A 143677-nucleotide genomic window follows, 5' to 3' on the forward strand; every position below is an offset into this window, starting at 1 on the left:
TTTCTTTACAGATTAAAAAAAATTTTTTTGTCCGGGCTGGCTGGTGTGAGCCTGTAATCCCAGCACCCAGCACTTTGGGAGGCTGAGGTGGGTGGATCACTTGAGGCTGGGAGTTACAGACCAGCCTGGGCAACATGGCAAAACCCATCTCAACTAAAAATGCAAAAATTAGCTGGCTTGGTGGTGGGTGCCTGTAATCCCAGCTGCTTGGAAGACTGAGGCAGGAGAATGGCTTGAACCTTGGAGGTGGAGGTTACAGTGAGCTAAGATTGTGCCACTGCACTCCAGCCTGGGCAATAGAGCAAGACTCCGTCTCAAAGAAATATATATATTTTTTGACAGGAAGTTTCACTCTTGTTACCCAGGCTGGAGCACAGTGGTGCCATCTTGGCTCACTGTAACCTCTGCCTCCCAGGTTCAAATGATTCTCCTGTCTCAGCCGCCCGAACAGCTGGGATTATAGGTGCCCACCACCATGCCGGGCTAATTGTTGTATTTTTAGTAGAGATGGAGTTTTCACCATGTTGACCAGGCTGGTCTTGAACTCCTGATCTCAGGTGATACACCCGCCTCAGCCTCCCAAAGTGCTGGGTGCTGGGATTACAGGCTCACACCACTGAACCTGGACAAAAAAATTTTTTTTCTAATCTCTAAAGAAAAGAAATTTGGCCAGACACGGTGGCTCACGTCTGTAATCCCAGCGCTTTGGGAGGCCGAGGGGGGTGGATCACCTGAGGTCAGGTGTTTGAGACCAGCCTGGCCAACATGGTGAAACCCTGTCTCTACTAAAAATACAAAAATTAGCTGGACGTGGTGGTGGGCACCTGTAATCCCAGCTACTCAGGAGGCTGAGGCAGGAGAATCACTTGAATCCGGAAGGCAGAGGTTGCAGTGAGCCGAGATTGCGCCATTGCACTCCAGCCTGGGTGACAAGAGTAAAACTCTGTCTCCAAAAAAAAAAAAAAAAAAAGAAAGAAAAAAAAAAAAGAAATAAAAGCAATGTATTTCTTTCCTGAGTGTGGTGGCTTATGCCTGTAATCCCCACATTTTGGGAGGCCACTGTAGGAGGATCCTTTGAGCCCAGGAGTTGGAGACCAGCCTGGGCAACATAGGGAGACCCTGTCTCTACAAAAAATAAAAAAATTAGCCGAATATGGTAGCACATGCCTGTCCCAGCTACTGGGAGGCTGAGGTGCAGGGATGGCTTGAGCCAAGGAGGTTGAAGCTGCAGTGAGCAATGATCGTGCCACTGCACTCCAGCCTGGGCAACAGAGCAAGAAAAAAAGAAAAGATGAAATTTCTTACAATTATGGAGGTTGGGAAGTCCAGGGTCAAGGGGCCACAATTAGTAAGAGCCTTTTTGCTGGTGGAAACTCTGCAGAGTGCCGAGGTGGCTCAGGGAATCCCGTGGTGAGGGGGCTGAGCATACTTGCTTAGGTTTCTTTTCCTCTTCTTGTGAAGCCACTAGTTCCAAGCCCATATTAAGCCATTAATCTATTAATCCTATTAATGGATTAATCCATTTATGAGGACAGGGCCTTCAAGATCCAGTCACTTCTTGAAAACCCCACTTCTCAATACTTCCACATTTGGGCATTAAGTTTCAACATGAATTTTGTTTTATTCATGTATTTATTTATTTATTTGAGGCAGGGTCTCGCTCTGTCACCCAGGTTGGAGTGTTGGCCAGGCTGGTCTTGAACAGCTGACTTCAAGTGATCTGCCCTTCTCAGCCTCCCAAAGTGCTGGGATTACAGGTGTGAGCCACTGTGCCTGACCTGTGCCTACGAGTTTTACTCTGGTTCAGCAACTGCCTAAGCTGTCCTGTTGTTCTGAAAACAGTCACTCTGAGCAGAGGTGTTGGACAGTGGATGATACCTAGAGGAAGCTGGGAAAATGAGTTGCATAGACAGTAATTGTTGTAGGAATTCAGAGGGGAAATAAATTTAACCAGATCAGGAAAGTCAGAGAAGGCTATTCTTGAGGAAGGTGGTGGTGACTGTGCCCCTTTTCTATCGACCTTGTGTGTTTGATCCTTATGCTTATTCCTGGATGGAGAAAGAACAGGTTGATGGTCAGTGAATACCCTGGGGTGGTTTCCTGCCAGAGTTAGTTAAATTATGCTCTGGACTTCTTTTAACTGTGGAACCTGTGCTAAAGAAGGTGGGAGGCCTCACCACTCAGAATTGGCTCTGCGTGGGCAGAGAGCAACCCCTAGTGGCCTTGTGGAAAGCATACTCTGAAGGCCGCTTTTCTTTTTTTTTTCTTTGTGAGACAGGGTCACCATCTGTCACCCAGGCTGGAGTCCAGCGCTGTGATCATAGCTCACTGCAGCCTCAATCTCCCAGGCTCAAGTAATCCTCCCACCTCAGCCTCCCAAAATGCTGGGATTACAGGCATGAGCCACCAAACCTGGCTCACTTTTCTTTATTGTGACCAAAATGAGGTGTTCTGTTTATTTTGTATTTGCCTATCATATGGGCCTAATGTAGACCTTAGCTAGTAAGACAATAGGATGGGGGATGTATTTATTTCCCCAAATCCTCAAGGTGAGAAATAAATTGATTCTCAATATTTTTTTCTGTAACCAAATATATATGATGATGATTGGCTCTGTTGCCCAGGCTGGAGTGCAGTGGGGTGATCTCGGCTCACTGCAACCTCTGCTTCCCGTGTTCAAGTGATTCTTTGCCTCAGCCTCCTGAGTAGCTGAGATTACAGGCACGCACCACCACGCCCGGCTAATTTTTTGTATTTTTAGTAGAGACGGCGTTTCACTGTGTTAGCTAGGATTGTCTCGATCTCCTGACCTCATGATCCACTCGCCTCAGCCTCCCAAAGTGCTGGGATTACAGGCGTGAGACACTGTGCCCGGTCTCAAATATATATGATTATTTAATGCCCTTTCCTCTGTGCTCTGACACTTAAAGAAGGCACTACTGTAAGAATTAGGTCAGCCGGGCGCGGTGGCTCAAACCTGTAATCCCAGCAGTTTGGGAGGCCGAGGCGGGTGGATCACAAGGTCAAGGGATCGAGACCATCTTGGTCAACACAGTGAAACCCTGTCTCTACTAAAAATACAAAAAATTAGCTGGGCATGGTGGTGCATGCCTGTAATCCCAGCTACTCAGGAGGCTGAGGCAGGAGAATTGCTTGAACCCAGGAGGCAGAGGTTGCGGTGAGCCGAGATCGCACCATTGCACTCCAGCCTGAGTAACAGGAGTGAAACTCCGTCTCAAAAAAAAAAAAAAAAAAAAAAAAAAAATTAGGTCTGAAATTAGGGCAGTAGTTAAGAACCTTCAGAAAGTGTAGTACTTACTTTGGGATCTAAATTGAGGGCAAGGCATTGATGGGGTATTAATATGAGGGTATAAATATAGGAACTCATAGTAAACACGCTTCTTGGAGATCATCTTTGCCATATCATTTACTCTGAAATACTGATTCATGAAGAAATGGATGAGTATGGTGGTGTTATGACCTGTAGTTTTACTCAGGGAAGGTTGAAAGGGATGAGACCTGGGCCGGGCGCAGTGGCTCAAGCCTGTAATCCCAGCACTTTGGGAGGCCGAGGCGGGTGGATCACGAGGTTGAGAAATCGAGACCATCCTGGTCAACATGGTGAAACCCCGTCTCTACTAAAAATACAAAAAATTAGCTGGGCATGGTGGCACGTGCCTGTAATCCCAGCTACTCAGGAGGCTGAGGCAGGAGAATTGCCTGAACCCAGGAGGCGGAGGTTGCGGTGAGCCGAGATCGCGCCATCGCACTCCAGCCTGGGTAACAAGAGCAAAACTCCGTCTCAAAAAAAAAAAAAAAAAAAAACGGCCGGGCGCGGTGGCTCAAGCCTGTAATCCCAGCACTTTGGGAGGCCGAGGCGGGTGGATCACAAGGTCAAGAGATCGAGACCATCTTGGTCAACATGGTGAAACCCCGTCTCTACTAAAAATACAAAAAAAATAGCTGGGCATGGTGGTGCGTGTCTGTAATCCCAGCTACTCAGGAGGCTGAGGCAGGAGAATTGCCTGAACCCAGGAGGCGGAGGTTGCGGTGAGCCGAGATCGCGCCATTGCACTCCAGCCTGGGTAACAAGAGCGAAACTCCGTCTCAAAAAAAAAAAAAGAAAGGGATGAGACCCTTGGTTTGTCTAGCATTGTAACCACATTACAGAATTTTTGCCTTCTCCAGTAGTAGTAGAATAGTAGAATAATTATTAAGAAGACATAGTAGCTTCTAATACTTAATGAGTACTGTCCATGTCAGAGGGACTAATAAATACTTCGCATGACTTTTTTCATTTAACCTCAGGTTAAAAATTTTCTCTGGCCGACAGGTGGCTCATGCCTATAATCCCAGCACTCTGGGAGTCAGAGGCAGGTGGATCACTTGAGGCCAGGAGTTCAACACCAGCCTGGTCAACATGGTGAAACCCTGTCTCTACTAAAAATGCAAAAATTAGCTGGGCATGGTGGTGCATGCCTGTAGTTCCAGCTACTCGGAAAGCTGAGACAAAAATTTGTTCGAACCCAGGAGGCAGAGGCTGCAGTGAGCTGAGGTGCACCACTGCCCTCCAGCCTGGGTGACAGAGTGAGACTCTGCCTAAAAACACCACCACCAAGAACCAAACTTTCTCAAGTTCACAAAGACTAGAGAGAGAACTGGGTTTTGACTCCAGCCATTCTGACTTCAGAGCTTGGACTATCAACCATTTCTCTACCTGAGTGTGACTTGTCTGCCTTTCTCTGCAGTATTGTGATATTTCTTTTTTTTAGGAATGGAGGTTCAACTCCTGGGTCTATAGCCAGAGACCCAAAGTGAGAACCATGTTTCTTGATTCAACCTTGGAAACCTTCTATGATAATTAAAAAAAAAAATACTAAACATTTATTGAGTACCTACAATATTTTAGTACCTTCGATACCGTGATTCCAGACCTTATGATAACAGTGTAACACAAATACCTATGTGTATAAATGTTTTCTAATCTTTTTGGGCTCACATTGTGAGACACTAGTGACAGCTTTGGATCTTCTTTCTAGAAAAATTCACTTATGCACATATACACGGTATTGTACACAACTTCAGAAGAGGCTTCTAGGACCTACTGAAGCCCATCCTCTAGTAGTTCACAGACTCCAGGGTAAGAACTTGACTTATGGCTCGGCGCGGTGGCTCACGCCTGTAATCCCAGCACTTTGGGAGGCCAAGGCGGTTGGATCACGAAGTCAAGAGATCGAGACCATCCTGGTCAACATGATGAAACCCCGTCTCTACTAAAAATACAAAAAATTAGCTGGGCATGGTGGTGTGTGCCTGTAATCCCACTTACTCAGGAGGCTGAGGCAGGAGAATTGCCTGAACACAGGAGGCGGAGGTTGCAGTGAGCCGAGATCGCGCCATTGCAGTCCAGCCTGGGTAACAAGAGCGAAACTCCATCTCAAAAAAAAAAAAAAAAGAACTCGACTTATACAGCCTTTTGCAGCTGATTTTTTAATGGCATTAGGGGTACAGAGAGTGTGGGGGGGATCTTCTCCTCCTCACCTTCTCCTCATAGAGAAATGTTTAGAAAGCATTAGCTCCCTACATTAACCAAGTATCTCTGAATATTCTTTCTTTCTTGTACATAGGACTGCAAGGGAAGAATGCAGACAATCAAATGTGTGGTTGTAGGAGATGGGGCTATAGGTAAAACCTGCCTCCTCATCAGTTATACAACAAATGCCTTTCCTGAGGAGTATATCCTCGCTGTCTATGACAACTATAGCACCCAGACATCTGTGGATGGCCAAATCGTCAGCTTGAACGTGTGGGACACTGCTGGCCAAGATGCGTATGACTGACCGCGAATGCTCTCCTGCTCCTAGACCAGTATCTTTGTTATTTGTTTTTCCATTGGCAAACCATCCTCTTTTGCCAGTGTGAGGCATAAATGGCACCCAGAGGTTTCCCATCATTGCCCCAATGTACCTGATCTGCTGGTAGGCACCAAGAGGGACCTGCCAAGTGACCTTGAGACAGTGACGAAGCAGAGCCTAGTGCCCACGACTCTTCAGCAAGGCACTTCCCTGGCTAAGCAGGTGGGGGCTGTGAAGTATCTGGAATGTTTGGCCCTGATGCAGGATGGGGTGCAAGAGGTATTTTTGAAGCTGGCCGGGCTGTGCTTTACTCTGCCACAAAGAACAACACCAAGAAGTGCATCCTCTTACTCTGCCACAAAGAAGAACACCAAGAAGTGCATCCTCTTACAGATTCTGGGTGCTACTTGGGGACTGCACCTAAGAAGTATAAGGGCAATATTCCTTTGTCAGCAGTTAAGAGTGCCAGCATAAGCCATTTGTCTCTTTTAGAAACCCTAGACTGCAGGATATTCAGCTTTTGGAGCAACGAGGACAGACTTGTTTGTACATGGCTGCTTTGAAATGTGGTCTGAACTTTTGGAGGAAGTGTGTGTGTGTGTGTGTGTGTGTGTCCCGTCAAAATGGTAAAAGGAGGTGCCACCCAGTGCTGCTCTTTTCTCTTCTGGCCAGGACATGACTAAGCAGAGCAGCTTAGGACTGTTCATTGTAGACTTTTGCTTGTTTGCTTTTAAATCTAATTGCAGCTTTCCTTGATGTATTTACCACTAAGCAAGTGCCTCCCAAAAGGACAAGGTTATCTAGTTTTTATTTATTATTATTGTTGTTATTATCATTTTTTTGAGATGGAGTTTCTTTCTTGTCGCCCAGGCTGCAGTCCAATGGCATGATCTTGACTCACTGCATACTCCGCCTCCCGGGTTCAAGCGATTCTCCTGCCTCAGCCTCCCGAGTAGCTGGGATTACGGGCACACAGTTGATGGGATTATTTTTAGCAGAGACGAGGTTTCACCATGTTGGCCAGGCTGGTCTTAAACTCCTGACCTTGGGTGATCTACCCACCTCAGCCTCCCAAAGTGCTGGGATTACAGGTGTGAGGCACCGCTCCTGGCCCATTTTTATTTTTTTGAGACAGAATCTCACTCTATCACCCAAGATCGCACTTGTGCGATCTTGGCTCACTGTAGCCTCTACCTCCTAAATTTCAAGCGATTCTCCTTGCCTCAGCTGGGACTACAGGTATGCACCACCATACCTGGCTAATTTTTGTATTTTTAGTAGAGACGGGGTCTTACCATGTTGTCTAAGCTGGTCTCAAACTTCTGACTTCAGGTGATCCACCTGCCTCAGCCTCCCAAAGTGCTGGAATTTACAGTTGTGAGCCGCTGCACCTGGCCGGTTATCCAGTTTTTAAATCATTGCCTTAAACTTTCTCGTATATGATTTTTTTTTTTTTTTTTTTTTTTTTTTTTTTTGGTTATTGGGACAGGATCTCGTTTTGTCATCCATGGAGGCTGGGCTGTAGTGGCATAAACATAGCTCACTGCTGTCTTGACTTCCCAGCCTCAAGGGATCCTCTTGCCTCAGCTCCCCCAAGTAGCTGGGGCCACGAGTGCGTGTCACCATGTCTGGTTAATTTTTGTATTTTTGTAGAGATGTTTCACCATGTTGCCTAGGCTGGTCTTGAAATCCTGAGCTCAAGTGATCCTCCCATCTTGGCCTCCCAAAGTGCTGGGATTACAGGTGTAAGCTACAATGCCCAGCTGACTAATTTTTGAAAACCATATTATGTGTGATTCCTGGGTGTTATCAATGTTGACATGTTTCTTCCATTCTTGAGATGAGACATTTTCACAAAAATGGTTTAGAAGCATTTACTAAAGTTCTGTGAGATGGTAATAGATGTTCCTTAAAAGAATTCTGGCCGGGCGCGGTGGCTCAAGCCTGTAATCCCAGCACTTTGGGAGGCCGAGGCGGGTGGATCACGAGGTCGAGAGATCGAGACCATCCTGGTCAACATGGTGAAACCCCGTCTCTACTAAAAATACAAAAAACTAGCTGGGCATGGTGGCTCGTGCCTGTAATCCCAGCTACTCAGGAGGCTGAGGCAGGAGAATTGCCTGAGCCCAGGAGGCGGAGGTTGTGGTGAGCGGAGATCGCACCATTGCACTCCAGCCTGGGTAACAAAAGCGAAACTCTGTCTCAAAAAAAAAAAAAAAAAAAAAAAGAATTCTGTCAGAAAAACAGAACTCTGGAAGGATATCAGATATTGAAGATTAAGGAAAAAAAAAAAAAAAGAACAGAATGTTCTTTCTACCGGGGTTTTTAAAAAAAAAAAAAAAAAAAAGGAAAAAACAGTTCTGTCAGCAAATAAACTCAAGAACCAGCAATTTAAAATAGTGCCGGGTACAGTGGCTTATGCCTATAATCCCAGCACTTCAGGATGCCAAAGTGGGTGGATGGCTTAAGCTCAGGAGTTTGAGACCAGCCTGGGCAACATGGTGAAACTGTTTCTACAAAATATGTGAATATTAGCGGGGTGTGGTGGTGTGTGCCTGTAGTCCCAGCTACCTGGGGGGCTGAGGTGGGAGGATCACTTGAGCCCAGGAGGTCGAGGCTGCTGTGAGCTGGGTTTGTATCACTGTACTCCAGTCTGGGTGACAAAGTGAGACTCTGTCTCAAAAATAAACAAATAAGCTAAAAAATAAATAAATAAAACTGAACAGGTTCTTTAATGGCAAGATTTTATAACTTAATATGACATATGAAACATTTCTCAAACTTATTTCACCATGCAGTGGCACGATCTCAGCTCACTGAATTTATTTTGGTCACATGCAGCACCTATTAATATGTCTGGTGACACCATTTGAAAGAAGCTGGGTTAATGGGACCGAGGAATTCCCCAAGAGGAGGCTGTAAAACTAAAAAGCACAATGTAGTTTTGCTCTTTTTGATGTTTTCCTCTTCATGCCTTTGAGACAAATGTTTATCAGCATGGGCTTGTTATTTGTTTCTCTGCTTCAGGAGATGGGTCTGGCATGTAGTCATGATAGTGCTTTGGAGGTGGGATCTGACAGTGAGATCTGTTATCACATTCTGATACCACTATGGGTCTTGTGATGTGGAATTACCAATCCCTCTGAAAAAAAAACTTGGTCTGAGTCTTGTGTTGCTTCTCTGTCGCTTTCAGCTTTAAGGACAGATCACTCAAGGTTAACCCTCAACTGGGTGCAGTGGCTCACTTCTGTAATCCCAGCTACTCACGAGGCTGAGGCAGGAGGATTGCTTGAGGCCAGGAGTTCCAGACCAGCCTGGGCAACATAGGGAGACCTCCATCTCTATTAAACATTAAAAGAAAAAGAAGAAAAAAAGAAAAAGGTTAACCCCTTAAATAAAACAAACAAACAAACAAAAAACTGTCCTGCCAGTAATTGTCAGAGTTCTGAGCCTTTTCTTAGACTTTTCTTCTGCCCTTATGTCTGGGCTTAGCTGTTCTGAGTCTACACAGGCTGCCTTGCTTGCTTCCCATCCTTCCCTGATTGGAACATCTCCCTGTGTGTTTATTTAGCTGTGTGTGCCTTTTGAGGTCTTTTAGTTGCTCCAAGACGGTTTTAGCATGTTGGATCCATATCTTTTTTTTTTTGAGACGGAGTGTCACTTTGTCACCCAGGCTGGGAGTGCAGTGGCACTATCTCAGCTCATTGCATCTTCCACCTCCTGGGCTCAAGCGATTCTCCTGCCTCAGCCTCCTGAGTAGCTGGGATTACAGGTGCCTGCCACCACTCCCAGCTAATTTTTGTAGTTTTGGTAGAGACCTCGTTTCACCAAGTTGCCCAAGTTGGTCTTGAACTCCTGACCTCTGGTGATCCGCTCACCTTGGCCTCCCAAAATGCTGAGATTACAGATTTGAACCACCACTGCAGGCCCGGATCCTATCTCTAGCCACTGAGGCCATTCCTCTTGTGGTTATAAAGGAGTTCAGGTTTTGCTGCAGTTGCTCAGCTCGCCCCGGGGCAATCAGAGTCAGACTCCCTGTCTTAGTGGGCCTGCTCTTCCCTGCTTGTATTTTTGACCCTTTTCATTTGATCTGGAAGGAAAACTTACTTCTTTACTTGGTGCACAGTGGTTGATAACTCCACTGTGCACACATGCTTCCTGCCAAATAGCATTGGGGTTTTGAGAGTCTGGGAGATGAAGCTAAAGGATTACGTGGTCCCTACCCCCTGCACTGGGTAAAGTATCTGTGCTTTGTTCTGTGGTAGCCTCCCTGTTGCTCTTTGACAGGTTTGGTCAGAATAGCCTCCTGGATAGAGTTGACAGATAAAATACACAATGCCCCGTTAAACTTGAATTTCAAATAAACATAATTTTTTAGAATTTTTTTATCCCCAGACTCTGTATTATTTTTCAACAGAAAAAAAAGTTTTTTAGTATATATACCATGCAATTATTTGGAACATACAATAAAACATTATTGTTTATCTGAAATTCAAATTTAATGGGCCATTTTGTGTTTTTATTTGATAGATCTGTCAAGCTTACTCTTGGAGAATCTGGAACCTGAAAGCCAAGCAGATATCAAGTATTGATAGAAGATAAAAGGTTACATAAGCTTCCTGTTCTCCTTCCTTTTCTTCTGCTTTCTCTTTTCCCTTATCATGGGCTAAAGTGTTTTTTTGGCTTTTCTTTCAGTCACTGTATCCTTCATTTCAGAGAGCTCTTCACTGTTGACACCACTGGTTGTCTAATGGCTGTGGAGAGTCCAGGTTGGACATGCGGACCCTGAAAATTTGAGACAGGTCTCAGTTAATTTAGAAAGTTTATTTTGCCAAGGTTGAGGACGTGAGCCTGTGACACACCCTTGGGAGGTCCTGATGACATGTGCCCAAGGTGGTCAGAGGACAGTTTGTTTTTATACGTTTTAGGGAGACATGAGACATCAATTAACATATGTTAGATGAACATTGGTTCCTTCGGAAAGACAGGACAACTTGAAGCTGGGAGGGTGCTTCCATGTTGTGGGTAAATAACAGACAAATGGTTGCATTCTTTTGAGCTTCTGATTAGCCTGTCCAAAGAAGGTAATCAGATACACATTTATCTCAGTGAGCAGAGGGATGACTTTGAATAGAATGGGAGGCAGGTTTGCTCTAAGCAGTTCCCAGTTTGACTTTTCCCTTTAGCTTAGTGATTTTGGGGGCCCAAGATATTTTCCTTCACATTTCCCTCCTTCTATTTTTAAAAATCTTTTGGAGAGAGGACTTTAGAAGAAAATGAGTCTCTGATTCCAAGTGTTGTCTGATCTGTCATGCCTCAGCCTCCCAAGTAGCAAGGATTACAGTTATGTGCCACCACACCCAGCTAATTTTTGTGTTTTTAGTAGAGACAGGGTCTTACCATGTTGTCCATGGTGGTCTTGAACTCGCAACTCCAGGTGATCCACCTGCCTCGACCTCCCAAAGTGCTGGGATTACAGGCATGAGCCACCGCGCCAGGCCAACACACTTTCATTAGCAATGATACCAGCCATTTAGTCCATCCTGAAAGAACTGAGGGTCCTGAGAATTTAACAAATACAGTTTTGTTACATAATGAACTGAGGAAAGGCCAGGTGTGATGGCTCATGCCTGTAATCCCAGCATTTTGGAAGGCCAAGGTGGGCTGAAGCGCAAGAGTTAAGAGACCAGCCTGGGCAATATGGTGAAACCGACTGTACAAAATATACAAAAATTAGCTGGTCGTCTAATTTCTATCACCCCAAAGAGATGCCTCATTCAGTTAATCCCTGTTCTCACCTCTAGCCCTAGATAAACTAGTCTACTTTCTTTTATATATGTCTTTTCTGGATATTTCATATAAATGAAATAACACATGATCTTTTGTAACTTACTTCATTCATTTAGGACGTTTTCAATGCACATTCATTTTGTAGCATGCATTGGTACTTTTTTTTTTTTTTAGAGATGGGGTCTTGCTATGTTGCCCAGGCTGCAGTCCAGTGGCTATGCACAGGTACAGTAATAGCACGCTAAATCTTGAACTCCTGAGATCAAGTGATCCTCCTACCTCAGCTTCCCAAGTAGCTGGAACTACGAGTGCCTGTCACTATATCTGGTTGTATTTCTTTTTATTGCTGAATAATATTTTATTGTATGGATATCCCATACTTTGCTTAATCTATTTATCAGTTTATGGACATTTGGGTTGTTTCTACTTTTTGGTTATTATTAACACTGCTGTGAACATTCATGTACAAGGTTTTGTCTGGACATACGTTTTAATTCTCTTGGGTAGAAAACTATGAGTGAAATTGTTGGGTTACATGGTAAATTTATGTAAGACCATTTTTTAAAAATTTTATTTTTTTGAGACCGAGTCTCACTCTGTCACCCAGGCTGGAGTGTAGTGGCGTGATTTTCGCTTACTGCAACCTCTGCCTCCTGGGTTCAAGCTATTCTCCTGCCTCAGCCTCCTGAGCAGCAGGGATTACAGGCATATGCCACCACAGCCAGCTAAATTTTTTATATTTTTAGTAGAGATGGGGTTTCACCATGTTGGCCAGGCTGGTCTTGAACTCCTGACCTCAAGTGATCCACCTGCCTTGGTCTCCCAAAGTACTGGGATTACAGGCGTGAACAACCATGCTTGGCCTATTTTTATTTATTTATTTAATTATTAATTTTTTTATTGAGACGGAGTTTCGCTCGTTACCCATGCTGGGGTGCAATGGCACAATCTCTGCTCACCGCAACCTCCGACTCCTGGGTTCAGGCAATTCTCCTGCCTCAGCCTCCTGAGTAGCTGGGATTACAGGCACGCGCCACCATGCCCAGCTACATTTTTTATATTTTTAGTAGAGACGGGGTTTCACCATGTTGACCAGGATGGTCTCGATCTCTTGACCTCGTGATCCACCTGCCTCGGCCTCCCAAAGTGCTGGGATTACAGGCTTGAGCCACCGTGCCCGGCCTGCCTATTTTTATTTTTAAAAACTTTTTTTTGAGACAGAATTTTGCTTGTTGCCAAGGCTGGAGTGCAATGGTGCGATGTCAGCTCACTGCAACCTCCTTCTCCCGGTTTCAAGCAATTCTTTTGCCTCAGTCTCCCAAGTAGCTGGGATTACAGGCATGCACCACCACGCCCGGCTAATTTTGTATTTTAGTAGAGATCGGGTTTCTTCATGTTGGTCAGGGTGGTCTTGAACTCCTGATCTCAGGTGACCTCAGCCTCCCAAGTGCTGAGATTACAGGTGTGAGCCACTGTACCCAGCCCCTTTTTTTTTTTTATTTTTTGAAAGGGAGTCTTGGGCCGGGCGCGGTGGCTCAAGCCTGTAATCCCAGCACTTTGGGAGGCCGAGGCGGGTGGATCATGAGGTCAAGAGATCGAGACCATCCTGGTCAACATGGTGAAACCCCGTCTCTACTAAAAATACAAAAAAGTAGCTGGGCATGGTGGCGTGTGCCTGTAATCCCAGCTACTCAGGAGGCTGAGGCAGGAGAATTGCCTGAACCCAGGAGGCGGAGGTTGCGGTGAGCCGAGATTGTGCCATTGCACTCCAGCCTGGGCAACAAGGGCGAAACTCCGTCTAAAAAAAAAAAAAAAAAAAAAAAAAAAAAGAAAGGGAGTCTTGTTCTGTTGCCCAAGCTGGAGTGCAGTGGTGCCATTTCAGTTCACTGTAATCTTCGTTTCCTTGGTTGAAGCAATTATCTTCCTTAGCCTCCTGAGTAGCTGGGATTACAGGCACCTACCACCATATCCAGCTAATTTTTTTTTTTTTTTTTTTGAGACAGAGTCTCACTCTGTCACCCAGGTTAAAGTGCACTGGCTTGATGTCAGCTCACTGCAATGTCTGCCTCCTGGGTTCAAGTGATTCTTTTGCCTCTTAGCCTCTCAAGTAGCTGGGACTACAGGCACACGCCACCACGCCCAGCTAATTTTTGTATTTTTAGTAGAGACAGGGTTTCACCATATTGGCCAGGCTGGTCTTGAACTCCTGACCTCATAATCAGCCCACCTCAGCCTCCCAAAGTGCTGGTATTATAGGCGTGAGCCACCGTGCCCAGCCTATTTTTATTTTTTTAAAACAATTTTGTTTTACTTTTTGGACAGAACAATGTGAATATATAAAACCATGTTTTGTATCAAGAATGGTATCTTAGGTCAGATGTGGTGGCTCATGCCTCTAATTCCAACACTTTGGGTGGCCAAGGCGGGAGGACTGCTTGAGCTCAGGAGTTCAAGACCACCTTAGGCTACATAGTGAGACCCTGTCTCTACAAAACAGCAGCAGCAGCAGCAACAACAAAAGAATGGTACATCTTTTATATTTATAGGACATGAAGTCCCATTCCACATCCTACAAGCCTCTGTCCACCTCTCATTGAATCTGCTTTTCCTCAAGCACAAGCATCCAAGAGACAATATAGTGTACTGAATAAATTTTTTTTTTTTTTTTTGAGACGGAGTCTTGCTCTGTCTCCAGGCTGGAGTGCAGTGGTGCAATCTCGGCTCACTGCAACCTCCGCCTCCTGGGTTCAAGCGATACTTCCACCTAGCCTCCCCAGTAGCTGGGACCACAGGCGAGTGCCACCACACCTGGCTGATTTTTGTATTTTTAGTAGAGACGGCGTTTCACCATGTTGGCCAGGATGGTCTCAATCTCTTGAGCCTGTGATCTGCCCGCCTCAGCCTCCCAAAGTGCTGGGATTACAGGCATGAGCCACTGCGCCCGGCCTTGAATAACTTTTTTTTTTGAGACGGAGTCTCACTCTATTGCCCAGGCTGGAGTGCAGTGGCACAATCTCAGCTCACTGCAACCTCCACCTCCCAGGGTCAAGCGATTCTCCAGCTTCGGCATCCCAAGTAGGTAGGACTATAGGTACGCACCACGCAATCTGGCTAACGTTTTTTTGTATTTTTTTTTTTGTTTTTTGTTTTTTTTTTGAGACGGAGTTTCGCTCTTGTTACCCAGGCTGGAGTGCAATGGCGCGATCTCGGCTCACCGCAACCTCCGCCTCCTGGGTTCAGGCAATTCTCCTGCCTCAGCCTCCGGAGTAGCTGGGATTACAGGCACGCGCCACCATGCTCAGCTAATTTTTTGCACCATTAGTAGAGACGGGGTTTCACCATGTTGACCAGGATGGTCTCGATCTCTTGACCTCGTGATCCACCCGCCTCGGCCTCCCAAAGTGCTGGGATTACAGGCTTGAGCCACCGCGCCCGGCGTTTTTTTGTATTTTTAGTAGACACGGGTTTTCGCCATGTTGGCCAGGCTGATCACTAAACAACTATTATAAAGTACATTAAAAAGCATGTCAGACCAGGCGTGGTGGCTCAGGCCTGTAATCCCAGCACTTTGGGAGGCCGAGGTGGGTGGATCACCTGAGGTCAGGAGTTCCAGACCAGCCTGGCCAACACGGCGAAATCCCTTGTCTGTTGAAAATACAAAAATTAGGCCGGGCGCGGTGGCTCAAGCCTGTAATCCCAGCACTTTGGGAGGCCGAGGCGGGTGGATCACGAGGTCGAGAGATCGAGACCAACCTGGTCAACATGGTGAAACCCCGTCTCTACTAAAAATACAAAAAATTAGCTGGGCATGGTGGTGCGTGCCTATAATCCCAGCTACTCAGGAGGCTGAGGCAGGAGAATTGCCTGAACCCAGGAGGCGGAGGTTGCGGTGAGCCGAGATCGCGCCATTGCACTCCAGCCTGGGTAACAAGAGCGAAACTCCGTCTCAAAAAAAAAAAAAAAGAAAATACAAAAATTAGTCGGGTATGGTGGTATGCTCCTGTAGTCTGAGCTACTCAGGAGGCTGAGACAAGAGAATCACTTGAACCCGGGAGGAGGAGGTCACGCTCGAGTCCAGCCTGGGCAATGGAGTGAGACTTTCTCAAAAAAAAAAAAAATAAATAAATAAAATAAATAACAATCCTTTGACACTCTCCCAATGTAACTGATCTCGGCAAGCGACATAAACGGATGCTAAAACCATACTGGATGCAAGGTCAATGGGGAACAGAATATTCACACACAGTTTATTCTGTAGAAGGATGGGCTCAGTACGAAAAGACTGGGGAAAAAAAAAAGAATACTCATATAATCTCTAAGTATCTATGGATTACTTAGTAATTACACAGGATAAAATGTACCTCTGTGATGGAGCAGTCCGGTGGTGACTACTTATCAAGGTGATGAAATTTAGCATCACCAATACTAGGACATCATTGTACTTCAGTGTACTTTCTGATGGCTGATAAAATATTTAATCTGAATCAGTCTAAGGAAACAAGAGAACATTCAGATCATGGAATATTTTCAAGACAACTTGCCTGGATTCTTTCGAATATTTAGTCATGAAAAACAAAAAGGCAGGTGGATTCCGGACTAAAGGAAGATGACCAAACACAATGCATGAAACTTGAATGGATCCTAGACTGGAAAAAAAGAATGAGGAAGAATGCTATGATATGGCACAGAATGATTTCAGTCTATGTTATTATAAGTGAAAAAAGCAAGGTGAAGGCTGGGCGTGGTGGCTTATGCCTGGAATCCCAGCATTTCGGGAGGATGAAGCAGGCAGATTCCTTGAGCCCAGGAGTTTTGAGTCCAGCTTGTGGAACATGACGAAACCCCGTAAAATGCCCTGGCTAGGACAACTGGGGAAATTTAAGTACAGACTCTATGTTAAATAATACTGACTTACTCTGAAAAAAAAAAATACTTCCTAAAGATGTGATAAAGGTACTTTTGTTGCGTAGTTTTCTATTTTTAGAGGTGCCCGTAACCCACTTTCAAATGGTTTAGAAAAACAAAAACCCTAGCAAAATGTTAACAATTGTTAGTCCAGGTGAAGAGTCAGCTGTTCATTTTACTAAGCTTTCACATTTTCCGAAATAAAACGTTTGGGAGAAAAAATAATTTTTTTTTTTTTTTTTTTTTTTTGAGACGGAGTTTCGCTCTTGTTACCCAGGCTGGAGTGCAATGGCGCGATCTCGGCTCACCTCAACCTCCGCCTCCTGGGTTCAGGCAATTCTCCTGCCTCAGCCTCCTGAGTAGCTGGGATTACAGGCATGCGCCACTATGCCCAGCTAATTTTCTGTATTTTTAGTAGAGACGGGGTTTCACCACGTTGACCAGGATGGTCTCGATCTCTCGACCTCGTGATCCACCCGCCTCGGCCTCCCAAAGTGCTGGGATTACAGGCTTGAGCCACCGCGCCCGGCCAAAATAATATTTTTGAGGCGGGCTGGAGCGCAGTGGCCCTATCATGGGTCACTGCAGACTCCAACTCCATGCTCTCACCTTAGGGCCCCCAGCAGCTCGGACTACAGGCACTTTCCACCATGTCCGGCTAATTTTTTTTATTTTGTGTAGAGATGGAGTCTTGCTTTCTTGCCCAGGCAGGTCTCGGACTCGTGGGCTCAAGGGATCCTCCCACCTCGGCCTCTCAAAGTGCTGGAATTACAGGCGTGAGCCACCACGCCCGGTCAAAAAATAAATATTTAGGGAAAAATGCTTATTCAAAACAAGTAACCTGCAAAGGTACATTCGGCACACTTGGGGATTGCCTGCACAATTTACGGCTTTAATCTTCCCTTCGGACCGAGTGGCACAAAGACGGGTTCCTGTTCTTACTTCCGGGTATTGTGGCACAGTGACCCGAGGTTGCCAGCGCGTAAGCCACGTGACCCCAGCAGCTCCTTCTGATTGGAGGAAGAGCCGCTGCTGTAATTCGGTGCGTGAGAAAGCTCGCGCACAGAGCGATGGGAGCGGGCGGGACTGAATATTTCCTCTGACCAACCGCTTAACACACATCTGGCCTCCTGATCCCGTAGCGGCGAATCAAAAGCCGCTAGTAAAGTAGTGTGCCATTACTTCTTTCTCTTAGGATAGTCGGTCTTTCCGGGTGTTTTTGTTTTTTTTTTTTTTGGTTTTGTTTTGTGTGTGTGTGCGGTTTTTTTCACTTCATTCTGCTTCCGGTGGAAGCTGGTAGAGTAAGGGAGCTCAGTGAGTCATTTCTGGGCGACTGTAGTTTTATTTCCGGTCTATGGGACCCGGTTGCGATTTGCTGCTGCGGGCAGCAGCTGCCATCTCTGCTACCGCCATCATGTCAGACACGGATAGCGACGAAGATTCCGCTGGAGGCGGCCCATTTTCTTTAGCCGGTTTCCTTTTCGGCAACATCAATGGAGCCGGGCAGCTGGAGGGGGAAAGCGTCTTGGATGATGTGAGGGGGTGGGCGTGGGGATAGGGCTGGGGGTGGTGCGGCTAAGCAGAGTAAGGAGGTGCAGGGAGAAAAGGAGAGGGTTTTCAGGCAGCGAGAACAGAGAGCGCAGCTAACGCTGGGCAGGAGGATCCTGTCCTAGTGGGTGCGGGGCCAGCGTGGCGTGGGGGTGATCAGTTTTGGGCGAGGAGGGGCAGAAGAGGACGTAAGGCGAGCCCAGGACCAGGGGCGCAGGGGATGGCTTTGGAGCTAGCGCTCTGCGGACCAGCCAGTAGGACACATGCTCGTTTTGCTTACTGAGATGGCTTCCCACCCGTAACCTTGATTGGAGATTCGTGACACTGCCTGCCCTTCTGACATCGCTGACCTGAGATGGCTCTATAAGACCGGAGGACTGGACAGGAGCTCCCCGCTCGTTTGGTTCCAGCCCCAGGCTTAAGACAGGGGGTGTTCCCAGCACCTTGGCGGGCCTCCTGGTCCCAGTGCACGTTTTAGGTGATTCTCCCAGCGCCTTCACTGACTTCCGTGAAACAGTGTCCTGCGCCCAAGTGAAACTCCCCGCCTTCACTTAGACCTGTTTTCTTGAGTGGTAAAGCTGTCAGCCGCTGTGGCCCCTCCTGTGCCGCAGGCTCCCGCGAAACGTGGCCTGGACGAGTCCCTCCTAGTGCCACGGACTTCCCTGCCTCGGCGCTTATTCCGAGAACGACTGTTCCATTCGTTCAGTCCTGGTAGTGGTTCTTTGATTCGTCTTCTCTTGGAGTAGTATACTTTAAAGCGTGGGGGATGCAGTTGGCCTTGGTGCTGTAATAACGATCTGATTGACGCCTAGTTCGTATGCATATTACAGTTGAATGTGTTGCTCCTTTTGGCACACTGTAGAGTCCTTTTTCACGTGGATTTATGACTTTGTCGTGGTCCAGGGAAATAAGCCCTGCGGTGTGGGAATGGTAGGTTTAGTTGTTACCTTCAACTCTGGTGCTGTCCCTTTTTCAGGAGTGTAAGAAGCACTTGGCAGGCTTGGGGGCTTTGGGGCTGGGGAGCCTGATCACTGAACTCACGGCAAATGAAGAATTGGCTGGGACTGACGGTGCCTTGGTAAATGATGAAGGTGAAGTCTGGGTCGTGGGGAGTAGGCGGGGGAGGCGGCTGGCCACTTACTATACATGTACTTTTTTTTTTTTTTTTTTTTGTGAGACGGAGTCTTTGTCCCCCAGGCTGGAGTGCAGTGTGCGATCTGGGTTGACTGCAGCCTCTGCCTCCCGGGTTCAAGCAATTCTGTCTCAGCCTCCTGAGTAGCTAGGATTATAGGCGCGCGCCACCACGGCCGGCTAATTTTTGTATTTTTAGTAGAGATGGGGTTTCATCATATTGATCAGGCTGATCTCGAACTCCTGACCTTAGGTGATCCACCCGCCTGGGCCTCCCAGAGTGCTGAGATAACAGGTGTGAGCCACCGCGGCCAGCCTGTACATATACTTTTAAATAGGATTTATCTGAGGGAGTGAGGGTCACTGCTGTCGCTGAGTTTCTCCCTGCTTTTTCATAGGGTGGATTAGGAGTACAGAAGATGCTGTGGACTATTCGGACATTAACGAGGTGGCAGAAGATGAGAGTCGAAGATACCAGCAGACGATGGGGAGCTTGCAGCCCCTTTGCCACTCAGGTGATTCTTTGGTGTCATGGTTTGAACATTCCAGTTTTGCTGTACAGTCCAGTATGGGCTCTCGTTTCCATGCCTGCTGTTTGCCCTTGTTACTGTTCTCTATGCCTTTGCTTTGTTTCTCTCCCTTTGTCAGCTCAGTTCCAAGTAGCTACTGTATTTTTTTTGTGTGTTCTGGCCAGTCTTAACCATACTTAACGAGGTTACTCCTCTTAACTGTTCAGTCCTCAATTCTTTGTTAATTCAGGTAGCTTCCTTGTCACCTGGTAATTGAGTATCTACAGGGTTTGTTGGAAACTATGAAACAAATTCAGTCTTTGCCCTCAAGGAATTAATAATTCAAGAAGGATACGATACCATATATAAACAATGAACTAAGGCGGGGCACACGGTGGCTCAGGCCTGTAACCCAGCGTGGGCGGATCACATCTGAGATCTGGAGCTTGAGACCAGCCTGACTATCGTGGAGAAATCCTGTCTCTACTAAAAAATACAAAATTAGCCGGGTGTGGTGGCACATGCCTGTAATCTCATCCGCTTGGGAGGCTGAGGCAGGAGAATTGCTTGAACCCAGGAGGCGGAGGTTGTGGTGAGCAGAGATGGTACCATTGCACTCCAGCCTGGGCGACAAGAGTGAAACTCCATCTCAAAAACAAACAATGAGCTTTTTTTTTTTTTTTTTGAGGCAGAGTGTAGTGGCACGATCTTGGCTCACTGCAACCTCTGCCTCCAGGTTTGAAGTGATTCTCCTACTTCAGCCTCCTGAGTAGCTGGGATTACTAGGTGCTTGCCACCACGCCCAGCTACTTTTTTTGTATTTTTAGTAGATAAGGGGTTTCGCCATGTTGGCCAGGCTGGTTTCGAACTGCTGACCTCAAGTGATCTGCTTCCCTAAGCCTCCCTAAGTGTTAGGATTACAGGTGTGAGCCACCACACCAGGCCCAAAACAATGAACTTAATACAGTGAACTTAATACTTGCTTCAAATAGGTTTTTTTTCCTTGTTGTGATAAGGTGCTACATTGTAGAATCAGAACGTCAGACTTAGAAGATAGAGTCAGTAAGTGGAAGGAGTCTTAGCAATTATTTATTCGTAATCCCTAATAGGAAAGGAAAACTTGAACTTTAGAGAACTTTACAATAAAATGTGGAATTTTATCAAAAGTAATACAATTAGCTAGTGGTAGACTCTAACTTAGTTCATTAGACGTTGTTTGAGCACTTGTTGTGAACTCTCAACTATGATAGGCTGTATGTTTCAAAGATAATGAGGTCCACTGGGTGTGGTGGTTTAGGCGTGTAATCTCAGCACTTCCGGAGGCTGAGGCAGGCAGATCACTTGAGGCCAGGAGTTTGAGACCAGCCTGGCCAACATGGAGAAACCCCATCTCTACTAAAAATACAAAAATTAGCAGGGCATGTTGGTGCACACCTGTAGTTCTAGCTACTGGGGAAGCTGAGGTATGAGAATTGCTTGAACCCAGGAGGCGGAGGTTGCAGTGAGCTGAGGTCGCGCTGCTGCATTCCACCCTGAGCGACAAGAGTCGGACCCTGTCTCAAAAAAATGTAATGAATTGCATTTTCTGATCTTGAGAACTAGTGGTCTGGAATCTAGGGCTATTAGTCTAAAGTATATTCTTTGCACTGCTCTGTTCTCTCACTGCTTTAAACTTTTTTTCTTCTCCTGAGACGGAATCTCGCTGTGGCACCCAGGCTGGAGTGCAGTGGCGCAATCTTGGCTCACTGCAACCTCTGCCTACCTGGTTCAAGTGATACTCCCGCCTCAGCCTCCCCAGTAGCTGGACTACAGGCATACACCACCACACACAGCTAATTTTTTTTGTATTTTTAGTAGAGAGATGAGGTTTCGCCATGTTGGCCAGGCAGGTCTCGAACACCTGACCTCAGGTGATCCTCCCATCTCAGCCCCCCAAAGTGCTGGGATTACAGGCGTGAGCCACTGCACCCAGCCTGCCTGTAATTTTTATATGAAGTTGCTTGTTATTTATTCATTATCCACCTCTTTGAACTAGATTTCAGTCTGCTGATAAATGAGGATAAAATTTTGGTAAATACTTGAACTTAGTTTTTTTGGGACCAATTAGTGGATTTGAGTGCTGTTTATATGAAAAGAATTAACTGTACTGCATATATAAGAAGTAACCTATGAAAAATGGAAGATATAAGCCCTACCTTTAAGAATATTGTTACCTTGTGGAAAAGATGATGTAAACAAATGCAAAACAATTATTCGTAGTGAGATGAACCAACTGTGAGCTCATGTTTCTGTATATAGAGTGTTACATTTAGTTTTGATGAGCTACCAGAATAGGTAAGTCAATAGCTGTCATTTTTGAGCACCCTTACTGAGGGGAGATGGTGGCAGTTATTATTTTCAGTAGAAGTTTTAATATCTAGGTTTGTGTTTGCTGTCTTGACTAGGAATGGTAAGGAAATGGCTGGGAGTTTCCCTAGGTCAGTTTTATGAGCTAACTTTCTGGAAAAGGAGGATGCTGCATTTGATAGAATCTCAGTACTCTGGGATGCTGATTTCCAAGTTCTCTTGTCCTCTGGAGTGTCTTCACCTATACGCTTATCTTTTTCCTTCCTTGGTATTGGCTTCTTTGCATGGCTTGATTTACAGGGGTGTTTCTTTGGAATAATTGGAAATGGGTGTAGATTGTTAATAAAGTTTTCATGGAGGTGAATTTTGAGTAAAATTTTGAAGGCGAGGCAAGGTTTGGTGGAGAAGGAGCAGCAGGGTATTTTGGTTTGGAAACATGGCTTGTTTAAAAGTTTGGAGATATTTAGAAATAAGCAAGTAGTGTGTGTTGAGGGGATTTTTGGCCAGTAAGCTTTCTTGAAAGTAGAAAACATGCTGCCAAATAGCAAGAACCAAGGCTAGAGCAGTTTCACAGTACCTTTTTGTATGCATTACTTGGGATTTGATGCCGTAGGAATTGTAAACCAGCATAGACTGTTGAGTGAGAGGTAGGATGGTATAATGAAAAGAAAAGGACTTCAGAGTCAAAGTGTCCTAGGCTTAGAATGTCATAGGTTCAAATTCCAACTCCATATTTAGTATGACCCTGAGCAGGTTGCTCAATCTTTGAGGTTTGGATTTCTCATTTGTAATAATCTCTCAGTTTTCTTTCTTTTTTTTTTGAGACGGAGTTTCGCTCTTATTACCCAGGCTGGAGTGCAATGGTGCGATCTCGGCTCACCGCAACCTCCGCCTCCCGGGTTCAGGCAATTCTCCTGCCTCAGCCTCCTGAGTAGCTGGGACTACAGGCATGTGCCATAATGCCCAGCTAATTTTTTGTATTTTTAGTAGAGACGAAGTTTCACCATGTTGACCAGGATGGTCTCAATCTCTTGACCTCGTAATCCACCCGCCTCGGCCTCCCAAAGTGCTGGGATTACAGGCTTGAGCCACCGCGCCCGGCCAGTTTTTTTTTTATCTGTAGTAAAGGTGATTATAGTTACATTAATAATACTTTTGTGAGATTTAAGTTTATTATCACATGATGTGAAAGGACGTAGTATAATATTATGGTAAATGCTCTGTAAATGTTAGTTGGCTTTCGTTTTTTCTCCTTTGCTAGTTTACAGTTTTAGAGGCTTCCCTTTCTGATGCTTTCGAAGAGTGATACTTGTCACTCTGGGGTTTTGATTAGTAAAAGAGTGAATGTCACATCAACTTGGAGGCTGTTCTTGCAGGCTAGAGATGTAAAGATATTAAGGTCTGAAGTAGGGTGACAGTTGTAGAAAATGATAGCTAGGGTCAAATTTAGAAGTTACTGATAAAGCATCATAGGACTTGGTTGCCTGTAGTCCCAGCTACTCAGGAGGCTGTGGTGAGAAGGTAACTTGAGCCCAGGAGTTGGAGCTTGCAGTGAGCTATGATTGAGCCTCTGTGTTCCAACCAGGGCAATAGAGCAAGACCCCTGTCTCAAAAAAAAAAAAAAAAAAAAAAAAAAAAAAAAGACTTGGTCAGTGAGGAATTGTGATAGAGTGTAGGCTTTGTTGTTAAACCAGGCTTGCATTCTGATTTTGTCACTTAAAGCTCTGGGTGATTCCAGTCCCTTCTGTATCTCAGGATAATTAGTAGGAAGTTGCTATACTTTTTTTTTTTTTTTTTTTTTGAGTCTTGCTGTGTTGCCCAGACTGGAGTGCAGTAGTGCAATCCCAGCTCCCTGTAACCTTTGCTTCCCATGTTCAAGTAATTCTCCTGCCTCAGCCTCCTGAGTACCTGGGACTACAGGCTTGTGCCACCTTGCCTGGCTGATGTTTTGTATTTTAGTAGAGACTGGGTTTCACTGTGTTGCCTAAGCTGGTCTTGAACTCCTGAGCTCAGGCAATCGGCCCACTCAGCCTCCTAAAGTGCTGGGACTACAAATGATCAATTGGACAAACGTATATTGGGGCTTAAGAGATTGATTAGACAGTGGACTAAAGTCATAAGCTGGGAAAATGAGGATGGATGTGATATTGATAGTAACAAAAGAGAATTTAAAAGAGATAAAGGATGTTTCAGTGTTTAGAAGGTACACTTGTTAAATATCTGAGTAGAAAGATTCTTTTTTTTTTTTTTTTGAGACGGAGTTTCGCCCTTGTTACCCAGGCTGGAGTGCAATGGCGCGATCTCGGCTCACCGCAACCTCCGCCTCCTGGGCTCAGGCAATTCTCCTGCCTCAGCCTCCTGAGTAGCTGGGATTACAGGCACGTGCCACCATGCCCAGCTAATTTTTTGCACTTTTAGTAGAGACGGGGTTTCACCATGTTGACCAGGATGGTCTCGATCTCTCGACCTCGTGATCCACCCGCCTCGGCCTCCCAAAGTGCTGGGATTACAGGCTTGAGCCACCGCGCCCGGCTTGAAAGATTCTTTAGTAAGCAGAAGAGTGGTGGAATTGTAGAGGAGGTAAATTAGGGCCGCATATGTAGATTTGGGTTTACTCTAGGTGAAGGTGATTCTTTTTTTCCTTTTCGAGACAGAGTCCCACTCTGCTGCCCAGGCTGGAGTGCAATGGTACGATCTTTGCTCACTGCAACCTTTGACTCCCGGGTTCAAGCGATTCTCTTGCCTCAGCTTCCCGAGTAGCTGGGATTACAGGCGACTGCCATAATGCCCGGCTAATTTTTTTGAATTTTTAGTAGAGATGGCATTTCTCCGTGTTGTCTAGGCTGGTTTTGAACTCCTGACCTCAGGTGATCCGCCTGCCTCGGCCTCTCAAAGTGCTGAGAGTACAGGTGTGAGCCACCGTGTCCAGCCCGGTGATTCTTGAGAAAGGGAATAGGGAACGTGTAGGGGAATAAAAGCATTCGAGTCTTCAGGACCAAGTTTTGAGTGATGCCAATGGTTAAAGGGCTGTGAAAAGAGTAATAAACTGCAGATAGTAGACAGAAAAAGTGTGTAATCTCTCATTTGAGAGATGAGAAGAAAGACCAATCTTGTGGGAAACTGAAAAAGTGAGAAGATTCAATTCAATTATGAGATTGAACAGTATGATTTTTTTTTTTTTTTTGAGATGGAGTCTTGCTCTGTCACCCAGGCTGGAGTACAGTGGCACGATCTCAGTTCACTGCAACCTCTGCCTCCTGGGTTCAAGCTATTCTGTCTCAGCTTCCCCTAGTAGCTGGGATAACAGGTGCCCGCAACTATGCCTGGCTAATTTTAGTATTTTTAGTAGAGACAGGGTTTCGCCATGTTTTCAGACTGGTCTCAAACTCCTGACCCCAGATGATCCACCGCCTTGGCCCCCAAAGTGCTGGGATTATAGGTATGAGCCACCGTGCCTAGCCCAGTATGAAAATTCTAAAAAATATATGGTCAGGTGGTTGGGCGTGGTGGCTCACACTTGTTATCCAAGCACTTTGGAGGCCAAGGTGGGCAGATCACCTAAGGTTGGGAGTTTTAAGACCAGCCTGACCAGCATGGTGAAACCCCGTCTTAAAAAGAAAAGAAAAAATTTTAAGTTAAAAAGATTAAAAATATATATATATATATGTGTGTGTGTGTGTGTGTGGTCAGGAAAGGAGCAAAGGTTTCAAACGGCTCTTGGAAGCTCTTTCATATGTTGTATGTTTTTTTTTTGACACGAAGTCTCACTCTGTAGCCAGGCTGAAGTGCAGTGGCGCGATCTCCTCTCACTGCAGTCTTTGCCTCCTGGGTTCAAGCAGTTCTCTTGCCTCAGCCTCCTGAGTAGTTGGGACTACAGGCATGTGCCAACACTCCCAGCTAATTTTTTGTATTTTTAGTAGAGACGGGCTTTCACCATGTCGACCAGGATGGTCTTGATCTCTTGACCTCGTGATCTGCCTGCCTCGGCCTCCCAAAGTGCTGGGATTATAGGTGTGAACCACGGCACCGGCCTTTTTTTATTTTTTTTTTGAGACACAGTTTTACTCTGTTGCCCAGGTTGGAGAGTGCAGTGGTGCAGTCTTAACCTCACTGTAGCCTCCGCCTCCCGGTTCAAGTGATTCTCGTGCCTCATCTTCCCAAGTGGCTGAGATTACAGGCACATGCCACCACTCCTGGCTAATTTTTTTTTTTCATACGCCCAGGCGTGAGCGCAGTGGTACCATCTCTGCTCATTGCAACCTCCATCTCCTGGGTTCAAGCGATTCCCCAGCCTTAGCCTCTGAGTAGTTGGGATTATAGGCGCCCACCACCACATCCAGCTAATTTTTGTATTTTTAGTAGAGATGGGGTTTTACCATGTTGGCCGGGCTGGTCTCGAGCTCCTGACCTCAGGTGATCTGCCCATCTCGGCCTCCAGAGTGCTGGGATTACAGGTGTGAGCCACTGTGCCCAGCCAATTTTTGTATTTTTGGTAGAGACGGGGTTTCGTCATGTTTGCCAGGCTGGTCTCAGAACTCCTGACCTCAGGTGATCTGCCCACCTCAGCTTTCCCAAAGTGCTGGTGTGAGCCACCATCCCCAGCCATCCCATCTTGTATGAAATATATATTTTTTAGTTAATTAATTTATTTTTCTGAGATGGAGTTTCACTCTTGTTGCCCAGGCTGGAGTGCAGTGGCAAGATCTCGGCTCACTGCAACCTCCACCTACTGGGTTCAAGTGATTGTCCTGCTTCAGCCTTCTGAGTAGCTGGGATTATAAACGCCTGCCACGATGCCCAGCTAATTTTTTGTATTTTTAGGAGAGACAGGGTTTTATCATGTTGGCCAGGCTGGTCTCAAACTCCTGACCTCAGGTGATCCACCAGCCTTGGCCTCCCTAAGTGCTAGGATTACAGATGTGAGCCACCGTGCCTGGCCTTGTGTGAGATATTATACATAACTGTTACAGCAATTGACTTGCACCTTGACGTCATCTCTTTCTGAAGGTTAAAGCTGCATTTTGTGTGGGTGTGGGTGGGTATGTATGTGTAAACTATTTTGAGGCAGGGTCTTGCTCTGTCACACGATTACTGCTCATCAAAGCCTTGACCTCCTGTGCTCAAACTGTCCTCCCACCTCAGCCTCCTGAGTAGCTGGTACTACAGGCATGTGCCACCACACCTGGCTAATTTTTGTATTTTTTGTAGAGTTGGGGTTTCTCCATGTTGTCTAGGCTGATCTTGAGCTTCTGGGCTCAAGCGGTCTGCCCATCTTGGCCTCCCAAAGTGCTGGGATTACACGTGTGAGTGACCGTGCCTGGCCCTCACCTTGCTTTTTTCACTGTGTATTATTATTATTATTATTTTTTTGAGATGGAGTTTCGCTCTTGTTACCCAGGCTGGAGTGCAATGGTGCGATCTTGGCTCACCGCAGCCTCTGCCTCCTGGGTTCAGGCAATTCTCCTGCCTCAGCCTCCTGAGTAGCTGGCATTACAGGCATGGGTCACCATGCCCAGCTAATTTTTTTGTATTTTTAGTAGAGACGGGGTTTCACCATGTTGACCAGGATGGTCTCGATCTCTTGACCTCGTGATCCACCCGCCTCGGCCTCCCCAGAGTGCTGGGATTACAGGCTTGAGCCACGGCACCCGGCCTTCACTATGTATTCTTAAGGGATATGTATGGTGCTTCATGTGGTGCTTTAAGTTCTTGAGTGGCAAAGAAGCTTAAGGCAGTTGTATAATGTTTTGGATATGCGGAGATCACGTTCTTGGGTTTTTTAGATTATGATGAAGATGACTATGATGCTGATTGTGAAGACATTGACTGCAAGTTGATGCCTCCTCCACCTCCACCCCTGGGACCTGTGAAGAAGGATAAGGACCAGGATGCTATTACCGGTGGTAAGTAGTAGAAATTGTCTACTTTTGTCTTGGGAGGAAGTTTCCATTCATAAGTCCAGGCTTGTGGCAAACACATAAGGGGCAAACTTAAGCTTATACGAAAGGACAAAACTTTTAGAAATAATTCATACAATTTCAAATTTTAGCATAAAGAGAAGTTTACTTTTAAAACACTTGGCAACAGTATTTTCTTTTTTTTTCTTTTTTAGTCGGAGTTTCGCTCTTGTTACCCAGGCTGGAGTGCAATGGTGCGATCTCGGCTCACCGCAGCCTCCGCCTCCTGGGTTCAGGCAATTCTCCTGCCTCAGCCTCCTGAGTAGCTGGGATTACAGGCATGTGCCACCATGTCCAGCTAATTTTTTGTATTTTTAGTAGAGACGGGGTTTCACCATGTTGACCAGGACGGTCTCGATCTTTTGACCTCGTGATCCAGCCGCCTCGGCCTCCCAAAGTGCTGGGATTACAGGCTTGAGCCACCGCGCCCGGCCTGGCAACAGTATTTTCACATACGCTCAAGAAGTAGTTGTTTAGTCAGTGCTTCTTACATCTGGCTACCCATCAGAATCACTTAAGAGTATTTTTTTTTTTTTTTGAAACAGAGTCTCATTCTGTCGTCCAGGCTGTAGTGCAGTGGCCCGATCTTGGCTCACTGCAACCTCTGCCTCCTGGGTTCAAGCAATTCTCCTGCCTGAGCCTCCCGAGTAGCTGGGATTACAGGTGCCCACCCCCGTGGCCAGCTAAATTTTGCATTTTTAATAGAGACGGGGCTTCACTGCATTGGCCAGGCTGGTCTTAAACTCCTGACCTCAGGTGATCTGTCCGCCTTGGCCTCCTAAAAAGTGCTGTGATTACAGGAGTGAGCCACTGTACCCAGCCCACTTAAGAGTCTTTAAAACAGCTGGGTGTGGTGTTTTAGCTGATAAAACACCTTAACACTCCTGGCTGCCAAACAATCTTAATGTTGTCCTGTGGGTTTAAAAAAATTGTCCATTTCATGGGTCTGTGAACTAGGACTACCTGACTGGTATCAAGTATTAAATAATTTTGCTATTGGTCACATTGGTTACAGTATGGGTCCCTTAACAGAAAGTAGGGCCAGGCATGGTGGCTCACACCTGTAATCTCAGCACTTTGGGAGGCTGAGATGGGCAGATCATTTGAGGTCAGGAGGTTGAGACCAGCCTGGCCAAGATGGTGAGACCCCCTTGGCTCTACTAAAAATACAAAAATTAGCAGGCGAGGTGGCACATGCCTGTAATCCCAGCTAGTCGGGAGGCTGAGGCAGTAGAATCACTTGAACCTGGGAGACAGAGGTTTCAGTGAGCTGAGATCTCACCAGTGCACTCCAGCCTGTGCGACAGAGCAGAACTCTGTCTCAAAAAAACAACAAAAAAACAAAACGGAAAGTAGTAAACGTAGTAATAGTGTTTGTTTCCTCATCACAACCCTAGGGTACCAGGTACATGGTGAGTTGGGGGATGATGGGAGATAAGAAGTTGGAATGAGTTTTCTGGGTTGCATACTAGTATTATGATTCGGGTGCTAGGTACTATATCTCCTGGCATGGAGCTATGTCTATAGCCTAAAGTGGGTGTTTGTGGAATTTGAGGACATATGTTCACAGTTACATGCCAAAGGGGTTTCTCTTCCTTGTTGCAGTGTCTGAAAATGGAGAAGGCATCATCTTGCCTTCCATCATTGCCCCTTCCTCTTTGGCCTCAGAGAAAGTGGACTTCAGTAGTTCCTCTGACTCAGAATCTGAGATGGGATCTCAGGAAGCAACACAGGCAGAATCTGAGGATGGAAAGCTGACCCTTCCTTTGGCTGGGATTATGCAGCATGATGCCACCAAGCTGTTGCCAAGTGTCACAGAACTTTTTCCAGAATTTCGACCTGGAAAGGTATGTTCTATGGAGAATACCCACATTGCAAACCATTGACCTCTTCCAAATAATGAGTTTTGTTGTTCAGATGTTCAGTATGGAGCTGTTAAGTCGTCGTCGTTTTTTTTTTGTTGTTTGATTGTTTTTTTGGGAGACCGAGTCTGGCTCTGTTGCCCAGGCTGGAGTACAGTGGCACGATCTCGGCTCATTGCATCCTCCACCTCCTGCATTCAGGAGATTCTCCTTCCTTAGCCTCCGGAGTAGCTGGGATTACAGGCACCCACCACCACACCCGGATAATTTTTGTATTTTAGTAGAGATGGAGTTTCATTGTGGGTCTTGAACTCCTGACCTGGTGATCTACCCATCTTAGCCTCCCAAAGTGCTGAGATTATAGGCGTGAGCCACCACGCCCAGCCCAGGTCTTTTTTTAAAAGTTGTATATATTGTTAGTAAATAGGTTTTGCCTGGCACGGTGGCTCAAGCCTGTAATCCCAGCACTTTGGGAGGCCAAGGCGGATGGATCACGAGGTCGAGAGATCGAGACCATCCAGGTCAACATGGTGAAACCCCGTATCTACTAAAAATACAAAAAATGAGCTGGGCATGGTGGCGTGTGCCTGTAATCCCAGCTACTCAGGAGGCTGAGGCAGGAGAATTGCCTGAACCCAGGAGGCGGAGGTTGCGGTGAGCCAAGATTGCGCCATTGCACTCCAGCCTGGGTAACAAGAGCTAAACTCCATCTCAAAAAAAAAAAAAAAAAAAAAAAAGTAGTCTAGGCCAGGTGTGGTGGCTTACGCCTGTGGTCTCAGCACTTTGGGAGGCCGAGGTGGGTGGATCACCTGAGGTCAGGAGTTTGAGACCAGCCTGGCCAACGTGGTGAAACCCCCGTCTCTCCTAAAAAATACAAAAATTAGCTGGGCGTGGTGGCATGCGCCTGTAATCCCAGCTACTCAGGAGCCTGAGACAGGAGAATTGCTGGAACCCGGGAGGTGGAGGTTGCAGTGAGCTGAGATCGTACCATTGCACTCCAGCCTGGGTGACAGCAAGACTCCATTTCAAAAACACAAAAACAAAAAAAAGAAGTCCAAATTATTAAGGAAACTCCTTTACTTTCTTGTTAGATGTTACAAGTCTGAATGCGGCACTCCTTTATTTCTCCCCCACAATTGAGTAGGTCTCAAGGGAGTTTACAGGTTCAGATGATGCTGTTTTCCTATCTGACTTTGAGTCTCTGTCATAGTAATGTGTTCTGTGTTCTAGGTATTACGCTTCCTACGTCTTTTTGGACCAGGGAAGAATGTCCCGTCTGTTTGGCGGAGTGCTCGGAGAAAGAGGAAAAAGAAGCACCGTGAGCTGATACAGGAAGAACAGATCCAGGAGGTGGAATGCTCAGTAGAATCAGAAGTCAGCCAGAAGTCTTTGTGGAACTACGACTATGCTCCACCACCACCTCCAGAGCAGTGTCTCTCTGATGATGAAGTAGGCAAAGTAGAGACCTGGGATTAAGGCCTATGAGAGGAACAGATGAATTCAATGAATTCTCCCTAGCTTGTTTCTAAATTGTAAATAGCATCATAGCAGGTAGAATTCTGTGCTAATTTTCAATGAGTAATCATGGGTTCAGTCTCAGTGGCTGCCCCTTCCCTGTTTGGGAAGAAAAATGTTTGGTGGGGTTGGGGGATGAGAGGGGTGTTTGGTGATATGCTGCTGTAAAGGTTTGATTGATAGGTGGAATGTGCTATGATACACTTCCATTGTTTACATTCTAACTCCAGGTAAATCATCCTCACAGTTTCTCTAAGTTTCCCTCCTGAATGTTAACCCTCTATAGCCTTAGGATATCTGGGCAGAAAATTCTGCCTGCTCTACCTCTTTCTTCTGTTACAGATCACGATGATGGCTCCTGTGGAGTCCAAATTTTCCCAGTCAACTGGAGATATAGATAAAGTGACAGATACTAAACCAAGAGTGGCTGAGTGGCGTTATGGGCCTGCCCGACTGTGGTATGATATGCTGGGTGTCCCTGAAGATGGCAGTGGGTTTGACTATGGCTTCAAACTGAAAAAGACAGAACATGAACCTGTGATAAAATCTAGAATGGTAGAGGTGAGTAACACTGGTATGTAAAAAAAGAATCAATGTACTCAGGGTCCTGTCACTTTTACTGACTTTATATTTTAATTGGGGAGATATTGGGTAGGGTTTCTTTGGTGGGAAATTTAGGTATCTTAGCCTTTTATTTGGTATGGTATGCCACCCTGGTAACTAGGCCCTATTCTAAGGGTTCTGTTTGTGAAATGAGTGCTGTGCCAGAGTAGGAGTGGGAAGAGGCAAATATTCCTCCATTATCAGGTGGTTGTTTCAAGTAAAGGACCACATATAACAAAAAGTAATAAGAAAAAAAACCACTTATGATGTGTCTAATATATCTCTAATGTGGATACTTTGACCAGTGACCAATCAGGAATGTGTTTTTCTTTCCCTACTTCTACAGGAATTTAGGAAACTTGAGGAAAGCAATGGCACTGATCTTCTGGCTGATGAAAACTTCCTGATGGTGACACAGCTGCATTGGGAGGATGATATAATCTGGGATGGGGAGGATGTCAAACACAAAGGGACAAAACCTCAGCGTGCAAGCCTGGCAGGCTGGCTTCCTTCTAGCATGACTAGGAATGCTATGGCTTACAATGTTCAGCAAGGTGTGCTTCTGTGCGAACTGTGTCTAGCATATACTGCCCTTAATCTTAGTCACCATAAGTGGGCTTAGCTGTGATTTTTTTTTTTTTTTTGCGACGGGGTTTCCCTCTTATTGCCCCAGCTGGAGTGCAGTGACACGATCTTGGCTCACCACAGCCTCTGCCTCTTGAGTAGCTGGGATTGCAGGCATTCACCACCATGCCAGGCTAATTTTTGTATTTTTAGTAGGAACGGGATTTCTCCATGTTGGTCAGGCTGGTCTCGAACTCCTAACCTCAGGTGATCACCTGCTTCAGCCTCCTAAAGTGCTGGGGTTACAGGCGTGAGCCACCACACCCGGCCTGAAGTTAAATATCTTTCTGAACTGTAACAGTATTTTATAGTATAATTTTGTTTCCCAAGTCCCTTTGTATTTAGAATTCGAGTTTCTTTTTTTTCTCCTTAAGTAGGTGTTTTTTTTTTTTTTAAGGTATGCCATCCTTAATTAAAAAATTTTGAAAATAGTATAGCATAAAAAAAAAAAATCACTTAATCTATCTGGAGATTATCAACTGTTAATTTTTGGTATTTTTCAATGTTCTGTGTATGTAGTTGAGCTCATTTCTGTATGTACAGTTTTGTATACTGTGCTTTTTTTTTTTTTTTTTTTGAGACGGAGTTTCGCTCTTGTTACCCAGGCTGGAGTGCAATGGCGCGATCTCGGCTCACCGCAACCTCTGCCTCCTGGGTTCAGGCAATTCTCCTGCCTCATCTTCCTGAGTAGCTGGGATTACAGGCACGTGCCACCATGCCCAGCTAGTTTTTTGTATTTTTAGTAGAGACGGGGTTTCACCATGTTGACCAGGATGGTCTCGATCTCTTGACCTTGTGATCCACCTGCCTCGGCCTCCCAAAGTGCTGGGATTACAGGCTTGAGCCACCGTGCCCGGCCTGTGCTTTTCATTTAATACTTTTTTCTCTTTTATTATTTATTTCTTATTGAGACAAGGTCTCACTTGATTGCCCAGACTGGTTTCAAACTCCTGGATTCAAGTGATCCTTCTGCCTTGGCCTCCCGAAGTGCTGGGATTACAAGGATTACAAGCAAGAGCCACCCCACCCAGCCACATAAATAAAAATTTTTCTGTCATTTAGAGTTTTTTTTTTCTTTTTTTAAACTGAGGACAGTCAGCTTCCTCAGGTTGAACATTTAGAGTTCTTTATATAAATATTTTATGACATAGGAAACTCATTTAAATTAAATTATTGTTTTTTGTAGAGGTAGAGTCTTGCTGTGTTGCTCAGGCTGGACTCAACTCCTGGGCTCAAGTTATCCTCCTGCCTCAGCCTCCCAAGTAGCTGAGACATGAGGTGCATGCTACCACACCTGGCTTGAGAAACTCATTTTAAATGGAAAGAAATGAGATACGAAACAACATACAAGATACCCTATTGCTGTAAATGAAAAAAAGAGGACTGTATAAACAGAAAGCTAGATTACTTTTGTAATTTGGTGGAAAAACAAAAATGTCTAGGTTTTTGGTTTTTTTTTTTTGAGACAAGAGTTTGCCCAGGCTGGAATGCATTGGCGTGATCTTGGCTCACTGCAATGTCTACTTCCCAGGTTGAAGTAATTGTTGTGCCTCAGACTCACAAGTAGCTGGGATTACAGGCGTGTACCACTGCCCAGTTAATTTTTGTATTTTTAGCAGAGATGGGGGTTTTACCAGGCTGGCCAGGCTGGTCTGGAACTCCTGACCTCAAGTGATTGGCCTGCCTTGGCTTCCCAAAGTGTTGGGGTTACAGGCATGAGCCACTGCGTGGGGATACAAAAATGTCTAATTTTTAAAACCTAAGACATAGGGTTTTTCCCTTTCATTCTGCCAACTTTATGGGTTGTGTGTTATTATGAACGTTTCATAATTTATTTACTGATACATGTCGTATTTGTTAATACAGTTGACTACCATTTATTGTTAACATACTTTACCATATCGTTTATTATCATAATTTAACCAGTTCCTTCTTAAACATTTAGGCTATTTAAATTTCAACTATTATAAACATTGCAATGAGCATTTTTGACTACAACATTTTATTGATTGATTGATTGAGATGGAGTTTCACTCTTGTTGGCTCAGACTAGAGTGGAATGGCATGATCTCAGCTCATTGCATCCTTTGCCTCCCGAGTTCAAGTGATTCTCCAGCCTCAGCTTCCTGAGTGGCTGGGATTACAGACATGCATTACCACGCCCAGCTAATTTTTGTATTTTTTTGTAGAGACAGGATTTCACCATGTTGGTCAGGCTGGTCTCGAACTCCTGACCTGAGGTGATCGACCCACCTCGGCCTCCTAAAATGTTGGGATTACAGGTGTGAGCCATGTGTCCGGCCTGCAACATTGAGAAATAGGCAGTGTAGGTTTCTTTTTAGTGGGCACATGAATAACTCTAATAACATTGACTTTTTTTTTTTTTTTATCTTTGCCAGAATCTTGATTGAAAGGGGCATAGATGTTTTCTGTTACTATTTTCTCCTTGTGTTTTAACTAGGTTTTGCAGCCACTCTGGATGATGACAAACCTTGGTACTCCATTTTTCCCATTGACAATGAGGATCTGGTATATGGACGCTGGGAAGACAATATCATTTGGGATGCTCAGGCCATGCCCCGGCTGTTGGAACCTCCTGTTTTGACACTTGATCCCAATGATGAGAACCTCATTTTGGGTATATTACTGGCAGAGGCCAGTGTTCTTTCTCCTTTGGCAACTTGCTGTTAATGTCAAGGTACAGGAGGAAATCAAAAGGGTTGGAGAAGATTAGGACTAGAAACTTTGGGTAGCAGCTTGAGAGAGCGAAGTTTTGGCTGTTCTTATTACTTGTGTGTATGCTTAGGGAACACTCATGTAGGAATGTTGGAAAGTTGTAACTTTGAGATGTCAAGAATATAGTGTATTCAATTAGTGAATAATGGACTAGAAACTTCTAGGTAGCAGTTTGAGAGAGCAAAGTTGTGACTGTTTATATTTTTTGTGTATTGCTTAGGAAAAACTCATGTAGGAATGTTGGAAAGTAGTACTTTTGAGATGTCAAGTGTGTAGTTCAGTTAGTGAATCATGGACTAGAAGTGATTTGGGTTGGGATGAAAGATATAGCTGTAGTTCAGTTAGTAAATCATGGACTAGAAGTGATCTGGGGTGAGATGAAAGACCTAGTTAAGAACTTCATTGGGACATCCACCCCCTTAAAAAAAAACTGGAAACTTGTCTGTAGGAAACGTGAATATTCAGGGATAGCAACTCAAGTGATTTTTGTTTTATCCTCAGAAATTCCTGATGAGAAGGAAGAAGCCACCTCTAACTCCCCCTCCAAGGAGAGTAAGAAGGAGTCGTCTCTGAAGAAGAGTCGAATTCTCTTAGGGAAAACAGGAGTCATCAAGGAGGAACCACAGCAGGTGTGTGAAGAAAAAAGGGACTTGGTGTTTAGAAGAACAAAGAAAGGTAATAGGAAAGGGTAGTCTGACTAAGATTTGTTTGATGATCTGTCATTAGAACATGTCTCAGCCAGAAGTGAAAGATCCGTGGAATCTCTCCAATGATGAGTATTATTACCCCAAGCAACAGGGTCTTCGAGGCACCTTTGGAGGGAATATTATCCAGGTACAAATAGTGTCTGTTCTGTGATAGAGGAGAACCCCATGGCTTTGTTCTGACGGAGGATATGGGAAAATCTTATTTAGGCTGGAATTAGCTAATTTTAACCCTTCTGTTTCCTGTTTTAGCACTCAATTCCTGCTGTGGAATTACGGCAGCCCTTCTTTCCCACCCACATGGGGCCCATCAAACTCCGGCAGTTCCATCGCCCACCTCTGAAAAAGTACTCGTTTGGGGCACTGTCTCAGCCAGGTCCCCACTCAGTCCAACCTTTGCTAAAGCACATCAAAAAAAAGGCCAAGGTATAGTTGAATTCTGGTTAGAAAACAGCCATAAAGGATATTGGGATATAAATTAGGAAAATGTACCGGATATTAGACGGTACTAGGGAATTGGTTATTAGATATGATAGAATGTTATTTTGGTTATTGAGGAGAGAATGTCTTTATTGTTAAGTGATGCATGTGAAAATATTTAAAGGTAAGGCGTCACAATGACTGCATCTTTCAAAAATCATCCAGCAAAGTCTATAGAAAGATACAGGTTTTAAAAAATGGCAAAATATAAACAGTTATGCGGGATAATAAGTGTTCATAGTACAGTCGTCCTTAGGTATCCATGGGAGATTGGTTCTAGGACCTCCTCCAGATACCAAAATGTTTAGATGTTCCTGTCTCTGATATAATAGCATAGTATTTGCACATAACCTATGCACATCCTCTCTTATACTTTAAATCATCTCTAGGTTACTTATAATATCTACTCCAATGTAAATGCTATGTGAATAGTTGTTATACTGTTGAGGGAATAATGACAAGAAAAGTCTGTATCTGTTCTGCACAGATGCAGTTTTATTTTCTGAATATTTTCCATCTGTGGTTGGTTGAATTCATGGATGCAGAACCCATACGTGGATATGGAGGGCTGACTGTACTATTCTTTGAACTTTACAGTATATTTGAAAGTTTTCATTGTGAAATTGAAAAATAGCATGGTAAAATCTTTTTGGTATGTTTTTCTCAGACTGAACAACTTCATTGTGTGTAGTAGTTGTTCTGTGAGGAGCTAGATGGTATTTTCTTTGTTTTGGACAGATGAGAGAACAAGAGAGGCAAGCTTCAGGTGGCGGAGAGATGTTTTTTATGCGCACACCTCAGGACCTCACAGGCAAAGATGGAGATCTTATTCTTGCAGAATATAGTGAGGAAAATGGACCCTTAATGATGCAGGTTGGCATGGCAACCAAGATAAAGAACTATTACAAACGGGTGAGTCTGCTCAGAAAATTTTTTTTATACGTATTTTGCTTACATACAAACTTTTTGTTATTAACATAGCTGTAGTTAGAGAACTACTGATAATCTGTGAACACATTTATACCATAAATTTCTTTGGAGAAAGGAGTGGTACCTTTTTTGTAATAACATTGAGCATCTCGAATCTCAGAATTCAAAGTAAAAATCCAAAAGTTTTTGATCACTAACGTAATAGTCAAAGGAAATGCTCATTGGAGCATTTTGGATTTCCAGATTTAAAATGGCCACCTGGTAAGTATAATGCAACTATTCCAAAATTCACAACAAAATGCTTCTTGTCCCAAGCATTTTGGTTAAATCGGGATACTCAACCTGTATTAGTAAAGTGCTATGCTCATATTGTGTAGGATTATTGATTATATTCTGTAATTAATAACTGGATCTTATGTGTTCCTTATAGAAACCTGGAAAAGATCCTGGAGCACCAGATTGTAAATATGGGGAAACTGTTTACTGCCATACATCTCCTTTTCTGGGCTCTCTCCATCCTGGCCAATTACTGCAGGTGAGGAATTCTTTCCTATTTTTACTGTTAACTAAGGAAATTGATAAATGAGGAGCCAGTCAGCCCAGAAAGATTATAATTCTAGTTGATTGAGATGGTTTATATATCAAGTACAAAGAAGATCCATATAATCCAAAAATGTTTTAAAGAAATCTTTTTCTTAAAACTGACTGTGGCTGGGTGCAGTGTGCATGCCTGTAGTCCCAGCTACTTGGGAGGCTGAGGTGGGAAGATCACTTGAGCCCAGGAGTTCTGGGCTGTAGTGCGCTATACTGATCGGGTGTCCACACTAAGTTTGGCATCAATGTGGTAACCTCCTGGGAGCAGAGGACCACCAGGATGCCTAAGGAGTGGTGAACCAGCCCAGGTCAGAAATGGAGCAGGTCAAAACTCCTGTGCTGATCAGTAGTAGGATTGCGCCTGCGAATAGCCACTGCACTCCAGCCTGGGCAACATAGCGAGACCCCCTAATAATAACACAATTCACAGTTGTTTTCTTAAAAAAAAAAAAAAAAAAACAACCGTGAATTGTGTTATTATTAGGCTAAATATAAAATAGGTTTTTAAAAATATACACTGGTAAGCTCAATAACATCTGGGAAGCATAAAACAGTCAACGTATGATGAATTTACTATAATCTGTGAATGTTTAATTTTTGTATATAAAATTAATAACATTTTGATCATATTAGCTGAGTTTTTTTGTGAATATTGAACCACAGCTAACTGCCATCTACAGTCCCCAGCCATTGTGAAATGCTTTTTTTTCTCATTTGTTCTAATGCATGTAAAGAGGCCCTCTGGGAACAGCTTTTATATATTCAAGGGGGAAGTATGGTGGTCCACAAATGATGTGGAAAGTCTCTAGCACGCTCCTGTCTTGTTTTTTCCTCCATTTCATTTCTCTTGGCAATTGTAACCATTTGTCCTATTTTTTTTAAAGACGGGGTTTCACTGTGTTGGTCAGGCTGGTCTTGAACTCCCGACCTCAGGTGATCCGCCTGCTTTGGCCTCCAAAGTGCTTAGATTACCCATTTGTCCTATTCTTATACCTAGTTTATTCTACTGTTGTTATTGTTTATTCTTCCAAAGCATCAGCAAAGCTCAGTTGTTTCTTTATCCTTTATATCCATAGTCTATTGCCTACCAGACTTCGAGTATCATCTTTATATTGTTGTTCTCTCCCTGGAACTTTCTGTTGAGGTTTTCTACCAATCCAGCCTCTTCTTTTGTGGCTACTTTTGTAGTCTCTTAAAGATCTTTAACTGTATTCTTCTGTAATTCTTTTTTCTGCCTATATTTCACATTTAGAATTTTCTTTCCACACTCACAGTGATGATCATCCCTCCTTCTGTCTACTCCTCCGATTTCCGGGAAGGCTTTCCTAAGACTCGGGCTTCTTGTGAGAGTTGATCCCTATCTGGCCTCTACTTAAACTAGCTCACATGTTTCTGTTCAGCTGTCCTCTGTCCTACTGTCTTGTTTTCCTTTTTTTTCCAGCCTGTTCTGTCTAGCACTCTTTCTACCTCATTGGTTGTTTTATGATTTATTTGTTTGGAGATAGGGTCTGGCTCTGTCACCCAGGCTGGAGTGCAGTGGTATGATCTTGGCTCACTGCAATTTCTGCCTCCTGAGCTCAAGCCATCCTCCCACCTCAGGCTCCCAAGTAGATGGGACAACAGGTGCATGCCGCCACATCCAGCTAATTATTGTATTTTCTGTAGAGATGGGGTTTTGTCGTTACCCAGGCTGGTCTTGAACTCCTGAGGTCAAGTGATCTACTCGCCTCGGCCTCCCAAAGTGCTGGGATTACAGGCATGAGCCACTGTGCCCAGTGTTGTTTTATTGAATTAATTCCCTAATTTATTCAACAAATGTTATTCTCATCTGTTGTATGTCGGGCTACACTGGGATCTAGAGTAGTAGTACAGTACTTAGTACATTGTGAAGTAATTTTCATATGTAATCTTCATAGCAGTCTTATGAGGTATAGGCATTTTTTTTCCCCTACCGCTACCCCCAAGGTATAGGCATTTTTAAGTTATCTCTGTTTTGTAGATGAGGGAAACTAAGCTCAGACATGTTAAATAGCTTGTCTGACATCATATAGGTAATGGCAGAGCTAGCATCATCTGAATTTATATGATGTATTTCTCCCCTACCAACTCTGAAGGATAGACAGTGGATGAAAAATTGTTTAATTGTATTTGATAATCCATATTATAATTTATTTGTATTACTGGATAGACCTTAGATGGCATGATGAAGATGGAGAGCAATAAGCTTGATTTTTCTTTCTCAGTAGTTGACTGAATTTCCTAGGACTACTCTGTGTATAATTTTTGTGGTTTTACTTTTGTTAGGCATTTGAGAACAACCTTTTTCGTGCTCCAATTTATCTTCATAAGATGCCAGAAACTGATTTCCTGATCATTCGGACAAGACAGGGTTACTATATTCGGGAATTAGTGGATATTTTTGTGGTTGGCCAGCAGTGTCCCTTATTTGAAGTTCCTGGGCCTAACTCCAAAAGGGCCAATACGCATATTCGAGATTTTCTACAGGTAAGAATGGGAGGATAGGGAAGGGGTTGGGTTGTATATAGAAAGGGTACGTTGGGGCCGGGTGTCCTGGCTCATGCCTGTAATCCCAGCCCTTTGGGAGGCTGAGGTGAGTGGATCACTTGAGGTCAGGAGTTTGAGACTAGCCTGGCTAACATGTCAAAACCCTGTCTCTACTAAAAATACAAAAATTAACTGGGTGTGGTGGCGTGCGCCTATGGTCCCATCTACTCTGGAGGTGGAGGCAAGAAAATTGCTGGAGCTTGGTAGGCATACGTTGCAGTGAACTGAGATCATGGCACTGCACTCCAGTCTGGGTAGAGACAGAGTGAGACTGTCTCAGAAAATGGGGGGGGAGGGGGGTGTGGGTTTGGGAGCACATTAGGAAAGATGAAAATACATTAGAGCTTAGCAAGGGAAGAGGCCCTAGTGAGGACTTTTATCCTTTCCTTTGCCAAAAAAAAATACACTTGGTTTGTTGGACAGGTTTTTATTTACCGTCTTTTCTGGAAGAGTAAAGATCGGCCACGGAGGATACGAATGGAAGATATAAAAAAAGCCTTTCCTTCCCATTCAGAAAGCAGCATCCGGAAGAGGCTGAAGCTCTGCGCTGACTTCAAACGCACAGGTCATACGTTGTAACTAGTTATTTGGCTGCCTTTTTCCAAGAAAAGAATTTTGATGGCTTTGAGTTAAAGAATAAACATACAGTTAATAAAATAGAAATTGATGGCCATCGAAAGGAGGTAGCAAATCTTCTAAGGCTCTGGTTGCTTTTTTGATTTTGGCTGCCAGGAAATTTAATGTGATTGTTAGATATCTTTTATGAATTGTAGGAAACTTAGTAGTAGGGATTTTCTTGGCCAGTCATGCCAACTGTGGCTAGGCCTGTTACAGTTTTGGTTTGCTGTCCCTGTTGCTGTCAATAAATATCAGGGCTTTTGGAATTCAGAATGGTCTCATTCTCTATGTATGTGTCTTTTCCAGGGATGGACTCAAACTGGTGGGTGCTTAAGTCTGATTTTCGTTTACCAACGGAAGAAGAGATCAGAGCTATGGTGTCACCAGAGCAGTGCTGTGCTTATTATAGCATGATAGCTGCAGAGCAACGACTGAAGGTAAACACCTTCCTCTTAAACACCACTTACGCCTGTGGTTATCTCCCCCACGCCGCCCAGATAGATGAGAGAGAAGACACTCTCTCACTGGTTTAGGGATGGTGGTTACTAGATTATTACCAATTACTAAAAAGTTCAAGTTGTATAAAGTACTTCCTATGTCCATCAGTTCTGGAGAAAACTGCAGTGTAGCTAAGTATCAGTGGGAAGGCTTAATGAGGAACTTTGGGCATATTGTTTTGCTTTGAAAATGGTGACTGGGTGACTTTAATCTCTTCTTTGCATGATAAGCATGTAAGCAGGGAAAGTACTTGTCAGCCTTTTAGGTGGGCAGAGATGATGATGGTGCTGAATGTATGGTTTACAGAATTCTTACAAGGCCAAAATAGAAAAGGTCCAGCTGGGGTGGGACAGCACAGCTCTGTCCCACTGAGTTAATGAGTCTCAGTTAATAAGCATCTCTGTTCAGCTTGTTTATGGGCTGTAACTATCTGTATATCCACTAGTAAGCTCCTTGGCCTGTGGTAATGTATCTTCTCATGGCTTAAGGATGTGCCATGGTGTTAGATACAGTGAAGACTTTGTGGAATCCATTTATGCATATTCTGTACTTGCTATTCAGTAAAAAAAACTTGTGCTTTGTGTTTTTTAACTGACTGATTTATGCGTGGATCTGTCCTTTCCAGGATGCTGGCTATGGTGAGAAATCTTTTTTTGCTCCAGAAGAAGAAAATGAGGAAGATTTCCAGATGAAGATTGATGATGAAGTAAGGCTTTTTATACTAGTTTGTATTAGTCTTTAATACATCTCATTTATCGTTTTTTTTTTTTTTGTTTTTTTTTTTGAGACGGAGTTTCGCTCTTGTTACCCAGGCTGGAGTGCAATGGCGCGATCTCGGCTCACCGCAGCCTCTGCCTCCTGGGCTCAGGCAATTCTCCTGCCTCAGCCTCCTGAGTAGCTGGGATTACAGGCACGCACCACCACGCCCAGCTATTTTTTTGTATTTTTAGTAGAGACGGGGTTTCACCATGTTGACCAGGATGGTCTTGATCTCTTGACCTCGTGATCCAGCCGCCTCGGCCTCCCAAAGTGCTGGGATTACAGGCTTGAGCCACCGCGCCCGGCCGCTCATTTATCCTTTTAAAAGAGACAGCTTTGTTGGGATAAAATTAATAAACAATAAACTATACACATTTAAAGTATGCCATTTGATGCTTCCTACTTTATCCATGCCAGCAGAAAATAAAAGAGAGCTTTATTGAGATAAAATTGACATACAGTAAATGGCACACATTTAAAATATACTATTTGATGCCTTCCTACTTTACTCATGTCAGAAAAGATGATATTTGATATGTCAGATATTTGATATGATAGATTTTTTTGTTTTTTTGAGATGGAGTTTTATTGTGTCACCAAGCTAGAGTGCAGCAGTGTGATCTTGGCTCACTGCAACCTCCACCTCCCGGGTTCAAGTGATCCTCCTGCCTCAGCCTCCTGAGTAGCTGGGACTACAGGTGTGTGCCACCATGCCCAGCTAATTTTTTGTATTTTTAGTAGAGATGGGGTTTCACCATGTTGGCCAGGCTTGAGCCACCGTGCCCGGCAAAAATTTTTTAATTAAAAAGAAAAAAAAAGAATTCTGTTGAGTGGGTTTCAAGATTGAATTTTAGAGAATTGGGCCATTTTCTTGCTAATCACATGTACTCTTGTCCAAGCTGGAGTGCAGTTGCACAATCTTGGCTCACTGCAATCTCCACCTCCTGGATTCAAGTGATTCTCCTGTCTCAGTCTCCCGAGTAACTGGGATTACCTGACTAATTTTGTAATTTTCGTAGAGACGAGGTTTCTCCATGTTGGTCAGGCTGGTCTCGAACTCCTGACCTCAGGTGATCTGCTCGCCTTGGCCTCCCCAAAGTAGGGGAGGCAGATGTGAGCCACCGTGTCTGGTCTACTCTTTTTTTTTTTTTTTTTTTTTTTGAGACAGTCTCACTCTGTCACCCAGGGTGGAGTGCAGTGGTGCAGTCTCAGCTCACTGCAACCTCTGCCTCCTGGGATCAAGCCATTCTCATGCCTCAGGCCCCTGAGTAGCTGGGACTATAGGTGTGTGCCACCACACCTGACTGATTTTTGTATTTTTAGTAGAGACAGAGTTTTGCCATGTTGGCCAGGCTGGTCTTGAACTCCTGGTCTCAAGATATCTGCCTGCCTCAGCCTCCCGGAGTGTTGGGATTACAGGCATGAGCCACCACACCTGGCCTCATGTGTACTCCTGACTAGTCTGTGTGGACAGGTACAGTCACCCCTTGGCTTAATTTTGTAAGAATTTCAGGGGTTTAGTAAACACTATTCAGGGTCCCAGGAGAGGACAGACCTTTTTGACCAAACCAGTGGCAGAAATAGAATGGGCTTTGGTTTAGTGTCACTGGCATAGGGGGCCCATACTTTTAAAGCAAGCAGATCAACTATTTTGAGAAAATAGATTTCATTCCCTAATAGCTATTTGAGCAATTGGACAATAAAATGTAGTCATTAGTCTAACTTTGAGCATCATGACTGTGAGGGAAACACTGTCCTTAAGAATGCTTATTGAAGACCAAAGGATGTGGGGCTGAAGTGATACCACTGTTCCTTATTTTTCTCCTTATCTTGGCTGAGCTCTTGATCTCTTGTTTAACTGTTGATTTTTGTGGACAGTTTAAGAAAGCATGAACCCACAAAAATTAAGAAGTAGAAAAAAAGCATGAAATTGTTTTTGTTTTTGTGTTTTTTTTAATTGCATTTTAGGTTTTGGGGTACATGTGAAGAACATGCAAGATTGTTGCATAGGTACACACATGGCAGTGTGGTTTGCTGCCTTTATTCCCCTCACCTGTATCTGTCATTTCTCCCCATGCTGTCTCTTTCCACCTCCCCACCCCCCGTCCCTCCCCCATTTCCCCCCGACTGACCCCAGTGTGTAGTGCTCCCCTCCCTGTGTCCATGTGTTCTCATTGTTCAACACCCGCCTATGAGTGAGAACATGCGGTGTTTGTAATTATTCTACTCTTGTAGGTATTGGCTAGACAGAACAAATGTTTCCCATTGCCCTGAAAACCTTTTTTTTTTTTTTAAATCTCAGGTTCGCACTGCTCCTTGGAACACCACAAGGGCCTTCATTGCTGCCATGAAGGGCAAGTGTCTCCTAGAGGTGACTGGGGTGGCCGATCCCACAGGGTGTGGTGAAGGATTCTCCTATGTGAAGATTCCAAACAAACCAACACAGCAGAAGGTGAGATTGTGTTTATTTCTAGAATGAGAAAGTCAAGGGAGAAAGAAATGGGTGAGTGGAGGACTTGGAATGTAGTTAACATAGAAGAATGACTTAGATGCCTACTTATAAGGAGCTCAGGTTTTTAGGATTCTCACTTTTTTTTTTTGTTTGAGGTAGGATGATAAAGAGCCGCAGCCAGTGAAGAAGACAGTGACAGGAACAGATGCAGACCTTCGTCGCCTTTCTCTGAAAAATGCCAAGCAACTTCTACGTAAATTTGGTGTGCCTGAGGAAGAGGTGAGTGTGGAAGTAAAAACGTAGAGGATACTAGGGGCTTCCTATAGAGAGGGAATTGCTAGGAGGCAGATGTAAAGAACTATCTGGGGAACTTTGCATTGTAGGATATAGTAGGCCAACTCTTAGATATTGTTTCAGGAGTTATCTTTCTTTGGAATCTGCTTTGGGATGATTTTTTTTTTTTTTTTTTGGTCTAACTAATTGTGTACATTGGCTAGTCCTTTGAAATCCCTGAATGATGTGTGTGTGTGTGTGTGTGTGTGTGTGTGTGTGTGTATGTGTGTATGTGTGTGTGTATATATATATATATATATATATATATTTGCGTGTTGCTATTTGTCTTATAGATTAAAAAATTGTCCCGCTGGGAAGTGATTGATGTGGTGCGCACAATGTCAACAGAACAGGCTCGTTCTGGAGAGGGGCCCATGAGTAAATTTGCACGTGGATCAAGGTTTTCTGTGGCTGAGCATCAAGAGCGTTACAAAGAGGAATGTCAGCGCATCTTTGACCTACAGAACAAGTGGGTCGTTTTAGTGCTGCAGAAAATCCAAGCTGGAAAGGGGAGAAGTTCCAGGCACTATTTCATAATAAAGAGGAGGTCACTTAAAAGTTTCACTACCTAGGTAGTCAGATATCCAACATGTCAGGGTAGTATCTGTTTGTAATACCACCACCAGAGTACCTACTCCTTCAAACCAACTTGGCAAAATTTTTGAATGGAAAGAGATGCTGGTCTTGAGCTCTAGGTTTCATGACAACTCTTGTGGCCTACTTGGGCCTAACAGACAGCACAATGGTAGCAGGTGACAGGTGGGTGGGGTTTTTTCTAACGGTTTAGGTGTGAGAGGAGAGTAATACACTATTTTTTTTTTTTTTTTTAAGACGGGGTTTTCACCATGTTGGTCAGGCTGGTCTTGAACTCCTGACCTCAGGTGATCCACCCGCCTTGGCCTCCAAAGTGCTTGGTTTACAGGCATGAGCCACCATGCCCGGCCTAGTAATACACTATTAAAAATGACCAGTGTGCTGATTTATTTCTCAAGTTCTCTCCAGGAATTCTGAAAGAGTTACTATAATTTTTCAAACTTGTCTTGTTTACCAAATGTCTAGGAAAACTTTGTAAAGCTTTTCTGTTAAGGGCCCCATGTCTTAGTGGATTTTGAGTATGCCTTTTTTAAGGTTGATCTCCCAGTTTTTTACTTTTGCCTGCAACGATATTTCTTTAGCTCTTTCTGCACATTGATTTTTCTCTTTTTAGGGTTCTGTCGTCAACTGAAGTCTTATCAACTGACACAGACAGTAGCTCAGCTGAAGATAGTGACTTTGAAGAAATGGGAAAGAACATTGAGAACATGTTGCAGAACAAGAAAACCAGCTCTCAGCTATCACGTGAACGGGAGGAGCAGGAGCGGAAGGAACTACAGCGAATGCTACTGGGTGAGGATGGTGGCTTCACAGACAGATACAAAAGAGAAAGATTGAAAAAGGAGCATAAATAACTGCAGAGTGTAATTGAGGTGGATCTGGAGGCAGAAGATATAGGGGATGCATGTGAAAGTCTGTAGATGAAGTAGAAAGCTTTTTACAAACAGGACTCTAGGCTTGTCTGTGGAGGACAAATTGAAAAGATGCTGTCAATCCACTGCTGCCTCTGTATCAGGTGCTTGGCCAAGCCTGGGCTATCAGTGCTGTACTTCAAATGAGCTTTTTGTGCATTTATTTACCTTAAGAGTTTTTTTTTTTTTTTTTAAGATGGAGTTTCACTCTTGTTGCCCAGGCTGGAGTGCAGTGGTGCGATCTCGGCTCACTGCAATCTCCACCTCCTGGGTCCAAGTGATTCTCCTGCTTCAGCCTCCTGAGTAGCTGGGATTATAGGCATGCGCCACCATGCCCGGCTAATTTTGTATTTTTAGTAGAGACAGTGTTTCTCTGTGTTGGTCAGGCTAGTCTTGAACTCTGGACCTCAGGTGATCCACCTGCCTCGGCCTCCCAGAGTGCTGGCAATATAGGTGTGAGCCAGTAAACCCGGTCAAGAGTTACTAATACAGAATCTGTAAGTGAATTTAGGGAGTTGTCTTTGAAACTTCTGAAATTACGTGTAAAAATATGCAAATGTACATTTTCTTTCTTTTTTTTGGAGACGGGGTTTCATTCTGTCACCCAGGCTGGTGTGCAGTGGTACAATCTTGGCTTCCTGCAGCCCCTGCCTCCCAGGCTCAAGCAGTTCTCCTGCCTCTGCCTCCCGAGTAGCTGGGACTACAAGTGCACACCACCATGCCTGGCTAATTTTTGTATTTTTTTTTGTAGACATGAGATTTCACCATGTTGCCCAGGATGTCTTGAACTCCTGAGCTCAAAGTGGTCCACTTGCCTCTGCCTCCCAAAGTGTTGGGATTACAGGCATGAGCTACTGCACCTGGCCTTATATGTGCATTTTCTGAGAACATTGATGGCTTTCAGAAGATCCTCAGAAGGAGTCTTAGATCTTAAAAAAAGAGTTTTAAAATTGTGGAAGTTGAGGGTGGGAATAATAATGACCTGAATTGAGTTGGGATATGGAGGGGATTGAGGATGAAAATCAAGGCAACCAGCCAGGCACGGTGGCTCACGCCTGTAATTCTAGCACTTTGGGAGGCTGAGGTGGGTGGATCACCTGAGGTCAGGAGTTAAAAACCAGCCTGGCCATCATGGTGAAACCCCATCTTTAAAAAAAAAAAAAAAAAAAAAATCAAGGCAACCTTAAGATTTTATTCTGGGATTACTAGAAAGATGTTGGTACCATTCATTACAAAAGTAGTAAATTTCAAGATCTGGCATGGTCACTCACGCCTGTAATCCCAGTACTTTGGGAGGCAGAGGTGGGCAGATAATCTGTGGTCAGGAGTTCAAGACCAGCCTGGCCAACATGGTAAAACCCCATCTCTACAAAAATTAGCCAGGTATGGTGGTGGGTGCCTGTAATCCCAGCTACTTGGGAGGCTGAGACAGGAGAATCACTTGATCTTGGGAGGCAGAGGTTGCGGTAGCCAGAGTAAACTCTGTCTCAAAAAAATAAAAATAAAAAAAACGGCATTTGAACAAGATCCCCATGTGATTCCTATTCATATTAATGTTTGAGAAGCATATGCTAGCTGGGCTTTAAGACTCAGGACTTGTTTTTGTAGTGCCATTTATTTTTCTCCAAATTGCATGCTTGAGTACCTTTTTTTTTTTTTTTTAAATGGTCTCATTCTGTTGCCCAGGCTGGAGTGCAGTGATGTAACCATGGCTCGTTCACTGCAGCCTCAACCTCCTGGGCTCAAGGGATCCTCCCACCTCAGCCTCTTGAGTAGCTGCTGGGACTACAGGTGTATACCACCACACCTGGCTAGTAGAATAAAAAATTATAGAGATGGTGTCTTCCGCTGTTGCCCAGGCTGGTCTCAAACTCCTGGGCTCAAGCAATCTTCTTACCTTAGCTTCCCCAAATGCTGAGATTACAGGCATAAGCCACTTCACTTGGCCTTGCATGCTTTTATTTGTAATGTGATCATCACCCACTTCCTACTTGGTCTTTTCTCTTGCCATTTTGCTCAGAGGAGTCTGTTTCTCGATCTTCTGTAGCAAACATGTAGTTCTTTGAAGTTCTTTCCGAACTTTTTGTACTTAGAAAAGTTGGGAAATTGGCTAGGCATGGTGGCTCACGCCTGTAATCCCAGCCTGTTGGAAGGCCAAGACTGGCCTATTGCTTGAACCCAGGAGTTAAGAGACCAGCCTGGGTAACATGACAAGACCCCATTTCTATGAAAATTTACCTGGGTGTCGTGGCACACGCCTGTAGTCCCAGCTACTCAGGAGGCTGAGTTGGGAGGATGGATTGGGCCTGGGAGGTGCAGGTTGCAGTGAGCTGAGATTGCACCCCTGTACTCTAGCCTGGGCGATAGAGCGAGAGAGATCCTGTCTCAAAAAAAAATAAAAAAAGTGGGGAAATTGACAGTGCTTAAAATGAAGTCAGGAAAGGACAAATCAGTATATTCTTGGAACTGATGATTACTTTGATGCTTTTTGTAGAATTGAGCTTTGATATCTCCACTGAACCCCAAGAAAATGATCATTTGGGAGGTAAGGGGAACGTTTGAAAATCTTTTGTACCTTGCAGCAGCAGGCTCAGCAACATCAGGAAACAATCACAGAGATGATGACACAGCTTCTGTGACTAGTCTTAACTCTTCCGCCACTGGACGCTGTCTCAAGATTTATCGCACATTTCGAGATGAAGAGGGTAAAGAGTATGTTCGCTGTGAGACAGTCCGAAAACCAGCTGTCATTGATGCCTATGTGCGTATACGGACTACAAAAGATGAAGAATTCATGTGAGTTTGATTCACCACTTTTATTTTTTTCTTTGAGGACAGAGTCTTGCTCTGTGGCCCAGGCCGGAGTGCAGTGGCATGATCTCGGCTCACTGCAACCTCCACCTCCTGGGTTCAAGCAATTCTCGTGCTTCAGCCTCTGGGTTTATAGATGTGCACCACCATGCCCAGCTAATTTTTGCATTTTTAGTAGAGATAGGGTTTTGCCATGTTGGCCAGGCTGGTCTTGAACTCGGCTGAAGCAATCTGCCTGCCTCAGCCTCCCAAAGTGCTGGGATTACAGGCATGAGCCACAGCACCTGTCCTAATTTACCACTTTTGAGTGTGATAGGGAGAATAATAATGATGGGGAATGGTGATTGGGGGAGGGGGCTTAAGTTTTAGTGACAAGATTCTTCACAGTTGTTTCTAGAACTCTGCTGTAATTGAGAACGGTCTTGCCTTTAGATTTTGGGTTTGAATAGAGCCAAATTACAGGGAAAATTTTGTCCTTTATTTGCCACAAGATAAAGGCATGTCTTGTTCCATTTTGGTCCTTTGCATTTTGATTGATTGGTTTGCAAAAGATTACTCAGGACTTATTCTAAGAGAGTTACTTCTGCAAATGGAGTGCTGATTAGGGAGGGAGATGGGAATGGCATGTGGCACGTAGCCCTTTTTTTTTTTTTTTTTTTGAGATGGAGTTTCGCTCTTGTTACCCAGGCTGGAGTGCAATGGTGTAATCTCAGCTCACCGCAACCTCCGCTTCCTGGGTTCAGGCAATTCTCCTGCCTCAGCCTCCTGAATAGCTGGGGTTACAGGTACGCACCACCATGCCCAGCTAATTTTTTGTATTTTTAGTAGAGACGGGGTTTCACCGTGTTGACCAGGATGGTCTCGATCTCTTGACCTCGTGATCCACTCGCCTCGGCCTCCTAAAGTGCTGGGATTACAGGCCTGAGCCACCGCGCCTGGCCTACGTAGCCCTTTTTATCTTAGCCTGGATGGATTACTTTAGTCCTGAGTTGTTAAGCTATCAGGATAGTCTTCTTGGTTAAGGTTTGCTTATGGTCCCGTGATTTTTTTTCTTCCTCTGCCTCCCACATTGTTCAGTCGAAAATTTGCCCTTTTTGATGAACAACATCGAGAAGAGATGCGAAAAGAACGGCGGAGGATTCAAGAGCAACTGAGGCGTCTTAAGCGGAACCAGGAAAAGGAGAAGCTCAAGGGTCCTCCTGAGAAGAAGCCCAAGAAAATGAAGGAGCGTCCTGACCTAAAAGTAAGTATAATGTTGTGTGATTACAGGTAATGGAACAAAGGAAGAAAGTATACCTTTTCCTTTAGCTTTTGACATTCTCCTTTACTGGGAATGAGGAAAGTATATTGTGGAAAGCTGGTTTGAATTGATGTGACTTCTTGAGCATTCTCAGTACTAATGTGAGTGGTATTAACAATTCCACATCCAATCTGGTGCCACTGTTTGTGTTCGTTCTCTCTCTCTCTCTTTCTCTCTTTCTTTCTCTCTTTTAGACAGGGTCTGGCTCTGTTGCCCAGGCTGGAGCACACTGGCATGATCTTGGCTCACTGCGGCCTCTGCCTCCCGGGCTCAAGCCATCCTCCTACGTCTGCCTCCTGAGTAGCTGGGGCTACAGGCATGTGCCACCACACCTGGATAATTTTTGTATTTTTTGTAGAGATGGGGTCTTGCCATGTTGCTAGTCTCGAACTCCTGAGCTAGTGATCCTTCTACCTTGGTTTCCCAAAGTGCTGGGATTGCAGGCATGAGCCACTGTGCCCACCTGCTGCTGTTTTCATTGGCTGTCATTTGTTTTGTTTATGTTTGTTTTTTTGAGATGGAGTTTTGCTCTTGTCCAGGCTGGAGTGCAGTGGTGTGATCTTGGCTCACTGCAACCTCCGCCTCCTGCCTTCAAGTGACTTTCCTGCCACAGCCTCCTGAATAGCTGGGCTTACAGGTGTCTGCTACCATGCCTGGCTAATTTTATGTTTTTAGTGAAATGGGGTTTCATAATGTTAGCTAGGCTGGTCTTGAACGCCTGACCTGGTGATCCATCTGCTTCAGCCTCCCAAAGTGCTGGGATTACAGGTGTTGAGCCACCATACCTGGCCTGTCATTTATTGTGGGTTTTTTTTTTTTTTTTTTTTTTTTTTTTGAGACAGTGTCTCACTGTGTTGCCCAGTCTGGGGTGCAATGGTGCAATCTCAGCTCATTGCAACCTCCATCTCCTGGGTTCAAGTGATTCTCGTGCCTCAGCCTCCCAAGTGGCTGTGCTACTAGGAATGTGCTACCACACCCATCTAGTTTTTGTATTTTTAGTAGAGATGGGGTTTCACCATGTTAGCCAGGCTAGTCTCGAACTCTTGATCTCAGGTGATCTGCCCACCTCAGCCTCCCAAAGTGCTGGGATTACAGGCATGAACCACCTTCCTGGCCTTATTCTTTATCTGAAATATTTTTTAGGAGTTGAGATAAGTTTGGTAGGTTTTTTGTTTGTTTGTTTTAGAGGCAGTCTTGCTTTGTCGCTCAGGCTGGAGTGTGGTGGTGTGATCTTGGCTCACTGCAGCCTCTGCCTCCCGGGTTCAAGGGATTCTCATGCCTCACCCTCCCAAGTAGCTGGGATTACAGGTGTGCACCACTATGCACAGCTAATTTTTTGTATTTTTACGCTTATTTTTTTTTTTTTTTTGGTCTTTTTGTTTTTTTTCCTTTTTGTGGAGAACGGGGTCTCGCTATGTTGCCCAGGCAGGTCTCGAACTCCTGGGCTCAAGCTATCCTCCCGCCTCTGCCTCCCTAAGAGCTGGGATTACAGGCGTGAGCCACAGCGCCCGGCAATTTTTTGTATTTTTAGTAAAGAGAGGGTGGGTTTTACTATGTTGGCCAGGCTGGTCTTGAACTCCTGGCTTCAAGTTATCCTCCCACTTTGGCCTCCCAAAGTGTTGGGATTACACGCATGAGCCACCACTCTTGGCCCAGGTTTGGCAGGTTTTTTAACATGTACTTTCATGTCTCTTGCCTGTGTGTATACATTGTATATATTTTTAAATATGTATCTTTAAAATATTGCACATATTAAAAGAAGCAACAAAAATAAAACATAATTTTTCCATAACTTAGTAGGATTACAGATACTACTGTGATTGTACTAGCATCATAAGATGAGGTAGTTGCGGTATAGTGGAAAGAGCCGTGAACTTAGAAATGGAAGATCTGAATTTATTTAATAGGTCTGTGACCTTCTCTGAGCTTGTTTTCTCTAATATAAAATATATCCACAGTGGTGGTGTATTAAATGATATAATTCAAGGGAAGCACTTTGTAAACTATAAAATATTCAACAAATGCAGAGTTCTTAATGCGTACTGAGGTCATTAAGTATTTTAATGTTCCTTTCTTGTATGTGGCATTAGATAAGTGTGATACAGTATTGGTTCCGTTTTACAGATGAAACTAAGGTCTAGGATACCAGAGCTACTCATTTGCAAAACTGAGATGGAGACTTGGTGTTATCAAACCTTTTTCTTGTTTTGAATAGAGAATGGGAATATACCTTGCAGGCTGATTACGCTTCTGAATGTAGACATTGGGGCTTCCATCAGCTTTTCTCCTGCATATTTAATATTTTCATAGTTTACAACTTAAATTGGGAGTGGGAATCTTTTTTTTTTTTTTTTCTCACCTTACCTGATATTTAAAGCAATGTTTAGTCTCTGGATTTCATTTTTTTTTCCATGTGTTGTTTCTGTACATGCGGTGTTTTTCTAGTGGCTTCTGATTGATCAGTGCATAACAATTCTATTGGAGCAAAAGTTCTGAAGCTGACTTTGTTTTTTCCCTATGTTGTATATACAGTTGATCTTTGAACAACATGGATTAGAACTGCATGGGTCCACTTATGTGTGGATCGTGGTATGTGAAGCCTGTGTATATGGAGGGCTGGTTTTTTGTATATATGGGTTTCACTATGTGTGGATTTTGTTATACTTGGGGGTCCTGGAACTAGTCCCCTGCATATACTGAGGGACGACTGTATTTCTTATCTGCTTATCTCTGATACGTGTTTTAGCCTGCTTACCTCTGACATGTTTGGTACTTTTCCTTTTGCAGCTGAAATGTGGGGCATGTGGTGCCATTGGACACATGAGGACTAACAAATTCTGCCCCCTTTATTATCAAACAAATGCGCCACCTTCCAACCCTGTTGCCATGACAGAAGAGCAGGAGGAAGAGTTGGAAAAGACAGTCATTCATAATGATAATGAAGAACTTATCAAAGTTGAAGGAACCAAAATTGTCTTGGGGAAACAGCTAATTGAGAGGTAAGAGATAGCAGGCAGGAGGTGCTGTGGGACAGATTTATTTGAGGTTGGTTGTATTGGTGGCTGGCAGGGGTGGATGTGATACGTTCTCTGATATGGAACTGAAGGAACTGGAATTTTGATGGCTTTTCCTCAGTAATTGTTGCCAGTAATGAAATTATAGCACTCGTTAGGTTGTACCACTTGTTTTGGGGCATGCTGCCTAACTTCTGAGTCTGTTTCCTTAGTTACAAAATAAAACCACCCTTACCAGGGTAGTTAAGAGAAAATGAGACAGACTACAAAGCATATAGTACAGTGCCTGACATATAGTAGATACTCAGTAGATGTTAATTTCCTCTTCTACTTCTAGATGCTTATAATATTTGCAAGGTCCCTAATCTCGTAGTGTTTTTTTAAGACAAAGTCTTGTTCTGCCACCCAGGCTAGAGTGCACTGCCACCTCTGCCTCCTGGGTTCAAGCGATTCTTGTGCCTCAGCCTCCCAAATGGTTGGGATTATAGACGCCTGCCACCATTCCCAGCTAATTTTTGTATTTTTGTAGAGACGAGGTTTCACCTGTTGGCCAGGCTGGACTAGAACTCCTTACCTCAAGTGATCCGCCTGCCTTGGCCTCCCAGAGTGCTGGGATTAGAGACGTGAGCCACCGCGCCCAGCCTTGTAGTGTTCTAATAAGGGACCAAAAGATGGAAGAGACATATAAACTGTGCTTATACTTAAGTCTTATTCTCAGAGAGTTTAATAGATATTAAAATGGAGAAGTTGTAAAGTTCTTTCCCCTAACTTTTATAGTTTGAAAATGGCAAACATACAGAAAAGTTGAAAGACTATAGTATATAATTCTTCAATATTCACAAATTGTTAACATTTTGCTACATTTGCTTCATTTTTATATATCTAAAACTTTTTTTTCCCCCTGAATCATTTGGAAGTAAGTTGGAGCCATCATATTTCATTCCCAAGAAAGTTAACGTTAATAATATATAATATTCAGATCTCATTCAGTCTTCCCTAGTTGTCTCAGTGTCCTTTATTGCTTTTTTCTCCAGTTCTGGATTCAATCCCAGTGCAAATGTTAAATATATTTTGATTCACTCTTAATCTAGAATGTTCCCCCTATGTTTTATGTTTTTCTTTTCTTTTCTTTTTTAAGATAGGATCTGGTTCTGTTACCCAGGCTGGAGTACAGGGGCATGATCTCAGCTCACTGCAACCTCCGCCTCCCAAGCTTAAGTCATTCTCTTACCTCAGCATCTGGAGTAGTTGGGACTACATGCATGCACTACCACACCTGCCTAATTTTTGTATTTTTTGTAGAGACAGGATTTTGCCATATTGCCCAGGCTGGTCTCAAACTCCTGGGCTCAAGCAATCTTCCTGCCTCAGCTTCCCGAAGTGCTGGAACTACAGGTATTAGCCACTGCACCCAGCCCCATTATGTTTTTCATGACATTGAATTTTTTTGAAGATTCCAGGCCAATTGTCTCAAAATATTCCACATTCTGGATTTGTCTGATTGTTCTCTCATTGATTAGATTCCAATTAAATATTGTTGGCAAGACATTTAATGTCGTATTTAGGTGATATACTTATTATACCATATCAGCAAGCACATAATGTCACTGTTTTGATCATCTTGTTAAAGTGGTAAATTCTCAGATCCTGTAAAAAAGTATGCTTTTTCTTTGTAATTAACATGTTGGTGAATATCCTGTTGCCTTGACCATTTTTGTTAGCATCAGTTGATGACCATTGCCTCAATTCAGTTATTTCAATGGGGGTTCCAAAATGGTAATTTTTCTAATTCTAGCATTTCTTCTACAGTGGTTAACATTTTTCTATAAAAAAGAGCTTTCTACTCCCTTTTTAAGTATTACTATGGAGTCTGAAATTGTTAACCTTTGTAAATTCAATGTTGTATAATTCTTCGCATAATGAATTTTGATGCTCATAGAGTGTCCCAGATTTGACTCCCTCAAGCCAGATCCTGTGTGTGTTTTTTTTTAATGACCTTGGAAATATTTGAGAACTTTCTGCTTTCTGGCACAAGATATTTTTCCCCCTTCTCTTGAGATGGAGTGTTGCTCTGTTCCCCAGAGTGGAGTTCAGTGGCGCAATCTCGGTTCACCACAACCTCCACCTCCCGGGTTCAAGCGATTCTCCTGCCTCAGCCTCCCGAGTAGCTGGGATTTCAGACATGTACCACCACACCTAACTAATTTTTGTATTTTTAGTTGAGATGGGGTTTTACCATATTGACTAGGCTGGTCTCGAACTCCTGACCTCAGGTGATCTGCCTGCCTCGGCCTCCCAAAGTGCTGGGATTATAGGCATGAGGCACCGCGCCCAGCCTTCTGGCACAAGACATTAAAGGCTCTCTTTGATCTTTTCTTGTCCTATACCTAGAGTCAGCCATTTCTCCAAGAGCCCAGGTTCCTTTTTCTTTTTGAGATGGAGTCTAATTCTGTCTCCCAGGCTAGAATATGGCACAATCTCAGCTCACTGTAACCCTCGCGTCCCAGGTTCAAGCAATTCTGCCTCAGCCTCCCAAGTAACCAGCTTGCCCAGCTAATGTTTTTATTTTTAATAGAGATAAGGTTTCACCATGGTGGCCAGGCTGATCTTGAACTCCTGACCTCAAGTGATCTGCCTGCCTCAGCCTCCTAAAGTGCTGGGATTACAGATGTGAGCCACTGTGCCCTCCAGATTCCTTTTATTGGGGAATGCTATTTAGAAACCAAGATCTAGGTGTTAGATATGTTCATTACCATTGAGATGTCTTTGCTTCAGGACTCTTTTTTGGACAGAACTGGGAAACACACACACACACACACACACACACACACACACACACACACCCACACACCCCACACTCCACACTCCACACACACCCCCCCCCACAGTTTTTTTTTTTTGAGACGGAGTTTTACTCTTGTTGCCCAGGCTGGAGTGCAATGGCATGATTGTGGCTCACCGCAACCTCCGCCTCCCGATTTCAAGTGATTCTCCTGCCTCAGCCTCCAGAGTAGCTTGGATTACAGGCATGCGCCACTATGCCTGGCTAATTTTGTATTTTTAGTAGAGATGGGGGTTTCTCCATGTTGGTCAGGGTGGGCTCAAACTCCCAACCTTAGGTGATCCCCCGCTTTGGCCTCCCAGAGTGCTGGGATTATAGGTATGAGTCACCTCCCCTGGCCCGTATACATATATTTTAAATGACAACTTTATACTGTTATCTCCAATTTAGGTTATGTCTATAGATTTTTTTTCTCATCTTCCCTCATTTCATATTTGTATCCATTCTCAAGAAATAACTTAGTTTCTCTATATAATTACTTAGAAATCAATATATTGAGAAATTTGCTTTATCCTATTACATGTACAAAATAGTTTCAGAATTACTATAATAATACCATTACCAACAACAAACCTATAAAGTAGGTTCAAGATGTTTTTTGTAGTTTGTTTTTCTTAGACTATATATCACTGTGGTATAGTTAGGATATTATATCTCAAACATACTGAATCAATTTTTTTTGTGTGTGTAATTTAAGAAATCAATTTGATACAGTTAGAGTCATTTATTTCTATTTGTATTCACTTTTGGGTTCTTTTTCCCATCCTTGTTAATTTATTTTTTGAGACAGAATCTTGCTCTGTTGCCCAGGATGGAGTGCAGTGGTGCAATCTCAGCTGACTGCAAACCTCTGCCTCCTGGATTCAAGTGATTCTCTTGTCTCAGCCTTTCGAGTAGCTGGGGCTACAGGCGTGTGCTACCACACCTGGCTAATTTTTGTATTTTTAGTAGAGATGGGGTTTTGCCATGTTGGTCAGGCTAGTCTCAAACTCCTGAGCTCAGGCAATCCGTCCACCTTGGCCTCCCAAAGTGAAATTATAGACATGAGCCACCACAGCCAGCCCCCATCCTTGTTGATTTCATTATTAATATCTGAAATAGTCATTGTTTTTTGAAGCACATTAAAAGAGGGAGATAGGCTGGGAATGGTGGCTCATGCTTATAATCCCAGGACTTTGGGAGGCTGAGGTGGGAGGATCACTTGAGCTCGAGTTTGAGACTAGCCTAGGCAGTATAGTGAGACCCTGTTTGTATTACTAAAAAAACAGTTTTAAAATTTTAAAAATGAAGAAGAGGAACATGTGATACCTTGATCCCTTATAGTGTAAGAGAAAGTGAATAAGCTTTAATGATTGAGGGAAGCCCAAACTAGTTTGTTTTGTTTTTTTTCAAACCAGTTTTTAATTTCTTGTTTCCATTCTGAATGAGTTAGGTATACTAGCCTTTTAACCTTTAAGATAGAATGTTGGGGCTGGGCATGGTGGCTCACACCTGTAATCCCAGCACTTGGGAGGCCAAGGCGGGTGGATCATCTGAGCTCAGGATTTTGAGACCAGCCTGATCAACATGGTGAAACCCGTCTCTACTAAGAATACAAAAATTAACCAGGTGTCGTGGCAGGCACCTGTAATCTCAGCTTCTTGGGAGGCTGAGGCAGGAGAATCACTTGAACCTGGGAGGTGGAGGTTTCAGTGAGCTGAGCTTGCGCCATTGCACTCCAGCCTGGGTAACGAGTGAAACTACATTTCAAAAAAAAAAAAAAAAAAAAAAGAATGTTGGAACTCGGTTCTTAAAATTCTTTAGCCTGGTTTCCTTATCTTCCTAATAGGAAACTGAGGTAAAGTTGTGATTTAGTTAGTTAGTTATTTGGAGAGCCTATGAAGGCTTGCCTGATCTGAGCCTTAGAAGGTGGATGTCTGGCCTTTGGTTTGGCATTTTCCTCCCTAGGCTTGTTCTTAGGTACCTTGGACTTTTTGTATTATAGTTGCTTTTTTTTCCTGGGGACTAGAAATCGGGGCTGCATCTTATGAAAGTGTTTTGATTGCAGTGCGGATGAGGTTCGAAGAAAATCTCTGGTTCTTAAGTTTCCTAAACAGCAGCTTCCTCCAAAGAAAAAACGGCGAGTTGGAACCACTGTTCATTGTGACTATTTGAATGTGAGTCTGGGGGTTGCTTCTTTCTGATTAAGTGGGTTCTCATTGATTCCTCTGGCCGTATATGCCTTGGCTCTGACAGCCTTAGATTCTCCATTTGCCTTGCCCTGAGAATTATTGGGTACTGTTCATTGTAAGATTTCTTTTTTTTTTCCTGAATTTTTTTTCTTTTTATGCTTCACGAATTTGTGTGTCATCCTTGCACAGGGGCCATGCTAATCTTCTCTGTATCGGTCCAATTTTAGTATATGTGCTGCTGAAGTGAGCACTTACTGTAAGATTTCTAAAACATGTTTGTCTAGTTAGAGAATGTGGATTTTTTTTTTTTTTGAGGTGGAATCTCACTCCACCCAGGTTGGAGTGCAGTGGCGTGATCTTGGCTCACTGCAGCCTCCATCTCCCAAGTTCAAGCAATTCTTCTGCAGCTGGGATTACAGGCGCGCACTACCACGCCCAGCTAATTTTTGTATTTTTTTTTTTTTTTTTTTTTTTTTTGAAGACGGGGTTTCACCATGTTGGCCAAGATGTTTTCAAACTCCTGACCTCAAGTCATCCACCCACCTCTGCCTCCCGAAGTGCTAGGTTTACAGGCATGAGCCACTGCACCTTGCTAATTTTTATATATATATATATATATATATATATTTTTTTTTTTTTTTTGAGACAGAGTTTCACTCTTGTTACCCAGGCTGGAGTGCAATGGCACGATCTCGGCTCACCGCAACCTCCGCCTCCTGGGTTCAGGCAATTCTCCTGCCTCAGCCTCCTGAGTAGCTGGGATTACAGGCACGCGCCACCATGCCCAGCTAATTTTTTTGTATTTTTAGCAGAGACGGGGTTTCACCATGTTGACCAGGATGGTCTCGATCTCTCGACCTCGTGATCCACCCGCCTCGGCCTCCCAAAGTGCTGGGATTTTTATATTTTTATTAGAGATGAGGATTTGCCATGTTGACCATGCTGGTCTTGAACTCCTGACCTCAGGTAGTCCACTTGCCTTGGCCTCCCAAAGTGCTGGGATTACAGGTGTGAGCCACTGTGCTTGGCTGATTTTGTGGGGTTTTTTTTGGTTTTGGTTTTGTTTTGAGACAGTGTCTTGCTCTGTCACCCAGGCTGGAGTGCAATGGTGTGATCTTAGCTCACTGCAGTCTCTGCCTCCCAGGTTCAAGTGATCCTCCTACCTCTGCCTCCTGAGTAGCTTGGATTACAGGCACATGCCACCACACCTGGCTAATTTTTGTATTTTTAGTGGAGATAGGGCTTCTCTATGTTGCCCAGGATGGTCTTGAACTCCTGGCCTCAAGTGGTCTGCCTGCCTTGGCCTCCCAAAGTGCTGGGATTACAGGCGTGAGCTACTGTGCCCAGACAGAATGTGGATTTTTTTTTGGTCTGAGGAGGCATTCTGATTTCTCGTTTCTCCTTAGAGACCTCATAAGTCCATCCATCGGCGCCGCACAGACCCTATGGTGACGCTATCATCCATCTTGGAGTCCATCATCAATGACATGAGAGATCTTCCAAATGTGAGTTCATTGCATTGATTATCTGTAGTATGGATGTTTAAGATCCTTTGTTCTGTCTGTGATTTCCAGTAGAGGGCAGTAATCTATAGGTCTAGGCACCTCAAATTTTGGGGAATGTAGTTTTTTATTTTTTTTTAAGCAGTTTAATAGAGGAAACCGATCTACTCCATCTAGAAAGATTCCTTTCAGAGTTGATAGACAGGTTAAGATGTGTGAGTCTTCAGGAATTGGCTCTGGCAAGTGTTCTTTGCTGATGTATGGTTCTGGCTCTTGTTTGCAGACATATCCTTTCCACACTCCAGTTAATGCAAAGGTTGTAAAGGACTACTACAAAATCATCACTCGGCCAATGGACCTGCAAACACTTCGTGAAAATGTGCGTAAACGCCTCTACCCATCTCGGGAAGAGTTCAGAGAGCATCTGGAGCTAATTGTGAAAAATAGTGCAACCTACAATGGTAAGAATCACATGTCTCATGACTGCAAAGGTCACTCACTGTTCAGATCCTTATTTATTCCTTACTGGCCCTAAATTCAGACTGGATCGGACTGAGAGGACTACAGTGCATTTGTGCATTCATTTGTGGGTATGAAAATCAGATAATACACATTTTCAGTCATTTAATAAATATCACTTCTTTTTATTCCCACTGTTTTTAGTTCTTATATCTTCTGGAGAATTTGGAGTCTGTCCATTGCAATGAAACAGTTGCATGGAAAGTAGTGGAAGAGGTGGGTGAGCCTAGGTTAGAAGAGAGAGACATTCAGTGTGGATGGAACCTGTGTAGAGTATGCACTTGTGACTGTATTCGCAGTGTCTGAATCTTTGATCTACAAATGTTAGAGGCACTCAAAAGCTGAGAAGACAAAAGAGGAAGAAATCTGTTTGTGTATCTTTTTTTTTTCCTTGTGAGACAAGGTTTCACTCCTATTGCCCAGTAGCCTCCCGAGTAGCTGGGACTACAGGCTGTTGCCACGATGCCCTGCTAATTTTTATATTTTTTTGTTAGAGATGGGGTTTCGCCATGTTGCCCAGGCTGGTCGTGAACTCTAGGCCTCAAGTGGTCTGCCTGCCTTGGCCTCCCAAAGTGTTGGTTTCACCATGTTGCCCAGGCTCGTCTCAAACTCCTGAACTCAAGTGATCTGTCTACCTTGGCCTCCCAAAGTGCTGGGATTACAGACATGAGCCACTTGGTCCAGCCACATTTTTTAAATTTCACCATAAGAAATCTTTAAAATGAGTACTCTTATAATCCTCATTTTCCAGATGAACATACAGGTCTGTAGTGTTTAAATAGCTTAAAAAAATTTTTTTTTTAATGAGAAAGATGAGCTGATGGGTTGATGTGTACAGTAAACCACCATGGCACACATTTACCTATTTAACAAATCTGCACGTCCTGCACATACATGAAAAAAAAGGAAGTTGACTTTACCTTTGGGGCACTTCTAACCTACATCTGTGATCTTTTTTTTTTTTGGAGATGTAGTCTGTCTGTGTTGCCCAGGCTGAAGTGCAGTGGTACAATCTTGGCTCACTGCAATCTCTGCCTCCTGGGTTCAAGCGATTCTCCTGCCTCTGCCTTCTGAGTAGCTGCGATTATAGGTGCCTGCTACCATGCCCAGCTAATTTTTGTATTTTTAGTAGAAATGAGGTTTTGCTATATTGGCCAGGCTGGTCTGGAACTCGACCTCAGGTGATCTGCCCACCTTGGTCTCCCAAAGTGTTGGGATTGAGCCACCATGCCCGGCCGATTTTCTTTTTTGAGACAGAGTCTCACTCTGTTGCCCAGGCTGGAGGAGTGCAGTGGTGCGATCTTGGCCCACTACAACTTTCGCCCCCTGGGTTCAAGCAATTCTCCTGTACTCTTTTTTTAAAAATTTTATTAATTCTGTTTAGTTTTTTCCTGTGGTTCTCTAAGAAGGAGCCTCTACTCTTAACTAGCATGCTCAATATACCCTTCTCCACTTTTTCACTTACCATTTATGCCTCACACCCCTGTACTTGTCTTTGGCTGAAGTACTAGCTACATTCTAATTGCTGGATCCACTGGCCACATTTCAGAAACAACCTTTTATTTAAACAGCTTTATTGAAATATACACAATGGCTTATGCCTATAATCCCAACACTTTGGGAGGCCAAGGCAGGAAGATCGCTTGAGCCCAGGTGTTTGAGACCAGCCTGGGCAATATAGTGAGACTCTGTCTCTACAAAATAAAAAATAAAAATAAGCCAGGCATGGTGGCATGCGCCTGTGGTCCCAGCTACTTGAGACACTAAGGTAGGAGGGAGGAATCCTTGAGCCCGGGAGGGTGAGGCTGCAGTGAGCCGTGACTGCACCACTGCACTCCATCCTGGACAACATAGGGAGACCCTGTCTCAAAGGAAAACAGGAGTGAAGTACTAATACTAAGAAAAAAACAGGAATGAAGTACTAATACAAAGAAAAAAGGAATGAAGTACTAATTTTTAATTTTAATAGAGCTAGGGTTTCACCATGTTGGCCAGGCTGGTCTCAAACTCCTGGCCCCAAGTAATCCGCCTGCCTCAGCCTCCCAAAGTACTGGGATTCAAGCGTGAGCCACCACTCCCGGCCATAGTAATTTATTTTCAAGTCATTTCTTTGAGTAGACCAGCAGCTATGTTTTATTTTTTTTTGTTAAATTTTTTGAAATGGGGGTCTCACTCTATCACCCAGGCTGGAGTGTAGTGGTGCAATCTTGGCTCATTGCAGTCTTGACTTCTTGGGCTCAAGCAGTCCTTCTGTCTCAGCCTACCGAGTAGCTGGGACTACAGGTGCATGCCATCATGGCTCAGTCTCAGAAAGTGTTGGGATTACAGGCATGAGCCACTGTGTCTGGCCGAAACCAGTAAGTCTCATAGGCAGGAAGTCTGTCTTATTTTTCCTTATATTCCCATAATTGAACACATTGTACACAATCATTAAACATCTGTTAAATGAACAAACAAGTGAATGCTGAATTAAGTATACTTATTAGTAACTGAGAATAGAACTGAGGTTTAGGCTCTGGGGAGCACTAACACAAAAGGATAGACAGGAATATAATCTAGCAAATGATATGTAAAAGAAGTAATTGGAATTACTAGCTACATGAAAATACTTTAGCTTCTTTATGATGAGCTTAAATTAGGGTATTTATAAGCAGAGAGTATAGGCGATAGATCAGATAGTTCAAGGATTTTCTGAAGCTTCTGATATGGATCAGTATTGAAGATTCTTTAAAAACACAGGCTTTAGATTAACCTGATGTTATGAGAACACCACAAACTAAATTCTACACAGTAAAATTTAAATCACAAATTGTATATGCTAAGTGCGGGAAAATTTCAAGTCTTCCATTGGTGTCTTCAGTCATTCTTAGGGAAATTATTGTTGCCCTTCCATAGTATCATTTTGAAGGTATTAAAGGCAGCAGTAGTACCACTGTGTGTATATACACACAAATTAAGGAAAGAGTTATAATTATTCATTCGTATTGTGTACCTGCTATGTTTTAGGCACGGAAAAATGGACCTAAGTCCGGTATATCTGTCTAACCCATCAATTAGCCTGCTGCCTGACACATACTAGGTTCTTTTTTTTTTTTTTTTTTTTTTTGAGACGGAGTTTCGCTCTTGTTACCCAGGCTGGAGTGCAATGGCGTGATCTCGGCTCACCGCAACCTCCACCTCCTGGGTTCAGGCAATTCTCCTGCCTCAGCCTCCTGAGTAGCTGGGATTACAGGCACGCGCCACCATGCCCAGCTAATTTTTTGTATTTTTAGTAGAGACGGGGTTTCACCATGTTGACCAGGATGGTCTCGATCTCTCGACCTCGTGATCCACCCGCCTCGGCCTCCCAAAGTGCTGGGATTACAAGCTTGAGCCACCGCGCCCGGCCAACATACTAGGTTCTTAAGTAAGTACATTAAAAGGATAAAGAAGTGTTGGCAGCTCTTGCCTCCCTGCCCCCCACCCTTTTTTTTTTTTTTGAGACCCAGTCTTGCTCTATTGCTCAGGCTGGAATGTGGAGTGCCGGGGCATGATCTTGGCTCACTGAAGCCACCTCCTCCCGGGTTCAAGTGATTCTCCTGAGTAGCTGGGATCACAGGTGCCCACCACCACTCCTGGCTAATTTTTTTGTATTTTTAGTAGAGACGGGGTTTCACCATGTTGGCCAGGCTGGTCTTGAACTCCTGACCTCAGGTGATCCACCCGCCTCTGCCTCCCAAAGTGCTAGGATTATAGGTATGAGCCACTGCATTTGGCCTTGCCTCCCATTTTTAATGGTCTTATCTCTTACTGTTCCTCTACAGGGCCAAAACACTCATTGACTCAGATCTCTCAATCCATGCTGGATCTCTGTGATGAAAAACTCAAAGAGGTAAGACATTTAGAATGAGAGAAAGGCAGTGGAATTTAAAGGTGGGGGATATCAGGGTTTGGGAAGTAGTAGGGAATTTAACAGAAGGAAAAGTATATGTGGGAATAGCAGATCTTTAGTATATGTGAAAGTTGGAAGGGACTTTAGAATTCATAGGCCAGTCTCTTTTGTAGATGAAAAAACTGGGCCCATAGAAGAAAATTATTTGTTCTGGACATCTTGACTATTAATTAAGTTAGAATTAAGATCCAACACCTACATAACTCATTAGAAAGGACAAAGGAAAGTGACTTTCCAGGATGTTAGCTGTAGCTAAGAGACTAGTCAGTGTTTTAGGAAGGAAGAAGTAGACATTTAACAAAAGAGGATAACTAGCCAGTAAACATGAAAAGATTCTCAACTTAATTGATTATTGAGGAGATGCAAATTTAAACCATGATATCACTACATACCCACTGGAAAGGCTAAAATTAAAAAGACTGACAATACCAAGTGTTGATGAGGATTTGGAGCAATAGGAATACAAACTTTCCTCCTAGAGTCTAAAATAAATTTATTGGGTTAAGTCGCCATTATACAAAAGTCACTAATCAGTAATAATGTTTAGTTTAGTTTTCAGCAATAGTTTTATAACAAAAACAACATGATCTTAAAGCCTAAATTGCTAAAGATTGTGCGTATGTGTGTGTGTGTGTGTGTGTGTGCGCGCGTGCGCGCACGTGTGCGCACGCTATGATATTGACACTCCGGTATGTATAAATTTTGGAGAACTAGAATAGAATGTAGAGTACCTAAAGAAGTTGTTGACACATCTTTTTTGACCCTTTTACTTGAATATCTTTTTGTTGTTGTTGTTTTTCTTGAGACAGGGTCTTGCTCTGTCACCCGGGCTGGAGTGCAGTGGTGCAATCTTGGCTCACTGTAACCTCTGCCTCCGGGGTTCAAGTGATTTTTGTGCCTCAGCCTCCCAAGTAGCTGGGACCACAGGCGTGTGCAACCACGCCCAGCTAATTTGTTTGTATTTTTTATTTCTTTTTTTTTATTTGAGATGGAGTTTCGCTCTTGTTACCCAGGCTGGAGTGCAATGGCACGATCTCGGCTCACCGCAACCTCCGCCTCCTGGGTTCAGGCATTTCTCCTGCCTCAGCCTCCTGCGTAGCTGGGATTACAGGCACGCGCCACCATGCCCAGCTAATTTTTTGTATTTTTAGTAGAGACGGGGTTTCACCATGTTGACCAGGACGGCCTCGATCTCTTGACCTCATGATCCAGCCGCCTCGGCCTCCCAAAGTGCTGGGATTACAGGCTTGAGCCACCGCGCCCGGCTATTTCTTACTTTTTAAATTTTTAGTAGAGGTGGGGTTTTGCCATGTTGGCCAGGCTGGTCTTGAGCTCCTGGCCTCATGTGATCTACCTGCCTTGGCCTCCCAAAGTGCTGGGATTACAGTTGTGAGCCACTGTGCCCAGCCTGGAGTATCATTTATCTTGACTTGTTGTCATTCAGTAGATAATTCAAAGTTAACACTTTTTGGGGCAAGGGTAATACATAGCTAGCTGAACCTTAAATTACTCTTAATTTTTCTATGGTGATCACACCTTAGGGAAATCTCTGTCTTGGCTTTGCTTTAATTTCAGAAAGAAGACAAATTAGCTCGTTTAGAGAAAGCTATCAACCCCTTGCTGGATGATGATGACCAGGTGGCATTTTCTTTCATTCTGGACAACATTGTCACCCAGAAAATGATGGCAGTTCCAGATGTAAGCTGTCTCTGTGCTAAATATTGTGAGGATCGTGCGGGGGAAGGAAAGATGTATAGGGTTTACATATGTATGTATTTTGGAGTCTGGGTGGTTTATGTCAGTTGTGACTGGTGTGTGATTTTACATATTGACCTTTTTGCTGTATTTGTACATAATCTTTTTTTAAAAAGAGTACATTATTGAAATCAAAGAGGCCAGGAATCTTTGGATGTAGGGAGGTTTCTGCTTCCTATTGTTGACATTAAGTATAAGAATGCTCCTGAAAAGCCCTGTAGAGAGAGGATACTTGCTAATACAAGGCTTTTGATTTGGAGGTGCTTCTAGGCAAATGATACTTTGATAATTAGCGACTGTTGGTTGTCTTTTATTTGGATTTTTTATTGTTATAGTGATCCTCCCCAGGAATTCTCAAATGAGTTTCCTGTTGTGACTGTGTTTTTCTGGGAAAAGAGGCCATAGCTTTTTTTCAGGAATATTTGTGACCCAACAAAGGTAGAGAAATTCTTAAGAGTGGTTTCCATTTAATTTCCCATGCTTTCTGTTTACTAGTCTTGGCCATTTCATCACCCAGTTAATAAGAAGTTTGTTCCAGATTATTACAAAGTGATTGTCAGTCCAATGGATTTAGAGACCATACGTAAGGTGAGTTAGTGATTTGATCTAAATGCCTTTTTACAATCAAGTGACTTTGTGTGTGTATCTGAGTGCCTGATTATTTTCATCACAGAATATCTCCAAACACAAGTATCAGAGTCGGGAGAGCTTTCTAGATGATGTAAACCTTATTCTGGCCAACAGTGTTAAGTATAATGGTGAGTATTTCTTTTTCTTTTTTTTTTTTTTCTTTCTATCCGTTCATCTTCTCTCCACCTAACATTAGGTAGCATTATTAAAAAAAATTTTTTTTGAGACAGGATTTTGCTCTGTTGCCAAGACTGGAGTGTGATCGTAGTTCACTGAACAGGCACCTGCCACTGCGCCAAGTTCTTTTTTTGTGTCTGTGGTAGAGACAGGGTTTTGCTATTTTGCCCACTCTGGGCTCAAGCAGTCCTTCCACCTAGGCTTCCCAAAATGCTGAGATTACAGGTGTGGGCCAGCGCTCCTGGCCAGCATTATTAAAATTTATGTGCATAAAGAAGCCTTGAGTAGTGACAGCAGGATCAGTTGAGTGACTTAGTCTTTTTAAGTTGGAGTTTCATTCTTGTCGCCCTGGCTGGAGTGTAATGGCACAATTTTGGCTCACTGCAAGCGCTGCCTCCTGGGTTCAAGCGATTCTCCTGCCCCAGCCTCCTGAGTAGCTGGGATTACAGGTGCCCGCCACCACCCCCAGCTAACTTATATTTTTAGTAGAGATGGGATTTCACTATATTGGCCAGGCTAGTTTCAAACTCCTGACCTCAGGTGATCCACCTGCCTTGGCCTCCCAAAGTACTGGGATTACAGGCATGAGCCACCACACCAGGCCAGTCTTTTTGTTTTGTTCTGTTTTAAAGAAAGCATATATTTTAGTGTGTATGTTGTATAAAGATTGCCATTAGCCTTTAATGATGAAAAAGTAATATATGCTTACTTTTGAAATCTTGGTAGGCACAGAAAAACGAGATGAGAATAAAAATCAAATGGATATTATTTTGGTCTCTGAGGCATCACTGCTTTTTCCTGGGATATGAAAACTCAACTATGCCCCAGGCCCTTAGATGGACTTTATGGAAATTGGTAGCTATAGACTATGGTGAGCTTCCTTGATACATGCAGTTTTCCTCAGTACATGAGTTGATTTAATAACATATGCCAGACTCTGTGCTAGCTGCTTAATCTACTGATACGAAAGACAGTCACTGTCCTCAAGTAATTCATAATCCAGTTGGTGGAAAGAGACAATTAATATGCGGCTTGGAACCAGGCACGGTGGCTCATGCTGATAATCTCAACACTTTGGTAGGCTGATGTGGAGGATTGCTTGAGGCTAGGAGTTTGTGACCAGCCCGAGCACACATAGCAAGACCTCGTCTATATAAAAAACTTAAAAAACTAGCTAGGGAGGTGGTGGTGAGTGCCTGAAGTCTTAGCTACTTGGGAGGCTAAAGCAGGAGGATTGCTTGAACTCAGGAGTTCAAGACTGCAGTGAGCTATGGTCATGCCCCTGCATTATATCCTGGGTGACAGCAAGACCCTGTCTCTATAAATAAATAAGTAAAATGCAGCTTAACAAGGGTTGTAATAGAAGTATATACAAAGTGCATCAGATGAGAGCAAGGAATATCTTAACCTGAGGGTTAGGAAAGGCTTCTTAAATGAGCTAATAGTTCAGTTTTTTTTTTTTTTTTTTTTTAAGTTCATTCTTTCTGCCTATGTTTCAGAGGATAATAATTCAGTTTCAAATGACTCAATTGTTAAGCAAACCTTGAGTAATCATATGTGCTGGCACTGATAGATGTTACAAATACAAAATTAGATATGGTATTTGCACCAGGTTAGTTTAGTTTAGTTGGGGAAACAGAAAAGGAAAATTATAGTACTTACATTTTATTGCTGTAAGCATGCACAGAGTGCCACAGGACAGTATATCCAAATTAGAGTGGGGCTGGCCGTGGTGGATCATGCCTGTACTCCTAGCACTTTGGGGGACTGAGGTGGGTAGATCACTTGAGCTTAAGAGTTCAAGACCAGCTTGGGCAACATAGCACAAGGCCCCATCTCAAAAAGGAAAAAAAAAAGTGGCATTAGAGGAAGCTTTCTGGAAGAGGGTTTTCTTTTTCATTTTTACAAACAGAGATGGGGGTCTCGCTATGTTGCCCAGGCTGGTCTGGAACTCCAGGGCTCAAGCCATCCTCTCATCTTGACCTCCCAAAGTGTTAGGATTACAGGCATGAGCCACCACACCCATCCAGAAGAGAGTTTTCTTAAGCTGAGTTCTGAAAGATCAATTGTGTTTACTTGGCAAAGAATGTGGAGGAGAAAATGTTCTAGGTGGAGAGAACAGCAATATGTAAAGGCACAGAGGCCTGAAATTGCACGATAGGTTTAAGAAACAAGGTGTTGGGGTTGCAGTTCCATTGTACATATTGGTGAATGACTGGAGGCAGGCAAGAGTCAAATCAGAGGGTTTGGTGTGCTATACTTTAGTTTGTACTTGGTCCTAAATGGGAGAACAATGAAGGAATGGAGCAGGGAAATGATTTCTTACAATTCCTTAAACAAATAGAAGACGGAGCTAAGGGCATTTGAGAGTATTGCCTAGCATACTGTGGTCTCAACTAAGAATCCATATGATTATAAGACTTTTATCCTGTAATTTTAGCAATTAGTAGTATGGCTGTTAAGTTTGTCTGAAGAGGAAGAGAATTGGAGAGAAAAAGTGAAGGGCTGGGCAATCAGAAAGATTGAAGAAGAAGTCATTCAGAGCAGAGAATACAATGCTTAATATCATGGAAGAATGAAAGAACAGGGCAAGTTCAGGGAACTATATGTAACCAGAACATGCATATATCTTTAAGGAGATGAGACTTCTATTTTTGTTCATTCTGGTTTGGGTTGAAAGAATCTACTTTGCTCTGCTTATTATACATTGGAAATTAGAGAGTGGAAATGCCCCTTGTTGGGTCAATTATCCATTATTGTATCATGAAAACACCTAAAGTTAATCATCCAGAATTCTGGCAGTGGAAGTGTTAGTAAGCTCACAGATGTCTAAAAAAGACTGTGTATAGCAAGTGATAAGCAAGAGTGTTAACAGGCACTTGACCCGCTGATGGCTGACTTAGGACATAGGGCAGACTTACAAGGAGCTTATGTAAAACAATAAGCCAAACAGAGAAGATACTAATAGGAAAGTAAGCAGAGGGCAGATGGACAAATCACAGAAGACAAAAATTAAATAACAAACATGAATAAGTATTCTGTTACACTAGCAATCAAATAAATGCAATTGGGCCCGGCGTGGTGGCTCACCCCTGTAATCCCAGCACTTTGGGAGGCTGAGGCAGGCAGATCACCTGAGGTCAGGAGTTTGAGACCAGCCTGGCCAACATGGTGAAATTCCACCTCTACTAAAAATACAAAAATTAGCTGAGTGTGGTGGTGGGCACCTGTAAACCCAGCTACTTGGGAGGCTGAGGCATGAGAATTGCTTGAACCAGGAGGTGGAGGTTGCAGCGAGCCGAGATAGTGCCACTGCATCCCAGCCTGGGCAATAGAGTGAGACTTGGTCTCAAAAAAAAAAAAAAAAGGAAAAGGAAATGCAATGGAAAGAGATTTTTTTTTTTTTTTTTTTTTTTTTTTTGAGACAGAGTCTTGATCTGTCATCCAGGCTGGAGTACAGTGTTGCCATCTTGGCTCACCTTGCAGGTTCAGGTGATTCTCCTGCCTCAGACTCCTGAGTAGCTGGGATTACAGGCATGCATCACTACGCCTGGCTAATTTTTTTGTATTTTTAGTAGAGGTGGGGTTTCACCATGTTGGCCAGGCTGTTCTCGAACTCCTGACCTCATGATATACCTGCATTACTCCCCCAAAGTGCTGGAATTACAGGTATGAGACACCGTGCCTGGCCAGCTAAAATTTTTAGTAGACATAATGGTAGTGAGGCAGGTGCACTCACATAGTGCTGTTGGCAGTATAAAATTGTGAGGCATTTCTGGAAAGCTGTTTGGCAACATTGAGAGACTAAAAAATTGTTGAGTGAATAGACTTTATTGTCAGGTAGACTTGGATTTGAATATTGACCCCACCACTTAATAGCAATGTGATTTTGAGCAAATCCCTTAGTCTCTGCTTTTCCATCCGTGAAGTAAGAATAATAGTATTCCCCTCAGAGGGTTGTCGTGAGGATTAAATAAAATAGTGCATGTAAGTACTTAGTGTGTCGTAAGATGATAATCTTAATCAGAGCTGTAGTCAAAGGTATTAATGATATTTATATTAGCAAGGATTTATGTAACCTGAATAGTTGACGTAAAGGGGATGATATTAAAGTGCTATCTTTATAATCAATTATTAAGTACAGATTTAAAGCTCTTTTTTGGAAAACTTAATAACCAAAACATTCTCACAATGTTAAGTGAGAAAAGCAGAGCACAGAGATGTTTATTTCATCTCAGTCATGCTTTAAAAAAAAAAAAAAAAAAAGCATATACGTACAAAAAAGGCTAGAAGGAAACACACCAGAGTGATAATAGTGTTTCTGTGACATAGGGTTAGGATTGTCTTTGTTTTCATCTTTTATGTTTTCCGTGTTTTTTTTTTCTGGTATAGGAAGCAGGGAATTCTTCCTAAGAGGAAATGACTTTTGAACTGAATTTTGAAGAATGTTGATTATAATAGCTACTTACTGTGCCAAAGAAATAGTCAAGTAGAAAACAGTAGGGGAGAAGTTCCTGGCAGATAGCACAAATGCAAAAGTAGATGAAGGTACCTTGGATAGGGAAGTGCAGGTAGTTAAATATGACTAGGATGCATAGTGGAACTACATTTGGTAGTGAGATACAAGATTTTAAAGGTAGAGGGGCTAAGTTATGAAAGGCCTAGTATGTCACACCAAACCGTTAGAAGGAGAAAGGGACATAACAGGTATTAGTAAGATCATTCTGAAACCTATCAGAAGAATGGATTGGAGGAGGGGAATAAGATAGAGACCAGTAAAGAAACTATTCAAAAATGGGTGAAGGATAGGAACAGACACTTTACAAAAGAAGACATACAGGAGGCCAAAAAACATATGAAAAAATGCTCATCATCACTGGTCATTAGAGAAATGCAAATCAAAACCACATTGAGATACCATCTCACACCAGTTAGAATGGCGATCATTAAAAAATCTGGAGACAACAGATGCTGGAGAGGATGTGGACAAATAGGAACACTTTTACACTGTTGGGAGTGTAAATTAATTCAACCATTGTGGTAGACAGTGTGGCGATTCCTCAATGACCTAAAAATAGAAATCTCATTTGACCCAGCAATCCCATTACTGGGTATATATCCAAAGGATTGTAAATCATTCTACTATAAGGACACATGCACACGACTGTTTGCAGCACTGTTTACAATAGCAAAGACCTGGAACCAACCCAAATGCCCATCGATGATAGACTGGATAGGGAAAATGTGGTACATATACACCATGGAATATTACACAGCCATCAAAAACAATGAGTTCGTGTCCTTTGTAGGGACATGGATGAACCTGGAAACCATCATTCTCAGCAAACTGACACAAGAGCAGAAAATCAAACACCGCATGTTCTCACTCATAGGTGGGTGTTGAACAGCGAGAACACATGGACACAGGGAGGGGAGCACTACACACTGGGGTCCGTTGGGGGGAAATGGGGGAGGAATGGGGGGTGGGGAGGTGGGAAGAGGTAGCATGGAGAGAAATGACAGATACAGGTGAGGGGAAGGAAGGCAGCAAACCACACTGCTATGTGTGTACCTATGCAACAATCTTGCATGTTCTTCACATGTACCCCAAAACCTAAAATGCAATTAAAAAAAAAAAAAAACACCATTATTTCAAACATAAAAAAAAAAAAGAAACTATTGACAGCATTCCCAGTTAAAAATACTGACAGTCTAAACTAAGGTCAGTATCAACAGGAGTAAAAAGGTGAAGACAGGGTATAGAGATGCTGAGGAGGTAGAATTGATGTTTCATAAATGATTAGAAGTTGGGGGTATGGGTAAAGGAGGAAGATTTAAGATAGTATCAAGCACTTATGCTCTTGGTGGAAACATAAATTAGTACAAACGTTTTAGAGGACTGTAGATGTTCATTTCCTTTGGCTAAGCAACTTCACTTCTAGGGACTACTCCGCACAAGTTTATAAAGGTACATGTATAAATGTTCTTTGCAGCATTGCTTATAATTGCAAAAACGGAGCATTCTAAATATCCAACAATAGGAAATTGTTTAAAAAATGGCACATCTATATGATGGAATATTGCTTAGCTATCAAAATGGTAGACTTAGGTAATAAATTCGTGTATTTCTATAAATGAGTGAAATGGGCTATGTTGTGGGGGCCAATGAACTGGTACCCCATTTAGGAGTCAGTCACTGTTTAGCTCAGTTGTTGCCATGGAATTGAATTTACTAAAGGGAGAAATTGAGGATAGTTTTTACTTGTTTGTACTTAGGTATTTGAATTTCTTAGTGAGCACATAATACTTTTGCAGCTATAAGAAATTTCCATTTTTAGAAGGATTAATAAATCAAATGACATCCAAAATTCTAACTTGGGCAGCAGGTTGTGCCACTGACTAATATGGGAAATAGAGGAGGAGCAGTTTGGAGAAAAGATAGCAGAGTTCAACTTGGTATGTTGTATTGGGATAGGACATCTAAGTGAAGTCTTATAGTAGGTAGTTAGCTGTATACAGGTCCAAAGCTGAGAAAACAATTTTTTTCTTTCTTTTTGAGACAAGAGTCCAGGCTGGAGTGCAGTGGCGTGATCTCGGCTCATGGCAGCCTTTGTCTCCCAGGTTCGAGTGATTCGCCTGCCTCAGCCTCCGAAGTAGCTGGGATTACAGGCATACATCACCACGCCCAGCTGATTTTTGCATTTTTAGTAGAGATGGGGTTTCACCATGTTGGCCAGGCTGGTCTCAAACTCCTGACCTCAAATGATCCACCTGCCTTGGCCTTCCAAAGTGGTGGGATTATAGGCATGAGCTGTCGTACCTGGCCTCAGAAAAGAATTTATGCTATAAATACAATTATTTTTCAGGTGAACAGCATGTAAAAATATGGGTAGATGAGCTCAAATAGGGAGAATATGGGAATTCTTTGAACCCTCTGATGTTGTATGTAAAATATTGTTGTATATTTTACTGGGTAGAAAGACGATTTTGTCAGATTATCAAAGTTGTGTGTGACCCCAAAAAAGTTAAGAATCACTGTTTACTTTAAGAGAGGATGTAGGATAAGAATAGACCTGGCAAACTGAATATTTAAGATAACAGATGAATATGAAGGAGTGGCCAGAATGAAAGAAGAAAAATCAGGAGAGGATAATATATAATGCAAACCAAGAGAATAGGATTTCAAAGAGGGAAAGTTACCAGCAGGTCAGGTGCTACAGAGAAGACCAAAGAGGATGGTTATTAGAAGAACTATTTTGGCGAAGTGGTAGAATAAAAAGGCAGACTGCAGGGGTTATGAATGAATGGGAAGCAAGAAAGTAGAGATTGAGAGTTGCCTCTGAAGGGGAGAAGGAAGTAGACGATATGTTGAGGGGATGAAGGCAGTTGGACAGAGGAGACCTTTGTATAGGTCAAAGAGAAGAAAATTAAGGATATGAAATGCCTATGGAGGTTGGAAAGTAGATGTTTAGAAAGTTTCTGCCTAAGCAGCATCTTATTTCTCTGTAAAAACAGGGTCTTTTGCTAAGATTAAAAGTGGGAGAAGGAATTTGAAGAAAAATATCAGTAAGTGAATTATTTTTGTGGGAAATTGAAAAAGGAGCTGATTAGGGACATTTCACAATGCTGTTGAGCAGCTTTTGAGGGTCCAACTGAAGATGGAGACTTTTTTGGCATTATCAGTTGGCACAGTCCTGTGATTTTTGTCAGTGCTTATCAAATAAAGTTAGGAAACTGAGAAGGCAGATGATAAAATTGATTCCGGATTGAGATTTTGTTTTGTGGATGTGCTGGAAAGATTGGGAATTGAGGGTATTACCAAAAAAAAAAAAAAGGTTGAAGTTAGGCATCTCAAACCTTGTCACTAAAGGACACTTTGTTGCAGAGGATTGTGACTGTATAGTTTCCAGTTTGGGGGACTATCTTTCGAAGCAGCTCCAAAAAAGCTTGAAACTTCCTTGGCAATTTGTGTTTTATCTTAAAAATTTATGCAGACTTTTCATTAGGCTTATCTGTACTTTAACATGCTTCAAATTTCTTACCAAATTACATTCCCTCTCCTTCAAGTAAAATTTGCTGATTCAGGAAGCTATGCAACAATGATCCCATAGCTAGCTTGGGTATATTGTTGTACATTACCTTAGTTTTTAAAACATGGGTCTGATTATGCATGAAACTAATGCCAGGAGAGGCTTAATATGATGAGAGATAGAAATTAATGGGCCTGACAGTTTTCTTGAGGTAAGAGAGAATGAAAAAACTGGAAAGATAAAAGGCTGTGATAAGAAAGTAGAATATTTGGAGTTGAAAGTTTCAGAGGTGAAGCAGTTTTTCAGTAGACAACATTCTGGGTATAGCCATGGATGCCTTTGGCTGGAACAAAGGTGCAGACTATTGGCACAAAGATTTTCAGGGATTTGGATAGCTCGTACATGTGAACAAGAAAGTAACTCACTCTGATGGGAGGGATTTGGAGCGGAGAGAATGATTGTGCCAGGTGCATAAGTCTTTGTGAATGAGAATCAGCTAATAATGGTGACTAAAGGTGAAGAACACAGATTTCAAACTCAGGTGTCCTGCAGGGGTCAAACAAGTAATGTAAATGACTAAGGTGGGCCAGGTGAGATTGTGGTAAACTGGAAGAGTACAAATGCCATCTAAAGCAGCATGTCCTTTTTACTTCATCTGATTGTTGTCCTAAAAAAATGAGTATTCAGTGTCGCTAGATATTTTTCAAGAAAAGCTGAAAATCTGGACTTTTTATGTGACATTTCTCAATTTTTTGCAAACTTGCAAATAATTTAAATATTTTTTAACTCCATTGCCAAATGAAAATGTCTATCTCCAGGCCAAATCTGGCTCCTAGTCTTCAAACTCTGGCATTTAAAAAAAAAAAAAAAAGGCAGCCCTTAGAGTAGGAGAGAATTTTTTTTTTTTCCCCCCGCAAAAAGTAGTAAATAATGTCTTGGTAGTAACAGTGGACAACCTAGAAGGCTGACTTTTCCCCATTCTTAACCAGTGGATGAGAGAATAGGACACTTCTGAATAGGTCTCTAAGGTTAGTAGTGCCGTGTGATATGAAATGGTGACATCTAGAAAGACATTGAGGAATTAAAGGCACATATAAAATATTTCTTACTATCAAGTAATAATACATGAAATAATATCTCTGTTTAAAACTTTGTTGTTTCAGCCAAATATCCCACCTCTGTTTTTAATTTATAGTAACAAAGTCTGAGCTGGGTGCAGTGACTCTCCTGTAATCCTAATGCTTTGGGGGAAAATTAAGGCTATGAAAATTAAGGCATTCGGCCAATATGGGCCTGAAAAAAAAAAAAAGAAGAAAATTAAGGGAGGAGGATCTCTTGAGGCCAGAAGTTCAAGACCAGCCCTGGCTAGAGATCCTGTCTCTACAAAAAAATTTAAAAATTAGCTGGGCATGGTGGTGTGCACCTGTAATCCTAGCTACTTGGGAGGCTGAGGCACGAGGATCGCTGAGCCCAGGAGTTCGAGGCTGCAGTGAGCCATGAGTGTGCCACTGCACACCAGCTTGGTTGTCAGAGAGAGACCCTGTCTCAATAAACAAAAAATAAAAATAGTAACAAAGTCCATGTGAACTTTATTCTCTACTTAAAAAATTTTATTTTGTAAAATTTTACAAAGTTAGTATTAAAGTTAGTCTAAATTAGTAGAATGGTATATCTGGTTAACATTCTATTCAGATCCTTCACACATAATATCATACTGCATACGAGCATGTTTCTATAACATTTTACACTGACTTCATTGGCTTACCCTTTATTAGTCACATATTTAGCCCATGAACTATATTGTATATAGCCAGAATACTTAGCACTAAGATTAGGGTCATTAGGCAAAAACCAGAATATAAGTAACACTCCATACAAAACGCCTCTGGACATAGGCAGTATGTATCAGAGGAATCAGTCTTGTCCTTAGTGATGACAATGGACTGCACCAATTATAGAGTTAGGCCCTTGTGCCTTCTGGCTACCACGTAAGTACTAGATCAATCTGCGAACCTCTGTTCATGTTTAAATGGCATTTGAAAAGAACATTAATAATCAGGGAAGCCCACAACTTTAAGTAGTTGGAGTTATTTAGCAGTCCCAAAAGGACCACAAGATTCTATGTCAGTTAAAGGAGAGAGTCATACAGATAAATCCCTTCTGAAAAATATAACCCAAACTTTTTGCTAGACTTAACAAAGTTGGCAGAGGCCTTAGTACTTAATATTTAGTTAAATTTGAAATGAGCTGCATAGTCTGTGACTGTACCACCCTAAATGTGCCTGATCTCATTTGAAATGAACTGCATAGTCTGAACCAGTAGGTGACACTGAGTTAGTCGTGATGAGATTCCCTTTACCAAAGATTTCATAGCGAGTTTCTCCTCTAGTGCTCTTAAAACCAAAATCAACTCCAGTAAGAAGCCATCTTTGGGATGGACATAGGTAGAACATGTGTCATGAAACCTGAGAGCCCGAAGTTTTAGAAGACTCAGTTGGACCCCACAATCTAGATATAAATTTACAAAAAAAAAACTGAGAAATCTTCCCCCTACTCCCAACTTTTGTGGGCTCTGATAGTTGTTCAGGTTATAGGACCTTTGCCTGGCATCCTGGAGTCTCATCCTACGTCTGTGCAACTTTGTAGTTATTCAGCCAGAGACTAAAGGGAACCCTTGCAGATCTTGATATTTTTCTGTGGAGCACCCTCTTCTCCAGTTATGCTTTGCAATTTCCAGCTGTCTTAACCTCCTCAGACTCCGGCGTGCCTCCACAGCTCAGAAAGACTGCTGTCTTTGGCTTGCCTTCAGCAGAAAGCCAGGGACAATTGTACCTTCTCACAGAGATCACACCATCTTATACTTCTTGTTGCTCAGTGTCTGAAAACAGTTGTTTCATTTTTTTTTTTTCTAGTTTTCTGGTTATAGTAGGAGGACTAATCAAATAGCATTTTACTCCATCATGCCCAGAAAGTCCTTTAATTTTTGATTTTATGGTATTTCTGACATACAGAAACTTCATATTTATTAGTCATTTCTATATGATTCTTGTCTTTGGTATTATAACTGTTTAAAAGATCTTCCCTACCCCCAAGATGGCAAACGATATTTTCTTCTAATACATATAGTATTTTAAGTATTTAAATGTTTATCTACTTTTTAGAATAGAACCTTAAGTATAAGATAAATACACAACTTACTTTCTTTCCCAAATACTAGCCAAAGCGTCCAAGTCCTATTTATCGAACAGTCTAACCTTTTCTACTAATTGAAATGCTGCCTCTTTTTTTTAAAAAAAAAAAAAAAAAAAAAAAAAAAGGTCTTGCTCTGTTGCCCAGGCTGGAGTCCAGTGGTGTGAGCATGGTTCACTCCAGCGTCTACCTCCCTAGGCTCAAGCTATCCTCCCACCTCAGCCTCCCAAGTAGCTGGGACTACAGGCACACATCACCAAGCCCGGCTAATTTTTGTATTTTTAGTAGAGATGGGGTTTCACCATGGCCCAGGCTGGTCTCCGACTCCTGGGCTCAAATGGTCCACCCACCTCAGCCTCCCAAAGTGCTAGGATTACAGGCATAAGCCATTGCACCTGGCCAAAATGCTACCTTTGTAATATACCAAATTCTTACATATTCTTGTACCTATTTGAGAGCTTTCTGTTCTGCTTCAATCTATTTGTCGAGTCTAGTGCTATTATCACTGGATAATATAATTGTTTCTATCACTGAGGCTTTACAATTTTAAATTCCTTGACAGTGCTTGCCTAATTTTCCTAAATAAACTCTAAGGTCATTTTTGTTAGATTCTAATTCTCAACATGATTGAGATTTAATTTATGGATTACTTTAATTTATGTTATTTAATCCATAAATTTTATTTAATTTTGTAATTTTACATAATTTTAAATAACATATTTACAACTTTATACAACTTAAATTTATAAAATTTTATTTAATTCATGGGTTAATTTGGAGAAACTGTGTATCTTTATGATTCTGCATTTTTCCACTTGGAAGCTTAGGTTTCTTTCTTTATTCACATTTTCTTTTACGTCTCTCAATAATGGCTTCTAGTTTTCTTCATGTAGTTTCAAGGCGTCTTTTTAAAATTTATTCCTATACATTTTATAGTTTTTTTTGCTTTTGAATTTCTCATTGTTGAGTTTATCCCTAGGTAACTTAAAAGTTTTACTGCCGTTGTGCATGTGCTCTTTTTTTTCCTACCTGGTTAAGTCTAAAAGTTTCTATCAGTTTGAAGAATATGAATAGATGATTCAGTATTGTTCATAAGTTAAATATAATGCTTAAGGTATTTCCATAATTCTAGTTTCTAAGTCTGTGCTATGAGGGTACTACTATAAGTTTGACCACTAATGAATAATAAGGATCTTTTTTTTCCATCAGTGATTGGGACCAATATATAAGTATTGCCTGTCAGGCTTAGTGGCTCACAACAGTAACCCAGCATTTTGAGAGGCCAAGGTGGGTGGATCACTTGAGGCCAGGAGTTTGAGACCAGCCTGGCCACCAACATGGTGAAACCCCATCTCTACTAAAAATACAAAAATTAGCTGTGACTGGTGGCACATGCCTGGAGCTGAGATCGTGCCACTACACTCCAACCTGGGCGACAGAGTGAGACTCTGTCCCCCCCCAAAAAAGAAGAAATATTTCCATATGAAGGTTAAGTCACTTCATGTCATTGAAGAGAAGAAAAACCTTCCCCCAATCCTGCTTCAGTCTCTTGCTGCTATCTTTTCTCTTTCTCTTTCCAGACAGACTTCTTTTATTATGGTAGAATATGTATAATATAAAAATGGTCCTTCTATGTTCTTTTTCTTTTTCTTTTTCTTGAGATGGAGTCTCATTCTTTTGCCCAGGCTGGAGTGCAGTGGCACACTCTTGGCTCGCTGCAACCTCCGCTTCCTGGGTTCAAGCAGTTCTCCTGCCTCAGTCCCCAGATTAACTGGGATTACAGGCATGTACCACCACGCCTGGCTAATTTTTGTATTTTTAGTACAGATGGGGATTTACTATGTTGGCCAGGCTGGCCTCAAACTCCTGACCTCAGGTGATCCACCCACCTTGACTTCCCAAAGTGCTGGGATTACAGGTGTGAGCCACTGCACCTGGCTGTCATTTTAACTCTTTTTTTTTTTTTTTTTTTTTTTTTTTTGAGGCGGAGTTTCGCTCTTGTTACCCAGGCTGGAGTGCAATGGCACGATCTCGGCTCACCGCAACCTCCGCCTCCTGGGTTCAGACAATTCTCCTGCGTCAGCCTCCTGAGTAGCTGGGATTACAGGCACGCGCCACCATGCCCAGCTAACTTTTTTTTGTATTTTTAGTAGAGACGAGGTTTCACCTTGCTGACCAGGATGGTCTTGATCTCTTGACCTCGTGATCCACCCGCCTCGGCCTCCCAAAGTGCTGGGATTACAGGCTTGAGCCACCGTGCCCGGCCCATTTTAACTCTTTTTAAGTGTACAAATCAGTGGCATTAAGTATATTCACGATGTAGTGCAACTATTACCACTATGTATTTCCAGAACTTATTTATAATTCCAAACAGAAACTCTGTACCTCTTACATGATAACTCCCTTCTTCCCAGCTGCTGGTAACCTCTATTCTAGTTTCTGTCTCTATGAAATTGCCTATTCCAGGTACGTCATATAAGTAAATCATACAATATATGCAATATTCTTTTATGTCTGGTTTGTTTTACTTAGCATATTTTAAAGGCTCATCCATGTTGTAGCATGTTTCAGACTTTCATTCTTTTTTATGACAGCCAGACTTCTTTTATGAATATGTAACATCTCTCACTATTTTCTTTGCTTGCCAATAATGCCTCACTTAGCTTTAAGCTGGTTTCCACCCTGCCCAATCTATCAAGTAAACAGGATCACATAATTGTAAGATAGAGTGGGCACTTTTCTGTCCTTATCTTGACTTCACCCTAGTATTTGACATCATTGACCATTCTTTCCTTGCAACTGTATTGTGATTGGCTTCCATGACAATATTCAGCTTTGGCCGGGTGTGGTGGCTCACACTTGTAATCCCAGCACTTTGGGAGGCCAAGGTGGGTGGATCACCTGAGGTCAGGAGTTCGAGACCAGCCTGGCCAACATGGTGAAACCCCATCTCTACTAAAATTAAAAAAAAAAATTAGCCAGGCGTGGTAGTGCATGCCTATAATCCCAGCTACTCAGGAGGCTGAGGCAGGAGAATCCCTTAAACCTGGGAGGTGGAGGTTGCAGTGAGCCAAGATGGTGACACTGTACTTCACCCTGGGTGACAGAAGGAGACTCCAAAAAGAAAAAAGTCAGCCCTTATTTTCCTCCCACCTCTTAAAATACTCCTTTTTAATCTCCTTTGCTGAATGTTCTGCCTACTCCTGTAACTTCAGTTATCACCTCTTTCCTGATGACTCTGTTGTAGACAAAGATCTGTATCCCCAGCCACTTACCAAATATTTCCACTTAGATGCTTCAGTGGAACTTAAAACATACCTCAAACTAATGTATTATTGTTTCCTCATATCCTTCTTTATTCCAACTTTCTGCTCTCTCTCCTTTACTTGAATCACTCATTTAAAATTTCCAATCTGGGTTTAATGGGGCATTAACATTGTCCAGTACCTATGTCTAGGAACCTCTTGTTCTTGATTCTTTACTTTGAATAAGTTCCAACATCCAGTATGTCACTAAAGTTTGCGTTATGTTTTGCCTAGTCACCTAGTGAATGTCCCAGCCTTTAGATCAGGCGTCCCCAAACTTTTTACACAGGGGGCCAGTTCACTGTCTCTCAGACCGTTGGAGGGCCGCCACATACTGTGCTCCTCTCACTGACCACCAATGAAAGAGGTGCCCCTTCCTGAAGTGCGGCAGGGGGCCGCAGTTTGGGGACGCCTGCTTTAGATAGATATCCTTCTAACCTGTCATGTACATTCCTGTCAGGTAGACCTTTAAAAAAAACAAGGCCAGGCGTGGTGACTCATGCCTGTAATCCCAGCACTTTGGGAGGCTGAGGCGGGTGGATCGTCTGAGGTCAGGAGTTCGAGGGCCAATATGGTGAAACCCCATCTCAATTAAAAATACAAAAATTAGCTGGGCATAGTGGCGCGTGCCTGTTGTCCCAGCTACTCAGGAGGCTGAGGCAGGAGAATCGCTTGAACCTGGGAGGTGGAGGTTGTGGCGAGTCGAGGTTATGCCACTGCACTCCAGCCTGGGCAACAGAGTAAGACTCCGTCTCAAAAAAAAAAAAAAAAAAAAAACAGCTGGGCATGGTGGCTCATGCCTGTAATCTCAGCACTTTGGGAGGCCGAGCAGGTGGATCACCTGAGGTCGGGAGTTCAAGACCAGCCTGGATAACATGGTGAAACGCTGTCTTAAGAAAAATAAAAAAATAAAAATAAAATTTAAAAACCCTCTTACAAAAAGGTCAAACAATTTAGAAATATATAAAATTAAAAGGTACAGCCTCTGCCTGCCCTCCCACTCCTGTCTCTCATATTTTCATTTCCCCAGAGATTGCAACTTGGTATATATTCTTATGTACTTTTTTCTATGCTTACACAGAACATGTTTACTAATTACATATGCTGCACTCAGCACACTGCCTGTAGGGTAGCCCTGGTCCGCTTACACAGAACGTGTTTACTAATTACATATGCTGCTCTCAGCACACTGCCTGTAGGGTAGCCCTGGTCCACAGGAGCAATTAAGAAAATTAAACGTATGTTTTTCACGTTTTTGTTTTATTCTGTAAATTTGCTCCTTTTTGTTCATGAATATATTCTGATCCTTTTTATTTTGAGATAATTATAGAATCAGGAAGTTGCAAGAAATAATACAGAGTCCTGTGGGTTTTTCACTTAGCTCCTTCAATGGCAATATCTTACATAGCTGTACTTCAATATCAAAACTAGGAAATTTATATTGGTACATTACTGTTAAGTAAATTACAAAACTTAGTTTTCACCTTTAAAAAAATCTTTTCATTTGTGCATATGTATGTGTAATTTTATTCCATACATGTATTCCTATAACCACCACCACAATCAAGATTTAGGACTATTACTGTAAAGGAACTCCCTGTTCTTTGTATCTGCACCCCCACCCACCACCACACCCACCACTGTTCTGTTCCACTTGTCTGTTCTCCATCTCTATAGTTTTGACATTTGAGCATGTTACATAAATGGAATAATGTAATATGTAACAATTTGAGGTTGACTTTTTTCACAAAGGATAATTCCCTTGAGATCCATCTAAATTGTTGTTGCAGTAGTTTATTTTTTAAATTGTTGAGTGTTCCGTTGTGTGGTTGTTCAAACATTTACTCATTGAAGGACGTTCATTTTCACTGTTTTGTCACTATGAGTAAAGCTGCTGTGAACATTCATGGACAGGGTTTTAGGTGAGTTAAATTTTTCATTTCTCTGGGATAAATGCCCAAGAATAGAATGTAAATGTTTCGTTTTATAAGAACCTGCACTATAATCATTTTATTTTCCACGTCAGATGGGTAATGTACTGACATTGTAATAAGGTTTGAAGGAGGCACACATCTCTTTTTTTTCTTTCTTTTCTTTTTTTTTGAGACGGAGTTTCGCTCCTGTTACCCAGGCTGGAGTGCAATGGCGCGATCTCGGCTCACCGCAACTTCCACCTCGTGGGTTCAGGCAGTTCTCCCGCCTCAGCCTCCTGAGTAGCTGGGATTACAGGCATGTGCCACCATGCCCAGCTAATTTTTTGTATTTTTAGTAGAGACGTTTCACCTTGTTGACCAGGATGGTCTCGATCTCTTGACCTCGTGATCCACCTGCCTCGGCCTCACAAAGTGCTGGGATTACAGGCTTGAGCCACCGTGCCCGGCCTGAGGGAGGCACATCTCACACATGAGTGTGGAAACCCAGTGTCATCACACTTGGGTCATCATAAGCTTATGAACTACAAAAGGATTGTGCCACACTTTCAGAGTGTCTGTACCATTTTACATTCTCACCAGCAATGTATGTGATTCAGTTTCTCTGCAGCATTCATTATTATCACTTTTTAGATTTTTAGCTGTTCTTCTATTCCGTTGTGATTTTACTTGGCATTTTTTTTTTTTTTTAATTAAAAACATTTTCTTGCTCTCAGTCTTAAAACTATTTCCTCAAATACTTTGTACTTTTCTAATGGCTAATGATGTTGGGCATCTTTTCATGTGCCATCTGTGTATTTTCTTTCTTTTCTTTCAACAGAGTTTTGCTTGTTCCCCAGGCTGACGTGCAGTGGTGTAATCTTTGCTCATTCCAACCTTCGCTTCCTGGGTTCAAGCAGTTCTTGTGTCTCAGCCTCTTGAGTAGCAGGTATTACAGGCACACAACACCATGCCTGGCAAATTTTTGTATTTTTAGTAGAGACAGTGTTTCATTATGTTGGCCAGGTTGGTCTTGAACTCCTGGCCTCAAGTGATCCGCCCACCTCAGCCTCCCAAAGTGCTGGGATTATAGGTGTGAGCCACTGTGCTGAGCCCCATCTGTATGTTTTCTTTGGTGAAGTGACTGTTCATTTCTTTGACCCAGTGTTAGTTGTGTTGTTTTCTTCTTTCTTTCTTCCTTTTTTTTTGAGACAGTCTCACTCTCACCCAGGCTGGAGTGCAATGGCTCGGTCTCGGCGGCTCACTGTAATCTCTGCCTCCTAGGTTTAAGCGATTTTTCTGCCCCAGCCTCCTGAATATCAAGGATTACAGGCATCTGCCACCATGCCCAGCTAATTTTTTTGTACTTGTAGTAGAGACGAGTTTTCACCATGTTGGCCAGGCTGTTTTTTGAATGTCTGACTTCAAGTGATCTGCTCGCCTCAGCCTCCCAAAATGTTGATTACAGGCGTGAGCCACCACGCCCAGTCTGTAGAGTCATGCTCTGTCACCCAGGCTGGAGTGCAGTGGCGTAAGCTTGGCTTGCTGCAACCTTTACCTCTCAGGTTTGAGCAATTCTTCTGCCTCAGCCTCCTAAGTAGCTGGGATTACAGGTGCCTGCCACCATTCCTGGCTAATTTTTGTATTTTTAGTAGAGATAGGGTTTTGCCATGTTGGTCAGACTGGTCTTGAACTCCTGAACTCAAGTGATCTGCCCACCTTGGCCTCTCAAAGTGCTGGGATTATGGGCGTGAGCTGCCTCGCCCTGCCTGTTTTCTTAATAATAAGTTTTAAGGGTTCTTTATATATTCTAGGTACAAGACCTTTATTAGATATACGATTCTCCCAGTCTGTGTCTTACCTTTTCAGTCCCTTAATTGTGTCTTTCAGGCGAGGTACAGTGGCTCATACCTATAATCCTGATTCTTTGGGAGGCCAAGGTGGGAAGACTACTTGAACCCAGGAGTTCAAGACCAGCCTATGCGATATAGTGAGACCTCATCTCTACAAAAAATTTTTAAAAGTTTCTTTGTTTGGTGGTGCATGCCCATGGTCCCGCCTACTTGGGAGGCTGAGATGGGAGGATTGCTTGAGCCCATGAGGTAAGGCTGTGGTCAAGGCTGACCCAGGAGGTCAAGGTGAAGTGCTGGGATTATAGTGGTGAGTCCCCACACATGGCCAGTGTTTTTATCTCTTAAGAAGTTGTCCAGGTGTGGTGGCTCATGCCTGTAATCCCAGCACATTGAGAGGCAGAGGCAGGTGGCTTGCTTGAGGTCAGGAGTACGAGACCAGCCTGGTCAACATGGTGAAACATATATCTACTAAAAATACAAAAAAAATTTAGCTGGGTATGGTGGTACAAACCTGTAATCCTAGCTACTCGAGAGGCTGAGGCAGGAGAATTGGTTGAACCTGGGAGGTAGAGGTTACATTGAGTCAGGATCACACTACTGTACTTCATCCTGTGCAACAAAGTGAAACTCGTCTCAAGAAAAACAAATGTCTTTGCCCAGATCATAAAGGTTTTCTCTTATGTTTTTTCTTAAAAGTATTTAAAGTTGTAGCCTTTTACACTTAAATCCATGATCCATTTTTAATTATTTTTTGTGTATAGTATGAAGTTTAGGTTGAAGTACTTTTTTTTTTTTTTTTTGCCTATGGATGTCTAATGTTTCATCATAATTTATTGAAAAAACTGTCCTCTCTCCATTGGAATTGTCCTGTACGTACACCTTTATCCAAAATCAGTTGAGGGTGTTGATTTATTTCTAGAAGTCTTGTCAGAGTGATTTCTCTCACTCTTTCAAAACTATTTTATATTCTAGTTCTTTTGCCATTCCACTAAATTTAGAAGGGGCTTGTCTATATGTATAAAAAAGTCTTAGTGGGATTTGGGTAAGAATTGTGTTAAAACCCATGATCAATTTGGGGAGAATTTTTCATCTTTACTCTTTTCATGTTAGTACATACAGATTTATACATTCTTTTAAACATATTTCTTAACATGGATGTATGTATCATAATTTAACCATTCTATTGATAGGCATTTAAAGTATTTCCATAATGCTGGCGTACAGATAGTTGTTCACTATTTTTTCTGTTTGTTTTGGAACCAAGTCTCTGTGTCGGCCAGGCTGGAGTGCAGTGATGAGATCTTGGCTCACTGTAACCTCTGCCTCCCGGATTCACGCGATTCTTGTACCTCAGCCTCCTGTGTAACTGGGATTACAGGTGTGTACCACCATGCCTGGCTAATTTTTTTATTTTTACATAAGAGTAGAGATGGGGTTTCCCCGTGTTGCCCAGGCTGGTCCCAAAGTCCTGACCTCAGGTAATCCACCTCCCTCAGCCTCCCAGAGTGCTGGGATTACAGGTGTGAGCCACTATGCCTGGCCTAGTTGTTAACTATTTTTATATTTTATTGATGTGTGCTTGTGCAAAATTTCTGTAGGAAATCTTGATATTTTGAAATTTTGTTCCAAACGGCTATACCTGTTCATAGTCAAAATAACAGTGAAAGAAAATATGTGTTTCCCTATAACCTCTTTAACACTGGGAATAATTAACACTTTAAAAATTATTCCTGTGGCCGGGCGCAGTGGCTCAAGCCTGTAATCCCAGCACTTTGGGAGGCCGAGGCGGGTGGATCACGAGGTCAAGAGATCGAGACCATCCTGGTCAACATGGTGAAACACCGTCTCTACTAAAAAAATACAAAAAATTAGCTGGGCATGGTGGTGTGTGCCTGTAACCCCAGCTACTCAGGAGGCTGAGGCAGGAGAATTGCCTGAACCCGGGAGGCGGAGGTTGCGGTGAGCCGAGATGGCGCCATTGCACTCCAGCCTGGGTAACAAGAGCGAAACTCCATCTCAGAAAAAAAAAATAAAAAAATAAAAAAATTATTCCTGTAGGCCGGGCGCGGTGGCTCAAGCCTGTAATCCCAGCACTTTGGGAGGCCGAGGCGGGTGGATCATGAGGTTAAGAGATCGAGACCATCCAGGTCAACATGGGGAAACCCCGTCTCTACTGAAAAATACAAAAAATTAGCTGGGCATGGTGGTGTGTGCCTGTAATCCCAGCTACTCAGGAGGCTGAGGCAGGAGAATTGCCTGAACCCAGGAGGTGGAGGTTGTGGTGAGCCGAGATCGCGCCATTGCACTCCAGCCTGGGTAACAAGAGTGAAACTCCATCTCAAAAAAAAAAAATTATTCCTGTAAAAGTATGTAACTCAACATTTTATTATAAAAATTACATATTCATTGAAGAAATGAAAAAACAGAATTATATAAAGTGAAAAGGAAAATTCTTGTTCTTCCCTTCCTCCCATCCCCTTAGTAGCCAGTATTCTGGACCTTTTTTTATGTATAGTATATGGTTTTTCCTTTTTGACAAGTGAAAGAGTTAATTTCTTTTTTTTTTTTTTTTTTTGGTTAATAGGTGATTTGCCATGTTGGCCAGGCTGGTCTTGAGCCCCTGGCTTCAAGTTATCCACTTGCCTTACCTCCCAAAGTACTGGGATTACAGGCATGAGCCACCATGCCCAGCTCCATGTTCTGTCTTACAGTTTGGCAGTTTGATGCTTGACAATATGTTATGATGATTTTTATTCATAAAAGTATTTGATCTTGTTTAAGTAAAATTTGTGTAAGTTAGACAAATCGTATATGACTTTCTTTATAATATGGGACCCAAAAAAGGCAAAGGATGTCGTTATGAATGTTTCTGGAAAAAATACCTAAATTGGATTTCCATTTTGTTTTAAAAATACTGTGGTCGAAACAGATAGAGGGAAATTGCCCAGTGATAACTGTCATTTGGCATTTCGTTTCTATGACAATATTGTTTTGTTGTGAAGTGTTCTTTAACACTGCCTGATTCTCTGACACAGTTACTTCTTTATAGTTCCTTAGTATTGAAATTAAGTTTGTATGTATCTAACTTCCATGAACCCTTAAAAAGAGCATCAGGGACCTATCTCTTGGTTTTTGTTTTTTTATTTTTGTATCACCAGAGCCTGGTGCTGTACCTGGCTTATAGTAAATGCTTTACAGTGAAGAGTCAAGGCCTTTTACAAATTTTACTCTATAGGAAAAGGTGTTTTGAGGTGTTTATATTATTTTTCTAGTTGTAGAGATATGAGGATATGTTTTTAGCCAAAGCTATCTATTTATTTATATATTTTTAAGTTGCTAAATGGAATGGTGGTTCATTTGTGGGAAAAAAACATTTTCAGGGTCTTTGGGCTTTTTATCGAATAGACCCTTGGCCAGTGAGATTTATCACCCCAATTCCCTCTGGTTTTCTCCCTTCTTGAATTTCTAGTCTAGATTGTGACTGAGATTATGTTACGCAGGTTTGAGAGACTGTGAACCTCTTAATCTTGAAAACTAAACATCTTAATTTACATTTGATCCTCTTTCTACATAATGTAAGGAGCCTAGCTATATTGTGAAAGATTAGATTTACTTCTCTTTAAATTTCACTTGTTCTGGATCTAGTTTGAAGATAAATAAGAATTTCAAAGTCAGAGCTCACCTCTTTGGGATTCAGACTATGCATAGTTGTATTTAGTAATTGTAATTTCTTTAGGAATTTAATATGTGGATTTTTCTTTTTATATCTGGCACTGATACTCTTTTAAAAAGCTTTCTACTGCTACTGAGGTTTTATTTTTTATTAATGTCACATTGGAACAAATACATATCCCCACACCATCCACCGTCAAGATAGTTATGCTGTTTTGACAGAGTACTCATTTTCTTAGGGAGGGATTATTTTTATTATTTGTGGGAGAGTTCTCAAGGGAAGCGTGAGCCTAGGAGTGATCACAAATTCCCTCTTTTCCTTGGTGTCCAGGTGGTGCTTACCAACTTTACTGGTGTTTTTCTCTGAAACCTTTCAGAAAGTTAGCAGTAATAGGCCAGGTGCAGTGGCTCACGCCTGTAATCCCAGCACTTTGGGAGGCCGAGGCGGGTAGATCACCTGAGGTCAGGAGTTTGAGACCACTCTGGCCAACATGGTGAAATTCCATCTCTGCTAAAAAATTAGCCAGGGTGTGGTGGTGCACGCCTATAATCCCAGCTATTTGGGGAGGCTTAGGCAGGAGAATGCTTGAACCTGGGAGGTGGAGGTTGCAATGAGCAGAAATCGAGCCACTGTACTCCAGCCTGGTGAAAGAGTGAGACACTGTGTCAAAAAAAGAAAAAGAAAAGAAAAGAAAATTAGCAGCAATAATGCTTGCTTTCCCCCTCTAACTAGAACCATGAAGCTTGTGACTTGCATTTCTTCTCACATCACCATAAAGAAGGAAATTAACTTTGAAACCAGAAAAGAAATTTTCTTGGTGTAATATAAACTTCCCAAAGCTATCACTGGAATTATCTTTATTTAAGGACATTTGAATTTGAATTGTATGTGATTCTGTAGACTCTACGGTTCCTTATTTGGTATGAGGCAAAGTATAAATAAATACGTTTCTTTGAGACATGTAGAGTTGCTTTGGCCATGATTTAACAAGAAGAGAGAGAGAAAGCAAAATATACTCAGAAAAACATTCCTTTTTATGTGTGGGTAGCTTATTCTGTTGAGTACAGTGACAAATCACAGATTCATTTTGGTGTAATTCAAGAAATTTATAACTTCATTCTGATTTTCTGTATAATATAGCCCTTTAGGGACTGGGAATTGAGTTCAGTTTCTGTTTAATCTTCTTCCCAGCATCCCCTTGGTAGCTTCAGCACCTTTACTATTCCTATAGAGGCTCTATTGTCCTTGTCTCTTTACTTGGATTCCTCATTTCTTCCTAAGCTACAAAACCTATAGCTGATCATCCTACTTTTAGTAAGCTCCTGATTGCTCCAGAATGTAGAGCGGTATTTTTAGATTTATGGAGACAGTTATGGGATCCTGTGGAAATCCGATGAAAAACTATGGCTTTTCTACTCTCAAAAAAGTATATTGCATACAGAATTTTGTTTATAGTTTTAAGGGGTTTGTAGATCTCTCCCGCATTAACCACTCCAAGAACTCCTGGCATAGGCAGGGATAAGAAAACATCACAGCGGATATTTTTATCCATTATGTTAACAGTGGTTTGCCAGTTCTACCATCATGTTTCATTAGAAAGACTTAAATGCTCCTTTGCATATAATAGTGTAATAGAGTTTCATAGCTGAAGCCCTCATAACTTGAGAACATGGACTGTCTAAAACTGATAACAGACACAAACAGCTAATAATCAAACACATAAGTGTATCAGGTGTGTAAAGAGTGTGTGTGTGTGTGTGTGTGTGTGTGTGTGTGTGTGGTTTTTTAAAAAATATATTTTAGGCCCGGCACGGTGGCTCAAGCCTGTAATAGCACTTTGGGAGTCCGAGGCGAGTGGATCACGAGGTCAAGAGATCGAGACCATCCTGGTCAACATAGTGAAATCCCATCTCTACTTAAAAAAATACAAAAAATTAGCTGGGCATGGTGGCGCGTGCCCGTAATCCCAGCTACTCAGGAGGCTGAGGCAGGAGAATTGCCTGAACCCAGGAGGCGGAGGTTGTGGTGAGCCGAGATCGCGCCATTGCACTCCAGCCTGGGTAACGAGCATAGCTCCATCTCAAAAAAAAAAAAAAAAAAAAAAAAAAAAACATTTTAGAGTTATTAGTAGATGACTTTTTTGGAGACAGAGTTTCACTCTTGTTGCCTAGGCTTAAGTACAATGGCACAATCTCTGCTCGCCTCTACCTCCGCCTCCCAGGTTCCAGTGATTGTCCTGCCTCAGCCTCTTGAGTAGCAGGGATTACAGGCATGTACCACCACACCCAGCTAATTTTGCATTTTTAGTAGAGTCGGAGTTTCTCCATGTTGGTCAGGCTTGTCTTGAACTCCTGACCTCAGGTGGTCTGCCCACCTCGGCCTCCCAAAGTGCTGGGATTACAGGCGTGAGCCACTGCGTTTGGCCATTAGTGGATATTTCTTAGAGTGATGTGTTGCAAAGAAAATGGGTAGGGAAGAGGTCCCATTTTCAAAATGGATTAAAGTAAGAAAGAAACTTTACAAATGTATAAAACTAATTTTTCCTTGTATTATAAAGTGAAGGAATTGAGATATTGAGAGGTTGGTTCATGTTTAAGTTTTTTTTTTTTTTTTTTGAGACGGAGTTTCGCTCTTGTTACCCAGGCTGGAGCGCAATGGTGCGATCTTGGCTCACCGCAACCTCCGCCTCCTGGGTTCAGGCAATTCTCCTGCCTCAGCCTCCTGAGTAGCCGGGATTACAGGCACACGCCACCATGCCCAGCTAATTTTTTGTATTTTTGGTAGAGATGGGGTTTCACCATGTTGACCAGGATGGTCTCGATCTCTTGACCTCGTGATCCAGCTGCCTCGGCCTTCCAAAGTGCTGGGATTACAGGCTTGAGCCACCGCGCCCGTCCCCATGTTTAAGTTTTGAAACTAAAGTAGAATAAAGATTGAATTCCTAATTTACAGGCTGGAGTTTTAGCCATGAGGCAGGTCAGGTCCCTGTAGGTAGAAGAGCCTACACTACTGTAAGGAACTATTATTGTACAGGCTTGGTGAAGGAGGCCTGTAACCTGTATGCAGCCTTTCTATTTTCTCTAGGAACATTTCTGTTTTCTTTTTTTTTGAGACGGAGTTTCGCTCTTGTTACCCAGGCTGGAGTGCAATGGCACGATCTCGGCTCACTGCAACCTCCGCCTCCTGGGTTCAGGCAATTCTCCTGCCTCAGCCTCCTGAGTGCTGGGATTACAGGCATGCGTCACCATGCCCAGCTTATTTTTTGTGTTTTTTAGTAGAGACGGGGTTTCACCATGTTGACCAGGATGGTCTCGATCTCTTGACCTCGTGATCCACCCGCGTCGGCCTCCCAAAGTGCTGGGATTACAGGCGTGAGCCACCGCGCCCGGCCGTGTTTGTTTTTTTGAGATAGAGTCTCGCTCTGTCACCTAGGCTGCCCAGGCTGGAGTGCAGTGGCGTGATCATGGCTCACTGTAGCCTTGACCCCCTGGGCGCAACCGATTTTCCTGCCTCAGCTAGTTGGGACTACAGGTGTACGCCACAATGCCCAGCTAATTTTTGTATTTTTTGTATAGACAGGGTTTTGCCATATTGCCCAGGCTGGTCTTGAACTCCTGAGCTCAAGTGATGATCCTGCCCAGCCTCCCAAAGTGCTGGCATTACAGGCATGAGCCACCATGCCTGACAATCAAACTTTTCTTGATTGTGAGCCATCTCTGCTATCTTTATATATGTCTTAAATGTCTTTTTTTTTTTTGGAAGGAAGGTCTCTGTCACCCAGGCTGGAGTGCAGTTGTGTGAACACTGTAGTCTTGACTCTCCTGGGATCAAGCCATTTTCCTGCCTCAGCCTCCCAAATAGCTGGGACTACAGATATACGCCACCATGCCTGGCTAATTTTTTTATTTTTTGTAGAATTAAGGTCTCACTTTGTTACCCAGACTGGTCTCGAACTCCTGAGCTCAACTGTTCCTCCTGCCTCCGCCTCCCAAAGTGCTGGTATTACAGGCATGAGCCACCACGCCCAGCCCCAAATATCTTGGTAATTGGCTTTTCTTAGTTTCTGTTAGGACACAACTTTATTTTACATGTTTTATTTTTTATTTATTTATTTTTTTAGACGGAGTTTCGCTCTTGTTACCCAGGCTGGAGTGCAATGGCGCCATCTCGGCTCACTGCAACCTCCGCCTCCTGGGTTCAAGCAATTCTCCTGCCTCAGCCTCCTGAGTAGCTGGGATTACAGGCACGTGCCACCATGCCCAGCTAATTTTTTTTTGTATCTTTAGTAGAGAAGGGGTTTCACCATGTTGACCAGGATGGTCTCGATCTCTTGACCTCGTGGTCCACCCGCCTCAGCCTCCCAAAGTGCTGGTATTACAGGCTTGAGCCACTGTGCCCGGCTTACATGTTTTAAAGAATAAACGACCTATACTTGTGAGAGGACTTACTTTTTTTTCTCTTTGAGGCAGAGTCTTGCTCTGTCCCCAGGCTGGAGTGCAGTGGTGCAATCTCGGCTCACTGTAGCCTCCACTTCCTGGGTTGAAGCTGTTCTCATGCCTCAGCCTCTCGATTACCTGGGACTACAGATGTGTGCCACCATGCTCAGCTAAGTTTTGTATTTTTAGTAGAGGCAGGGTTTTACCATGTTGCCCAGGCTGGTCTCGAACTCCTGACGTCAAGCGATATTCCTGCCTCAGCCTCCCAGAGTGTTGAGATTACAAGTGTGAGCCACCGCACCTGGTTGAGACTTTTTAAATTTAGGTAATAGCTTGTAATAGTCATAGTAGATATGACCTGAAAGCTTCACATATACATATGGTATGTATTTTTTGTTGTTGTTTTTTATTTTTTTTTATTTTTTTATTTTTTAGACGGAGTTTCGCTCTTGTTACCCAGGCTGGAGTGCAATGGCGCCATCTCGGCTCACCGCAACCTCCGCCTCCTGGGTTCAAGCAATTCTCCTGCCTCAGCCTCCTGAGTAGCTGGGATTACAGGCACGTGCCACCATGCCCAGCTAATTTTTTTTTGTATCTTTAGTAGAGACGTGGTTTCCCCATGTTGACCAGGATGGTCTCGATCTCTTGACCTCGTGATCCACCCGCCTCAGCCTCCCAAAGTGCTGGGATTACAGGCTTGAGCCACCGTGCCCGGCCTGTTGTTTTTTATTGATAGATCATAGTTGTACATAGTTGTGATACTTTGATACATGTATATGATGTGTAGCGATCAAATCAGGGTAATCGGGATATCCATCACCTCAACCATTTATCTCTTTTTTGTATTGGAAGCATTACAGTTCTTCTAGCTATTTTGAAATATGTAATAAGTTATTGTTAACTAATTTCTTTACTATACTATCAAATACTAGAATTTATTTCTCCTATCTCACCCCTCATATCTCTTCACTTCCCAACTTCTGCTAACCACCATTCTACTCTCTACCTTCATGGCATCTACGTTTTTAGCTCCCACATGAGTGAGAACGTGTAATATTTGTTTTACTGTGCATGGCTTATTTTGCGTAACATAATAATCTCTGTTTCCAACCATACTGGTTTGATTTCACTTTTATATTCCATCGCATATATATAACAGTTTTTTTAAAATTTGAGATTGGATGCAATGGCATGATCTCAGCTCACTGCAGCCTGCACCTCCTGGTTTCAAGTTATTTTCTGCCTCAGCCTCCCGGGTAGCTAGGATTATAGGTGCCTGCCTCCATGCCCTGCTAATTGTTTTTGTATTTTTAGTAGAGATGGGGTTTCACCATGTTAGCCAGTCTGGAATGGAACTCCTGACCTCAGGTGATCCACCCGCCTCGGCCTCCCAAAGTGTTGGGTTTAAAAGCATGAGCCACCATTCCCGACCAGCACATGTTCTTTATCCATGTATCTATTGATGGACACTTAAATTGATTCTACATTTGGCTATTGTGAATAGTGCTGCAGTAAACATGGGAGTGCAGATATTTTTTCAATGTACTGATTTCCCTTCTTTTGGATTTATGCCCAGCAGTGGTATTGTTGGTTCATCCTATGAAAATCCTGTTTTTAGTTTTTCGAGGAACCTCTATACTGTTTTCCATAATGGCTGTGTACTACTATATATCCCCACCAACAGTGTGCAAGGGTTCCCCTTTCTCCACATTTTCATCAGCATCTGTTATTTGCTGTCTTTTTGATTAAAGCCATTCTATCCAGGTGTGGTGGCTCACGCCTGTAATTCCAGCACTTTGTGGGGCCGAGTCAGGCAGATTGCTTGAGCCAAGGAATTCAAGACCTGCCTGGGCAACAGGGCAAAACCCCATCTCCACAAAAAATGCAAAAATTAGCCAGGTGTGGTGGCACCTGCCTGTAGTCCCAGCTAGGCTGCAGTGAGCCATGACTGCGCCATTGCGCTCTAGCCTGGGTGACAGAGTGAGACCCTGTCTCAAAAAGAAAAAAAAAAGCAATCGCATGGTGGTTTTGATTTGCATTTCCCCAATGATTATTAATGTTGAGCACCTTTTCATATACCTGTTTACCATTTGGATGTCTTTGGACAAATATCTCTTCAGGTCTTTTGCCCATTTCTTAATCAGATTTTTTTTTTTTTTTGCTACTGTGTTGTTTGAGTGCCTTTGTCTGTTTGCCTTTTGTTGTTGTCTGTGCTTTTGATGTCTTACCCAAAAAGACTTTGCCCAGATTAGCATCCTATAGCATTTCTCCAATGTTTCTTCTAGTAATTTTATAGTTCAGGTCTTATATTTGTCTTTAATCCATTTTGAGTTGATTTCTGTATATGGTGAAAGATGGGGATATCCAGTTTTCTCAGCACCATTTAATTTTTTATTTTTATTTTTATTTTTTTTTTGAGGCAGAGTTTCACTCTTGTTATCCAGGCTGGAGTGCAATGGCACGATCTCGGCTCACCGCAACCTCCGCCTCCTGGGTTCAGGCAATTCTCCTGCCTCAGCCTCCTGAGTAGCTGGGATTACAGGCACGTGCCACCATGCCCAGCTAATTTTTTGTATTTTTAGTAGAGACGGGGTTTCACCATGTTGACCAGGATGGTCTCGATCTCTTGACCTCGTGATCCACCCGCCTCGGCCTCCCAAAGTGCTGGGATTACAGGCTTGAGCCACCGCTCCCGGCTACACCATTTATTAAAGAGACTATCCTTTCCCCCAGTGTGTGGTCTTGTTGCCTTTGTTGAAAATGAGTTGGCTGTATATGGTTTAATATCTGTCTGTGTATTCTATTCTGTGCATTGGTCTGTGTGTCTGTTTTTATGTCAGTACCATGCCAGTTTGGTTACTATAGCTTTGTGGTATAATTTGAAATTCGTGTGTGTGTGTGTGTGTGTGTGTGTGTGTGTGTGTGTGTGTGCGCATTTAAGGCAGAGTTTCGCTTTGTCGCCCAGGCTGGAGTGCGATCTTGCCTCACTGCGACCTCTGCCTCCCGGGTTTAAGTGATTCTTGTGCCTCAGCCACCCAAGTAGCTGGGATTACAGACACGCAGCACCATGCCCAGCTAATTTTTGTATTATTAGTAGAGAAAGGATGTTGCCATGCTGGCCAGCCAGGCTGGTCTCAAACTCCTGGCCTCAAGTGATCTGTCCACCTTGGCCTCCCAAAGTGCTGGGATTACAGGCTTGAGCCACCGTGCCTGGCTGTGGTATATTTTATCCTTTATATCCTGATAAAACACTACGTTTAATTTAGGGATCACCTTTTGTGAAGGCTTTCTCAATTCCTCTTCCCCTTTTACCGCCCAGAATCAACCACTTCTTTTATGCCACTGTTTTTTTCTATTGCATTGTATTGCCCTATATTTGTTTACAGTCAATTTCACTGTTCTAGGCTATAAACTTCTTGAGGATATGACCTATATCTCACTCATTTCTATCATCTCCAGTGCCTGGCACACAAAAGGTATTGAGAAAATGTCTTATGAATAAATAGGTGAATGATCAGTATATTAAAGAACATTTTCAGTATTTAAGGTAGGGATTGAAAACTCAAATGCCTTCGGGGTCTAGGCGTAAGATAAGCAGACCTGGGAAGGGACTATGATAACCTGGAGAACACAGGCTTTATCTAAAAGGAGCAGCTGCTACTCAGCCCCAGCCCATTGGTGCCTTGTGGGAATGCTGACCCTGTCTTGGCCACATTTTAAAATTTTCTAAAAAAGAAGCCAGACAATTTAGGTTTTTATGTGAAATCTTGCAACTGTTAAATGTTAGTTGAAAACATTTAACTTAGTTGATAAATTTTTTTTTCAAAAACTCTTTTATTGAAATATAGCTTAGATACAGAAAAGTGTTTTATGTATTACAAGTGTATAGCTGAATCCATTTTTAAAAACTGAACTAATTTTTTATGTGAGCCGAGCAAAACTACAAGCCACCAGTTTGCAACTTGTAACTAAGGCCATTTGGGGAACTGTATAGTTAAGAATCATCTTTATAGGTAAAATTGTCTTAAGGAGACACATCAGCCAAATGCGATGTATGGACCTTTTTTGGGTTATGATTCAAAGAAATCAAATGCAAAAGAATGTTTATGAGGTAATTTGGGAAATACGAATCTTGGCAGGCTATTTGATAGTATTAAAGAATTACTGTTAATTATTTTAGGTGTGATATAGTTGGTTTGTTTTTAGAGCACCTTTAATTAATGGCAAAATTGAGCAGAAGTTACAGAGTTCTCATATACTTCCTTCCCTTACATACATATAGCCTCCCCAGTTATCAACATCTTGTACCAGGCTGGGCATGGTGGCGCATGCCTATAATCCCAGTACTTTGGGGAGGCCGAGATTAGAGAGGTAAGTGAATTATTTAGGCCAGGAGTTCAAGACCAGCCTGTGCAACATAGTGAGACCCCCATCCCTACAAACAAAGAAAAATGGGCATGGTGGTGCATACCTACACCAGAAGTTCAAGGCTGCAGTGAGCCATGATTGTATCACTGCATTCCAGCCTCGGTGATGGAGTGAAACCCTGTCAAAAAACAAAAATAGCATCCTGCACCAAAGTGCTATATTAATTGTGTTAGCTGATGAACCTACATTGACATATCATTATCACCCCAAGTCCATGGTTCATTCTTGGTGGTGTATACATTGTATGGGTTTTGGAAAATGTATAATGGCATGTATTCACCTTACATTATCATACATAATTGTTTATTAAAAGCCTCCTTAGGCTGAGTGCAGTGGCTCATGCCTGTAATCCCAGCACTTCGCAGGCTGAGGTGGGTGGACCACTTATTAAGAGGCCAGGAGTTGGAGACCAGCCTGTCCAACGTGGCAACCTTGTCTCTACTAAAAATGTAAAAATTAGCTGAGCGTGGTGGCACATGCCTGTAATCCCAGCTACTCAGGAGATTGAGGCACAAGAATTGCTTGAGCCTGGAAGGTGGAGTTTGCAGTGAGCCAAAATTGCACCACTGCACTCCAGCCTGGGCAACAGAGATTCTATTTGTTTTTTTTTTTTAAAAAAAACATCCTTAGCAACACATACTGAACAATTAAAGGAAAATTGTTATGATTCCGGAATTTGCTACACAAAAATTTGAGAAGAGTCTGAAAATTGAAGTAAATGAAACAAGATTGGCCATGTGTTAATAATCATTGAAGCTAGCTAGTGAGTACATGGGAGTTTATTATGTTAGTGTACTTTGCATACGTTTGAAATTTACTGCCTCTGGAAGTAAAACAAGAGTCTAAGTTAAAGCCGAAGCATGATTTTTCTAGGTCTAGGTTAATGGGACATACTGCTGGTGACAGAATGTAAAATTCTGGAACAAGTCTGCAAAGATAACAGGACTTTCTTATTTTATTTATAGGGCCTGAGAGTCAGTATACTAAGACTGCTCAGGAGATTGTGAACGTCTGTTACCAGACATTGACTGAGGTAGGTGGTAAAGTTGGAGATCCCAAGCCTGGGCAACATAGGGAGACCCCGTCTCTGCAAAAAAGATTTAAAAATTAGTAGGGTGTGGTGGTGCATACATGCGGTCCCAACTACTTGGAAGGCTAAGATGGGAGGATCATTTGAGCCCAGGAGATCAACGCTACAGTAAGCTGTGATCATACCTCTGCATTCCAGCCTGGGCAACAGCGAGACCGTGTCTCAAAAAATAAAAGAAGATCCCCTTGGGATCTAGCTTTTTGAAATCCTGTTCCCTTGAATGAGGAGCTTTCCCTGATTATCCTGTTTTAAAATGTAGTATTCCCTGTCCCTCAAATCCACATCCCCTATTTCCTTCCCTGCTTAATTTATTATCTGTGTCCTGCCACTAGAATATAAGTGGGATATTTGTCCATGAAGATTTGTTGGCTTTTGTATCCTTAGTACTTAAATACATGTTGAATGAATTTATTTTATTTCTCAGTATGATGAGCATTTGACTCAACTTGAGAAGGATATTTGTACAGCTAAAGAAGCAGCTTTGGAGGAAGCAGAATTAGAAAGCCTGGACCCAATGACCCCAGGGCCCTACACACCTCAGGTGAGTCTGAGGACTAAATACCTCCTCTTAATAGTTTTCTTACTGGTTTGGGAAATTGGGAGCATGTTAACAAATCCATTTACTGAGATACCATTCTTCTCTGTCCTTCCTCTTCATATGCCTTTCGTGTGCTTTCTTGTCTTCTCAAAGGCTAAGGTGAGTGAGGGCCATGGGTCTTGGTGGCCTTGAATCCAGAAGAGGCAGCTGTGGGATGAATGAGTGGGGTGGGGCCTTAGTTGTTAGGCAGTGTTTGGGAATACCAGATTCCTGACCCAGCCATCCTCTGGGTCTCTGGAATTCTCTTGTCCATGAATTTGGGACTCTAGAACATCCCTAGAGTGTAGACTTCTTACAGACACAGGACACTGTTCTTGTGCCTTACAGACACTTGGTTACTCATTCCCTCAGAGGTATCTCAGTGTAGCTCAGAAGTCAGCCATTTTCCTGGATTGACTCCTTCTAGTAAATGAAGAAAGGTAGTGTTTATAATGTTCTTAAATGTTCATGTCAAAAGAATTAGAGAGCAGGATAAATAAGAAATTTTTAGTCTTTCTGGTCTGACTGAACCCTTGAAATACACTAAGAGTATATTTCCTCTATACTGTACTCTTAGAGGGTTGGTATATTTGAAGAATGGGACTTAACAAAATATCACTGTTGCTTGGTTTCTGTATTGGTGGCACTATGGTAGGGTGGAAAGTACGTAAGATTTGACATAAAACAGGCCTGGGTTTGAGTCTTAGTTCTCCTTCTGTCAAGCATTGTGATCTTGGAAAGTTAACTTGACTCTCAGTTTCCTTTTCTCTAAAATCTTTTCAAGATGTTGTAAACATAAAATGAATTAATTTAATTTGCCTGACACATAGTAAACATTCAGTAAATGCTTGTTTCTTTATCTGTTCTCTGAGGCCCTTTCAAATTTAATGAAATATTTTAATGCAGAACTCTGCCAATTTCCCCAGGAAATTTTTTTTTCATTCTATCCAGGTTTTCTTCTGAACTGATAATGCAACCTGTGTGACCTCTGTTGGATTATTGCTGTCTCTAAATCTCGTTCATGCACTATCCCTATCTATCTTTTACTCTCTCTTTCATCCCACAACCTAGGTTACTGAGGGGCCAGGTATAAAAGAACCCTCAGATACTTCTTCAAGGTCCAGAACAAGGAAAGGCTCTTGGATTGTGTGGGCAGATTGGGTCAAGGGGGCTTGGGTGAGTGATGTTGCCTAGGAAGGCCCTATTTGCTAATAGGCCCACAGCTTCCACAAGGTACTTTCTGGTAAGTTAAAGCCTGGGTATTAGCCATCGTTCCCCAGGAGAATCGAGTCATTGAATGGCACGTGGTTTGCTCATTTCTAGGACAGTCTAAGCCTAGTCCTTTGGTGAGTCAAAGCCTTGGACCCCAAAGTCACCTTCCTTTCTTCCCTACATCTCCCACACTGCCTCAAATGGCTAAGGAAAACCTGTCAACTATTCTCTCTCTTGAGTATTAGCTGTTGTGTGGTGCAGTTAGAGGGTTTACTATGAAGAGTAGGATTAGATAGTACTGCTTCATTATTCCAGTTCACTTTTTCATCATCCCCTTCATTCACAAACAGTTTAAGATAGTAACCAACTCATTACCTCTTAACTTGAGCAAGGTGTACATGAGTGACTGTCCTCACACATTACTGTTCTCAAACTCAGATGTTACAGAGTGTGTTCGCAAAAGTTGAACCTGTCTTAATACAATTTTGGTTGTAAGAAGCATGATAGTAATCATACCTTTCAACTTCTAAGTGGTGGTGGTCAATAATGTATTTTCACTCAACTATTTTCACCTAACTTGCATTGCATCATCTGTTCAATATAACACTTTATCTGAAAGTGTTGACTTTGCAGTTTTCTACACTGTACTGTAAGGTTTTGCAGAAATTTCATCCCTTTATTTTTCCCTCCTTCTGTCCCTCACTGATTTATCTGCTTTGTAATGCCTTGAATTTTGTTTTGTCTCTATTTTTCCAAAACCTTCTTCTCAATTAGTCTTGTTTTCTTTTTCAGAAAACACAGTGTAGCACATATGTGGGTTTTCTGTTGATAAAAGTAACATGTTCATTAGGGAAGATTGGAAAATAAAAAGAAATAAGTTACTTGTAATCACTTCCACCACTCAGAAGCAACATCAACTACTGTGAATATTTTTATTTCTTTCATATCTGTAGTGTCTGTATTTGTGTTTATAGACACACTTTTAAGATGAAATATGATCAATACAGTTTTGTGTCTTACTCTTTTCACTTTACATTATATTGTGAGTACTTTAGTCCCTTTTGCCCACCCCCCTCCCCCCTGCCCGAATAGTCCATTTGCTAAATCCCTGTTCTTTCCAGGGGAGAAAACAGGGAAGGGATGTATAATTTATTGAGTACCAGGCATTGGGTAAGGAACTTACACATCTCTTAATTCTCGCAACAACCCTGTGAGGTAGACATTATCATCCATGTTTTTTTTAATAGTTGGGTCAACCAAGGCCTAGAGATGTTAAGTAATTTGTTAGTTACTCAGCTAGCAAGTATTGGAGCCAGGACTCAAACCCAGGGCATTTTACTCCAAAGCCTATGGTTTTTCACCATGCCATTTTGCTTCATAGCATCCTCTGGTGGGCTCATAAACTATCAAAGCATTCCATGCTCTTGTTGGAATTGAAATTCCCTTATCTCATTTCTTCTTAGTCTCCTAATCAAACAATCAAAATAGCACTGATATGAAGCCTTGGGCCTAAAAACCAAAAGACAATGCTTAGAAAAAACTAGGTTATTGACCAGAAAGGCTGTTAGGACATAAAATTGTCCCATAGCTTTGGTGCATTTCTGCTTCAGGCTTCTGATTACATGCATCAGGCACCTGTATACTAGAATAGGCAACATTTATGAGTCCCAAAAACTTGTCTGTAAAGCTGTGTCAAACTGCGTTTCTCTTTAACCGAATTGCTCTGCATGATCTTTTTCTTCAGTAAATGCTTTAAAGGGGAATTATCTGTATTTGTTTTCCCTTTCCTAGATAAGAAGCTAAATTGTATGTTTTGTGCCACAGCCTCCTGATTTGTATGATACCAACACATCCCTCAGCATGTCTCGAGATGCCTCTGTATTTCAAGATGAGAGCAATATGTCGGTCTTGGATATTCCCACTGCCACTCCAGAAAAGCAGGTAACACAGGTAGGATTTTCTTTTTCACTCTGTAAGATTGGTATTATGCCTGCAAGTGGGGCTAGAGGAATGGTGGTGGTGATATGTGACATATGTCAAGAATGACTGGGCCCTTTGGCCCTGGGAATGAAAGCTTAGAAATGGGATTTCAAGGCCGGACGCGGTGACTCACGCTTGTAATCCCAGCACTTTGGGAGACCGAGGCGGGCAGATCACGAGATCAGGAGTTCGAGACCAGCCTGGCCAACACAGTGAAACCCCGTCTCTACTAAAAGTACAGAAATTAGCTGGGCATGGTGGCGGGCACCTGTAATTTCAGCTACTCGGGAGGCTGAGGTAGGAGAATCGCTTGAACCCGGGAGGTGGAGATTGCAGTGAGCCAAAATTGTGCCGCTGCACTCCAGCCTGGGTGACAGAGCTAGACTCCGTCTCAAAAAAAAAAAAAAAAAGGAATTTCAAGGTGGGATGGTGGCAGGTGGCGTGACTGGTGTTATCTTCTGTCTGTCTCCATGGGCACAGTCAGGCACAGCAGAACTTTAGGGAAAGCACAAGTATGGAAAAAGTGTTTGACGCATCAGAGTAGCCTGATAGGTGACTAGAACAACCAACTGCACTCAGACACTTCAAAATAATTGGCCTACTTTATGTGTGTTATAATTTAAATGAAAATTATTTATAAAATAATTTTTAAAATTGGCCTTTTCTAGAGGTATCAGAAGATAGTCCTAGTCTGAAGCCAGAAATCCTATAGCTATTCTGAGTCAGGGTTCCTCCACTGGAAAGTGTAAAACCTAGGAGAGTTTTTCTATCCCAAAGAGTTCAACACAAGCTATAAGGAAAGTTTGGGATTAGAAAGGAAGAATCTGTTTGTAATGATATAGTAAGAGTAGACTAAGTGCCTTTCCTGTTCTTTGGGTTTTTTACTCTGGCTGTGATTTCCAAAGAATGGGGGAAAATGCGCATGCCTTGAGCTGTGTAAACAGCCCCCACTAGCAGTGGGGTTGGCTGGGTTATCAGGGAGGAGCATCCATCCTGGGTGAGAGCCCTTGGTTAACTCCTCTACAGGCACGTCCCTCAATGATGTGCTATTTGTGTTCTTACTCAGATGCGCCAGGGCCGAGGTAGGCTGGGCGAGGAAGACTCTGATGTAGATATTGAAGGGTATGATGATGAGGAGGAGGATGGGAAACCTAAGACTCCAGCCCCAGTGAGTATGCTTACAGAAAGCTTATGGTTACATTACACCCTTATATGATAGGAGCCCCATCAGTACAGGGCAGGCCAAATCCTCAGGTGATATCAGGTGGTCTCCTTAGTGAGCCCCAATCAGACTTTAATCCTTGGGACCAACTAAACAATCTATCCACCAAAAATACTTAACTTCTTGTGAGGTAGCAAGTGGAGGGGTGGGTGAGGGAGGTGCCTGGTGGTGGCTTCTGGTCTCTGGTCAGTTGATAGGACTTCGACCTCCAACTGGTCTCATTCAGGAAGGTGAAGATGGAGATGGTGATCTTGCAGATGAAGAGGAAGGAACTGTACAACAGCCCCAAGCCAGTGTCCTGTATGAGGATTTGCTTATGTCTGAAGGAGAAGATGATGAGGAAGATGCTGGGAGTGATGAAGAAGGAGACAATCCTTTCTCTGGTAGGCCTCGACGATTGCTTCTATTCCTTTATAACTCACTATAGCACCCTCAGGACTGGACTGGATTGACACTCTTGGCCACATGCTTTTATTGGAAGCTGCCTCTTTTGTTGATTTTCTATTAGGAGACCGGAGTGTACTGAGCACTCACGCATAGGATGATCATATTCATTAGCAGGAGGTACGAAAGAGAACAGTGGAAAAGACAGTGCCTAAGTAACAGCTTTGATTTGGATAGTTGTTAAAGGCTGGGCACAGTGGCTCATGCCTGTAATCTCAGCACTTTGGGAAGCCAAGTCAGGAAGATCACTTGAGACCAGGAGTTTTAGACCAGCCTGGGCAACATAGTGAGACCTAGTCTCTACAAAAAGCAAATAAATAAAAATTACCTGGGTGTGGTGGCGGATGCCTATAGTCCCAGTTACTCAGGAGGCTGAGGCAGGAAGATCGCTTGAGCCCAGGACTTCAAGGCTGCAGTGAGCCATGATCATATCATTGCACTCCAGCCTAGGCAACAAAGTAAGACTCTGTCTCCAAAGCAAAAAAAAAAAAAAAAAGATGAGAACAGAGTGGCAAAGTGTTATATGTGGCAACAGGGAAGGGAAATTAAGGAAAAAGATCCTGTTTTGGGATGTTTTGTGGATTATTGGCAATGGCCGGGGAAAAGTATGGGAGGAGATGGTAGAAAAAATACAGAGAGGTTGGCCTGAGATGGAAAAGGAAATTGTTATTTGGCAGATTCTAAACTACAAACCTTGCTACTATTGACCCTAGGCAGTTAGAAGAGAGGCCTTTGAGGTGAGGAGTATAGGTAAGATGCCTGTGTAGATGTGTGAGAGTGAGTAGTTTGGGAAGATCAAGCCAAAGATGTTAATTGTCAAACTTAACTTTTGATGAACCAGAATCTGTCTCTTCTAACAGCTATTCAGCTGAGTGAAAGTGGAAGTGACTCTGATGTGGGATCTGGTGGAATAAGACCCAAACAACCCCGCATGCTTCAGGAGAACACAAGGATGGGCATGGAAAATGAAGAAAGCATGATGTCCTATGAGGGAGACGGTGGGGAGGCTTCCCATGGTTTGGAGGATAGCAACATCAGGTAATCGGCAGCAACATGCTACAGGGCTGTGGCATCAGTGCCCAACTATGATGTCAAGGGGCCCAGCATCAGATTACTTTTCATCCATCAAACATTTCCTGGGCAGCTACCTACTAGGGCCAGGCACTGTGCTAAGCCCTGGGGATACACAGAGGAGCAAAACATATCCTGCCCTTGAAGAGCTCACAGACTAGTGAAAGAGACTGACACAAACAAATAATTATAAATACAATGTGATAAATACTGTAGCATAAGTGTAAGACAAAGTGCCAAGGCACCACGGAGGAGAGAGTGTCTCACTCTGCTTGGAGTTATCAGGGAAAGTTTCACGGGGAAGGGAACATTTGAATTAGGGCTTAAAAGATGAATAAAAGTTTACTAAGTAGGTATTACGGCAGAGGGTAGGGAGATCTTTATTGATGGAACAATGTGTTCAGAGACACAGAAATAGAACACCAATGTTCCAGAGCAAATGAAAGTTGTTGAAGAGTTGAGGCTTCAGAAGTAGCAAGGGAGATTATACTGTGGAGGACTTCAGAAGGCGTGCTAAGACATTTGGACCTTAACCTGTAGGTAATAGGAGTCATCAGTTTAAGGAAAAGGAAGTAACATCAAATTTGTATAACTTGGGACATTGTGGGACAGATGATGAGGATATCAATAGGGACCTGTCAGGAGTGGGGAAAATAAAGGGACATAAAGAGAAAAGGAGGTTAGATGAATGATGAATGGGAATGTCTCTGGTAGAGGAAAGAGGAATAATATGTATTAGATGGGGTAGTAAAGGAGGAAAAAATGGATTTGGATTTGGACATGTTGGATTTAATGTACCTATGATACATCTAACCAGCAAGCAAATAATATGCAAATAACATTGTAAACAAATTTTTTTATTTCAGCACATATTTATCATAGGTACAGAAACAGCTAAGACATGGTCCCTTCCTTCAAGGAGCTCAGTCTAGTAGGAAACCTAAAACAGGTAAACAGGCAATCACAGTGTAATATGAAAAGTTCTATGATAAGCAACCACAGGGTTTTTCGAGGACTTAGGTAGAGGTGGGGAAGGGGAGCTAGTTAGAGAAGGAAGCTGAGCCAGATACGAATAGGAATTAGCTAAATGAAAAAGAAAGCAATAGGCATTCCAGAGACTTGGAAGAGCATTTATGGACACAGGCATGAAATACTTTTAGAGAACACACGTAGTTCAGTGTGACTGAAAATTTTTGACTGATCCATGTAAGATCTATAATTCATGTGATAGAAATGATTTAAAGAGGAAGGTAAATACCAAATCATGAAGGGCCTGAAAGTTCTGGGTAGTCATTGAATGAGGTTAGTATGATCAGATTTACATTTTAGAAAGATTGTTCTGTGCCCCAAAAGAAAAATGGGCAAAGGCATGAACTAATTTACAAAAAGAAATGCAAATGACCAATAAATATATGAAAAAATAACTCGGCCAGGCGTGGTGGCTCACACCTGTAATCCTAGCACTTTGGGAGGCCGAGGCGGATGGATCACAAGGTCAAGCGATCGAGACCATCCTGGCCAGCATGGTGAAACCCCATCTCTAATAAAATACAAAAATTAGCTGAGCATGGTGGTGCATGCCTATAGTCCTAGCTACTTGGGAGGCTGAGGCAGGAGAATCATTTGAACCTGGGAGGCGGAGGTTGTAGTGAGCCAAGATTGTGCCACTTCACTCTAGTGTAGTGACAGAGCAAGACTCTGTCTCAAAAAAAAAAAAAAAGAAAAGAAAAAATAACTTCCCTAATAAAGAAGTGCAGTAAAATCACGAAGTGCAATTTTTTACCTATCAAATTGGTGATTAAAATAAATAATAACGCCTAGTGTTTGGAAAGGGTATGAGGAAAAAGATAATCTCAAACTACTGATGATAATGTCAATTGATAAAATGGGGTGGTTTGGAGAGAGTCTTAGCAATTTATCATCATAAATAAAAACATTTAAGAATGTGCATCCACCTTGGCCCAAAAAATCCACATCTAGGAAATCATTTTATGGGAATAATTAACACACTATCAAAATGTTTGCGTAAGGATGTTTATGACAGCATTGTTTCTAATAGTGGAAAAATTGGAGGCAGCTTAAATGTCCTAGTGAGAGAGTGTTAAGTCATGTTATAGCCATATGGTGGAATACCATGTAGCTATTAAAATTATACTATAGACATATGTTTATTGACATAGAAGGATGTTCATTATAATCATTAGTGAAAAAGGCAGATTCCTGGAGCGTATGTGGAGTATCCTGATTTTGTAAATTAGATAAAAGTGTTTAAGTATCTAAAGTGCACAAAAAATTTTGGAAGGTAATATACCAAAAGGTTATCTCTGGATGATGAAGTTATTGATGATACTTTTTTCTTTTTCTGGTGTATGTTTAATTTTTTTAACCAGTGGACGTGCATTACTTGTGATTTTTTTTTTTTTCAAGTAAAATTAAGAATAAACAAACAAACAAAAAATAAAGAGCACTCTGGCAGAAGTGTGAAGAAGTAATTGGAGGAGAGCAAGACTGGAGGCATAACGAGTTAGTAGTGCAGGCCAGAGATAACAAAGGACTAAGCCAAGGCAGGCAGAGTAGGGATGAAAAGGAGGGGATAGAGACAAGATATATCAAAGAGAGAATCTTCAGGACTGTTGACTAATTGGATACTCTTAAGTGGTAGATGAAACCATGAGGCTGACAGAGCATTTATGGTCATGTAAGATGACAGTGTGTTGTTCAGGTGTAAGGGTGTTTCTTTCATTCAGGCTCTTGTGTATATGAAGTTGGCAAGTTGATGTTTTTGAACAGGATTATTTTTCTCTCAGGGACATGTAGAACAGTCCAGAACCAGTCACTTTAGTATCCAGGGGAGGTGAGATGGGCTGATCATTTGGTGGCACTAAGAATGGGAATGGTCAGCTAGAGAATGGTGTCCGAGCTTGAGAGATGACATGTTTCTCTTCTCAGTTATGGGAGCTATGAGGAGCCTGATCCCAAGTCGAACACCCAAGACACAAGCTTCAGCAGCATCGGTGGGTATGAGGTATCAGAGGAGGAAGAAGATGAGGAGGAGGAAGAGCAGCGCTCTGGGCCGAGCGTACTAAGCCAGGTCCACCTGTCAGAGGACGAGGAGGACAGTGAGGATTTCCACTCCATTGCTGGGGATAGTGACTTGGACTCTGATGAATGAGGCTTCCTTTGGGCCTCCTTGGTCAGCCTTCCCTGTTCTCCAGCCTAGGTCGTTCACCTTTCCCCAATTTGTTCGTATTTGTACAGTATCTGATCCTGAAATCATGGGATTAACTAACAACACCTTAGCCTTTTTAAAAGTAGTAAGTAGTAAATGATAATGAATCACCTCTCCTGATCTTCCTGGGGCAATGTCACCCTGTGGTTTAAAACAAAGCAACCCCCTTTTCCCTACCACTATCAAAAAGAGCAAGCTCATTCTTCCGTGTCCTCCTTTAACTCCATTTACTACTTTTGGTATAATTTTTCCCTGGGGAAGGAGGGGAAATTATGAAAGAACTAGTAACTTTATGTCCTCTTGATGTATTAGGAAATTTCTGGCCGGGCGTGGTGGCTCACACCTGTAATCTCAGCACTCTGGGAGGCCGAGGCGGGCAGATCACCTGAGGTCAGAAGTTCGACACCAGCTTGGCCAACATGGCGAAACTTCATCTCTACTAAAAATACAAAAACTAGCTAGGCATGGTAGCGCATGCCTGTAATCCCAGCTACTCGGGAGGCTGAGACGGGAGAATTGCTTGGACCTGGGAGGCAGAGGTTGCAGTGAGTGGAGATCACGCCACTGCACTCCAGCCTGGGCGAAAGAGTGAGACTCCATCTCAAAAAAAAAAAAAAAAAACAAACTATTTCCAAGCATGGTATTATCTCACTTTTCTAATTTACAGGCTGGAACAGATGAGAACCCTCCTGCTGGGACAGAGAATTGGGTTCTAGTGGACTCTGCTACACTTTAAACCTATCAGACAACCTGCCCATTATTTTATTATTTATTTAATTATGCAATGCCTAATTCCTAAATGGATTTGAGGCAAATTACCGTAAATTTTAAAACAGCCTTTATGTCAGAAATGATAATGTTGCCATCTAAATGTTTTCTGTCCTCCCTCCCCACACCCAGGGGAAATGGTAGGAAAATGGTAAGTTTCTTAGAGCAAAGACTCTGTCTTCTGTTTCTTTTCATACTTAGGATATGGTTCTGTGCATAGTAGGTACTCAGTAAATGTTCGTAGAATCATAAGATCCTCAACAGATACATTACTGAGCATCTGCTTTTCATGATAAGCACTCTATCAGATCCTTGGGATGCAAAGGTAAATAAGACAAATCCCTTTTATCCAAAGAGCTCACCATCGAGTTGGGGGAGGGGAAGTGGAATTAAAAACGTTAATAAATCATCATAGTACTGTGAGATAAGTGCAATTAAGAAGCTAGCTATAAAGTATAGGGGAAATAGAAGAGTAATCATGTCTGAAAAAATCAGGGAAGTCTTCCCTAGAGGTAACTTTTAAGGTGATTGTTGAAGAATTAGTAGAAGCTTGCCAGATGGAAATGTCCAGGCAAAGTGTAATATGAAGTGGAAAGACCACAGTCTAGAAATGGCAGAGTGTGTTCCTAGTTTGTTTGTTTGTTTGTTTGTTTGTTTGTACCTGCCTTGTTCCAGGAAGGATTTAAGGTGGTTTATATTCCAGTCCTTTAATGCTGGAATGGCTAGAGATGAGACTGAAAGATGGGCAGGAACCATATAATCACGAGCTTTGTGTTTGATGTTAATGCATATGATTTTTATATTTTGGGAAGTAAGCTCTCAGAGGAGTGATATAATCAGGTTTGTGTTTTAGAAATCTGTGTAATGAATGAAGAAAGAAATTGAAGAATCATATGTAACAGATACATGTGATCCCATTTTTGTAAAAGACAGAACCATGTTTGTTTATTTATATGTGTTTATATATCCTTGTGTATGCAAAGTAAAAGCCTGAAAGGATATGCTAACTGTTCACAATGATAACCCCCCCAGGAACAGGATTGGAGGGGAGGGGACTTCTGTGTTTGTATGTGTGCAGGGTGGGATTATTGTGTTTTTATTTCTGTATTGTTTGAACTTTTTTACAAATATGTATTATTTTTGTAATAAAATTTTTTAAAAAATTCCAGCAGTAGTGTGGAGAATGGATGGATCTAGTTCAAGTAAGAGAGAATGGATCCTGAGCTGGGGCTATGGCATTGGGATGGGGAGGAGGGGGGATAGATTTGAGAGATCTTTAGGGAGTAGTAGGACTTGGCATTTGGGGGTAGAGAAGGAAGAATGGAAGGTGGCTTCCAGAATTTTGGTTGGGGGGATCGGGTGAGTACATGCTATTCATTGGTTTATTTCAACATTTATCATGCCACCTATTTTGTTTTTTTTTTTAGATGGAGTCTCCCTCTGTTTGCCAGGCTGGAGTACAGTGGCACGATCTGGGTTCACTGTAACCTCCGCCTCTCAGGTTCAAGTGATTTTCCTGCTTCAGCCTCCTGAGTACCTGGGATTACAGGCGCGCATCACCATGCCAGGCTCATTTTTCTAGGCTGGAGTGCAGTGGTGTGAACTCAGCTCACCGCAACCTCTGCCTCCCAGGTTCAAGCAATTCTTGTGCCTCAGCCTCCTGAGTAGCTGGGATTACAGGTGCCTGCCACCACACCCAGCTAATTTTTGTGTTTTTAGTAGAGACAGAGTTTTGCCATGTTGGCCCAAGCTGGTTTCAAACTCCTGACCTCAGGTGATTCGCCCACCTTGGGCTCCCAAAGTGCTGGGATTACAGGCGAGCCACTGCGTCCAACCAAGATGGAGTTTCGCCATGTTGGCCAGGCTGGTCTCGAACTCCCGACCTCAAGTGGTCCACCTACCTCAGCCTCCCAAAGTCTTGGGATTACAGGCATGAGCCACTGAACCTGACCAAGCCACCTGTTTTTATAAGCAGCCTGCCAGATGCTGATGCAGGAGTAAGATGAGTCCCTGCTTGCAGGGAACTTAGGGTCTAGAATGAGAGGTAGATATGTAAATGAAGAAGTCTAATAAAAAGTGATCATTGCAATAAATATTTACAAGAATCCCTAGTGAGAGGAAAAAGTTCTTTACGAAGTAAAAAGAATGCTTCACAGAGGAGACTCTTAAAATCATGGAGAGTGGAAAGGAATTTACCAGATTGTAATAGGGGTGGGGGTGGGAAGGCATTCTAAGCAGAGGGAACAGAATGCTTAGCATGAAACATGTTCATAGAACTACAAGTAGTTATGGACGGCTGGAATGCAGGGAACATACGTAGTATAGTGATCACAAGCTCAGAATCAAATGCTCATTTTAAAGTGATCGCTCTGGCAGCAGTATGAAAGTAGAAGGGATAAGGGGTGATGCCAGATATGAAATAATGGAGGCCAAAACTTTCACTGAGGCATTGGCAGCAGGGATGGAATGAGTGGCATATCTTGGTGACTGATTGCATAATGGAAAGTAAGGGGGTGGAACCTAGGTTTCTGATTTGGGTGACTGGATAAATGGTGATGCCATTTACTGAACAGGTTGAGGGTGGAAGCTAGGGGAAACAGTACTAAGCTTAATTTGAAGCATGTTAAGTTTGAAGTGTGGTGTGTATAAAGAAAGTATAGGATTTGTACAATCTTGGAAGTAGGGGATATCACTCAGGAAGCATGTGTAGAGTCAGAGTATGGAGGATAGACTCCTGGTGAAGACCAGTATTTAGGGGTAGTCAGAAATAGAAATCCTGAAGAGTGGTGTTTGTCAAACCAGAGAAGGGATTTAAGGAAGAAAAAAAAAGACAATATATTCACCACAGAAAATTAAAGTAAGTCAAGCCCGAGAGAGAGCATTTGGATTTGGCAACTAGTAAGTCACTGGTGACCTGAGAAATCAAAAGCAGTTTTAGCAGAGTAGTAAGATTGTAATCCCACCAGCAGTGGGGCAAAGAACAAATGGGAGGTGAAGAAGTGATGATAGAGATCATAGACTACTTTTTTTTTTTTTTTAAACATAAAGACAGGGTTTCTCCATGTTGGTCAGGCCGGTCTCAAACTCCTGACCTCAAGTGATCCGCCCACATCGGCCTCCCAAAGTGCTGGGATTACAGGCATGAGCCACCATGCCCAGCCCATAAGACTACTCTTTTAAGAAGCTAGGGAGAGGGAGAGTCTTAAGATGGAAAATAAGTATACCTATGTAGGCTTAGGGGAAGAAAGCAAGAGAGGATAGTTGTTGGAAGGACCTGTGAAAACGGGAGAGGGTGTTAGCTAACATAGGTAGAGATACTGCCTTGAGAAATCTTTTACCCTGAGAGAAAAGAATGGATGTAGTTATATATCAGTGCATATAGGGAGATAGGAAATTGAGGAGTTAACGCGTCATAGCTTCAGCTTCCTCTGTGAAACTGTAAGATCATCCTTGTGACAAAAGTGAAAATGGGACTAGGGGCTTGAATACTTGTCCTGTAGGGTATACAGCTAGTGTTCGACTTAACGACCACGGTCGGGACCGCGGAACGGTCATAACACGATTTGGTCGTAAGTTGAGTAGGCTATATGTACAGTTGAAATGGTGCACGCGGAGATGGTAGTGCTGTCAGAAGCTGGTCCGCACTGTCATGCGCCCAGCTGGGCATCGTTTACGCTGCCAGATGTGGAGCAGTCGTGGTTAGCGATTGTGGTCGTAAAGTCGAATGGTCTTAAGTTGGATAGGTCATAAGTCGATCAATACCTGTAAATGTCTATCAGTAGCAGAGAGGTTGAATTATGGTATATCCATTCAGTTAAAAAATGTGCAGCTGTTAAAAGAATGAGGAAAATCAGCTGGGCGTGGTGGCTCACGCCTGTAATCTCAGCACTTTGGGAGGCCAAGGCAGGTGGGTCATTGGACGTCAGGAGTTCAAGACCAGCCTGACCAACATGGTGAAACCCCATCTCTACTAAAAAAAAAAAAAAAAAAAAAAAAAATGGCCAGGTATGGTGGTGTGTGCCTGCAATCCCAGCTACTCAGGAGTCTGAGGCAGGAGAGTCGCTTGAACCTGGGATGCCGAGGTTGCAGTGAGCCAAGATCGAGTCATTGCACTACAGCCTGGGCAACAAGTGAAACTGTCTCCAAAAAAAAAAAAAAAAGGAAAATCTATATGTGCTAGGTGAAAAGATATTCTTGGGAAAAAATTAGTAGGTAGTGTTTGATTTCATTTGTTTAGAGGGCAAAGGGGAAGAAATCCATGTTTATATACCCAAAGAAAAGACTGGGCAAGATGTACTTCAGACTATTAACACCTCTTAAGAGTGAGGTGGAATTGGGAGTGGGGATTCATTTTTTTCACTTCAGACCTTTCTAAGTAAGTTTAAGCAGGCTAGGCGTGGTGACTCATGCCTGTAATCCCAGCATTTTGTTGGGGCCGAGGCAGGTGGATCACCTGAGGCCAGGAGTTCGAGACCAGCCTGGTCAACGTGGCAAAACCCCATCTCTACTAAAAATACAAAAATTAGCTGGGTGTAGTGGCACGTGCCTGTAGTCCCAGCTACTTGGGATGCTGAGGCAGGAGAATTGCTTGAACCTAGAAGGTGGAGGTTGCAGTGAGCCAAGATTGGGCCAGTGCACTCCTGCCTGGGTGACAGAGCGAGACTCTATCTCAAAAAAATAAGTCTAGGCATTTTTGTTTTTAATTTTACGATAGTTACTGACGAAAATGGGAGTTGGAGCTGACCAGGGATCCATGAAAGGATTACTGGATGCTTTATGTACAAGGGAGGTTGAAGACTTAATTTAAAATGGTACCAATTTGTTGTGGTGTGATTTTTTTTTTTTTTTTTTTCTCCGAAGGTACTTAGCAGCACCACTGGTCAGGGTGTAGAAGCACATATGGTAAAGCAGTCTAGGGTGAAAACCTGGTTATAAGGAATAGATTGGTAAATTTCATTTCAGTAACCCTTTCTTGGCTACTCTCTACCAAGCACTGTGCTAGGTTCTATGAATACTGCTCGCGGTCTAGTGTTAGACAAGTCCGTGCAAGAGTGTGATAAGTGAAATGATAAAGTACACATGGCATACTTTGAAGGTACAGAGTAATCCCAACTCTGGATCTAAGGGAAACCTTTCCAGAGATTACTGGCTTGAATTAGGCAAAGAAAGCAATAAGGGTAGGGAATGGGTATCGTTGCAGGCAGAAAAAATAGCATGTGCAATGAGCATGTGACTAAAGAATTAGGAATGGTTAGAGCATGGTGCACATGGAAGGGCTGGCAAGAATTGAAACAGGAATTAGCCAGGGTCCAGATTTTGGAGAGCCCTGTATGCTTTGCTAAAGAATTTGGACTTTATCCTAAAGGTAGTGGGGAATCTGTTGAAGGACTAGGATCATTTCAGCAGCAATTCAGAATGTGGATGGTAGGAGAGCAGGACTGGAAATGGTTATGGCAATCATTAGGTGAGACACGAGTTAGCTGTAAGGCAGGAATGGTGGTCAGAGATTTGAGGGAATTTAGGAGGTAGAATATATTTAAGATTTGATAACTGATAAGATGTGGATATTTCAGTCAGTCAATATTCATTAAATCTAATGGATACCAGGCATTATTCTAGATCAGGGGTATCCAGTCTTTTGGCTTCCCTGGGCCACACTGGAAAAATAATTGTCTTGGGCCACACATAAAATACACTAACAGTAGCTGAGCAGCTTTAAAAAATTGTCTGCATAAATCTCATAATGTTATAAGAAAGTTTATGAATTTGTGTTGAGCCACATTCAAAGCCTTCCTGGTCTGCATGTGGCCTGTGGGCCACAGGTTGGACAAGCTTGTTCTAGATACAGCAGTGAATAAAACAGCCCCTTCCCTCAAATAGCTTAGAATTTAGTGAAGGAAGAAGACAATAAACAGTACTGAGAAGTACTATTTAGAAAATAAAAGTGGGCTGGGCGCAGTGGCTCACGCCTGTAATCCTAGCACTTTGGGAGGCCGAGGTAGGTGGATCACCTGAGGTCAGGAGTTCAAGACTAGCCTGGCCAACATGGTGAAACCCCATCTTTAAAAAACTAAATAATAGAAAATAAAAGTGATGTGCGAGGGTGTGGGTGAGGGTGCTAAGTTTTTTGTTGTTTTGAGACAGGGTCTCTGTCACCCAGGCTGAGTGCAGTGGCCTTGATCACAGCTTGCTGCAGCCTCAGCCTCCTAGGCTCACGTGATCCACCTCAGCCTCCTGAGTACCTGGGACTGCGGGCACGTGCCACCACACTCGGCTAATTATTTTTTGTATTTTTTGTAGAGATAGAGTCTTGCTATGTTGCCTGGACTGGTCTTGAACTCCTAGACGCAAGCAGTCCCTTCTGCCTTAATCTCCCAAAGTGCTGGGATTACCGGCATGAGCCACTGCACTTGATGAAGGGTGCTAATTTAATGGTCAGAGAAGACCTTGCTGAGTAACTGTCATGGCATGCAAATATACATATATTGCTTTGGTAAAGTTAAAACATTTTTTTTAAGTGTGAAAAGGCAAGCAATAAAAGAACCTCAAAAGATACTTTGAAAGACTGTCCAGAAAAGTATGTAGAAACCAGGATATACTGTTTGTAGGGAAGCCAAAGAAGGAAAGTTTCAAAGGATGGAGTGGTCAGCAGTGTCCAGTACTTGTAGAAAGGTCAATCAGATAATGATCGAAATTTGTCATTTGGATTTGGCAATTGGTGAGTCTGGTGAAAACAGTTTCTTTGGAATGGTGGGTGGAGCTAAAATCAGATGGCAAGTAGGTTGAAGAATTGAATAAAAAGAAGTAGCAACAGTTTCTAAGAGCTTGATTTGATTAAATAATAGGTATTATTCTTTGTGCCAGCCTCTCCACAGAGAGCTCTACTTATCTGACCTCATTTAATCCTGAACCATCTATGAGATATGTATTATTCCCATTTTACAAATGAGGGAACTTGTTCAGGGTCATACAGATAGAGGGATTAGCCTTGGACTGGAGAAGGACTCATTTTTAAGGCCAGAAAGATACATGTATGTGCAGTAGGAAGCGGGTGAAACCATGCCCTTGCGCACTGTAGGCCCTATTAAGTTTTGTCAGCCTGGCGTGGTGGCTCATGCCTGTCTGTAATCCCAGCACTTTGGGAGGCTGAGGCGGGAGCCCATGAGGATCATATGAGCCCAGAAGTTTGAGATCAGTCTGGGCAACAGAGAGAGACCTTGTCTCTAATTAAAGAAGTTTCATTTTTATCCTAAGAGTTGTGGGAAATTTTCAGTGGGAATGGGGTAGAACCTGAGAAGATGACCTCAGGTTTATGTTTCCAAATCAGTGGAAATAGCTAAAAAGTTGTTATTTTTTTTGAGATGGAGTTTCACTCTTGTCACCCAGGCTGGAGTGCAATGGCACAATCTTGGCTCACTGCAACCTTCACTTCCTCGGTTCAAGCAATTTTCCTGCCTCAGTCTCCTGAGTAGCTGGGATTATAGGCATGCGCCACCACACCCAGCTAATTTTTGTGTTTTTAGTAGAGATGGGGTTTCGCAATATTGGCCAGGCTGGTCTCGAACTCCTGACCTCCTGTGATCCACCCACCTTGGCCTCCCAAAGTGCTGAGATTACAGGTGTGATCCACCACACCTGGCCATCCAAAAAAAAATTTTTTTTCCTATGGGTAGTTTAAACTTCATTTACAGATCTAGGGTCTTGGGAATTACATTACAATATTTGCTAAATATAATGATCTTTTCCCTTCCCCAAACTTTGAAAATAAACAACTGGTGTGCTTGTTAAAAGGACACTGATTCTAGACCTCAGTTCAGCCCTCTTGAGTCAGAATATCTACTGGCGAAGAGGTGGTAGTCTGTATATTTTATAGATGGCCCAAGTGATTTCTTGAGAAATTTGGGAAACTGATCCAGCAACATTACCAAATTAATGTTATTCTCTGTATCAGCTGTTATTAAACTAGTATGCATCAAAATGGAGTAGAGATCGCTTATTGTGAAACTTCCATTCCTGGGCTTGGAATGTGCATTTATAATATGCACACCTGTAATTCTGATGCAGATAGTCTCTAAAACAGTAGCAACAGGCTGGGTGCAGTGGCTCACGCCTGTAATCCCAGCACTTTGGGAGGCCAAGGCGAGTGGATCACCTGAGGTTGGAAGTTTGAGACCAGCCTGACCAACATGGAGAAATCCTCTCTCTACTAAAAATACAAAATTAGCTGAGCGTAGTGGCGCATGCCTGTAATCCCAGCTACTCAGGAGGCTGAGGCAGGAGAATCGTTTGAACCCGGGAGGCAGAGGTTGCAGTGAGCCGAGATCGCGCCATTGCACTCCAGCCTGGGCAATGAGAATGAAACTCTGTCTCAGAAACAAACACAAAAACCAAAAAACAGTAGCAACATTATTAATAATAATCCTTTGGTAAATACAAGTACTTTAGAAGAAATACATAAAAATTACTAGGTATATCATATTGCAGATTTGTCCTTTGCTTTTTGGTTAGTAACTCAATAGTTGAGGTCTTTTTAAGTATTGAATTGCTCTTAACATTTTATATTTCATCTGTCATGCATAAATTATGATTAAAATTACATTTAAATTCTACAAGTTGGTTTAAATGGATATAAAAGTTTGAAAATAGTTTTTTTTAAAATTTTGCCTATATAGGTTTGGATTTTCCACATTTTGGGGAGTTGGAATCCAGTGTTTTCAGTCAACTCCGTATTACAGCGTTTCATCTTGTTTAAATATCCATTCATCTTGATTTACAATAAAATAAAAATGTACACTTATATCTTGTGTTTGTGACTCTTATTATGTAGTACATAAGACCTTCCATTAACCAGAAATTTGGTTATCTTACGGTATATGTAAGAAGTGGTCAAATAGAGTAAACAGTTAAATTACATTTGAATAGTTGGAGGCCATGTTATATCAATGATCATAAAATTACTCTCTCCTTGTGTTTCCATCTTCCTATGAAATCAGGAATACTTTAAAGGAAAGAAAAGGCTATAATGGGAAATTGGAAACATAAATAGTCAAAACTAGAGAAGTAGTACCCTCATGGCTATAAATCAGTGCCTTAGTGAACCACTGTTACAGATGAAAATGTATAAAGGACTATCCTGGGCAACATAGCAAGACCATGACTCTACCAAAAAGAAAAAATGTGTGTGTATATATATGGGTAGGGGAAAAGCTTTAGAACCACTTACTTTGTCCCCTGCTTCTGACAGGGCTAGAAAGTAACCTTTTCAACTTACTTGACTCTCTGCTATTTAAAATAAACTATGACACAGTCAAATGAAAGCAGAACATATACTTGAGAGCTCTCGACAGCTCCAAGTACTATAATACAGTTTCTTGATATATTTCCAAAATTCAAGTTTAGAGTAAGAATCGGGGGGTTTAAAAGGTTTGTTTCTCATTTCATTTTCTCTTCATTGTTTTAAACTTCGGAATTAAATTCTAAGTCAACAGATTTAAGATCACCAAGTAAGTGCGGGTTCTCTTAATTTTAAGCAACACATATCAGACTGGGCAGAATTTGTTTACCAGAAGGTGTAATATAAATTTTTTAAAAGGTAAGACAAATTTCTATTAGGCTAGGCATGGTGGCTCATGCCTGTAATCCCAACACTTGGAGGCTGAGGTGGGAGTATCTCTTGAGGCCAATAGTTTGAGACCAGCCTGGCAACATAGGGAGACTTCCCCCACTATCGTCTGTACAAATAATTTTTTTTTTTTTTTTTTTTTTTAGACGGAGTTTCGCTCTTGTTAACCCAGGCTGGAGTGCAATGGCGCAATCTCGGCTCACCGCAACCTCCGCCTCCTGGGTTCAGGCAATTCTCCTGCCTCAGCCTCCTGAGTAGCTGGGATTACAGGCACGCACCACCATGCCCAGCTAATTTTTTGTATTTTTAGTAGAGACGGGGTTTCACCATGTTGACCAGGCTGGTCTCGATCTCTTGACCTCGTGATCCACCCGCCTCGGCCTCCCAAAGTGCTGGGATTACAGGCTTGAGCCACCGCGCCCGGCCCTCAAATAATTTTTTTTTTAAATTAGCTGGGCATTGTGGTGCATGCTTGTGGTACCAGCTACTCAGGAGGCTGAAGAAGGATCGCTTAAACTCCAAGAGATTGAGGTTGCAGTGAGCCATGATCATGCCACTGCACTCCAGCCTGGGCGACAGACCCTGTCTCAAAAAAAATGTCTTAACAATTAAACCAGAAGGTGTTCCCTTTAACTCAATTCTGGCATGATTATTTTTAATTGATATTTAGAAGTTATTGCATAGTAAATATATCCATTCCATTAAAATACATTTTTATATCCCAGTGTGACCAATTGACCTAATTTCAAGGGCTCTTCATTTTATAACATAAATTCTAGGTTTTTCCATGCAAACCTCTAATTATTAAAGTTTTGAGCAATTAGACTGCTTTTGCTATCAGTTGGAGCTGTGTAAATAGGACTGCCTGGAGCTTTCCCTCGATGTCAAGTCTTACCATAGATAATGCCCTGAAACTTCAGAGGTAGTCTCTCAGTAAGTGGCCTGTAAGTGGCTAGGTGTGGTAGCTCACGCCTGTAATCACAGCACTTTAGGAAGCTGAAGGAGGAGGAGTATTTGAGCCCAGGAGTTGGAGACCAACCTGGGCAAGATGGTAAGACCCCATCACTACAAAAAATACAAAAAATTAGCCAGGCATGGTGGCACGCCCCTGTGGTCCTAGCTACTTGAGGTTGAGGTGGATAGCTTGAACCCAAGAGGTGGAGGTTGCAGTGAGCCAGTATCGTGCCACTGCACTCCAGCCTGGGCAACAGGTTGAGACCCTGAATCAAAATCACATATATACGTGTGTGTGTGTGTGTGTGTGTGTGTGTGTGTAAGTGTAAGAGAGGCTATGCTGTCCTGTCCCCTCTCTCCAATATTCATTACAAAATAACTGCAAATTCCAATTAACTCACTTTTTTTCTCCAACATAAGCTAATCTTGCGCATTTTGCCAGGGACCTATTTGCTTGCCTAGTTTCAGTATGCTGCTATACTGTTCAGAGACGCTCATGTCCATGATTTACAAAATAAACTAAAAGTGACTGGTGACATTGTTCTCAAATTAAGATAGTATTACTACCTAAGAACATGGCTTTGAAGTCAAACTCCTGTGCTTAACCTCAGACTCTTTAGGCAAGTCACCTGAGCCTTAGTTTCCTCATCTGTAAATATAGGACACTAAGATGGTTGTAAAGATTAAATGAAATAATTTATTGTAAAGTGCTTAGAATAATGTCTGGCACCTAGTAACTATTCAGTAAGTGTTATTTTATGACATATAATAAATAATGAATGCAGAAGAGAGGTGGATCCACAGCTCATCAATTCCTCAATCACAAGCTTCCAGTGTTGCAGTTCAAGTAGAAGAGCACAGCATGCTGGTAAAATAGTGAATGCAAAACTGTTGAGAGTTCCTTCAGTGCTGCCTGGAAGAAAAATTAAAATAATAAATAAATAAATAAATAAAACTGTTGGAAGTGTATTCTCTTAGAGAAGACCAGTTGACCATCCAGTTAATTGACCACTGATAGCATTCATCATAATTCATGTTTTCAAGTCTCACCAATCAGGTGTGTCCAAACCTTAAATCAGACTGATATCTAAACTTTGACTATTAAGAATCTACAAGGAAAAATTTAACAAATAGGCGAATACTCACATTTGTTGATTGGCACATTCTCTCCTGGTTGGCAAATCTACGTGTCAGAAGATGAGAATACTTTTTTTTTGAGATGGAGTTTCACTCTGTCACCCAGGCTGGAGTGCAGTGACGCGATCTCTGCTCACTGCAGCCTCTGCCTCCCTGGTTCAAGTGATTCTCATGCCTCAGCCTCCTGAGTAGCTGGGATTACAGGCACATGCCACCATGCCTGGTTAGTTTTTGTATTTTTAGTAGAGACAGGGTGTCACCAGGTTGGCCAGACTCGTTTCAAACTCCTGACCTCAGGTGATTCGCCTGCCTCAGCCTTCCAAAGTTCTGGGATTACAGGTGTGAGCCACCATGCCTGGTTGACCGAAGACATTTTAATCAGAATATTGCTCAATGAGAAAATCAGAACCAGGCAGTGAGTTGGATTTTATTTTTAACTTTTTGCTATGGAAAAATTTAAACATACTTAAAAGTAGAAAGAGTATAATGAACCTTCAAGAATATTGTGAACCATTATCAAGCTTTAACAGTTAACAACATTTTGCCAGTCTTCTTTCATCCATTCAGACTCCACCCTTTCTTTTGGAAAGGTGCTGTGGTATCTTAAATCCCAGACATTTTATTTTACCAGTAAATTCTTCAGTATCTCTCATAGAAAAAATTTTCTAAAATTAATAACTCTTCTGGCCAGGCACAGTGGCTCATGCTTATAATCCCAGCACTTTGGAAGGCTGAAGCAGGATAATTGCCTGAGCCCAGGAGTTTGAGACCAGCCTGGGCAACATAGTGAGACCTCCGTCTCTACAAAAAGATAAATAAATAATAATAAAATGGGCTGGCGTAGTGGCGCATGCCTGTAGTCTTAGCTACTTGGGAGGCTGAGGTGGGAGGGTCGCTTGAGCCCAGGAGTTCAAGGCTCCAGTGAGCTATGATCACACACCATTGCACTCCAGTTTAGGCAACAGAATGAGATCCTATCTATCTCTAAAAATAAATGCTTCTACCAGTATAACATTTATCAAATAAGTGATAATAATCCCCTAATACTATCTAATACCCAATCTATGTTCAAATTTCCCCATTGTTTCTAAAATGTCTTTATACATTTGGCTTGTTGAAATCAGGATTTAGACATTATCTTTGAAGTCTTTTATATTAAGAATTTAGGCCAGGCGAGGTGGCTCCGGCCTGTAGTCCCAGCACTTTGGGAGGCCGAGACGGGCAGATCACTTGAGGTCAGGAATTGTAGAACAGCCTGGGCAATATGATGAAACCCTGTCCCTACAAACAATACAAAACTTAGCCAGGCATGGTGACGTGTGCCCATAAGTCCTAGCTACTTGGGAGGGTGAGGCAGGAGGATTGCTTGAGCCTGGAGGCAGAGGCTGCAGTGAGCCATGAGCCCACCACTGCACTCCACACTCCAGCTGGGGTGACACAGTGGGACCCTGTCTCCACAGACACACAGACACAGACACACACACACACGCACACACCCCAAAAAAGTCCCACCAATCTTTTTCTTTCTTCCATGAACTATTTATACAGGATTTTTTTTTTTAAATGGCATTTATTTCTCTTTCTTTTTTTTCTTTTGAGGCAGAGTCTCCCTCTGTCACCTAGGCTGGAGTGCAGTGGCACAATCTTGGCTCACTACAACCTCTGTCTGACAGGTTCAAGTAATTCTCCTGCTTCAGCCTCCAGAGTAGCTGGGATTACAAGCACCTGCCAACATGCCCAGCTAATTTTTTTATTTTAATAGAGACAGGGTTTCACCATGTTGGCCATGGTTGGCCAGGCTGGTCTTGAACTCCTGACCTCAGGTGATCCCCCCTCTTGGCCTCCTAAAGTGCTGGGATTACAGGGGTGAGCCAACTTGCCCAGCCTAAAAATGGCATTTATTTCTTGAGGAAGACAGGTGACTGAATTTCTCACAGTATGGCTGATTGTGCTCCCAGTATTTTTCTGTACTATCAGTAGACATTTAGACCATCAATCCAGTAGGCTGGATTAGATTCAGGTAAAAATGATTTTATTTGTATGAATCAAGATGCTTTATAAGTGATGGCGTATGCTTCCTATTGTATCACATGAGAAGGCATGTGATGTCTGGTTGTTGTGTTCAATGATTGTACTGCCTGGTTATCATCAAGCACCCATTTTCTCTATAGGGATGCATTTCTTCCAGGACACTCCCCACTTCCAGATAGGCGAATATTGATGAATTTGGCCTGTATTCTGGACTCTTATCTGATGACTTGCTTACTATCCTTATTCTGTTGATACATCATTTCATCAGATAGAGCTCAGTGTAGTAGCTGAAATAGAAGCGTCTTACCTACTGATACCTACTGATTTATTTGGGGTAATCCTGTGCTTATCCTAAATAAACTTAATTGATTTTAGAGTGTTAAAAATCTCACAGATCCCTTCCAAAGATGGCTTATTTTAGAAGCCTTACATTTTTTCCTTTATTACTTGCTAGTAAAGGAAAATATAGTTATTTATTATTTTTATTTTTTACAGACATAGTCTCACTCTCCACCCAGGCTGGAGTGCAGTGGCACAGTCACAGCTCACTCCATCCTTGAATTCCTGAGCTCAAGGAATCCTGTCACCTCAGCCTTCTGAGTAGCTAGAACTACAGGCCTGTGCCATCAAATCTGTCTAATTAATTTTTTTGTAGAGAAAGGGGTCTCACTATGTTGCCCAGGCTGGTCTCAAACTCCTGAGCTAAAGCAATCTCCTGCCTTGGACTCCCAAAGTGCTAGGATTACAGGTGTAAGCCACCATTCCCAGCCTTGGTTTTTAAACTATGAAATATTCCTTCAGAAAAATAAAATAATGAAGAAAAAATAAACTATGAAATAGTTCATGTGTAAAATAATATAGAATAAAAAAGTCCTAAATAATTATCCTAAAATATTATCCTAAAGTAATATAAGATATATTAGATATGGAAAATAATAAAACCATTAAATGTGTACCTACCACCTAGCTTAAGAAATCACATTTTTCCTTCAATACTTTTCTTTTGGCCTAATTTTAGATTTTTTGTTTTCCTGAGACAGAGTCTCGCCCCGTCACCCAGGCTGGAGTGCAATGGTGCAATCTCAGCCCCCTGCAACCTCCACCTCCTGGGTTTAAGCAATTCTCCTGCCTCAGCCTGCTGAGTAGCTGGTCTCCAGCCTGGCGCCTGGCAACAGAGCAAGACTTGGTTTCTGACCTGGGCTGGTTCACCTCTTCTTAGATAACCTGGTGGTCCCCCACTCCCAAGAGATCACCATATTGACGCTAAGCTTAGTGCAGACACCTAATCATCATAACCCAGAACTTCTCAGCTTAAGCAATCTTCCCACCTCAGCTTCCCAAGCAGTAGGGACTATAGGAGCGTGCCACCACTCCTGGCTTCCAATCCTTTTCTAAAAAGACCAGTTTTTCTTGAGGGGTTTATCTGTGCTTATTTCTTCTAAGATTGGGAGGTTTCAGTAAGGATGCCATTCACTTTTATTATCCATGATAATAATTTCTACATCTACCATTTATTGATCGTATAATATTCCAGATCATATAATATGCTTTATGTATTAGGTTTAATTATATGAAAAACATTTTTGTAGGTCAAAATGAATAAATGTTGGCAGTTTCATATGTTTTAATCTAGTATGTAGTCTCCCTTAATCCTCATAATAACCCTGAGGGTAGGTGGTAGTATGCCTGTTTTTACAGAAGGGAAAACCCAAGTTTAGAAGGATTAAGTGACTTTTTTTTTTTTTTTTTGAGACAGAGTCTTGCTCTGTTGCCAGGTGCCAGGCTGGAGTGCAGTGGCGTGATCTCGGCTCACTGCAACCTCCGCCTCCCAGGTTCAAGCAATTCTCCTGCCTCAGCCTCGAGAGTAGCTGGGACCACAGGTGCACACCACCATGCCCAGCTAATTCTTGTATTTTTTAGTAGAGACGGGGTTTCACCATGTTCTCGATCTCTTGACCTCGTGTTCCCCCCGCCTCGGCCTCCCAAAGTGCTGGGATTACAGGCGTGAGCCACCGTGCCCGGCCCATTTGTAACATCACTAAGTGGTAGTGCCAGGATTTGAACATGGGACTACCTGTTTTCAAAACGCATTAAAAATTTTATTATTTATTTATTTATTTTCTTGAGATGGAGTCTCGCTCTGTTGCCTAGGCTGGAGTGTAGTGGCTTGATCTTGGCTCACTGCATCCTCCGCCTCCCAGGTTCAAGCAATTCTCCTGCCTCAGCCTCCTGAGCAGCTGAGATTACAGGCATGTACCACCACATCTGGCTGATTTTTGTATTTTTAGTAGAGACAGGGTTTCACCGTGTTGGTCAGGCTGGTCTCCAACTCCTGACCTTGTGATCTGCCTGCCTCAGTCTCCCAAAGTGCTGGGACCACAGGCATGTGCCACACTGTGCCCAGCCTCAAAACATGTTTTTAAAGACAATATACCTTTAGGGTGGGTGTGGTGGCTCACACCTGTAATCCCAGCACTTTGGGAGGCTGAGGCAGGTGGATCACCTGAGGTCAGGAGTTCGAGACCATCCTGACTAACATGGTGAAACCCTGTTCCTACTAAAAATACAAAAATTAGTGGGGAATGGTGGCACATGCCTGTAGTCCCAGCTACTCGGGAGGCTGAGGCAGGAGAATCACTTGAATCTGGGAGTGGAGGTTGCAGTGAGCCGAGGTCACGCCACTGCACTCCAGCCTAGGCAACAAGAGCAAAACTCCGTCTCAAAACAAAACAAAATACAGTACACCTTTAAAGAAAATATGATGATGAGAATGTGGTAAAGCAGGTTCTGAAACACTGCTTGGGAGTATATAGTACAACTTTGCTGAAAGCTATTTCACACTGTGCATCAAGAGTATTAAGTATTTTCAGGCTGAGCCTGGTAGCTTACACCTGTAATCCCAGCACTTTTGGGTGGTCAAAGTGGGTGAATTGCTTGAGTCCAGGAGTTCAAGACAAGCCTGGGCAACATGGTGAAAACCCATCTCTACAAAAAATACAAAAATTAGTCGGGCATGGTGGCACATACCTGTAGTCCCAGCTGCTCGGAGGCTGAGATGGGATGATTGCTTGAACCCAGGAGATCGAGGCTGCAGTGAGCCATGATAGTGCCATTGCACTCCGGCCTGGGCAACAGAGACCCTGTCTCAAAAAATAACATAAAATAAAATATAAAATAAAAGGATGTTCATACCTTTGCATCTAGTAATGTCATTTCTAGAAAATTATCCTAAGGAAATAATCACAGATGAACATGAAGATACATGTAAAATATGCTCATCAAAGCATTATATTTTTTCATTTTATATATATATATATTTTAGAGACAGGGTCTCACTACATTGCCCAGGCTGGGGTGCAGTGGCTATTCACAAGCGTGATCCCACTACTGATCAGAACGGGAGTTTTGACCTGCTCCATTTCTGACCTGGGCCAGTTCAGCCCTCCTTAGGCAACCTAGCGGTCCCCCGCTCCCGGGAGGTCACCATATTGATGCCGAACTTAGTACGGACACCCGATCGGCATAGTGCCCTGCAGCTCAGAACTCATGGGCTCAAGAGATCCTCCCACCTTAGCCTCCTGAGTAGCTGGGAGGACTACAGGCACCTGCTACCGTGCCTGGCTATATTTTTAATATTAAAAATTAGAAACAGGCTGGGTCTGGTGGTGGCTCACACCTTAAATCCTAGCACTTTGAGAGGCTGAGGCGAGCAAGTTGCTTGAGCCCAGGTGTTCAAGACCAGCCTGGGCAGCATGGTGAAACCCGGTCTCTACCAAAAAAAAAAAAAATAAATAATAAAGTAGCCAAGCATAGTGATGTGAGCCTGTGGTCCCAGCTACTTGGGAGACTGAGGCAGGAGGATTGCTTGGGCCTGAGGTCAAGGCTACAGTGAGCCATGATTGTGCCACTGCACTCCAGCCTGGGCAACAGAGGGCAACCCTGTGTCAAAAAAAAAAAAAAAGGAATGTGGGTGTGGTGGCTCACACCTGTAATCCCAGTACTTTGGAAGGCCAAGGCAGCAGGATGGCTTGAGCCCAGGAGTTTGAGATCACCAGAGCAACAAAGCAATACCTTGTCTCTACTAATAAAAATAAAACAATTAGCTGAGAGTGGTGGCTGTGTTTGTAGTTCCAGCTACTCAGGAGGATCCTTTGAGCCCAGGAGTTCAAGACCAGCCTAGCAACATAGGGAGCCTCCTTTCTACAAATAAGTAAAAATTAGTAGCCAGGCATGGTGGTGCACACCTTTAGTCCCAAGTACTTGGGAGGCTCGGGTGGAAGGATCATTTGAGCCTGGGGAGTTGAGGCTCAAGTGATCCTCCCACATCAAGTGTCTCCAGAATAAATAAATTGATAATGAAGTTTTATTTTTATTTTATTATTTTTTGAGACGGAGTTTCACTCTTGTTGCCCAGACTGGAGTGCAGTGGCACAATCTCGGCTCACCACAACCTCCACCTCCTGGGTTCAAGTGATTCTCCTGCCTCATCCTCCCGAGTAGCTGGGATTACAGGCACCCACCACCATGCCCAGCTAATTTTTGTATTTTTAGTAGAGATGAGGTTTTGCCATGTTGGCCAGGCTGGTCTCAAAGTCCTGGCCTCAAGTGATCCACCTGCCTCGGCCTCCCAAAGTGCTGGGATTACAGGCATGAGCCAAAGTGCCTGACTAGTTAGTCTGTTTCTCTCTCTGTCTCTCTTTTTTTTTTTAATGAGATGGAGTGTCACTTCTATACCCAGGCTGGAGTGCAGTGTTGTGATCTCAGCTCACTGCAATCTCTGCCTCCCGGGTTTAAGCAATTCTTATGCCTCAGCCGCCAAGTAGCTGGGATTACAGGAGCCTGCCACCATACCTGGTTAATTTTCTGTATTTTTAGTAGATACTGGCTTTCTTGGTCTCGAACTTCTGGCAACAGGTGATCTCCCCGCCTTGGTCTCCCAAAGTGCTGGGATCGCAGGCGTGAACAACCGAGCCTGGACTATTTTCCTTTTTTCTTTCTTTCTTTTTCTTTCTGTTTTTTTTTTTTTTTTTTTTTTTTTTTTTTTTTTTTTGAGACAGAGTTTCACTCTTGTCACCCAGGCTGGAGTGCAGTGATGTGATCTCGGCTCACTGCAACCTCTGCCTCCTAGGTTCAAGTGATTCTCATGCCTCAGACTCCTGAGTACCTGGGATTACAGGCGCCTGCCACCACACCCAGCTGATTTTCGTATTTTTGGTAAAGACGGGGTTTCACCATGTTGGTCAGGCTGGTCTCGAACTCCTGACCTCAGGTGATCTGCCTACCTAGGCCTCCCAAAGTGCTGGGATTACAGGCATGAGCCACCATGTCCGGCCTTTTTTTTTTTTTTTTTTTTTTGAGACAGAGTCTCCCTCTATCGCCCAGGCTGGAGTGCAGTGGCATGATCTTGACTCACTGTAGCCTCCACCTCCTGGGTTCAAGCAGTTCTCCTGCTTCAGCCTCCTGAGTAGCTGGGATTACAGGTGCCAGCCACCATGTTGAGCTAATTTTTTTTTTTGACCTGGAGTCTTGCTCTGTTGCCCAGTCTAGAGTACAGTGGCCCGATCCTGGCTCACTGCAACCTCCACCTCCTAGATTCAAGTAATTCTCCTGCCTCAGCCTCCTGAGTAACTGGGATTACAGGCACGTGCCACCATGCCTGGCTAATTTTTTTTATTTTTGGTAAAGACGGGGTTTCACCATGTTGGTTAAGCTGATCTCGAACTCCTGACCTCAAGTGATCTCCAAGCCTCAGCCTCCCAAAGTGCTGGGATTATAGGCTTGAGCTACGGTGCCTGGCCTAATTTTTTTTTTTTAGACAGAGTCTGGCTCTATCACCTAAGCTGTAGTGCAGTGGCATGGTCTCAGCTCACTGCAACCTCCATCTCCTGGGCTCAAGTGATTCTCTTGCCTCAGCCTCCTGAGTAGCTAGGATTATAGGCGTGCGCCACCACGCCCAGCTAATTTTTGTATTTTTAGTAGAGACAGGGTTTTACCATGTTGGCCAGGCTGGTCTTGAAGTCCTGACCTCAAGTGATCCACCCACCTCAGCCTCCCAAAGTGCTTGGATTACAGGTGTGAGCCACTGTGCCCCAGCCCTTCCGTTCATATTTTTCTTTTAAAAAAAAAAGAGTCTATAGGCCAGGTGTGGTGGCTCATGCCTGTAATCCCAGCACTTTGGGAGGCTGAGGTGGGAGGATCACTTGAGGCCAGGAATTAGAGAGCAGCCTGGCAACAAAGGGAGAACCCGTGTCTAAAAATAAAATAAAATAAAAAACAGGTGGCATGCACCTGTAGTTCCAATTACTGGGGAGGCTGAGGCGGGAGGATTGCTTAAGCCCAGGAGATCAAAGCTACAGTGAGTGGTGATCATTGCCACTGCCCTCCAGGCTGGACAACAGAGAAAGACCAAGTCTCAAAATATATATGCATGTGAATGGAACCCAGATATATATAATGCTTTCTAAATAGTATGCTATAAATTGTCTTCCATGTTTCTACATAGTTTATGAAATGGTCACTTGTAATAGCTACTTATAGCTGCTTAATTTTTTTTTTTTTTTTTTTTAATAGAGACAGAGTTTTGCCATGTTGGACAGGCTGGTTTCGAACTCCTGACCTCAACTGATCCACCCGCCTCGGCATCCCAAAGTGCTGGGATTATAGGCGTGAGCCACCGAGCCCAGGCTAATTTTTTTTTTTCTTTTCTTTTTTTTTTTTTTTTGAGACGGAGTTTCACTCTTGTTACCCAGGCTGGAGTGCAATGGCACGATCTTGGCTCACCGCAACTTCCGCCTCCTGGGTTCAAGCAATTCTCCTGCCTCAGCCTCCTGAGCAGCTGGGATTACAGGCACGCGCCACCATGCCCAGCTAATTTTTTGTATTTTTAGTAGAGACGGGGTTTCACCATGTTGACCAGGATGGTCTCGATCTCTTGACCTTGTGATCTACCCGCCTCGGCCTCCCTTTTTTTCTTTTAATGTAACAGGGTCTCTCTGTGTTGCCTAGGCTGGAGTGCAGTGGTGCAATCATGGCTCACTGAAGCCTGGACTTTCTGGGCTCAGATGATCCTCCCACTTTGTTACCGGTGGAGGGTGTCCAGGTTCTTGGCGTTTTGAACAAATAATTGGACAAAAGGCACAAATAAAGCAAGGAAAGGGTGAAGCAACAAAAAAGCAGAGATTTATTGAAAACGAAAGTACACTCCACAGGGTAGGAGAGGACCCGAGCAGCAACTCAGGGGCTCAGATACAGAATCTTCTCAGGTCCAAATACCCACTAGAGGTTTCCCATTGTCTACTTGGTGATGTTCACCCCATGTAAATGAGGTGGTGGCCCCAAATCAGTCCGATTGGTTGTGGACAGCAACCAATCTGAGGCTGAAGTGACATTTACAAAATTACGCTCTTGTGCAAACCTCTGATTGGTTGAGGTATTTTCAATTTCCCATCTGCCAGGCAGAAAAGAAGGGGGTTTGCCTCTGGTTCTTTTGTTACTTAGACATGGAAAGTTAGAGTTTTCCTTTCAATTTAGTTCTAGGAAGTCAGTGTGAAACGGCCTTAGGTCACCTGCCTCCAGACCCTATTTTCCTGCCTCAATCTCAGTCTCCCAAGTAGCTGGGACTACAGGCATGTGCCACCATGCCTGGCTAATTTTTTTGTAGTTTTTTAACAGATAAAAGCTTTGCACAGGCTGGTCTCAAACTCTTGGGCTCAGGTAATCTGGCCCCCTTGGCTTAATAGTTTATTAAATTAATTTATCCTTATTAGCCATTTCCCTGTTATTATTAGTTTGTTCTAAGATTTCTGAATTTTCAAGAATACAATGAACATTTCATCCATATAGCTTTTACTTCTGTCTCATTGTTTCTCTTGCATCGGTTCTTGAGTGCAGAATTATTAGGCCAGAGATCAAAAACAATTATTTAAAACTGTTATTGGCTGGGTACGGTGGCTCACACCTGTAATTACAGCACAGGGGAGGCCGCGGCAGGCAAATCACTTGAGGTCAGGAGTTTGAGACCAGCCTGGCCAACACTGTGAAACCTCTTCTCTACTAAAAATACAAAAGCCAGCCGGGCATAGTGGTACACACCTGTAATTCCAGCTACTTGGGAAGGCTGAGGCAGGAGAATCGCTTCAGGAGAGTCTTGGGAGGGAGAGGTTGCAGTGAGCTGAGATCTGGCCATTGTACTCTAGCCTGGGCAACAGAGTGAGACTACGTCTCAAAAAAGAAAAAGAAAAATACAATACAATATAATACGTTATCTATGGAATACATAGTTAAAAATCAGAGCAGCTCAGAAGGAATAGCAAGTTCCCCTCCCTACCCCGTCCCTTTTCTCCTCCACTCACTTTCTCCAGAGGTGACCACTTTTATCTGTTACAAGATATTTATGAGTTTTGATATGTAGTGTCATATTGCTTTCCAAAAGTTTGTATTTGTTTATCTTGCCAGGAGTCCTTTGTAAACATACTAATTTCACTACACCTTTGACAACTTTAGATATCATTTAGGAAAGGTTTTGATTTTCTCATTTTCATTTGTTCAATAAACGTTACAGCACTTACTACATGTGAACTGAGAATACGAAGAATGAGACAGAGCATTTGCCCTCAAGTGTCACATAGTCAGACAGACACAGTAGGCACAAACCTGAGAGTACAATGTGGCTGATGCAGCAGAAATACATGAAAGGAAGGGGGAAATTTGGGAGGAGAAAGAAATCAGCTTTTCAGGGTTATAGGCACGGCGGTGAGAGTGAGGAAAAGTTTACAGTACAAAAGACCTTTAAGCTGAATCTGAATGGATAACAGGAGGTCGGCAGGTGAGGTGGGGTGAGGCTATTCCAGACAGAGAGTACCATAGCCAAAGCCAGAGCCGTGGCCAGGTGCAGTGACTCCTGCCTGTAATACCGGAGATTTTGAGAGGCTGAGGCAGGATTATTGCTTGAGGCCATGAGTTTGAGACGTTGCCATAGTGAGACTACACCTCTTAAAAAAAACTTTTTTTTTTTTTTTTTTTTTTAATTAGCTGGGCATGGTGGTGTGCACCTGTAGTCCTAGTCCTAGCCACTTGGGAGGCTGAAGTGGGAGAATCACTTGAGTCTAGGAGTTCAAAGAGGCTACAGTGAGCCGTGAGCCACTACATGGAGACACTGCATTCCAGCCTGGGAAACAGAGCATGATATCCCAACTCTTTTTTTTTTTTTTGAGACTGAGTTTTGCTCCTGTTACCCAGGCTGGAGTGCAATGGCGCGATCTCGGCTCACCGCAACCTCCGCCTCCTGGGTTCAGGCAATTCTCCTGCCTCAGCCTCCTGAGTAGCTGGGATTACAGGCACGTGCCACCATGCCCAACTAATTTTTTTTGTATTTTTAGTAGAGACGGGGTTTCACCATGTTGACCAGGACAGTCTCGATCTCTTGACCTCATGATCCACCCTCCTTGGCCTCCCAAAGTGCTGGGATTACAGGCTTGAGCCACCACGCCCGGCCTGATACCCCAACTCTTAACAACAACAACAAACCAGAGACATGAACTACCGTGGAATGTTTGGAGAGCTGCAAGTTAGTCCAGTATAATTGGAGCATTGGGTATATGGGGAGGGAAGGTGAGGGTTGGGGAAAGGTGAAGAAGGCAGGGCAGATCATGAAACAGGTCCTCTGGCCAGGCGCAGTGGCTCACGCCAGCATTTTGGGAGACCAAGGCAGGTGGATCACCTGAGGTCTGGAGTTCAAGACCAGCCTCGGCAACAGGGTGAAACCCCGCCTCTACTAAAAGTAGAAATATTAGCCGGGCCTGGTGGTGGGTGCCTGTAATTCCAGTTACTCAGTAGGCTGAGGCAGCAGAATCGCTTGAACCCAGGAGGCAGGGGTTGCAGTGAGTCAAGATCCCGCCACCGCACTCCAGCCCGGGTGACAAGAGCAGAACTTCGTCTAAAAAATGAAAGAAAAAGAAAGAAAGAGAGAGAGAGAGAGAAAGAAAAGAAGAAAAAGAAAGAAAGGAAGAAAAAGGAAGAAAGGGCTGGGTGCAGTGGCTCAAGCCTGTAATCCCAGCACTTTGGGAGGCCGAGGTGGGCGGATCACGAGGTCAAGAGATCGAGACCATCCTGGTCAACATGGTGAAACCCCGTCTCTATTAAAAATATAAAAAATGTAGCTGGGCGTGGTGGCGCGTGCCTGTAATCCCAGCTACTCAGGAGGCTGAGGCAGGAGAATTGCCTGAACCCAGGAGTCGGAGGTTGCGGTGAGCAGAGATTGTGCCATTGTACCCCAGCATGGGTAACGAGCGAAACTCCATCTCAAAAAAAAAAAAAAAAAAAAAAGTAAAAGAAAGGAAGAAAGAAAGAGAAAGAAAGAAAGAAAGAAAGAAAAGAAAGAGGTTCTCAGAGGATTTATAGGCCATGGTAAGGAGTTTGGACTTGATCTTGATTGACAGTGCAGAATTTCACACAAGTGAAGGACGTGATTAGATTTAGTTTGGTTGCAGAGAGATTAGTACTGGTTTCAGAGTATGTATGTATTGAATGTGGAGAATGTACTAGAGAAGGGGCCAGGCTTGAGGGAAAAGTACCTGTTATAAGACTATAAGGTGAGAGGTGATGAGTGCTTCAATTAAAGCAATGACTGGATTGGAGAATATGGGCTAGATGTGGGAGATGTTTAGGAGGTAGACTCAACCGCATTTGCTGACTATTGGCAGACAAGGAAGAAGAAGGCATATAGGATTCATTCAGTCAGTCAATAAATATAGTGTACCCACCATACACCTGACAGTGTTCTAGGCTCTGGCAATATATCAGGGAAAATATGGATATAAACCCTGTTCTCATGGAACTTGCATTCCAGTGGAAAAGAACAGACAGTAAACAAGTAAACACAAATTGTGAGAAATAAAAGAAGGTGATGTATTAAAGTAATTGTGGCTGGGTTGGAGTAGAGGCCATCTTGCTTTAGGTGGGGTAGGCAGAGAAGGTGTCTAATAATAACGTGGCATTTTAGCTGATGCTTGAAGATGAGAAAGAGCCACCAGTGCATTGAGCCAGGGGAATATCATTTTAGGCAGAGGGAACAGTAAGATCAAAGGATCTGAGACAAAGAAGAGGTTGGTGTATTTGAGGAACTGAAATATTGCTTGAATTGCCGGGAGTGTAATAAGGAAAGGGGAGAGTGGAATTCTTCCAGGTTTTTGTCTTAGGAAATCAGGGATGGGGGTGGGACATGACTGTGGAAGAACTTAAGGAATAGGTTTTGGGTTGAGGATGGTAATGAGTTAAGTGTCATATCTGGCGAGTGAGATGTCTGGGAGACCTCCACGTAGAGATGTTCAGTAAGTAGTTGGAAATAGTGTCGCTCAGGAGAAAGGTTGGGTTATATCATTAGCTAATGCACAGAATGTAAAGTTATGGAGATGAGATCAGGCCCAAGGGGAGAACTTGGGAAGAGACTCAATGTTCAATGGGTGGGCAAAGGTAGAAGCAGCTAGAGGGGGAACAGAATGTGAAAAATGGAGGAATAATCAGTATCTGTATTTAAAATGCAACAGAGTGCCAAGTGTGGCGACCCAACCCCTGTAATCCCAGCACTTTGGGAGGCTGAGGTGGGTGGATCACCTAAGGTCAGGAGTTCGAGACCAGCCTGGCCAACATGGTGAAACCCAGTCTCTACTAAAAATACAAAAAATTAGCTGGGTGCAGTGGTGTGCGTTTGTAGTCCCAGCTACTCAGAAGGCTGAGGCAGGAGAATCATTAGAACCTGGGAGGCAGAGGTGGCAGTGACCTGAGATTGCACCACTCCAGCCTGAGAGCCTCTAGAGTGAGACTCCATCTCAAAACAAAGACAAAACAAATCAACAACAACAGCAACAAAACAGAGAGGTCAAGTAAGATAAGAACTGAAAAGTATCTGTTGAATATGGCAATTAAGAGGTTAGTGGAGGCTGGGCATGGTGGCTCACACCAGTAATCCTAGCACTTTGGGAAGCTGAGGTGGGTGGATCACCTGAGGTCAGGAGATTGAGACCAGCCTGGCCAACATGGCAAAACCCCGTCTGTACTAAAAATACAAAAATTAGCTGGGCGTGGTGGTGTGCACCTATAATCCCAGCTACTTGACAGGCTGAGACAGGAGAATTGCTTGAACCTGGGAGGCGGAGGTTGCAGTGAGCCAAGATTGCACCAGTGCACTCCAGCCTGGGCTACAGACAGAGAGAGACTCCGTCTCAAGACAAAAAATAAAAATAATAAAAAAAAGAGGTTAGTGGAGTGGTAGGAGTAGAAATAGATTTGCACTGCCTTGAAGAACAATTGAACAAACACAAAATGCAACATATATATAATTTAAAATAACAAATATGGCCGGGCGCGGTGGCTCACGCCTGTAATCCAAGCACTTTGGAGGCCAAGGTGGGCAGATCACCTGAGATTGGGAGTTCAAGACCAGCCTGACCAACATGGTGAAACCCCATCTTAAAAAATAAATAAATAAATAAATAAATAAATAAAAATAAAAAATAAAATAACAAATATGATACTTTAGAATAAATCTAAAGAAAAGATTTTCAAGACCTTTATGAAGAAAATAATGAAATTTTACTGAAAGATATTAAAGACTTAAATAACTGGAGAGACATTCCAGATTCATGAATAGCAAGACTCAATATAGTAAACATATTGATATGGTTTGGATGTTTGTCCTCTCCAAGTCTCATGTTGAAAAATGATCCCCAATGTTGGAAGGGAGGCATGGCACAAGGTATTTGGGTCATGGGGGCAGATCCCTCATGAACGGCTTGGCACCATCCCCTTGGTGATGAGTGAGTTTTCTAGTAGTTCACTGAGATCTGGTTGTTTGAAAGAATGTGGCAACTCCCCCTTCTCTCTCTTGCTCTCACTCTCACCATGTAACATACTGGCTCCGCTTCACCTTCTGCCATGATTGTAAGCTTCCTGAGACCTGGTCAGAAGCAGATGCCAGCACCATGCTTCCTGTAAAGCCTGCAGAACCGTGAGTCAATTAAACTTCTTTTCTTTATAAATTACCTAGCTTCACATATCACATATTTCTCTATAGTGACGCAAATGGACTAACACAGATGGAAAGATAACTTCTTTTTTTTTTTTGAGACAGAGTCTCACTCTGTTGCCAAGCTGGAGTGCAGTGGTGCGATTGTGACTCACTGCAACCTCTGCCTCCCGGGTTCAAGCGGTTCTCCTGCCTCAGCCTCCTGAGTAGCTGGGACTGCAGGCGTGTACCACCACGCCCAGCTAATTTTTGTATTTTTAGTAGAGACAGGGTTTCACCATGTTGGCTAGGATGGCCTCGATCTCTTGACCTTGTGATCCACCTGCCTTGGCCTCCCAAAATGCTGGGATGACAGGCATGAGCCACCACACCTGGCCTATATGTTAAATTGATCTATGAATTCCAAGGCAGTTTCATCAAAATTCCAATACGGTTTTTCATAGAATTTATGGAAGAGGAACTGATCAAAAACAACTAAGGAGACAAACAGGGTGAGGGAACTGAAACTTGCCCTCTCTGATATCAAGACTTACTTTAGGCTGGGTGCAGTGACTCATGCCTGTAATTTTAGCACTTTGGGAGATGGAAGTGGAGGATTGCCTGAGTCCAGGGGTTCAAGATCAGCCTGGGCAACATGATGAAATCCCAGCTCTACAAAAATTACAAAAAAACCCACTTTAGCCAGGCATGGTGGTACATGTCTGTGGTCCCAGCTACTTGAGAGGCTTAGGTGGGAGGATTGCTTGAGCCCAGGAGGTTGAGGTTGCAGGTTGCAGTGAGCCATGATTATGCATGAAAGGTTACATGCATTACATGCATCATGCCTGGGATTACAGGCATAAGCCACTGTGCCTGACCAAAATTTTAGACTTATTTTTAGGAGAAATATAAGATGATTTAATTTTTTTAATTTTAAATTTTTTTTTTTTTTGAGACATAGTCTCACTCTGTCACCCAGGCTGCAGTGCAGTGGTGCAATCACAGCTCACTGCAGTCTCAACCTTCTGGGCCCAATTGATCCTCCTGCCTCAGTCTCCTGAACAGCTGGGTCTACAGGCACATGCCACATGCCTGGCTAATTTATATATATATAAATAAATATATATATATATAATAAATTTATATATCTATAAATTATATATAATAAATTTATATATCTATAAATTATATATATATATATATATATATATATATATATTTTTTTTTTTTTTTGAGATGGAGTTTTGCTCTTGTTACCCAGGCTGGAGTGCAATGGCGCAATCTCAGCTCACCGAAACCTCCACCTCCTGGGTTCAGGCAATTCTCCTGCCTCAGCCTCCTGAGAAGCTGGAATTACAGGCACGCACCACCATGCCCAGCTGATTTTTTGTATTTTTAGTAGAGACGGGGTTTCACCATGTTGACCAGATGGTATCGATCTCTTGACCTCGTGATCCACCCGCCTCGGCCTCCCAAAGTGCTGGGATTACAGGTGTGAGCTACCGTGCCCGGCCAATTTTTATATTTTTAATGGAGACTGGGGTCTCACTATGTTGCCCAGGCCAGTCCCAAACTCCTGGCCTCGAGCTATCCTCCCACCTCAGCCTCCCAAAGTGCTAAGTACTGGGATCATAGGTGTGAATCACTGTGCCCACCAAGAATATTTCAATAACCTTGGTATACGAAAGGATTTCTTAGACAGTAATGTAAAGGACAAATCATAAAATAAAAGTTGGATGCATTTAACTATGTTAAAAAATATAAACTTTTGAAGCCAGGCACGGTGGCTCATGCTTGTAATCCCAGCACTTTGGGAGGCTGAGGCAGGCAGATAACTTGAGGTCAGGAGTGTTGTGTTGAGCAATGGAAATCCTACTAGCAGAGTGATATAATCACTCTGGATACCTTTTGATATTTAGCAAATCTGAATGCGGTTACACCCTATGACATAATCAGCAATTCCACCCCTAGAAGAATTATTACACCACTGTACCAGAAGACATATACAAGAATTCAAGAGTGTTAATAGCTGCACTGATCTTTATAGCAAAAAGCTGGAAACAGCTCAAATGTTCTTCAGTAAGAGAATGGTTTAGTAAATTATGGTATTATTATAAAATGGAAACATATACACTGGTAAAAATGCCTACAGCTACAAATGTCAACATAGATGAACCCCACAAACATAATGTGGAAGGAAAGTTCAGAAGAATTCATATGATATGATTCTATGTATATAAGGTTCAGAAACACGAGTGAGAAAGCCATAAAGAAAAGTACAATTCCTGGCCAGGCATGGTGGCTCATGCCTGTAATCCCAGCACATTGGGAGGCCCAGGTGGGAGAATCCCTTGAGTCCAGGAGATCAAGACCAGCCTAGGCAACATAGAGAGACCGTGTCTCTATGAAAAATAAAAAAAGGAGAGAGATCCAAGATGGCTGATCACTAGCAGCTCGGGAATGTAGCTCCCAGTGAAAACGCAAAGAACGAGAGGACGCCACACTTTCACATGAATTCTTGTTGCTCACGCACCAGGAGATTCCCAGCGGAGGAGCCCCACGGGTCGCCAGCGCGACTCTTGTGACTGGCGAGGCGGTTTTGCCGGCGCCTCAGAGCGTCGGTTCTCGGTGCAGAGTCAGAAAAGCACCACCAATCTTAACGCCGCTGATTTAGTCGGTGCAGTGGGTTGCTCAGATTTCGGCGCTGAGAATCAATAAGTTGGACGTCCACTCAGAAACCCAATTACAAAGACGGTAATTATAAAGACCACAGATGGATAAATCTACAACGAAGGGAAGAAAACAGTCAAAAAAGGCTGAGAATACCCAAGATCAGAACGCCTCTTCCTCAGCAGGGGATCCCAGTTCCTCATCAGCAACGAAACAAGGCTTGATGGAGAACGAGTGTGTTCCAATTACAGAAGCAGGCTTCAAAACGTGGATAATAAGAAACTTCTGTGAATTAAAAGAACTTGTTCTAACACAATCTAAAGAAACTAAGAACTTTGAAAAAAGGTTTGACGAAATGTCAACAAGAATACAAAATTTAGAGAGGAAAATAAGTGAATTGATGGAGCTGAAAAACACAATACGAGAACTACTTGAAGTATGCACAAGTTTTAACAGCCGAATTGATCAAGCAGAAGAAAGGATATCAGAGGTCGAAGACCAACTTAATGAAATAAAACTAGAAGACAAGATTAGAGAAAAAAGGATAAAAAGGAACGAGCAAAGTCTCCAAGAAATATGGGACTATGTGAAAAGACCTAATCTACGCTTGATAGGTGTACCTGAATGTGACGAAGAGAATGAATCCAAGCTGGAAAATACGCTTCAGGACATTATTCAGGAAAATTTTCCCAACTTAGTAAGGCAGGATAATATTCAACTCCAGGTAATACAGAGAACACCACAAAGATATTCCTCAAGAAGAGCAACTCCAAGGCACATAATCGTCAGATTCACCAGAGTTGAAATGAAGGAGAAAATACTAAGGGCAGCCAGCGAGAAAGGTCAGGTTACCCACAAAGGGAAGCCTATCAGACTTACAGCAGATCTCTCAGCAGAAACCCTACAAGCCAGAAGAGAGTGGAGACCAATATTCAACATCCTTAAAGAAAAGAACTTTCAACCAAGAATTTCACATCCAGCCAAACTAAGCTTCATAAGTGAAGGAGAAATAAAGTTTTTTGTGAACAAGCAAGCACTCGGAGAATTCATCACCACCAGGCCTGCTTTACAAGAGCTTCTGAAAGAACCACTACACAAAGAAAGGAACAAACAGTATCAGCCTTTCTAAAAAATACCAAAAAGTAAAGAACATCAATATAATGAAGAATTTATATCAACTAATGGGCAAATGGCAGTATTAAACTCACATATTTCATTATTAATTCTAAATTTAAATTGACTAAATTCCCCAATTCAAAGACAGACAGCCAATTTGGACAAAAAACTAAAACTGTATGCTGCATCCAGACCCATCTCACATTCAAGGATACACAAAGACTCAAAACAAAGGATGGAGAGAGACTTACCAACTAACCAGAGAGCAAAAATAAATAAATAAAAAGCAGAAGTTACAATTTTTGCCTCTGATAAAATAGTATTTAAAGCAACAAAGATCAAAAGAAGCAAAGAAGGACATTATATAATGATAAAAGAATCAATGCAACAACAAGAGTTAAAGGTCCTAAATATATACGCACCCAATACAGGAATACCCAGACATACAAGACTTATAAAGAGACTTAGACTCCCACACAATAATAGTGGGAGACTTCAACATTAATATTAGACAGATCAATGAGACAGAAAATTAACAACGATACCCAGGACTTGAACTCAGATCTGGAACAAGTAAACGTAATTAACATTTATAGAACTCTCCACTTTACACAAAATATACACTCTTATCAGTACCACATCATATCAACTTAGAAGTTTAAACGAAATGTTGGTTGGCTCCTTGTTTGTTACTCTCTTCCCTCATTTTCTTTCATGTCTCCATTATTAAGGATAATTATAGGCATACCCATATTTAGACTGTATTCTAGCCCGGGCAACAAAGCAATACCCCTATTCTCTCTCCCTCTTCCTCTTTCTCTTTCTTCCTCTTCTTTATTCTTTTTCTTATTATTCTTTTTCTCTTTCTAAAAAAGAAAAAGAAAAAAAAAATCTGGGCATGATGGTGTGCACCTGCAGTCCCAGCTACTTGGGAGGCTGATGTAGGAGGATCCCTTGAGCCCAGGAGTTGGAGGCTGCAGTGAACCATGATTGCATCACTGCACTCCAGCCTGGGCAACAGACTGTCTCTCAAAAAACAAAACCCAAAACAAAACTAACCAGACAGGCTGGCATATACCTGTAGTCAGCTGCTCGGGAGGCTGAGGCGAGAGGATTCCTCGAGCCCATCAGTTGGAGGTGCAGTGGGCTACGATCACACCACTGCACTCCACCACGGATCCCGTTGGTTAAAAAAAAGAGAAAGATGTATGAGCATGTTGACAGCCTTGATTCATTCAACAAACATTTATTGAATTCCCACTGTGTACCCGGTAGTATGCTGGGCCCTGGAGTACAGAGATATATTTATTCAATTATGTAGTTACCCATTCTTCTAAAAGCCAGAAATAATTCATTTATTCATTCAATAAATATTTATTAAGTGAATACTATGTGCCAGGTATTGATCTAAGTGCTGCAAATACAGCATTGAACAAAAGTCCTTTCATGGAGGTGGAGAGAGGCAATAAATATCTGTAAAGTGGTGATAAGTACTATAAAGAACACTAAAGTATAAATGGTATAAAGAGAATGCATGTGTGTTGAGGAGGGGAGAGTTGCTATTTTAGATAAGGTGGTCAGGAAAGGCCTTTCAGAGAAGGTGACATTTGAACAGAGACATCAATGAAGTGAGGGAATAAATTGTGTGGCAATCTGGGGGAAAATCATTCCAGGCAAAGAGAAAACACATGCAAGGGGTAGTTAAGAGGCTATTGTAGTAATCTAGGCAGGAGATGATGGTGGCTTGGATGAGGTTGGTAGTAATGAAAATGGTGAGAAGTCATTAGGGATGGGATGGGATGGGCGTGGTGGCTCAGGTCTATAATCCCAGCACTTCGGGAGGCTAAGGCAGGTAAATCACGTGAGGTCAGAAGTTCAAGACCAGCCAGCCTGATCAACATGATGAAACCCCGTCTCTACTAAAAATACAAAATTAGCTGGGCATGGTGGCGCACGCCTGTAATCCCAGCTACTTGTGAGGCTGAGGCAGGAGAATCACTTGAACCCAGGAGGTGGAGGTTGCAGTGAGCCGAGATGGAGCCATTGCACTTGTTGCCTGGGCAACAAGAGCAGAACTCCATCTCAAAAAAAAAAAAAAAAAAAGAAGGGATAGGATGTATTCTGAAGCTAGAGCCAACAGGATTTGCTGATGTACTGGATATGAGGTATGAGACAAAGAGGGGAGTCAGGGATGACTGCCAGACCTGAGAGACTGGAAGGCTGGAGCTGCTGTTTAATGAAATAGAGAACATTGGGGAAAAAGAAGTTTCGGAGGGAAAATAAAGATCCGTGTCTGGCATGTTAGGTTGAGGTGCCATTTGGAAATCCAAGTGGAGACATTGAATAGGCAACTGGGTATGTGAGTCTGGAGTTGAGGGGAGTAGTTGAAACTAGAAATGTAAATTTGGAAATTATCACTATGTAGATAGTGTTTAAAGCCATCGGATTAGATAAATTATCCTAAGAATTGAGTGCAGGCCGGGCGCGGTGGCTCAAGCCTGTAATCCCAGCACTTTGGGAGGCCGAGGCGGGTGGATCACGAGGTCAAGAGATCGAGACCATCCCGGTCAACATGGTGAAACCCCGTCTCTACTAAAAACACAAAAAATTAGCTGGGCATGGTGGCGCGTGCCTGTAATCCTAGCTACTCAGGAGGCTGAGGCAGGAGAATTGCCTGAACCCAGGAGGCGGAGGTTGCGGTGAGCCGAGATCGCGCCATTGCACTCCAGCCTGGGTAACAAGAGCGAAACTCCGTCTCAAAAAAAAAAAAAAAAAAAAAAAAAATTGAGTGCAAACATAGAAGATATTAGAGGACTGAGCCCCAAGGTATTCCAAGAAATGTGGAGGCCAATAAGAAGACCATCGTACAGTCTGTGAAGTAAGAAGAAAATTGTGGGTGGGAATGGAGTAGGGAATACAGTTCCCAGAAGCCAAGTGAAAAGAATTTCAAAAAGGAAGTCATGATCTGACATCAAATCAAACTGTATCAAATGCTGCTGAGAAGTGCAATAGGATGGCCGGGCATGGTGGCTCACGCCTGTAATCCAAGCACTTTGGAGGCCAAGGCGAGCGGATCACCTGAGGTCAGGAGTTCAAGACCAGCCTGGCCAACATGGTGAAACCCTGTCTTAAAAAAAAAGACAGATTTCTTATGCTCAAGTAGTCCTCAGTTTAGGATATAGATATGAGTAAACAAAATCTACCACTTTATAGGTTAATCTGATTAGGTTAACCTAGAGAAATTGATAAAGTTGAAAAC

The 143677-nt window shown here is 42.8% G+C and overlaps 1 protein-coding gene, 1 long non-coding RNA gene, 1 other non-coding gene and 2 pseudogenes across 22 annotated transcripts; 2 read left to right on the forward strand and 3 right to left on the reverse strand.

Annotated features, from left to right (window-relative positions):
• The first annotated feature begins 5642 nt into the window (after positions 1 to 5642).
• LOC101048313 (rho-related GTP-binding protein RhoG-like) lies at positions 5643 to 6418 on the forward strand (annotated as a pseudogene).
• A 1825-nt stretch (positions 6419 to 8243) lies between these two features.
• Positions 8244 to 17499, reverse strand: LOC141582778 (uncharacterized). 3 transcript variants are annotated; one of them, XR_012515649.1, is made up of 4 exons: positions 16187 to 17499; positions 11256 to 11416; positions 10466 to 10640; positions 8244 to 9196 (listed from the first exon to the last, which is right to left on the reverse strand). It is a non-coding gene; the product is annotated as an uncharacterized LOC141582778 (long non-coding RNA). The 3 variants fall into 3 exon arrangements; XR_012515648.1 differs by having other exon boundaries at positions 10401 to 10640; XR_012515647.1 differs by lacking the exon at positions 8244 to 9196 and having other exon boundaries at positions 9434 to 10640.
• Positions 17500 to 17760: 261 nt separating this feature from the next.
• Positions 17761 to 118683, forward strand: TAF1 (TATA-box binding protein associated factor 1). 18 transcript variants are annotated; one of them, XR_012515620.1, is made up of 41 exons: positions 17762 to 18084; positions 19075 to 19189; positions 19628 to 19744; positions 27868 to 27987; positions 29647 to 29888; positions 31134 to 31352; positions 31761 to 31979; positions 32368 to 32575; positions 35107 to 35283; positions 35883 to 36010; positions 36108 to 36215; positions 36338 to 36511; positions 37304 to 37477; positions 37926 to 38030; positions 40394 to 40594; positions 41078 to 41219; positions 41579 to 41709; positions 42396 to 42476; positions 44832 to 44981; positions 45141 to 45260; positions 45608 to 45783; positions 46522 to 46700; positions 49402 to 49615; positions 50708 to 50873; positions 53718 to 53929; positions 58834 to 58942; positions 60364 to 60462; positions 60743 to 60920; positions 64782 to 64849; positions 66485 to 66607; positions 67160 to 67252; positions 67338 to 67422; positions 87023 to 87136; positions 99261 to 99328; positions 99810 to 99926; positions 102999 to 103124; positions 104221 to 104322; positions 104603 to 104759; positions 105681 to 105858; positions 106758 to 106840; positions 108841 to 108919. XR_012515620.1 is itself a non-coding variant. In XM_074391615.1 (41 exons), exons 1-41 carry the CDS (start codon positions 17905 to 17907, stop codon positions 109507 to 109509), a joined length of 5817 nt encoding a protein of 1938 aa, XP_074247716.1. In that variant the 5' UTR covers positions 17762 to 17904; the 3' UTR covers positions 109510 to 111056. The 18 variants fall into 18 exon arrangements, 17 of the variants coding, with proteins under 17 accessions (XP_074247714.1, XP_074247716.1, XP_074247719.1 ...); XM_074391615.1 differs by lacking the exon at positions 106758 to 106840 and adding an exon at positions 109433 to 111056 and having other exon boundaries at positions 108841 to 108905; XM_074391613.1 differs by lacking the exon at positions 106758 to 106840 and having other exon boundaries at positions 17761 to 18084; positions 49405 to 49615; positions 108841 to 111056.
• LOC120366654 (U6 spliceosomal RNA) lies at positions 59102 to 59208 on the reverse strand. Its single transcript, XR_005581239.1, has one exon. It is a non-coding gene; the product is annotated as a U6 spliceosomal RNA (small nuclear RNA).
• On the reverse strand, positions 84348 to 84462 carry LOC120366713 (small nucleolar RNA U13; annotated as a pseudogene).
• Positions 118684 to 143677: the final 24994 nt, after the last annotated feature.

Source organism: Saimiri boliviensis, chromosome X (genome assembly GCF_048565385.1).
Source record: "Saimiri boliviensis isolate mSaiBol1 chromosome X, mSaiBol1.pri, whole genome shotgun sequence".
NCBI classification, from domain to species: domain Eukaryota; kingdom Metazoa; phylum Chordata; class Mammalia; order Primates; family Cebidae; genus Saimiri; species Saimiri boliviensis.

What these genes read in the sequence shown, in the direction of transcription:
- TAF1 (XM_074391612.1), top strand. Translation starts at nt 17,905, where the DNA reads ATGGGACCCGGTTGCGATTTGCTGCTGCGGGCAGCAGCTGCCATCTCT. An exon ending in AAATAGTGCAACCTACAATG is followed by an intron (nt 60,921 to 64,781) that starts GTAAGAATCACA and finishes GTTCCTCTACAG; the next exon opens with GGCCAAAACACTCATTGACT. An exon ending in CTGTGTAACTGGGATTACAG is followed by an intron (nt 87,137 to 99,260) that starts GTGTGTACCACC and finishes TTTTATTTATAG; the next exon opens with GGCCTGAGAGTCAGTATACT.